This window comes from Budorcas taxicolor, chromosome 20 (assembly GCF_023091745.1).
Source record: "Budorcas taxicolor isolate Tak-1 chromosome 20, Takin1.1, whole genome shotgun sequence".
Lineage (NCBI taxonomy): Eukaryota > Metazoa > Chordata > Mammalia > Artiodactyla > Bovidae > Budorcas > Budorcas taxicolor.
Genome location: NC_068929.1, coordinates 73,418,556 through 73,562,155, shown reverse-complemented (window position 1 = coordinate 73,562,155; position 143,600 = coordinate 73,418,556).

Genomic DNA, 143,600 nt, shown 5'->3' with positions numbered 1-143,600 from the left:
AAAGGGGGGGAGATGCCAACATCGTGAGATTTAATATTTATAAGTTTGGCACATGCGCACCCACGGCGCACACCCGACACTTTCCAGCCAGTTACCAGCATCAGAGAAAGCGAGGATAAACACCATACCCTCCAGGAAGCGGGGTTTAGTGATGACTTCAGGAAACACAGGGAGCACGTCCCTCCCCACACAGGGGAAACACAGGGAGCACGTGCTGTGCTTCCTGCTCAAACCAGCTTTGCCCTGAAACTCCTACAAGGATCCCCGGGGCGTCTCTGCGACGTCCAGTCCTTGCAGCAGCCTGGGCTCACCTGCCTGTGTCCACACCAGCCTCCTTGGTGATGCAGGTTGTCAGTGACAGTCCCGTGTGAGTGTGGGTGGACTGTTCCAGCAAATAGAGCAAGCGTGTTTGGGGACCACAACTCACGTTTCTGATTCTAGATTTTACCGTTTTTTCCTGCCTATGCTCTTGTGCCGAGATTAAATCTTCCAAGTCACCCTTGGCCCGCCTGCCTTCTAAGGACTGTTGCTTCCCCTCCTGGCCTCTCATGGCTGCGAGAGCAAGGCCACGTTTGCACTGGGCTCTGAGGGGCTTGCGAGGAGCTCCATGCAGGGGGAGACCCTAGAAACTAAACCGGGATATTTTGGAAGGAAAATTACCACTTGGTGAATTAGCTTTTAACTAAACCTCATCCGTGTGGAGATGTTGGCTGATAAAGTTGTGTAAACGTTACAGTGATAGGGTCCACAGATGCAGGATGGACTGTGCAAAGCCAGATGTGAGCATGTGAGTAACTCAAGGAACCTGGCTTTTCTCCTCCCCAAGCTCTGGTCATCACGATAATGGAAGCGTTTACCTTCTCAGGACAGAAGCCACGGCGAAGGTTCTGAGTGGACTTTTAAGTCCAGCACTTTAAGTTTCTCATGAGATGTACGAGTGCGTCTGTCCCAAGATGGAGTTCACGCCCGGGGATGAATCCAGCGCGGGGTGCTGTCACGAGATTGCTGACACTCACCCAATCGCCGCCGCCGTTGGCTTTCCCCAGAGAGCAAGGAGTCCCTTAGGAAAGCTTGCCCAGTTCGCCCAAGCTCCCATCCCTAGGCCCTGGCTTCCTGGGGAGCACTGGGCCTCAGCTTGTCTCGGACTCTGCACCTGGTCTCCTGACACCCGGCCTCTCAGGAGGGTTCCTTGTTAGCCCTTTGGGCTGGTGTCTTCTCCGTCTCACTCAGATGCTGCTGGCTCCTGCCAGGCTGGGCTCAGACTTGGCACCACTTTATCCAGGCATACGCCTGTGATTGGCCAGTGGGGGTGGGGGGTCTGGGGAATGGGACGAACTTCTTCCATTGAGTGTGTGTGTGTTAGTCGCTCAGTCGTGTCCAACTCTTGGTGACCCCATAGACTAGCCTGCCAGGCTCCTCTGTCCATGGAATTCTCCAGGCAAGAATACTGGAGTGGGTTGCCATTCCCTTCTCCAGGGGATCTTCTTGATCCGGGGGATTGAACCTGGGTCTCCCGCATTGCAGGCAGATTCTTTATCATCTGAGCCACCAGGAAAGCCCAACAATGTTGTGCTGAATAATCTGCATTGAATAATCTTGTGCTAATCTTGCTTCTTTGCCTGAAGAAGGAGAGATTCGAATACTTTTGTAGGAGGAACACCATCTGACAGAGCTGCTGCTGCTGCTAAGTCGCTTCAGTAGTGTCCGACTCTGTGCGACCCCATAGACGGCAGCCCACCATGCTCCCCTGTCCCTGGGATTCTCCAGGCAAGAACACTGGAGTGGGTTGCCGTGTCCTTCTCCAATGCATGAAAGTGAAAAGTGAAAGGGAAGTCGCTCAGTCGTGTCCGACTCTGTGCGACCCCATAGATGGCAGCCTACCAGGCTCCCCCACCCCTGGGATTCTCCAGGCAAGAGCACTGGGGTGGGCTGCCCTCTGCCAGAGCAGGACTGTGGAATCCTTGTCCCTTCCCAGTGAACTGGAGCTCGCAGACTTCTGAGCAGAGGCCTCTCCTCTGTCCTCCTGGGAGCACCCTGCTGGCTGGGACTTGGTCCTTCAGCCCTGACGGCGAGATGTTGCCTGCCGTTCCCACCAGGTCAGGGCAGTAGCAAATCTTTTCCCCTGAAAATTACCCTCAAAATCCTTAGAATTGCTCACTTTCGGAAGAACAGTTTTCTTTTTGCCTAAAATGCTGCCCCTCTGCTTCCCTCTCAAGATCAAGATGGCTGGCCATTTGGACCTTTTTTTAAGATTTTTTTTTTTTTGATGTAGACCATTTTTTAAAAGAAGTCTTTATTGGATTTGTTACAATACTGCTTCTGTTTTGTGTTTTGAATTTTTGGCTGAAAGGTGTGTGGGGTCTTGACTCCCTGACCAGGGATCAAATCTGCTCCCCTGGCATCGGAAGGCAAAGTCTTAGCCACTGGACACCCGGGAAGTCCCTGGACCTTCTTTGAGATGCACGTGGTTAACAGGTGATGCCCTGGTTGGAGGGGCGTCTTTGAAGGTCCCAGCAGAGTCAAGCCCCACCTCCCCATGCTTTAGGTGTTGCACCTTGCAGTGGCTGGGCTCAGATACCGGGTTGAGGGCTGTTTCTGGGTGTGTCTGTGGGGGTGATTCTGCATGAGGCCAGCCCTTGAATGGGGGCTGAGTGGAGCAGTCTGCCCTCTGCACTGCGGGCAGCACCCTCTCCCTCGAGGATCTGAACAGAACAAGGCAGAAGGAGGGAGGGTCTGTCTCCTGACGGCTGAACTGGGACATGGAACTCCCGCCCTCAGACCTGGAGTTACACCTTTGGCTTTCCTGTTCTCAGGCCTTCACACTCGGACTGAGCTGAACACAGGCACTTCTGGGGCTCCAGTTTGCAGAGGGCAGATCATGGGAATTCTCAGCCTTCACAGTCACATGAGCCCATCCTTCCTTCACAATAAGTCTGTCCATCTACCTAACCGTGTACTATCTGTCTATCATCTGTCCATCCATCCATCCATCCACCCGTCTAACTATTTTTCTATGTATTGTCTATCCATCTCTTTCCAATTTGTAATCCATCTATCCATCTACTGAGTATCTATTAAGGTCTCTTTATCTATGTCTCTATTATCAGTCTATCCATCCAACAACCATCTGTCATTGGTCTAACCATCTGTTGACAATCTATCTATCTCTCTGTGTCTCTCTCTATTATCTATCCATCCATCCATCAATCATGTAACCATCTAATATGTACGTATGTATCTATCTGACTGTCTATAAGCATCACTGCCATCACTGGCATATTCATCACTGTTACCACCATCACCATCATCACCATCACCACCACCACCACCACCATCAGCATCACCATCACCACCATCACCACCACCATCATCACCACCATCACCACCACCATCACCATCACCACCGTCACCACCACCACCATCATCACCATCACCACCATCACCACCATCACCACATCACCACCATCACCACATCACCACCATCATCACCATCACCACCACCACCACCACCACCACCATCATCATCACCATCACCACCACCACCATCAGCATCACCATCACCACCATCACCACCACCATCACCATCACCACCATCAACATCACCACCATCAACATCACCACCATCAACATCACCATCACCACCAACACCATCACCACCACCACCACCACCATCAGCATCACCACCACCATCATCACCATCACCACCATCACCACCACCATCATCATCACCATCACCACCACCACCATCAGCATCACCATCACCACCATCACCACCACCATCACCACCACCATCACCATCACCACCATCACCACCACCACCATCATCACCATCACCACCATCACCACATCACCACCATCACCACCATCACCACCATCACCACATCACCACCATCACCACCATCACCACCACCATCACCATCACCACCGTCACCACCACCACCATCATCACCATCACCACCATCACCACCATCACCACATCACCACCATCACCATCACCATCACCACCACCACCATCAACATCACCACCACCATCATCACCAGCATCATCACCATAATCACCACCATCATCACCAGCATGACCATCACCACTATCATCACTATCATCACCACCACCACCATCACCACCACCAGCAGCACCACAATCGCCACTATCATCACCACCATCACCACTATCATCACCATCACCACCACCATCATCACCATCTCAGTCATCTGCTCCTGCTGGCTGTGCTTCTCTGGAGAACCCTGTGTCATGCAGTCATCAATGTTCAATATGTATTTCTGGGAAAGGAACAAGAGTTAAGCTGCAGAATATCTGAGTTTTCTACAAAATGAGAAGCTTTCAAACAAGCTCCTTTCCCTTGGTGGCTGAAACACAGGATGAGATTTGAGCTGCATGCCAGAGCTGTGTGTGGTGTGTGCATTGAGAGGAGAGGGAGGAGCCCCCCTGAGGCCCATTCCTGGAAGGAGCTAAGACCTCCTCGTGGTGCTGAGGGAGGGAAGTTCAGTGGGTTTTGGCAATAACGTTTACTTATGCTTCTAATGCTTTATTTTCTCTTAATATCTGTAAGTTCTTTCAAGTCTTCTATGGAAGCAATTAAGATATGTGTGAATATAAACAAAAAGAAATATGAATTATAACTAAGAACAAGTTGTTGGGTGATGCTGGGGTCAGACGCCGGGTGATGACATTGGAAGTCACACATCGGCTGCCACATTCCCCACCACGCACCCGCTGGAGCCACAAAAACATGACGTGTATGTTTGCCCTGGGGAGGCCCAGACTGGCATTATTTACAAGTGGGAGCCAGGAAGCTGGTCAATAGCATTTGCATTCTGGCCCCACACTTCCCTGGCAGATCAGAGCCTGAGTACACATTCCTGCCTCAAGTGGATAACGGATAATCTTCCTTATTCACGGAGCTCTTACGAGGATTACGTGCATATCTGATGGTTAGCACAACACCTGGAAAATAGACATTTCTTGGAAAATGTTAGCCATTGTTTAACCTGAATGTAGAGTCAGCGCTGTGGATTGCACCACACATGTTTCTGCTCCTAGGAGGGAGGGTTCCAGAAGCATGCTGTTTTCTAGCCACGCTGTGGCAGGGGTGGGGGTGGTGTGGGGCCGTGTGAGTGGTGGGGGTGCTGGACTCCATCTCCGCTTTCCTCTACTAACCAGGCACCAGATCTGTAGGCATACCCCACAGAGAGCATCGTCTCTTTACCGTGAAAATGTCCAACTGTCCTTTGCTTCAGTATGCACGGAACCTGATGACAGGTCAAATCGCACCAGGGTCATCAAAGTTTCCCCATTTATTATAAGAAAGCCTTGGATTTTCCTAAACACTGAAAAAATAAAGACGTGTTTATAGTCTCAGTCAGTTCAGTTCAGTTGCTCATTCGTGTCTGACTCTGCGACCCCATAGACTGCAGCACACATCAGGCTTCCCTGTCCTTCACCATTTCCCTATGTTTGCTCAAACTCATGTCCATTGAGTCAGTGATGCCATCCAACCATCTCATCCTCTATCATCCCCTTCTCCTCCTGCCCTCAATCTTTCCCAGCATCAGGGGCTTTTCCAATGAGTCAGTTCTTCGCATCAGGTGGCCAAAGCATTGCAGTTTCAGCTTCAGCATTAGTCCCTCCAACAAATAGTCAGCACTGATTTTCTCTAGGATGGACTGGTTGGATCTCCTTGCAGTCCAAGGGACTCCCAAGAGTCTTCTCCAACACCACAGTTCAAAAGTATCAATTTTTCAGCACTCAGCTTTCTTTATGGTCCAACTCTCACATCCATACATGACTACTGGAAAAACCACAGCTTGGACTGGACGGACCTTTGTCAGCAAAGTTATGTCTCTGCTTTTTAATATGCTGTCTAGGTTGGTCATAGCTTTTCTTCCAAGGAGCAAGTGTCCTTTAATTTCATGGCTGCAGTCACTATCTGCAGTGATTCTGGAGCCCAGGAGAATAAAGTCTGTCCCTGTTTCCACTGTTTCCCCATCTATTCGCGACGAAGTGATGGCACTAGATGTTACGATCTTTATTTTTTGAATGTTGAGTTTTTAAGCCAGCGTTTTCACTCTCCTCTTTCACTTTTCCCTAACTTCTTGGCAACTTCTAACTTCCCCTCAAGGCATCTTCTGCTGTGTAACCTGGTGGAGAAGTGATGAGGGCTCAGGACCACATCCAGGTTCTTCTGGTCGGTGGAAGGCAGGAACATGCCTTACACCCCCAGGACCCAGAGGCCCCTCCAGTCCCATTTCACAACCTTTGTTTGGTCAACTTGCAGCAGTAAAATGTTGCAACTGAAAGAAGCTATGGGGCCCTAGCGACCCCAGCAAGACTCCCCACGTGCCAGGTTCTAAGATTTCAGCCTCAGACCACGTTTTCCTGGGAGAAAGTCTCTGCTCTGCAGTTGATGGCAGCAGTTTTAAGAAACACAAAGTCTCTCTCATCACGTGCTCATCTCTGACTCAAGGAAAGTTACTTAAACTCGTTGAGGCTCAGCATGCTTGTCTCAGAAGTAGAGAGTTAACCGCTGCTTCCTATGGTTGCTTGAGGAAAAAACTGGTAACTTGGTAAAGTGGTTACTGGGCTTCCCTGGTGGCCAAGATGGTAAAGAATCTGCCTGCTGCGCCGGAAATTTGGGTTCGATCCTTGGATTGGGAAGAACCCCTGGAGAAGGGAATGGTTACCCACTCCAGTATTCTTGCCTGGAGAATTCCACGGACAGAGGAGCCTGGCGGGATGCAGTCCAAGGGGTCACAAAGAGCGGGACACGACTAAGCGACTGGCACTGAAGTAGGTACTAGAGAACCTGCCCCCGGAATATGGTCAGCGAAGACGCGGCCTGGAAGACAAGCAAGGGCTCCACACTCCTCCCAAAGGCCCAATTCACTGGGCCTTCCTTGGACACACACATGCACACATGAACACCCACACACCCACCCACACACCCACCCACCCACCCACACCCACCCACACACCCACCCACCCACACACATCCACACACCCACACCCACACACACCCACACACACCCACCCACACACCCACCCACACACACACACCCACACACTCATACACATCCACACACCCACACACACACCCACCCAGCCACCCACACACATCCACACACCCACCCACCCACACACATCCAAACACCCACACACACACACCCACCCACACACCCACCCACACACCCACACACACACCCACCCACACACCCACCCACCCACACACATCCACACACCCACACCCACACACACCCACACACACCCACCCACACACCCACCCCCACACACACACCCACACACTCACACACACACACACACACACCCACCCACCCACACACACCCACCCCCCCACACACACCCACACACACACACACACACCCACACACACGCCCACCCACCCACCCACACCCACACCCACCCACCCACCCACACCCACACCCACCCACCCACACACATCCACACACCCACACCCACACACACCCACACACACCCACCCACACACCCACCCACACACACCCACCCACACACTCACACACACACACACACCCACCCACCCACCCACACACACCCACCCACCCACCCACCCACACACACCCACCCCCCACACACACCCACCCACCCACACACACACCCACACACACACCCACCCACCCACCCACACCCACCCACATGCCCACCCACCCACCCACACACACACACACACACACACACCCACCCACACACATCCACACACCCTCACACACACCCACACACACACCCACCCACACCCACCGACCCACCCACACCCACACCCACCCACACCCACCCACCCACCCACACCCACCCACCCACACACATCCACACACCCACCCACCCACACACATCCACACACCCACACCCACACACACCCACACACACCCACCCACACACCCACCCACACACACCCACCCACACACTCACACACCCACACACACCCACACACCCACCCCCCCACACACACCCACCCCCCCCACACACCCACACACCCACACACACACCCACACACACGCCCACCCACCCACCCACACCCACCCACATGCCCACCCACCCACCCACACACACACACACACCCACCCACCCACACACACCCACCCACACACCCACCCACACCCACACACACACACACACACACACACACATACTCTAGAACACCTGCATAGGAAATGCAGTTCTTCTTGAATAGAAACAGAACATTGCTGAGATGCTCTAAGTTAGTGGCAGAGGCCAAAATTCTATGCCACGAAATCCAAGCCTTCTCTGCTCCTGGTCCCAAGCCCTATCTGCCTCCCTCTGGAAATTTCCCCCGGTTTGTTCCCCAACAGGGGCACTTCCACAGTGTCTCTCGGAGAACCATCTTCTGCCTTTTCTTGGTGGTTCCCATATAGAGTTCTACCTGCCAATGCAAGAAGAGAAATGGAAGAATCTGCACAGACGACCCCACCCCGACCCCAGGAGGAGGCGGGAGGGAGCTCTAAATGCATCTCCTGGTTTCCTGCCTGATCTTGTGAATGTCGCAGTGCATAGAAAGGAGCTTTCAGAATACCAAGAACCAATGCCAATTTCTGAGATATTTTCCCTCTAATTTCCGGCAAGAAAATTCTGTGGTTTATCAGCACCAGATTGCAAACTTTCATCGCTATGGGCCTGCTTGCTTTCTTGTGTTTTCCATCCAAGTAGATGAGTCCAGGGCAGAGCGCCCAGTTCTGTGCCCAGGGGTCTAGGACTCCCGGGTGTACACGGAGGACTTTCCTGAAGTCCCGACTGAAAAGGAAAATCTTACGATGTGCAGTGGGAAATATTTTTTAAATGATCAAAAAAATCTCATTAGATAAAAGGTTAATCCCTTTTAAAGTCTGATAATCTCTCTCTCGCTTGCGAAGCCCCACTTTTGGCTGCTTTGTTGCTGCTGCTCAATCAGCAAGTCATGCCCGGCTCTTGGCGACCCGTGAGCTGTAACGCGCCAGGCGTCCCTGCCCGTCGCTCTCTCCTGGAAATCGCTCAGACTCATGTGCACTGGGCCGGTGGGTCCATCCAACCGTCTTATCCCTTGCTGCCTCCTTCTCTTTACCTTACTTTTGTTGCAAAGCAATGTCTCTGCTTTTTAATATGCTAGCTAGGTTTGTTAACGCTTTTCTTCCAACAAACAAGCGTCTTTCAATTTCACGGCTGCAGTCACCATCCACAGTGATTTTGGAGCCAAGAAAATAAAATCTGCCACTCTCATCAAGAGGCTCTTCAGTTCCTCTGATTTTTGCCCTAAGAGTGAGATCATCTGAGCATCTGAGGTTATTATTTCTCCTGGCAATGATAAGATTCCCATGGAGAGACAGCTGTTTTTCTTCATTTCCTGCTTTTACTTTTTCGTTTTTAAAGACACGACTAGTTAAAGCTCAATATCTAGATTGTTCTTTCCATTCCTGACATGTGCCAAATGTGTGTGAGCAAGTTTCGGTGGGAGAGTCATGCGTAAAGCAACAACCTGAGGAACACAGATTATCGATTTGCTCCGGACACAGTCTCGCTGGCTTGGGGATTAGCAATGAGGCTTAAGAGGAAGCCAAAGTACATTTGCTTATGCTAAACGTTTTAAGTTTCTGTCCTAGAGTGTGGCCAACCATGTCTGCACTTTGATGACTGACTTCCATCTTTTATGCCCTGCCTCACCCCTAGCTGTTCTCACACATTTTCTTGCCCTGAAATTTCTGAAGTTAGTATGGAGGAACTTTTTTGGGACCCTGGAGTTTGGAGTGAGGAGGTAAAGAGGAACAGGGCTCCCAAGCCCCAGGCTCACTCCTGGGAAGCTGAGGACAGCCCAGACACAGTCCAGAGAGTCTATGAGATGGGCCGTGACTGGGCCACCGCCCCTGGCTGTGATGGGGCCACGCTGGGTCACCCCGGCGCTCGGCCCGGCCTGGGACCCTCTCCCCTGCATTCTGATAGGAGCGGTGTTTTCCTGAGGCTCCTCTGCTCTAATTTTACGTCTCAGGCTTCCTCAACCTCTCTAAGACTTGCTCCAGGGTGAACGTTTCTCACATGTAGATCAGTGTTTATTTTATTCCTTTCGAGTCTTGTGTTTAGCAGATTGCTTTATTCCCCCAGAAGAGAGCATTTGCATTTTGGATTAGAGAGAGATTTTGTCAGATTTGCAGTTCTTTTAATCATAATAAAACATGTTGGGATGTTGTTGAACATGTTTATAAAAAATGCATGTATTTGCATTGGCGAGAAGCTGTCCAGGAAATGCCAAGAACTGCCAGGCACGTTTCAGATGCTCCAGATAATACGTGATCATTTTGCTGTGTTCGTAAGCATGCTGGATTGCCTTGACTCATGCTGCGTAGAGAAATACAGGTAGAGTAGACAGGCTGTGTCGTGTGGCCCTGGTTCCCTTCTCTACTCTGACTTCCTGTCGATGTTGCCAGATACTCGCAGAATGGCAGGCTCCTGAGGAGAGCATAGGTCTCATGCCTCCTCCTTCCAGAAAAAGCAGTTCTAAACTTTCCAGAGTAGTGCATAAAAACACATCCTGCTTTTAAAGACCATCACATTAATAGGTTCAGTAAAAAGCTTGCGATCATGAATTTGCTGGTGACAAAGTCTTCTCGTTTTCCTTCGTCTGAGAATGCCTTTACCCCCTTTTCTTTCCTGAAGGACAGTCTCGCTGGGCAGAGGTGTCACAGTTCACAACTGCTCTTTAAACACCCAGAAGTAAGAGCTGTGCTCCTTTGCTCTGGACACCGTGGTTTCGGGAGCGAAACCCGCTGCTGTTCTCGCTGATGCTCCTGGAGGTGAGCGTTGTTTCTCCCTCATCGCTTTCAAGATGTTCCCCTTTGATTTCTGCTTTGAGAAGTTTGCGGTATGTTTGTGCGCTTTGTTTTTATTTGTTCAGATATTTTTACTGATTTTTTGGCTGTTCTGTGTCCTGGTTGCTGCACAGGCCTTTCTGGAGTTGCGCTGAATGGGGGCTGCTGTCGCGCTGTGGGGCGCAGGCTGCAGGTCGCGCGGGCTCAGTGGTTGGGGCGCGTGGGCTTTGTTGCTCTGTGGCCTGTGGGCTCTTCCTGGACCAGGGCTTGAACCTGTGTCTCCTGCACTGGCAGGTGGGTTCTCAACCTCTGGACTTCCAGGAAAGTCCCGTGTGCTTCTGCTTTCGATTTATCTCGCTTGGAGTTCGCTCATCTTGCAGTGTGTGTAGGCTTGTGTCTTTCACCAGACTGAGGGCATTTCCAGCTGTGACTTCATCCAACTCTGATTCAGACTTGCTCTTGCCACCCTCTGAGGCCCCCGGGAGACAGACTCTGGACACTGTCAGAGTCCATGCGGTCCATGAGGCTGCTCTCATTTCCCTTCCAGCCTGTCTTCTTGCTGTTGTTGGTCGGGTACATTCTATTGATCTTTCCTCAAGTTCGACAATCACTCCCTCTGTCAGCTCCACCCTCCTGCTGAGCTCACCCAGGCAGTGGCTCATTGATTGGAGCTTTCAGGTCTATAATTTCCATTTGACTATTTCTAGAAATTCCATTTCTTTGTTGTGATTTTCCCCTCACTTGTTTTCAGGCAATTTGTAATTGATTACTGAAAAATTTTTTGTGACAGCTGCTGTAAACCCTCGGTGGCCAGTTCTGACGTCGGATTCATCTCGGCGCTGTCACTGGCTAACGCCTCTTCTTGTCCCAGGTGTGGCTGCCTGTTCCTCGGTGTCCCTGGGCCCTGGGCCCTGGACGTTCTGTCTGCTCTGTTAGGAAATGCTGATTCCCGGTGGGCATCCCTTTCGGGTGTTGGGTCCTGGCTTCCCTTTGTGGGCTGCGGCTCCAGTAATGGTCTAATCTCACAGCCTTCGGGGTACTATTTGGTCAGCTTGGTGTAGCTGGAACTTCTGTGCTCCAGGTGGCCCTGCTGGTGTTACCTGAGAGGGTGGTTTGGGCTCCTGACAGGGCCCTCCCCTGTCTGTTGTTGGCCAAGAAGACCCTTGGGCCCAGGAGAGTGAAGAGACTTCTGTGGCTGGTCACTTCTTAAGGGGTTTCCACAGATGTCTGTGGCTGCTCTGGGGTCTCTGAGCAGGGGCAGCCCTCCAGCCACAGCTCAGTATGGAGGAAAGTGAGGACGTGAGGCTGTGGGATGAGAAGTGGAAGAAAACTGTGCCCGTAACCTGGAGGCCACTGCTGGGGGTGAGGGTGGGGTCTGTGCAGACAAGCTGGGGAGGGCAGGGCGGGCGGCAGGGCTATTCCCACGGATGACGAGCGGCCCGGTGATGTGAGCTGGGCAGGGCGGCAGGGCCCTTTCCACCGATGACGAGCGGCCCGGTGATGGGAGCTGGGCAGGGAGGCAGGGGCCAGGCAGGCAGAAAGACGCGCTGACTGCACGGTTCTCTCTCTGTTGCTGCTTATTAACCGGAAAGCCATCTGTGTCGGCAGGTAACATTTTAATGTATCTGCATTTTTTCTTTAATAAAGATGTCAAAAGAAACTGGGGCCAAGTTAAATCACATTGTTATGGTATTTTCCTCACTTTTAAAATTAGTAAAATGCCCCCAAGGGGCCGAGGGCCTATTTGGCAGGGTAACTTTATTCATTTCTGGGAAGAAAAAGGTGAAATGCCTAAAGGGCCACCCCTGTCAGCATCTCCCCTTTATCTGCGGGGCATCCCCACAGCTCTGCTTGTGGTCACTGAGGGGGCAGGGGGTGACCTCAGTCCTGGTTGCTGCCAGTTCACAGGGAGGAGCAGATGGACAGTGCAGGACCTGGAACTTGGCCCTGTTCCCCAGCAGTGGGAACTGAGGGCCCTCGGTTTTGAGCAGGAGTGGCTGGAGATAGGACGTGGGGAGCCCCTATTGTGCTTTGAGCTGGACTTCTCCTGCTTTTCAAGGAAAAGCTTAAGATTGACTCTGCATTAAAAACTGATTTTAAGAACAGTTTTCAATTTTACAGGAAAACTTAGCAGAGAGTACAGAGTGTTCTCACACTTGCTCATACCCCAAATCCAACTTCTCCCTCTTTTGACATCTTCCCGCGGTACAGGTGTCAGTTACGAACCAATATTGTTACGTTAGTGCCCGTGCTGGCCCTCGTACAGTCTATGGGTTTCGGCAAATGCCTAATGTCTTACAGAGCAGTTTCATCAACCGAAAGACCCCGTTCTCCACCTCTTCATCCCTCCCCCGGACCCTGACCACGACGGGCCCTTTTACTGTTTCTAGAGTTTTGCCTTTGGTGAAACGTCACGTAGGACGCGGCCTTTTCAGATCGGCTTCTCTCGCTCAGTGATGCGAACTTACAAGGCCTCCGTGTCTTTGTGTGGCTTGGGAGTTCATTTCTTTTTGGCTGAGTAACACCCACTGCTTGGACGCACCGTGGCTTGTTCATCTGCTCGCTGCTGAAGGGCATGCGTACTGCGCAGCAAACTCTTCTGGAGCAGAAGCAGCAAGGCCAGGATACTTCCTGTATTGTTCAGGGACAGAGGCTTTAATGCCCTTGGACTTCTACGAACCTAAGTTTTCCAAGGTGCAGGGAAATCAGAAATTCAAAGGAGCACATAGTTATAAACTGCTTTTAGCTCTGCTGATAACAAGGACTTAGCTGGGTTGCTGGTTAGGTCGATAAACAGGTCAAATAAACACTAAATATTTTCCATTTTCAACAGAAAAATGGCTACTTTACGGCCATCATAGGCCTTCCCCACTGGCTCAGTGGTAAAGAACTGGCCGGCCGACGTGGGAGACACAGGTTCAATCCCTGGTTTGGAAGATCCCCTGGAGGAGGACATGGCACCCCACTCCAGCATTCTTGCTGGAGAATCCCACGGACAGAGAGCCTGGTGGGCTGCAGTCCATGGGGTCTCACAGAGTCAGACACGGCAAAAGCAACTTAATACGTGCGTGTGCACACACACACACAAACACAGCATAATAGGGCAAATTTAACATAGTTTTGAACATTTGCCACGTGAGGAGAACATGAAGACATGATGAAATTTAACAACGATTTGCCTGAAGGCGAGCCTGCCTTTCCAGGTCTGCACCTGCCGTACAGTGACCTCTCTTAATGACTGGTTGAGAAGTGTGCTGGGAGGCTGGGGTTTATGTCCTGGAAACACAGACAATCAGAGGAGATGTACATTTTGCAAGGCACAGCTTTGTGCTTTTCCTGTAGTTTTTACTTTTAAATTCAAAACTTACCTTGTTTTTACAATGATGTCTGAGCACTGCCTTGAAACACACGGGCTTGAACAGCGGTTTCACTTGTTGGTGCAAACAGTGACAACCCTCCTGCCTTCCCCCTTCTGCGTGTAATTACACAAGTAGCACACTCAGTCACTTCCAGTGTAAAGCATGTCGTCTGTTTTAGAGGCAGGGTTTTGTTTCAGGGAACATTGTTTTTTTGAATTTGTATTGCAGTATAGATGCCATCTATGGGGTCGCACAGAGTCGGACACGACTGAAGCGACTTAGTAGCAGCAGCAGCAGCATAGATGGTTTCTGCTATACAGCAAAGTGAGCCAGCCACATATTTACATATGAAGTGAGAGTGAAACGTTAGTCGCTGAGTCGTGCCGTCTTGTCCGATGCTTTTGCAACCCAGTTGACTTTAGCCCACCAGGCTCCTCTGTCCATGGGAGTCTCCAAGCAAGAATACTGCAGTGGCTAGCCATTTCCTCCTCCAGGGGATCTTCCTGACCCGGGGATCAAGCCTGCGCCTCCTGCATTGCAGGTGGGTACTTGCGCATCTTAGCCACAGGGACGCCTGTTTCTTGGATTTCCTCCCCGTTCAGGTCACCACAGAGCAGGGAGCGGAGTCCCCGGTGCTGCAGTGTGCCCTCGCTAGTCATGTGTTTTCTATCAACAGCCAGTGCTCGTCCGTCTCAGCCTCCCGACTCCCCCCACCCCTTTGGTGTCCGTACGTGTGCTCTCTCCATCTGTGTCTCCGTTTCTGCTCTTCAGATGAGATCGCTGCAGCCTTCTTCTCGATCCCACGTGGATGCATTAACAGACGACACTTATTTTTCCCTTTCTGACGTATTTCACTCTGTAAGTTCGTCTCTAGGCCCGTCCACATCTCAAAAGCTAACAGTTTGAACAGAATCTAATGAATCCCCCCATTTCCATTGTGACTGAAGATCTTACGTGACTTCGATGCCTAAATAAAAGAAATGGGAGTTTGCTGTATGTGAGGCCAGAGCCACTCTGTCAATGAGGATGTGGGCATGGCATCTAGGACCATCAAAGCTTGGGCTCCGGTACCCACTCTTGGGTGTTGTCCATCCAAGCAGTTTACATCTGGCGCTGATGCCTCGCAAAATGCATGCATGGAAACTTCCAGTCACACTTGGAAAGTTTGGCAGATGGTGTCTCTCTTTTCGCTTAGTTTTCTTTTCTTTTTTTTTTTTCTGGTTTTTCCCCTGAAACTCCAGCTCCAGGCCCTCGACCCCCCAGCTTGATACCTTTTTTGTTAATAGATCTAATCAGCAGCATGTTGAACAAGAGAAGCCCTTTCTGTGTGTGCTGTTCGGACAAGAGGAGCCCCGCTGTAGATCACCAGAATAAACAGCTCCGGCTGATTCGATTACAAGGCTGGGCCCTGGCTTTTATCTGGCTGTGACATCATTTCAATCAAAATGTAAAATAATACAATCCAATAGTTGCAAGAGGAAGAGATAGGACACAGGCGGCTGCACTTAGTCATTTAATAAAAAGAGGAGAGGAGGGTGGGGCCGGCCTCCTCTGACAGCCGGCGAGGGCGCCCGGCTCCCAGACTCCATTACCTGCTGTAATGGTATTCAAGGCCCTGAACGCAGGAAATTGTCTATTACTTTTTATTAGTGGAAGCTGTTACGTAGGATGCAGCCTACTGCTCTGTTCTTTTTTTTTTTTTTTTGCTTTGTTCCTTTAATTAACAAGAGCATGAATCTCCCTATTGGCAGCTTTCTATTGCTTTTCCCTCAAAGCTGGAATTTTATTCATTCCCTTTGTCTCCTTTGAATTTTTTTTTTTAATAGGCGATATTTTCCAAGACCCACAAATCCTGGTGAGAAGAAAAACAGGATTCCAGGGCAAACACAGTGTCTCTAAACTGCTTGGGCTGCGAAAACCATGGGCAGGACGTTTCCTCCTCAAGGCACTTTTTGTGGGAAAGGTTCCCTTTTGATTCTGAGACTTTTACAGGGAGGAGGGGCAGCGAGTGTCACCCGCTTTGTGTCAGGGTGATACAAACAGACCATAATGACCAGTTCTATCTATCGGGTCTGAAAGCCAGGAGCGAGGAAAGGAGACGGTGATTTAGCAGGAGGGGACGGAGCGTGTCAGGAGGCTGGGTCCTGGGCCCTGCCCCATCTGGACACAGACCACGACCCAGAAAAGTCTGATCCAGTGATCAATGAGTTCACCGTTTTTCCTTGAACTGTATCCGGTTTATATGAACCAATCATTTTATTACAGGAAAAAAAAACTGTTTTCCATCAATATTTTTGATCATTCTGTACACGTGCATCTCCACCAAGGAACCTGCCTTGAATGACCTCACAGCAGGGTCATTTGATGAGATGGCTCATGGGTGTGAACAGGCCCCCTGCCCTCAGGAGTATCTGGGGCTCTAGCTCTGGGATGACTGGATGCGGTTCTCCCTGGCAGAAGAAAGATAGGTACAATCTCCCCCCCAGCCTTGTGAAGAGCACAGTGTCATTGGGAAGGTGGACTGTTTATATAGAAGTTACATAACAACATGTTCCATTACAACTGGGAACGAAACAAGAAACCAGGAAACTGGGTGACTTGCGTAAGACGAAGCTAAGTGGGGCTTTCAGGTGCACTCCGAGCTGAGGAGCTGGGCTCCTCCTGCTGCAGGGCCTCAGGCTCACCCCAAGCCTCGCTCGGGGAGCACGACCTCTGACCTCCCATCCAAGTCCAGCCACGTCAAAGAACCGAGGCTCGGGAGAAGCTGGTGGCCTCTGTGCGTGGCCGTCGGGCTGGTGTTCTGTTCCATCTCTGCCTGTGGGGAGGGGGTGCCCCCTGACCCCTGGGCCTCCCAGGGGCCTCCCAGGAGAGTCCTGTGCACCCAACCTGGACTCAGGACAGCCAGTGTGGAGAACAAGGGTGCCCACCTAGAACCCCCGCCCCTCCACTCCGGGGCTCTGAGCAGGAAGGAGGATAAAGCGGATTCCAGTGGAGGGACTGGTCACAAGCTTCCAAATGTGTTTGGACCTGGCTGTGGGCCTTTGACCTAGCTTCCTCTGTGAGCCCTGAAAACACCAGGAGGTCTGTGAGGGTGCAAAGATGTAATGAAATTGTATCTCAGAATCACGGCTCTCTGGCAGTGCCTCACATGTCAGCAAAAACCACGGAGGAGCCACGGGGTGGCAGGGCCTGGATGGAGTGGGGGGCGTGCGGGGTGGGAGGGAGGCGGGGGGGAGCTCAGGGCTGGGCCACCCACGTCTGTTTTCTGTCTGCACCCTGCGGGACGCAGAGCCGCCTAGCAGAACCGGCAGGGGAGTGAGGACCGAAGCACAGTCTTGGTTTATCAGTTCAGTTCAGTCGCTCAGTCGTGTCTGACTCTTTGTGACCCCATGAATCGCAGCACGCCAGGCCTCCCTGTCCATCACCAACTCTTGGAGTTCACTCAGACTCGTGTCCATGGAGTCGATGATGCCATCCAACCGTCTCATCCTCTGTCGTCCCCTTCTCCTCCTGCCCTCAATCTTTCCCAGCATCAGGGTCTTTTCAAATGAGTCAGCTCTTTGCAGAGTCTTCTCCAGCACCACAGTTCAAAAGCATCAATTCTTCGGCACTCAGCTTTCTTCATAGTCCAACTCTCAAATCCATACATGACCCCTGGAAAAACCACAGCCTTGACTAGATGGACCTTTGTTGGCAAAGTAATGTCTCTGCTTTTGAATATGCTGTCTAGGTTGGTCATAGCTTTTCTTCCAAGGAGTAAGCGTCTTTTAATTTCATGGCTGCAGTCACCATCTGCAGTGATTTTGGAGTCCCATAGAATAAAGTCTGCCAGTGTTTCCACTGTTCCCACATCTATTTGCTGTGAAGTGATGGGACTGGACGCCATGACCTTCGTCTCCACATAAAACACTCAGGTTGCAATGTTTCTGAACACAGCACCTGCAGCCTGATGACATACCATCCAGTTTGCAGGGCAGACTGGACTGTGAAAGCCTGGGCATCGTTCAGGCGACAGTGCAGCTGGGAAATGGAGGGAATGGGACAGAAGGACAAGAAGAGCTAACCCTTGCTGTGTGCCGAGTGCCCCTGGCAGAGACAGCCAGTGAGCGCAGCTGGCACTTTCCCGTGTGTTGTTTCCCAGGACCCTCGTGACAGCCCAGCAGGGAGCCACGCAGCGCCCCCCTTCATGGGTGGGGGGGGATGGAGCCCCATGGCCCCAGGCAGACCATCCAGGGCTGGGCAGACGCACCCACCCACGTCCCCTGCCTCCTGAGACGTGCTGGGGCCCTTGTGCCGCACCATGAGGTCTGAGTGTCTGTCTATTTACCAAATACTTGGCAGATGTTCACTCTCTTTTTCCTGCTTCAAAAGGAGTCTTAAAAGAGGTCAGAATCTGAGTGAAAGTACTAGATCACACTGGGACTCGAATACTTGGAGGCCTTCGGAAGACATCTAAACTCTCCTTCTCTCTGAAGCTTCGCCTTCCAGACCAGTCTTTCCCAGCTCACAGTGGGTGCAGAGCTGGTGGGGCTGCTCGGGCAGATGGACAGACAGTTGAAGCAGCTAAAGGCCACACAACGTGTGCTGTGCAGGGGTCCCGTGGCACGTGGTGGGCTTGCGTGTCGTGGTCATGGGATGTAGGGGGTCCCAGGACGCAACGGTGGCTGCCTGCCATATAGACGTCACACCTCACCGTGCTGGGGTCACATGATGCATCAGAGCATGCGGCACGCCTGTTGGTCACGTGACAAACCATGAGAAGCTTAAACACCACAGACCACACATCAGACGCACCTGTTCTTCAAAGAGCATCTCTCCTCCAGACTGGACCTTCCCCTGACGTGGAGCCTGGCTCTTTACCACTTTTCCTGGGCTTCTCACATAGCTCGGTTAGTAAAGAATCTGACTGCAGTGCAGGGGACCTGGGTTCGATTCCTGGGTTGAGAAGATCCCCTGGAGAAGGAAATGGCAACCCACTCCAGTGTTCTGGCCTGGAGAATCCCAGGGACAGAGGAGCCTGGCGGGCAAAAGTCCATGGGGCCGCAAGAGTCAGACACGCCTTAATGACTAAACCACCACTTGTCTTTGACGGCAGAGACACCATCCACCTTCCTGATTCATCTACCCCTCCTCTGGGGCTTCTGTCCCAGCAAAACCCCCACTGCCTCTCTGTCTCTCTTAAGCCTCCTGATCAGGCTCGTGCTGCTGACTCTCAGATAAGGGGCTGTCGTCTCCACTCTGCATCACGGGTCACTGACGCCAGTGCCGGCCAGGCCTGCACTGACCCACAGCAGCAGCACTTCCAGCCCCTCCTGCTTGAACACCCCCCTGCCTGGCTCCCGAAGCTCCCCGTCCACTAATGCGTCCAGTGGTGTTTGCTGAACTTCCACCTGAGTGCCCGCCCCTCCACCCGCGGGGCTCTGGCTCCAGGTGGGCAGACAGGTCCCAGGGCAGACATGGGAAGCCTTCCGTGTGTCAGGAGACTAAGGCGGTGAGCGTGGCGGGGGGCAGGGCTCCTTACCCCTCGCTCTCTTCTCCCGACACTGCTTGTGTCAATGGCTTCCTGATTTTGGAAGCTCCCTTCCTCAAATGTGATGGTTTCAGCCCCTTTCAAGAAACTTGGTACATAGACACAATGTGATATTACTCAGCTCTTAAAAAGAACGCATTTGAATCAGTCCTAATGAGGTGGATGAAACTGGAGCCTATTACACAGAGTGAAGTAAGTCAGAAAGAAAAACACCAATATAGTATATTAACGCATATATATGGAATTTAGAAAGATGGTAACGATGACCCTACATGCGAGACAGCGAGAGAGACATGGATGTAAAGAGCAGTCTTTTGGACTCTATGGGAGAGGGCAAGGGTGGGATGACTTGAGAGAATAGCATTGAAACGTGTATATTGCCATACGTGAAACAGATCGCCAGTCCAGGTTCGATGCATGAGACAGGGTGCTCAGGGCCGGTGCACTGGGACGACCCTGAGGGGTGGGGTGGGGAGGGAGGCGGGAGGGAAGGTCAGGATGGGGAACACGTGTACACCCGTGGCTGATTCTTGGCAATGCATGGCATAAACCACCACAGTATCATAAAGTAATTAGCCTCCAATTAAAATCTAAAAAAAAAAGCAAAGTAAAAAGAGAAACTCCACCTCCTTTATATGAAGAGGATCCCCGCCGGCATCTGCAGCATGGACGACCCCCCAGACCACAGTCGCCCACCTGCCAGACGGCTCCGCTTCCACACGCGGTCAGCACCACCTGCCCTCTGTGCTGACGTCAGGGCTCACCTTCCTCTGCGCCTGCCCCTCCCAGCACACGCAGAGCTCTCCTCTCTTTGTTCACATCCTGACCCTGGAGTTAGACGTGGCTTCTTTCGTCTCCAGAGCACACAGCCAACCGGACAGCAAGCCCGGAGGGCCCACCTTTCCTCCCACCCGCTGGAGAGCAGCAGAGGGTGACAGCGGGTCCTCTGGGTGACCCCGCCGATCCAGAAAGGGCCTCGCCTCCCCTGAGGGTGGGAGCCTGGAGCTGCACACGGCGGCTCCTCCTGCCGGGCTGGCTTCACTCAGCCTTCTTGGCCTCTGCTCTGGCCACAGTGAGCCCTCGGAGACTGCGGACAATGCCCAGCACACTCCCACACCCAGGCCCTTCCTCTCTCCTCCAAGCAGGATTCTTCCTCCCTGTCTTTTTGCGGCTCCCTCAGCTCCCTAGTGTCTGCTCAAATGTCACCTCCTCAGTGAGGCCCTCCATGACCACACTATGCATGACCACCCACCCCATGGTTCCTCCACCCGAGGCTCCTCCACCCCGAGGCTCCTCCCTCCTGAGGCTCCTCCCTCCCGAGGCTCCTTCCTCCCGAGGCTCCTCCACCCCGAGGCTCCTCCCTCCCGAGGCTCCTCCCTCCTGAGGCTCCTCCACCCCGAGGCTCCTCCAACCCCACGGCTCCTCCCTCCCGAGGCTCCTTCCTCCCGAGGCTCCTCCACCCCGAGGCTCCTCCACCCGAGGCTCCTCCACCCGAGACTCCTCCAACCCCACGGCTCCTCCCTCCCGAGGCTCCTCCAACCCGAGGCTCCACCCTCCCGAGGCTGCTCCTCCCGAGGCTCCTCCATCCGAGGCTCCTCCACCCCAAGGCTCCTCCACGCGAGGCTCCTCCAACCCCACAGCTCCTCCCTCCTGAGGCTCCTCCACCCGAGGCTCCTCCACCTGATGGCTCCTCCAACCCCGAGGCTCCTCCACCCCGAGGCTCCTCCAACCTGAGGCTCCTCCACCCCGAGGCTCCTCCACCCCGAGGCTCCTTCACCCCGAGTCTCCTCCCTCCCGAGGCTCCTCCATCCTGAGGCTCCTCCGCCCAATGGATCCTCCACCCCGAGGCTTCTCCACCCCGAGGCTCCTCCATCCCATGGCCACACATGGCTCCTCCCTCCCGAGGCTCCTCCCTCCCAAGGCTCCTCCACCCTGAGGCTCCTCCACCAGAGGCTCCTCCCTCCCGAGGCTCCTCCCTCCCGAGGCTCCTCCCTCCCGAGGCTCCTCCCTCCCGAGGCTCCTCCCTCCCGAGGCTCCTCCACCCTGAGGCTCCTCCACCAGAGGCTCCTCCCTCCCGAGGCTCCTCCCTCCCGAGGCTCCTCCCTCCTGAGGCTCCTCCACCCCGAGGCTCCTCCAACCCCACGGCTCCTCCCTCCCGAGGCTCCTCCCTCCCGAGGCTCCTCCCTCCTGAGGCTCCTCCACCCCGAGGCTCCTCCCTCCTGAGGCTCCTCCCTCCCGAGGCTCCTCCCTCCCGAGGCTCCTCCACCCCGAGGCTCCTCCACCAGAGGCTCCTCCCTCCCGAGGCTCCTCCCTCCCGAGGCTCCTCCCTCCCGAGGCTCCTCCCTCCTGAGGCTCCTCCACCCCGAGGCTCCTCCAACCCCACGGCTCCTCCCTCCCAAGGCTCCTCCATCCGAGGCTCCTCCACCCCGAGGCTCCTCCACGCGAGGCTCCTCCAACCCCACAGCTCCTCCCTCCTGAGGCTCCTCCACCCGAGGCTCCTCCACCTGATGGCTCCTCCAACCCCGAGGCTCCTCCACCCCGAGGCTCCTCCAACCTGAGGCTCCTCCAACCTGAGGCTCCTCCCTCCCGAGGCTGCTCCTCCCGAGGCTCCTCCACCCAACGGCTCCTCCCTCCTGAGGCTCCTCCACCCCGAGGCTCCTTCACCCCGAGGCTCCTCCCTCCCGAGGCTCCTCCATCCTGAGGCTCCTCCGCCCAATGGATCCTCCACCCCGAGGCTTCTCCACCCCAAGGCTCCTCCATCCCATGGCCACACATGGCTCCTCCCTCCCGAGGCTGCTCCTCCCAAGGCTCCTCCACCCCACGGCTCCTCCCTCCTGAGGCTCCTCCACCCCGAGGCTCCTCCACCCCGAGGCTCCTTCACCCCGAGGCTCCTCCCTCCCGAGGCTCCTCCATCCTGAGGCTCCTCCGCCCAATGGATCCTCCACCCCGAGGCTTCTCCACCCCGAGGCTCCTCCATCCCATGGCCACACATGGCTCCTCCCTCCCGAGGCTCCTCCCTCCCAAGGCTCCTCCACCCTGAGGCTCCTCCACCAGAGGCTCCTCCCTCCCGAGGCTCCTCCCTCCCGAGGCTCCTCCCTCCCGAGGCTCCTCCCTCCCGAGGCTCCTCCCTCCCAAGGCTCCTCCACCCCGAGGCTCTTCCCTGTCCCACGCCCCCTTCCTGGCTTGGGCCTTCTCCTTGGCCCTTGTTGCCACATCACACAGTACCCAGATTCCTTCCTCTGATTCTCACTCCCCCATCCCCACCGTCCTCTGACTGCATGCCCAGTGACTCTGACCTGTCTTCCATGCTGGTCTCTGTCCTCTAGAAGGGCAGTCTCTTCCCTGTGAGACCTTCTGGGTGGGCTCCTAGAAAACGCACAGACGCTCTGTTTCGATGCCCATGCTGACAGGTGTGTCTCCGGAGGCGCCCGGCGACCTTGGAGCCAGCTCGCTGTGTGAGCTGCTCGGCTCCACAGAGAAGCTGAGGGCCCGCCTTCCACCTGCCTGCGTGTGGGGACTCAGTTGCTGGAGCGCAACCCGCTCACATTTCCATCAGGGCGTCCTCTTGGGGCCTCGCCTGCCGAGGGGACCGGTGTCACGGGCCGTTTTACCCAGTTTCTCCTCTGTTGTTGGCAGGAGCCAAACGGGCGCCAAGCAAGTAAGCCTTGCACGATGGCACGTCCACCCCCAGGGCCATCGGGCTGCCGTCTGGGACCTGGTGGGCACAGTCGCTCAGCCGTGCCCAACCCTGTGCAACCCCGTGGACTGCAGCCCGCCCGGCTCCTCTGTCCACGGGATTCTGCAGGCAAACATACTGGGGTGGGGTCACCCTCCAGCCAGGGCGGCGCTTCCCGAGGGAGCCGGACGGGCCTCTGTCCCGGGCCCTGGAGTCCCCAGGGCAGCGCCCGCGCCCGGCTCCGCGCTGCTGCGCTTCCGCTCACATTACTCCTGAACTTCCGGGGCCCCGGTCACAGGGGCGCCTCCTCTCCGCCATCCTCGGGGCGCTAGGGAGCTTGGCCCAGCAGTCCTGTGAGCAGCTGGCCTGCTGCAAGCTGGGCTCAGGGTCGAGGGCAAGAGGCCCTCAGGGCGGCTGCAGGGCCAGTGGGCTCAGCAGAGCCACCCAGACCCGCGGTGGGGCTGGCAGGCAGGGCTCCCGTGTCGGGACACAGGGCCTCGGGGAAGCACACGTCCCGCCCCTGCAGCTCGTGGGCTGGCCGGCTTGGGCAGGTGATGCTGCAGGCGGGGACCACGGGCTCCTCCCCGCCGGCTGGGGGCCTGCTCTCCTGACCCGGGAAAGGCTCCTCTTGGGGGCTCCTGGGCCCGAATGGGAAGGAAGCTCTGCCTGTGTGTGTCCCCACTGTGGGATGGGGTCGTCTCAGCCCCGGGTGGCTGCTCTCCAGCCCTCAGGGGCACACTGGCAGACGCCCCGTAGGGATGAGCACGGGTCACCCTCTCCCTCGGAAGACTGGACGGCACACACCTGGTCTGTCTGCTCAGACACGGCCGCGAGCGGGCTCATCCGAGGTGGGGGCCACACAGAACAGGCCCACCCACCTCCGTGGTGAGGGTCAGGCCGGCGGCCTCGGGGGCCACGGAGAGGGAGGGGACTCCCTGGCCTGGAGTCCCAGTCATGGCGCCCTCCTCCTCGGGAGGCCCCCGGGGCAGAGCCCACCCTGTGCTGCCTTTGTGGGGGGACTGCCCTGAGGCGGCCTCACCTACCCAGACCCGGGCTGTGGGGATCCTCGTCCCCAGCCGCCTCCCTAGGGGAATCAGGAAGACACCCGCCTCCCTCCACAGATGGAGAGGATTCCGTGGGCCTGTGTTGGGGTTCGGATGTGACGTTCAGAAGAAGCAGGAGGAGACGGTGACCCCGGAAGCTGTGAGCTGTCCACATGGAGCCCCCCGGTGGTGAGGATGGCCAGGGACCCGGGCTGCTACCCAGGGAGCCGCGATCTTCTCAGTTCAGACACCAGGGTGGCTCTGTCCCTCTCAGTGAGATGATACTTAATCAACCGACATCTCTGTGGGCGTTTTACTGATATTGGATGATTTTCGTGAAGATGTTTTTAACTTTTTGTGGAAATGGTGAAGAATTATTGTCCATGAATTGCTTTCATCTCCCATTTCATGGGGATCAATGCTGATGAAACGCTTGCTGCCTTCCGGGCCTGTGGGACATGCTAGGCAAACTAAGTGCCCGTGGACCCCTGCCCTCTGCTCGGCTTTGGACACACATTCCTTAAAGTAAACATCATCCCCAAGATGCCTATTTGTTCACGCACAGATTAACTGACACCCACATGTTGGTGGTACCCAGGCTAGAGGCTGCTGGCCGGCTCTGCCCCATCCATCAGAAGGAGCGTGGTCCACGTGCTGGGCCTGCGTCCATCCACTCTGCGCGGGGCCTTGGCTCCCCTGCTCTGGTCCAGAGCCGGCGCTGTGCAGGGATGCTCACGTCCCTCTGGCTTCCCTTATGGTCCTGCCCAGAGAGTGCGGGCCTGGAGCAGGCTCTGACCTCTTGGTCTGGGCAACAGTGAAGATCAGAGTCTGTTTCCAGGGGCTCCTTTAATTAACAAAGTCAGAAATCTGGGGAAGAATGACCTCACGATGGCCTCTGCATTAGAAATTGGTGCTTAGCATAGATGAATCACAGAGAAAACACGGATTCTTTTGGAGCTGTGTGGCCAGGAATGGTGCCCCCCCTCCCAGAAGTGTCTGCAACAGGTGAGCCGCGGCTTTCAGGGGGCCTTGTGGGGGCCAAGCATTCGGTGAGGGTGACCAGGGCAAGAGCACCCAGGCCCTGCCTCCATGCAGCCCTCTCGGGGGCTTTGGCACGTGGGGGAGCCGTGTGCAGAGGGCAGGGCCCTGCGGAGGGCGGCCTCTCCCTGAGTGTCCGTGTTAAAAGCCGTGAGAGCTTCTGAGCCTTGAATAACTTCCATTTTAGCGAGTCGTATTATCAAACTCTTCTCGTGTCTGAAGCATCAGATTGAACCGTCATTAGTGCTTCCTGTGGTCTGAATGTCTGTGCCCCCCTAGGTTCACAGGTTGGAATCCTAACCCTCAGGTGGCGATGGCGCTTGGACGTGAGGCCTTCTGGGGGTGTTGGGGTGTGGGGGGCGGAGCCGCCATGGAGGGGTTAGCGCCCTTTATTATAAATCACCCTCCAGAGCTTTGTGGCTTCTCCCAGCCTGCAGGACATGGTGAGCAGCTCAGAATGGCCCGGGGCCCTCGCCCGAGCTCCTGGCTTCTGGACTGGGGCCGTCCGGCTTCCAGAGCTGCGGGAAATGCATTTCTGTTGCTTCTAACACTCACACATGCTGTCCGTGGTGTTCAGCCTGAACGGGCCAAGCCTCCACGTCAAGTTTAGGGGGCAGATAAACTTACTGTTCGGAACTGGGATCCTAGAGACGGAGTTGGCCAGACACAGCCCTCAGCCTCATCCCACACAAGCTGCCCAGGAGCCGTCGGAGTCGGTGACGTGCCTGGGCTGTGGAATCGAGCCCACGTGCACACCGACGCACATCCTGACTCCCGGGCAGACGGGATGCCCCTCTGCCTGGATGCAGAGCCTTGAATTCACATTTCCAGGGTTTGGCGACTCAGAGGCACGTGTTTGGAAGCAAACACGTGGTACTCCTGAGCCCTCTTGAACGGGGTGAGTCTTCCTTTGCCCCAGGGACCGTGTCTTGTCGAGGGTGCCCGTCTCCGTGTAGGACTCGCACCCTTTTCCGTGGGGCGGATGCTGGGCGCACCCCTGGTGGGTGCAGAGAGGAGCCCGGAATGCTTCCTCCCCCCTCCCCTCCCCCTCCCCTCCCCCCTCCCTTTTATTTCCCAAACAAGCTAAGAGTTTTTATAATTCATCACCTGGTTGACAGATGAGTTCTGCTGGAGAATATTAGAAAATGTCTCAAATCTCATATATATGCTAATGGTATGCCGAGGCTGGTCGGCAGTGTGCGGGGTTTTAATCTGTCTTGGGCGGCGTGGGGAGCGGAGGAGACACGCCGACACCCGACAATTTATGATCAAACGGCTGAGTCGTGAAGGAAGAAGGACGTGCAGGAAGGGAGAGTCATTTTCTGATTTAACAGCGTTGTTACTACAAATAAAGAAATCTTGATTTTGACTGCACTCGACGTTAAATGAGCTTCCTGCGCCCGCCGCTGGATTTTTCATTTGCGGATTCGTAGAGAGCGGCGTGCTTAGATACAAGTGACAGATAAGGGGGCGGTTGCATATGGAAATCAATCGTGTATAATAAAGCCATCTCTGTTTATTAAATAAACACATGTAGATTACTGCGGGGGAGGACGAAGCCATAACTCCTCGCGATGCAAGTCACAGAGAATCTTATTTAACAACTGCGCCTGCTGGATGCGAGCCCTTCTGTTTGCCCCCTTCCGCCAGCTGGGCGCGCAGCACCGCTGATTTAGCCCCTTGGCTGTGGCCCGGGTCCCCACCTCTGGGCTGGATTTCAGTCCACTGTCACGAACACCACAGCCATTTTGGAAGACGCACCATTAAGCTGCGTCTTGCTAATATTTCTGTTATATAAATGGGAGAGGAGCCGGAAGAGAAACCCCGGGGTGCTGTTCTGAGAAGTGAGGGGTGCCCAGCAGGGCGGGTCGAGGTGCGTCAGCTTCTAGAAAAGCAAGAGATAAAACCACTGTGTGTGGTCAGGCCTGGGCTCCCCAGGCTGGACCACTCCCACTCCCAGGGCTGGCCAGAGTGTGTCCCCAGAACCAACCAAGGGACTCAGGGTGTGGGCACCCCCAAGGCCAGAGAGGTGGGCTCGAGCCTCAGGGTGTGCCGCGTGGCTTCTGTGTCTTTGGGGAAGGACACCCTGCGGGCTGGAGTCTCGGGACAAGACCCTGGGAGGCGGGCGGGGGCTGGTGAGACATCTGGGCTGCAGGAAGCAAGGCGCAGCTCCGCCCAGCACCCTTGCAGCACCCCCCCACCCGCACACAGCGTTCCCTGCCGGTCACACAGAGGACCGCTTCTCCTGCTTGATGGCAGAGGGCGGTGGGGAGAGCTCCAGCTGCAGGAATCAGGAGCAGCAGGTTTTCTGAAGAGAGCAAGGACTCAGCCTGGAGATGGAGGAGGAGAGCCCAGCTCCTCTGTCTGCCAGGAGACGTCGCATCGGGGGAAGAGTCCTGTATTCCTGTATTCCTGGGTCTTCTCAGCGGCATTGTCTAGAAGTTTCAGACTTTTTGGAAGTTAGGGTACAAGTTAGTGCCAAAATGAGGCGTAACAGCCCCAAGTCCTTCCATTTTATTGAAGTTTCAATACAAGCCCAGATTCCTGAACACTGCTTTTATTTCTTTTTACCTCTTTATCAGCTTGATGGAGAAGGAACTGGCAGCCCACTCCAGGATTCTTGCCTGGAAAAGCCTATGAGCAGAGCAGCTTGGGGGGCTACAGTCCACAGGGTCACAAAGAGTCGGGCGTGACTGGGCCCACGCACTGGAGAGTGGGGCGTGACTGGGCCTGCGCACTCGGGGGTCGGGCGTGACTGAGCTTGCACACTCACTCCTCAGCTGGCAACTTTTCACTCTATTACCTATCAGCTGTCAATCATCTGCTTGCTTAGCTCGTTTTATGCTTCTTTCTTGTCTTGAACAGGTAGTTTTTCCTCGATGCCGTTTGACGAGGCAAGTGTCAGTCATCCGTTGATGGCTGTGGGCTCTCTTCCTCATCCTGGGTCAGACTCGTCTGACGCAGCTTTTCTTACCTGGACGTGACTTTGCCCTCTGCTCACTGCACCCCCGCCACCAGGGGACATATAGCGATATCTGGAGGCATTTGCATTGATCAGAACTGGGATGGGCAGGGCAGGGGTGTGCTGGCATCTAGTGGTCAAGGCCAGGGACCTGCTAAACACCAGGGCACAAACAGCCCCCGCCAAGGAAGTGCCGGCCCCCGGGGGCAGTGGCGTTGATGCCAAGGAGCCCTGGCCGAAGGCCCAGTCGGGAGAGAGACCGCGGGGTGTGGGCAGTAGCGGGCCTGGGGCCCAGAGCCTGAGTCTGGCCTGGACACCTCGGCCCCTCTCGCCCTGTGAGGCTGGAGTGTGATTTCACATCATTTCCCAGCTTGGCGCGTCCATGAGCAGATGGCCAGGATGCCCTCTGTCTTATTCCCCTTCAAGGTAATGTGTGTCCCTGGATGGTTCTGGAGTCCGAAATGGGGGTTTGGAAGTGGGGCACAGTCCATGTGGGCTGGGGGGTGGATGCAGACAGAGGGAGGTTGGTCAGGCCGGCAGGTCCCCACACGGGCACTGAGTGCTGAGTCCGTTCATTTGGGTCCGTCTGGAGCAGTGACCTGGAAGCTTTGGGAGCCCCAGTCTGCCATGTGATGGAGTGTTTTCCAAAGATGTCATTTTTGTTTACATTACATGACTTCTCCGTGTGGAACTTAATTTCACATCTCTTTTGCAAGCTGTTTATTCCAGGAAACACCGTTCTTATTGCACTGCTCTAATGAGGTGCTGGAGGCGTTCACAGTGTCAGCTTCTATTTTTGAAGAAAGGCGAAATTGCCACTTTAATCTACTACAAAGCAAGAGCACAGCGGCGTGTTCAAGCAGGTACCCAGAGCAAGTCTGATTCGTGTGTTGGGCTCTGAGTGTGTGCATGCTTTGTTTCTGAGCCACAGCTGAGAGCCTAACAGGTATTTTCTGTTTGCTATTTGGGGCTCCGAGGACTTGGTTTCTCCTCCAAATATTCCTGCCTGGCAGTGGCAGGCGGCAGGGGGCAGGAAAGACTGGGCGAGGAGGGGTCCAGGCGGTGGGAATTCCAAGGCAGACGATGCTCCGTGCAGATCCTCCAGCCTCTGGTTTGAAAACCCTGCTGGAAGCCTTCAAAGCCCCAGACTGTGGGTCAGTCCTGAAGTCTGTGCACCCTATGGCTGGCTTCTTTCTCGCAGTCTCCTTAATTCAACTGGCCCCATAGAGGCAGCTGCCAGGAGCCCACTCTGTGGGTGGCCAAGCTCCCTGGGAACATCTCTCAGCTCTGGGATGGTAACTTCAGAAGGAGATTCGGACCTGTAACTGTTCAGACAGTCCTCTGATAAACCCAGAGCCCGGCAAGCCCTTCTTCAGCTCCCTCCACTCGAGGTCTGACTTGGTTCAGAGCAAGGACCCTGCAGGAGAAGGCAGAGGTGGCTCCCGTGACCCGGGACCCGTGCGGCAGCCCCTGCTCCCGGCCCAGGCTGTTCAGCTCCTTCTTCTCCATCCCTCAGGCTCTCCCAGGAGCAGAGAGTCGCACCCGCCCCCACAGCACGCTCTGGGTTCATCTGCAAACGTCCCTTCCCCGCAAGCCCTTCTCCTCCTGAGACTCCATCCACGGCTGGAGAGAGACCTCAGCCTGGGGGCTTCTGGGGCGCTGGGGGCTGACCACAGGTCAGACACACAAATGCCCTTAAACCGGCTGCTCCCTGCATGTGGGAGCAAGCCGGGAGCCATCACACCCACAGACTTCCTTCTCATCATCCTCCTGGTTCATTTTTTAAACAGCACACCATTATTTTTTTTGGCTTGTTTTAAACATTTCTTGACTATTTAAATATTAGAGAAAAGCCTAAAGATATAAATATGAACACATGAATATTTCCATTAGGGTAACTATGAATACATTTTTTTTTCTATTTTGTTCTCCATAAAATAAAAAAAGCCAAGAAACACAAAAGTCAGAGCAGATGAAGTTAATGTTTTTTCTATCACACTTATTCAACACTATGCTAATGGTGTTTCCCTTACAATTTTGCTTGAAAGTATGATCTAAAAAGGATTGTGTGTCATTTAATTCTCTGCAGGTTCCAGAATTTATTTAGCCACCTAGACGCTTTCAGATTTAGTTTCTTACCACCTTTATTGAATGATGAGGTTCCGGGATGACCACTTGTGTGCGCCCATCAGTCGGCTGTCTCGCCTGGGTCCCCGGGGGCCTGAGATGCTGGACTCGGAGAGGACGGTCCCAGGGCCCCAGTGACCTCTTTGCAAGGACCACGATAACGATGATGCAAATGGTGGTTAGCAGTGTTTGGGTCCTCAGGGTGCCAGGCAGTTTTCTAAGTCCTTTATGTGTAGCAGCTAATTTAACTTTCACGAGAATCCAGGGAGGCAGGTGCCGGGCACACCAATATCCGGGTCCTTACAGGTGTGGACCCTGGCCCTGGAGGCCGTGGAAGGAAGCCCGCCCGCCTGCTGCCCGGGGCCCGGAGGCCCCTGCAGCTCTCCCTGTCCCCACACCCCCGAGCACTCTCCTGCTGGCTTGTCACACTTGGAATTGCATTTGTTGCCTATCAATTTCCCTCTCCGTATAAAATGGGGGCAGAGGTGAGGGTGGTTTTTGAATTAATTTTTATTGAAGTATACACTTGATTTCGGAGAAGGCGCTGGCACCCCACTCCAGTACTCTTGCCTGGAAAATCCCATGGACAGAGGAGCCCGGTGGGCTGCAGTCCATGAGGTCGCTAAGAGTCGGACACGACTGAGCGACTTCACTTTCACTTTTCACTTTCCTGCACTGGAGAAGGCACTGGCACCCCACTCCAGTGTTCTTGCCTGGAGAGTCCCAGGGATGGGGGAGCCTGGTGGGCTGCCGTCTATGGGGTCGCACAGAGTCGGACACGACTGAAGCGACTTAGCACACTTGATTTATGTTGCTTTATTTCTGCTGAGCAGCAAAGTGATTCAGCTGTTACACATATATACGCATGCTGTTCATATATATCTCTCCACCCTCGTTTAGGTTCTGCCCCATACGGGTTATTACTGAGGGGTCTCTTTCTGCTTTGCCACCTCCACGTGAGCCTTCCGGAATGCAGTGGGTGTCCCAGAGGGAGACGTGTGGTGTAGCCTCTTCAGGTCCAGCCTTTGGCCCGAGGATGAATCTCAGTCCTTTTCGAGCTCCTCCCTGGCTGTGCCGCCAGGGCACCTGTCCGGAGGCGCTCGTGGGCCTCTCCCACCGGACGCACTCAGCGCCCTGCAGCCTGGTGCACTGGTGTGCCTCCCAGGTGCTGGAGTGTCATCTGGCACAGAAACATCACTCCCAGGCACTCCCCGCCTGGGCTGGGCTCTCGTTCAGTCGCACAGACGATGTTCTACTGTTAGCAGAGGGACTCTTAGGAACGGTCCAGAAGAGGATGCATCCTGTGCATGGAAGCGATAAAGCGATGCCACCGGCGGGCTGCAGGGGGACTCGCTGCTCCTCCCGCCCCAGAGCTGGTGGGACTGTGACTGGGGGGCCAGCCCCTCCTCCTTACTCAAGTGGCCCCAGACAGAGGGGATGAGCTTGGACCACCTTACGAGAGGCAGCCAGTGGGCGTGCACGTGCTTTTAGCTCTGCTGATGGTCGTGGAGTGTGTGCAGGGCAGCAGGCTTGTCTGAGTGGCATGCTTCGTTCCCAGGCCCCCGGGGTGCCTGCGATGCTCTGACCCCGCAGGTGTGAGCCCACCCAGGCCACCTGCCCTCCTGTCTCCCTCCAGAGGCACGTCCTTTGCACGTCCCAGAAAGAATCTGCTTGCCTGAATCATGAGTGAGCAGTGATGCTCTTCCTTTGTAGGGGAGCCTTGGGAGGGTTTCAAACTCATACTCACACCAGCCACGCCACTGGACACACCGTTTCTCTGAAATGTACCTGCTTGGGGTTTTCTTCTTCTACCCTCCCCTGACCTGGCGGACAGCAGTGTGCTACCCACGTCCTTCAAGTCTCCGCTCGTTCCTTATGCAGAGAAGTTTATGGGGTCCTAGCTTGCTTTTGCACAGCAGGCATTCAGCAAAAACAAAAGCACTAATGAAATCAGACAAAGCAGAAACCATCTGCTCAGACAACTACTTAGAAGGTGGTGGGCAGAGATAACATGTTGGTTCTCTCTCTATATATAAGGCATTTTTGAGGAATTAGCGTCTTTGGTGATGGAGGCTGGCAGGTCCAAAGACTGCAGGGCAGGCCAGCAGGCTGACACAGGGCAGAGGTGTGATTTGAGTCCACAGGCCATCTGCTGGCAGAATTCCCCATCTTCTGGGAGGTCAGCCTTTGTTCTATCCAGGCCTTCAACTGACTGGGTGTGGCCCACCCACATTAGGGAGGGTAACCTGCTTTACTCAGAATCCTTCAATTTAAATGTTGATCTCATTCAAAAAGCATCTTCATAGAAATATCCGGAAACCAGTTCAGTTGCTCAGTTGTGTCCGACTCTTTGCAGGCCTCCCTGTCCTTCACCAACTCCCGGAGCTTGCTCAGACTCACGTCCATCGAGTCGGTGATGCTATCCAGCCATCTCATCCTCTGTCGTCCCCTTCTCCTCCTGCCTTCAATCTTTCCCAGCATCAGGGTCTTTTCCAATAAGTCAATTCTTTGCATCAGGTGGCCAAAGTATTGGAGTTTCAGCTTCAGCATCAGCCCTTCCAATAAATATTCAAGACTGATTTCCTTTAGGACTGACTGGTTTGATCTTGCAGTGCAAGGGACTCTCAAGAGTCTTCTCCAACACCAAAGTTCAAAAGCATCAGTTTTTCAGTGCTCAGCCTTCTTTGTAGTCCAACTTTCATATCCATACATGACTACTGGAAAAACCATAGCTTTGACTAGACTGATCTTTGTCAGTAACGTCTCTGCTTTTTAATATGCTGTCTGGGTTGGTCATAGCTTTTCTTCCAAGGACCGAATGTCTTTTAATTTCATGGCTGTAGCCATCATTTGCAGTGATTTTGGAGCCCAAGAAAATAAAGTCTGTCCCTATTTCCACTGTTTCCCCATCTATCTGACATGAAATGATGGGACCAGATGCCATGATCCGAGTTTTCTGAATGTTGAGTTTTAAGCCAGATTTTTCACTCTCCTTTTTCACCGTCATCAAGAGGCTCTTTAGCTCCTCTTCAATTTCTGCCATAAGGCTGGTGTCATCTGCATATCTGAGGTTATTGATATTTCTCCCGGCAATCTTGATTTCAGCTTGTGCTTCCTTAGCCCAGCGTTTCTCATGATGTACTCTGCACATAAGTTAAATAAGCAGGGTGACAATATACAGCCTTGACGCACTCCTTTTCCTATTTGGAACCAGTCTGTTGTTCCATGTCCAGTTCTAACTGTTGCTTCCTGACCTGCATACAGATTTCTCAGGAGGCAGGTCAGGTGGTCTGGTATTCCCATCTCTTGAAGAATTTTCCACAGTTTGTTGTGATCCACACAGTCGAAGGCTCTGGTGTAGTCAATAATGCAGGGGTAGATGTTTTTCTGGAACTCTCTTGCTTTTTCCATGATCCAGCGGATGTTGGCAATTTGATCTCTGGTTCCTCTGCCTTTTCTAAAACCAGCTTGAACATCTGGAAGTTTATGGTTCACGTATTGCTGAAGCCTGGCTTGGGGAATTTTGAGCATTACTTTACTAGCATGTGAGATGAGTGCAATTGTGTGGTAGTTTGAGCATTCTTTGGCATTGCCTTTCTTTGGAATTGGAATGAAAACTGACCTTTCCCAGTCCTGTGGCCACTGCTGAGTTTTCCAAATTTGCTGGCATATTGAGTGCAGCACTTTCACAGCATCATCTTTCAGGATTTGAAATAGCTCAACTGGAATTCCATCTCCTCCACTAGCTTTGTTTGTAATGATGCTTCTTAAGGCCCCCTTGCATTCCAGGACGTCTGGCTCTAGGTGAGTGATCACGCCATTGTGGTTATCTGGGTCATTATGGTCTTTTTTGTACAGTTCTTCTGTGCATTCTTGCCACCTCTTCTTAATATCTTCTGCTTCTGTTAGGTCCATACCATTTCTGTCCTTTATTGAGCCCATCTTTGCATGAAATGTTCCCTTGGTATCTTTAATTTTCTTAAAGAGATCTCTAGTCTTTCCCGTTCTGTTGGTTTCCTCTATTTCTTTGCATTGATCCATAAAAACACTTTACCCAATTTCTGGGCACCAAGGGCCAGCCAAGGGGACACCCGGAAGGGACTGCCGTGGGGAGGCTGGCACACGCACCTGAGCTGAGTCCCGTGCTGGCGCAGACACGTGCTCGTCTGTCGAGGTGGGCGGGGGCGGTGACGGCGCCCATCTGGGCTGCCGCTTTCAGTCCTTCTGCGCCTCCAGCCCACTCTCCTCTCACCCTCATCAGCAGCTGTCACACTGGTGTCTCAAAGGTGAACCTTATATGTGGGGAAGAAGAGTGAGACATCGCTGAGCAGGACAGTGAGGGGTGTCACCCTTCCTGAGCCCTTGGACGACACTGGATCTTGAAAAATAGTCTGTGTATTTCAATTAGAGCTTCAGCTCTGTCGCTCGTCCTCGAGGATTTTCCAGAGATTCCTCCTTTTACAGCATTTCTTTTTAAAAAATTCGATTCTAACTGATTCAAGGGGCACATGTGGAGAGAGAGGCCAGGCTTGATGCATGTTGCAGGGTGGTGATTGCCCTTCTCCTAATGCAGCTTGGAAGACCCACTGGGACACGCGCCCCCGCCAGGCGGGTCCAGCTCCTGTGGCCCCCGCCCTCCTCTCCTGGGGCGGCCACGGTGGGCCCAGGTCACGGGTCCTCACCTGACCAGTCACAGAAGGCCGGTCGCTGCCCCAGCACTGTTAGAGTGGCTGAAATGCCCTGGGTTAAGTGTTATTGATTTCAGAGCAGCAGGCGTATTTCTTGGCAGCGTGATCGAGTTTCAAGCTAGTTCCCACTGAATTAATTTTTGTTGTTCGTGTTTGAAGTTCAGACGGGAATAATTGGCCTGAGAAGGACTCCTTGCCTTCCCGCCGTGTGATGAAGCTGGAGGCAGGCATTTCCCCACTCTTCAGGGACGGGTTTGGCTCTGAAGGCTTTGGTGGTTTCCAGGAGACCGTTCACACTCTGCCCGCAGCCCGCGGCAGGCCAGGCATGAGGAGCAGGTGGGCGCAGGGCCTCTGATCTCCAGCTGTTTGTTTGTGGCCCATGAGGAGGCGGCTCTCGGGGACTGTCTGCCCTGTGCGGAGGAGGTCGGCTGCCTTTGATTCCTGGCGAGATCCAGGGCCTTCGGGTTTGTGGTGTGAGCTGGAGTGGGGAGGTTGTGACCGGAACCACACAGAAGGCCACTTTCAGGCCTCACAGCCTCCCCGGCAATCCACACGTAGACCACACCTCAAAAGGAGCGGGTCTGCGTGGTCCCTCCCGTTTTTGTTCGGCTTTGCTTTCATTCTTTGCTTCTTTTAGATTGGGTGTTGGTTTTACCTGTGGTTGAAGATGTAGGGGACCGTCTTTCTGTCCTCACGTGAAGTAGGGGTGACTTCCTCAGAACTTGGGGCTCCTCTGGGGGCCAGCCTTTCACCGTGCTCAGGGCTGGCTGGGACAGTTCACGGTGAGCATCTGCCCAGCATGACAGCTGGCGGTTTTGTGACTGCAATTCGATCTACCCCATAGGGCTTTCAGGGAAGGAAATGCAGCGATGGGCAGCCGGGTCTCTGAAAGCCTTGAGAGCTGACCAGCCTCACTGCTGACAAAGTGCACGCAGAGATGGTGAGTCAGGCTCTGTCCTGTGCTCGGGGCCTGCCCTCCACCCAGGCTCAAGGCACGCCTGGGAGAAGCGTGAAAGACGGCCGTAAGTGTCCACTGACTCATCCGCACCCTGCTCCTCTCTGCTTGCAGAGATTCAAAGAGAAGCAGCCGCCTTTCCAGTATGCTGAGCGGCTGGCGTAGACATTCGTTTTCTGATTGAAGACAGATTACTGTTCACTGATTGAAGGTGGAGTGATCGCTCCATCGGGAAGGGCCTGGCTGGGGGCTGGGAGGTAACACTGTCTTTTCGGTTCCCCAGTTTGAAACCTGCTGTCCTATAGTAGGAATGGTCGGATTCTTGGTACCAAAGTTGGAGAAGCCTTCTGGTCCGTGTCTGTGGGGCAGGGGGTGGAAAGTGGGGAGGACAGCTGGGTGGTCTGATCCCCCTCGCCGCCACGTCACCCCAGGTGGGGCTGGGAGGATCTCTCAGCAGGCTTGGTGGCTGATGAGAATAAAGCCCGGGAGCCTCAGTGAGGGAGGGGTCCTGAGCAGAGAAGCCTGATCTGGGGAGATGGTCTGGTCACCACAGGCCCGTGCATCACGGATAGCTAAGGGGGCCACACGGGCCCATGAAGCATCTCGAATAGCTAAGGGGGCCACACGGGCCCATGAATCTGGTTTGCTTTGGTAAGTGAGTGTTCTGGAAATTAGTTCATTGTGAATATCTGCAATGTATGCCCACTTAAAAACTTAGTGGCAGAGATGGTAAAGAATCTGCCAGCAATGCAGGAGACCAGGGTTGGGAAGGTCCCCTGGAGAAGAGAATGGCTACCCACTCCAGTATTCTTGCCTGAAGAATCCCATGGACACAGGAGCCTGGTGGGCTGCAGCCCCTGGGGTTGCAAAGAGTCAGACATGACTGAGAGACTAAAACTTTCACTTTTTTTTATTGCTCATTTTTCTTTTAATTCAATGATAATTTTTCTAAACTTTAGTAGAGTTAACTCTGTGTTCCCTCCAGTGTTTACAAAGTCAGGTGAAGAGATTTCTAGCAAAAAACTCATTTTTTGTTTCAAGGAAGAACAGGGTCAGCAAAGAGGGAAAAATTCAGCAAGGAGTTAGCCTCCTGTTTCCTGAGTGTCCTTACCTCTGGGTGCTGCCTCACCTGTAGGAGGATGGGGGCTCCCCACGAATGCCAATATTCCCCCATTTTTGGCCCGTGTCTCCCCCAAACCCTCCCCACCCCCGCCTGCATCTCAGTTGGAACCCCATGTTCTGCAGCCAGAATGAGCTAGGGTGACATCTAGTGGCTGCATCGCTGAACTACAGACACCTGTTCCCTGGGCCCCAGAACCTTGCGAGCCGCTGATTCTTCCATCCATCCATAATAGATGCTGTTCTGGGACAATAATCCAGGAAAGATAAGCTCGCACAGATTTATTACCATCAAGCTCTTAAACTCTAGAGATTTATGAATGTTTCTGATAGAGACATCCAGTCTTATCTAAAATCTCAGCTGCAGAGTTCCCTCTGGACAGACTCAACCTCCCCATGTATTCCTCCAGGGACAGAAGACTCAGCTGGTCGGTTCACTCCCAGTTCACAGAGGACCTAGAGACCATTTGGTTGGCGCCTGCAGTGAGCAGGTGGGAGAAGGAGGAACAGGTGGAACAAACTTGGGTGGTCCTCAGGTGTGAGTCAGCGGCTGCGTCAGACGACGCCTTGTGTTTTGTTCTCCTGTGTGACCTACAGCTTCTCTCCAGCAACAAAACAGATTTCCCCCCTTCCTTCTGCCTTCTTACCCCCGTCTTCCTCCTTCCCTGTATCCCTTCCTCTTTTCCCCTTTCTTCCCTTCCTCAAAACATATTTCTCCAGTATACACTTTATTTACCCAGACATCATGCTGAGTAGATCAAGACATCTTAGGGATGTGGGTGCAGACATTGTCATGGGGACACATTCAGTGGGCAGGCAGCCCCAGGGCCTGTAAAATAGAGGGGACAGTCAGTGGGGAGCGTAGCATAATCATCACGCCCATTTAAAAACTCCAGTGGTGCAGACGGTAAAGAATTCGCCTGCAGTGCAGGAGACCAGGGTTGGGAAGGTCCCCTGGAGAAGAGAATGGCTATCCACTCCAGTATTCTTGCCTGAAGAATCCCATGGACAGAGAGCCTGGTGGGACAGGAGCCCAGGTTTACTGGGACAAAGCTCAACACAAAACGGCTTAAACAAGGAAGACTTCTGGCCCATAGTCTGGGGAGCCCAGGATGGATGGTCCAGGGGCTGAGACTACATTGTGAGAACTCTTTATCTTTCTCTCTTGGATCTGCTTGCCTCTCAGTGTTGGCCACTTTCTCTCTCATGGAGGGTGGCTGCCTACAGCAGTGTGTGTGTGTGTGTGTGTGTTGGGGGGGGAGTGCATGGGGGGTAAGCTGCAATGGGCAGAAGAGAGCTCATCTCTCGTGACTGCATTTCAAATCCCGAGAAGGGACAAGCACAACTGACTGCTGGTCCAGATCCACCCAGAACCTAGACGGTGGAAGGTTTTGAGGTGAGTCTAGGTCACGTCCATCTCTGTGGCCAGGAGGGATGGACACTATGCCTGGTGACCCTGCCAGAACCCCCTGATGGGATGGAGAGGCAGGTCATTGAAAGTGAGGATGTTGGGCAAATGCGAAGATGGGGCTCCTTAGGGGCTCAGAGAAACCCTCTAGGACCAAAGGAAGCCAGACCCAGCCTTGGAATGAAACTGTCTCAGCCAAGAAATGCAGGTGTGCGTGGGGCAGAAAGTAGTGGCACAGATGGGGAAGAGCACACAGCGAGGCCAGGAGGGTGGAGGGGACCTGACCACTTAGAGGGGAACAGGGAACAGGGCCAGGGTCAGGCCAAATGGGAACAGGGTCTTTGCAGTCCAGGTTATGCAGCTGAGACTTTATTAAGGGGAACTCTGGGGCCATATGCAGGTTTTAAGTACAAGAGTGATCTGTTCAGACTTTGATCTTATAGTGATAATTATGATTGCAGCAAGAATCGTGCAAATCCCTGACTGCAGAGACACCAGTCAAGAGGCCAGATGGAAAGGGCGTGAATTGCACCAGGGTGTTGCCAAAAATTAAAGTTGATATTATGCTCACTTTACTTTGCACACGTTTCTGGGCCAGAGAGCTCAGGCTGCAAGCAGCCCGTGATGTCCGGAGGTATTCCGCCTCATGGCCTCAGTTCCTTCATGCGAAGTGGGGGAATTAGAGTCCAGACTGTCAGAGTCTTTCCTCTTCTAAAATTCTGTATTTCATACAACATAATTAAAAACTAGCCAAGGGTCTTTGTTCCTAGGCCCCGGAAGAGGACAGAAGGGGGAGTGTGACTGAGGTTAGGCCTCTCTCTGGTCTCTCAGAAGAGCCACCGAGATACCATTTCCATAACATTATGTTCCCATCAATCCCTTTGCATTAAAATATGATTGATTACAATCGGAGTTTGAACTTAACTCTGCACCTTTCAAGTCACCTCCCCACACAGAAACACCCAAGCACCTTTACCCTCTCACCCTCCCGCACTGGGGCTGCAGATGCCTGCTCAGAGAGCCTGGCCTCCCCACAAGGCCCCCATTACCCCCTGCTGTTGCCTTTGGCCGACAGGAAAACGGTTGCCAGCAGTTGGTCAATATTTGCTCAGTCCTGGAATATTCAGCAGAGACCTGAACCCACTGGTAAGAAGGCAAAGGCACATGATTAATTCTAAACGGTGGGGGGACCCCCTTTCCTCAGATCTGCTTTTGCTCATGAGCTTCCGAAGTGCAAGATGAATCTCCGAGTTCTAAGTTCTTAGATTAAATGTTGTCTTTTTAAATCAAAAGTAAGCAAACTCTTGTGTAATGTGCCTGACATATATTTATTACAACATTCTTCAGAAGCAATTTCCATTCTGATGTGCCGTTGCCTGGATTATTATTAAAGGGTTGAGACAAATGGAGAGAAAAAGATAAAGATGATATTTTTCAGAGATGTAACTGCAAAATGAATGGGGCGTTATAAGAACATTGAAAAAGCAATAGAGTTTAAACTATTAAAGATAGATGTGGATGGACGGACGCTGCAGGGCCTGTGTCTTTAGCATGCTCATCGTCAGAACTATAAAGTGGGAGCCTCACAGACTGTTGTTTTAAAACATCTGAATGGAAGGTTTTTATGTGCTGCAGAGAGATGAATCTGCATGGAAGTAATGCAGTTATTATAATTCTCACTTTTATCATTTAAAAACTACAATAAGCCCAAAGGGTAATATAATAATGCCGACAGAGGTCTATATAATCAAAGCTATGGTTTTTCCAGTATTCATGTTCAGATATGAGAGTTGGACCATAAAGAAAGCTGAGCACCAAAGAATTGAGGCTTTCAAATTGTGGTGTTGGAGAAGACTCTTGAGAGTCCCTTGTACTGCAAGGAGATCAAACCAGTCGATCTTAAAGGAAATATACCCTGAATATTCATTGGAAAGACTGATGCTGAAGCTGAAGCTCTAATACTTTGGCCACTTGATGTGAAGAGCCAACTCAGTGGAAAAGATCCTGATGCTGGGAAAGACTGAAGGCAGGAGGAGAACGGGACGACAGAGGATGCGATGCTTGGATGGCATCACTGACTCAATGGACAGGAGTTTGAACAAGCTCTGGGAGATGGTGAAGGATAGGGAAGCCTGGCGTGCTGCAGTCCACGGGGTTGCAAAGAGCTGGACACAACCTAGTGACTAAACGACAGCAATGCTTTTAGGATGAACAGCGACGGGCGGTCCTCCTGAGTGAGCTAACACCAGCATTACATTGGACTCTTAAATTTATTGGCACAGATGTGTGCGGGCCCACCAGGTCCCTCCTCAGAACCCGTGCTAACCCCTCTGCCCTATGGCGGGAGTCTGGCTGCCGTTCCTACACATTTATCACCTGTGTGCGTTTACTCTGCACTTAACGCAGTCTTCGTCTGAATAAATGGCAGACTTGAACGTGGATCGTACGCTCTGGCCTTGGATTTTTCTACAGTTATGATGAAGCAGAAACATCACAGGGAAACACCCAGAGGAGTCCAGCCAGCCTCAACCGAATGAGCGTTAGCACCGGATTCCCAGGCCAGCTCGACACGCTTCCACAGACCAGGAAACGGAGGACAAGAATGTATTGTTTCTCTGTCTGGAGGGCAGGAGTCTGACCTGGAGATATGCGGAGGGACCCCTGCCTCCTGAGGTGATGGAGAGGTTGATCCTGGAGCCCCAGGGCTCCAGGGCGGGTCCCTCCTTCTCTCTCCATGGCCCCAGGGCCGCAGGGAGGGCCCCTCCTTCTCTCTTCCAGCTCCTGGGCTGCAGGGAGGGTCTCTCCTCTCTCCATGGCCCCAGGGCTGCAGGGAGGGCCCCTCCTTCTCTCTCCATGGCCCCAGGGCTGCAGGGAGGGCCCCTCCTTCTCTCTCCATGGCCCCAGGGCTCCAGGGAGGGTCTCTCCTCTCTCCATGGCCCCACGGCCTCAGGGAGGGTCCCTCCTTCTCTCTTCCAGCTCCTGGGCTGCAGGGAGGGTCTCTCCTCTCTCCATGGCCCCAGGGCTCCAGGGAGGGTCCCTCCTTCTCTCTCCATGGCCCCAGGGCTCCAGGGAGGGCCCCTCCTTCTCTCTTCCAGGCCTGGGCTGCAGATGTCTCGGGCTGTGTCTGCCTCTGTGGTCCTGTGGCTCCTTGTGCGTGGGGTTGTCCCCTAACATCGTTCGTCTCCCTCTCACCAGGACACAGGAACCTGCCCACAGGCTCCCCGGGGTAGCGCAGAGCATCCTTCTCTGCTCACATTCTTTTCCATGCTGTCTTTCCTGGAGAAGGGGACATCACTCTTTTTCCACATGGAGTTCTGCTCACAGGCCCCAGGGCTTGGGGGCATTTCTCCCCTACCTCAGGCTGTTTCTTTCTGATGGTGATGCTGTGGGGTCTGTGGCTGATGGGGCGTGCACATGGGGGCTCAGAGGCCTGTCCCCACCTTCTCACCCACGTCCCGCTGACAAGCCTGAATGTGTTTCCCAACATTGGGGTCCCAGTGCCAGAGAGGATTTTGCCCCAAAAGATCCATTCAGATGTGGTGTCTTTTCCTGAGACGGCTGAGTTGTTTGTATTTTTTTGTTCTGATTTGTAAAGAGTTCTTTACGTGTTTTGAGTATTAATCTGGTTTTTTCTTTTTCCTGTCATAGATGCTGAAACAAACTCTCTGAAGATATCATTTCTTTAAAACTTTGCTTAAAGGTGTTTTTTTTTTTTTTTTTTTTGGTCATAGAGAAGTTTTCAAATGTAAAGAAGTCAATTTAATTCATTTTCCCTTCACACATCCACAGTTTGCATCTGAAAGGATCCTCTCCTGTCGCCTACTTTTGTCTTATGGTTTCATTTTCCCACATTTGGTTTAAAACTCACCTGTAATATATTTCTGTAGTGTGTGGGGTCATGGTCTAATTTTCCTTTATTTTTCCACATGTGAGGCTTTTATGACCAAATCTCTCTTTTTCCTCATCAATTTGTAATGCTCCCTCTATTCATTCCACCTTTTCATTTGATTGATTTCATTTGAATCTAGGTTTTTTCTCCAATGTTTTCTTCTTTGCACAAGTATTACTGTGACTTCATTACTTTGTGTTTAAAATGTTTTGATAGCGGATGAGGAAGACTTTCACCTTTTTCTTTTTAATTCTTTCGATTATCCTTACATCTTTCTTTTCAAATTTGAATTTTAGAATCCATTTTAACCTTTTTACTTAAATCCCTGCGAGTCTTTGTTCTGTTTCACCTGCAGCAAACTGAGAGCCAGATTCAGGGAACGCGTGGCTTTTCCAGCCTCTTGAGTCCTCTCTGTCATGGATGGACTATAACTCACTATATTCACTATTATCCGTTTTTCAGGCCCTGAAAGCTGCTGGGCAGTACTCTCCGCAGTCGTGTTTTATACATTCTGTTAGGTTAATTCTGATGTGATGTAATTTTAGCTCTTATATTTCCATTCCGTTTTCTAAAAGCCATTGCTGCTAATCTGTAGGAAGACTGCCTTTTGAATGTTTTCGTGGTGTTCAGACAACTTGCTGAAACCTTTAGTGAGTTCCACTACTTGGCTATATATTTTATTAAGTATTTCTAACATGGGCCCCACAGTGTAAGCTGTCGAGTCTTGCACAACAAATAACCAAATGCTTGTGTGTGTCTGTGTCTGGGTTAGTTACTCAATCATGTCTGCAGCCTGCCAGGCCCCTCTGTCCATGGGATTCTCTGGGCAAGAACACTGGAGTGGGCTGCCATTTCCTCCTCCAGGGGATCTTTCCCACCCAGGGATTGAACCCTGGTCTTCTGCATCGCAGGCAGGTTCTCTGCTTCCTGAGCTACCAGGGAAGCCCAACCACAGGCTTAGAGGCTGAAAGCCACATGCGTTTCTCGTCTCCGAGTCCTGCGCGTCGGAAGTCCGGGTGCAGCTGAGCGGGGTCCTCCAGCAGCCTTGCCTGCTGCCATCCCGGGGCCAGCCAGGCTGCATCCTCCCCCATCTCAGGCTGTGGAGGATTCAGCTCCTCGCTGGTGTGGGACTGAGCGCCCTGCTCTCAGCTCTGAGGCCCCCGGAATCCCTGAGCGTGGCCCCTTGGGTTGGTGTTCTCAGTGCCCCTGAAGCTCAGAGGTCCATCAGCGGCAGCGGCCCTCACGGTCTTTGAAGCCTGCAGAGTCCAGTCACTGCAGGCCCCTCAGGCCCAGTGATGATCCTCCATGGAGCATCCTCAAGGGCGCTTGAATTCCGAGGGTGTCCTCACATCTGTATTGTGTTTACTCCGGAGCTCTGGTCTCCCTGAGTTGCTGGGTACGTCTCTCTGGTGTACCAGGGGGGCTCTTGAACTCAGCTCCCTTCACTGCAGCCGACCTCCAGGTCCACAATCTGGCGGCTGTTGGGGCAGGCTCTTGGGGCCACTCCCACAAACGCAAGTGAACCCCCTGAGCTCAGCACTTCCGCTCGGTGCGCCTGTGCCGGTGGGCTTGTTTCATTCTTACTTTTCCAGCATCTACCTCCTGAAACACCTGGAGATCCATTTCCTGTCTTATTCTACAGGGTTCTGTTGATATAAATGAAGACTTTGTTAAATTAGTGAAAGTTGCAATTCTCTGGGTGTGCAGTTTCATCCTAAGGGGTCACACTTGGGGCTCATTCCTCGTGCATCCAGCTCATCTTCCTGAACCTTGTCCTGCTGCCACCAGTGAGCCTGGGAACCCTGAGAGCGGTGGGCCTAGGTCTGAGGAGGATCGGCATCCCCAGGACGTCAAGGCCCCAGAAGAGGTCATCATGAGCTCTCTGGGCAAGGGGAACTGACTCCCTCAGAGAGGGGAGAAGGGTTACTGCTTGTGTTGAAGGGATTTTGGCAGAATCTGGGGGGGCTGCCTCCCACCCCAGTGGCTCCATTCCCAGGTTCAGGGTCCACGTCCCTCCCCACAGTGTTCTGAGTGGATATGACAGCTTCACGAGCGCACCCCACTTATGCCGTGACGTTCTGTTTGCAGGATTGGAGTTTAGGCTTGGTTTGTGGAGGGCTGGCTCTGTAGTCATGAAGGATACACATTTATTTTGGTTGCAGAAGCTTTCTGACTTCTCGCCGGGTCTTCGTATCGGACATTTACAGCCGTGCGCTGACGGTTCTCTCCGTCCAAGCTCCCCAGCGGACGTAGGAAGCTTCCAAGCCACCCCCTCCGCTAGTCGTATTTCCAATCAAGATGTTCTGACAGAGCAGGGTCCACACCAAGGGCCCAGTGGTGGTCCTGGGGCACTGACAGTCATCAGGATGCAGTGGAAGAGAAGATGGATCACAGGAGGAGAGCGGAGGGCTGGGCGTCCTCTGAGTTACGTGCCTAAGCGTGGCTGCTGGGAGGAAACAGCTTTTCTTGTAAGTCTGACAGCCAGTTTAAAAAAACAATAAAGAAGAGTTTGCTGTTAGGTTCCTGCAAACCTGTTCACTCTCAAATGTGTCTTTTTCTTCCACATTTCACCCCATCTTACTCTTGAGGGTCTCACAACTGGTCAGCTGAACAAAGGCTCTGCAGTCAACAAAATGGTTAGAAATATCCCTTCTTCTTCAGGACAGAAAGCTTAGCAACTCTTCTGATGAACTATGTCGGTAACTTAGAGGATATTTTTCAAGTTGAAAAAAGGTGCTGCACACTGGACTGCTGGATTGAGACTCTGGTTAGCCTCCCTTCCCAGTCTGGCTGAAATGCTTTCCCAGCCGTTCTGATAGAGGCAGCGATGGATCTGCTCTCGACTGCTGGGGAGCAGAGCTTAGACAGCTAATATTCTCCTTGGTAATTACTCAGGAAACACCACATGCAAAGCAGGCTCCTGGGTCTGACGCAGGAGGAACAGAGGGAATCTCCTCACCTACCTGAGAACTTGTCAAGGTGATTATCAGATTTAAAGTGTGTGGTTTTAAAAAAATTTAATAAGAAGACCCCAACTCAAAGCCTCAGTTGGGGTGACAAGTAATGGAGCGTGTACCGGTGGAGTCTGAACATGGCACTTCTTTCTGGAAACCCCGCCAGGTCGTCAGCTGTGGCTTTGCGATCCCTGCACAGACCCCGGGCGCATCACACGTCCGGTTAGAGCCTGGTCAATAAAGTTATCACGCAATTATCATCAACGGCCTTCAATTATTAATCGTCACCTCTGGGGCTGTCTGTGGATTGAGTGCTGTGTTTCATCTGAAAGTGTGGCCCAGATCTGACAGGTAGGAGAGAGTGCAGAGAAAATAATCAGTGCCTCCATGAATAATTGAGCTTTAATAATTTTTGCTGCGTTTAGAAATCATTTCCCATACTTGCTACATTGACCGAAGTGCCTGAAGCCGAAAAGTTGATCAAACTCATCTCACACTTGGTGAAACTCTGCAGCCTGAATGAGCGCGAGGTGCGGGCTTTCCAGAAGGAAGCTCGTAGGAGAGGAGTCCGCCAGGGTGCCCTAGTCACACTGCCCATCTGTAACACGACCAGCAAGGAGGCTCTTCAGCACTGGGCTGAGAGCTGGTCTAGCACGGGCTGTTTTGTATAGAACTACTATTTTATTGTTGATTCAAATTTAAAAAGGTACCATTTTAATTATCGAGACCATATTTTTTCATTGCAAACAAATTTAAAAGCGAAGTTTAAAAAAGTAGTTAATAAAAAGGGTCAATTCCCTCCGTCTCCCCTGTGGTGGCCACCTTAGAGATATGGACGAGACCACGACGCAAAACGGGGCTTGGATGTCAAGCTTGATTACATCGCAGTTTGTTCATTACAGATCGAGGCCTTTGGGGACAGCAGGGCAGAGTCCTCAGTCTGTCGCCGGCAGAGCAGGGGGTTTGCACTGTGGCTGGCGGGGGGAGGGGGGGGGCGGGGGGGGGCGGGGGGGACGCCGAGGGTTCCGCACGGGGGCGGAGCCTAGTGGGTTCAGCCTCCTTCTGACGCCGGGGCGGGGCACCCAGGCTGTCTTAGCGATCTGCCCAGGTGTGAGGCCAAAGCGAAAAACAGAGGTGATGCCGAAAGCTGTCAGCAGTCAACATCGAAAATGGGAGTCAGACTCTCTCTTCCGTTCATGTAGACCTCTCACTCCAGGTCAAGCATTGCTTACCATTTTCTCACTATGTGTCCAGATATTTTCTACGCATGGATAAAGATATTGTTACATGCAATTTAAACCTCCATCATCCACCCACCCATAACTATCCATCCATCCATCTGTCCATCCGTCCGTCTTTTAGTGCAAAAACAGCATCCCATTGCGTACAGTTTTCTGAATCTGTCTTCCACGTAACAGTGAGCCCAGAAAGGACTTTGTGCTCACGCTCCTGATGGCTTCTGGTGGCCCGTGGTCCCAGATGGTGGCCGTTCAGGGTGCTTTCATTTCCCCCATCACAAACAATCCTTGTATCCCGTGCCGGTGGGATATTCCCTGCAAAGTCTGACCGCAAGGTCACAGGGCATGCACAATATATGTTTCCTCAGACTCTGCTGTGGAGTGCCCTGGGGCCGACAGGTAATCAGAAGGTCCTGCTCCATCACCTGCGTGGACTGGGGTGGGGGAGGGGCACTGGACCCAAGCTGGCTATCTGAGTGTGAGGGAGTGTTGCAGAATTAGCCTCCAGCGTCCGTTCTTATCGTCCATTTTTCTTATTACTCTGAACTGTCAGGTTTTCTTAAGCCAATCAGTTCTTATTAATTTGTGAGTAATCCTTTCTGGTTTTGCAAATACGCCTTCTGATTTGTCATTTGGCTATTTATAGAATGCTTTGCTCAATAAAACTTTTTCATTATTGTGAAATAAAATTGAGCCGCTTCATCCTCTATGAAACCACTTGCTTTGTTATATTTAGGAAGTCCTCTTCTAATGAAAGCTTGTGAAAGTTGTTCAGTCCTGTCTGACTCTGTGACCCCAGAGGCTGCAGCCCTCCAGGCTCCACTGTCCATGGGATTCTCCAGGCAGGAACACGGAAGTGGATACTCCCTTCTCCAGGAGATCTGACCCAGGGTTCGAATCTGGGTCTCCTGCACGGCAGGCTTATTCTTTGCCATCCGAACCTCAGCAGAAACCAATGAAAGTTTAGTTGTTTTCTTATTACTCATGATTTTGTTCTGATGGCTTTTAATTGGTTTCCATGACTTGATGCTCCATCAAGAAACTCTTTAGTTGTGAGGTATGACAAGAAATCCGTCACTGCAATTAGCTGGCAGCTCGCCTCAGTGCCATTCTGAAGTTATTAATCTTTTACCTGGTGATTAGAAACGCTACTTTCATCAAGCTAATCTTTCTAAAGTTTATTTCACCTCTGGACTTTTTGTGTTTTGCTTGATCTACAGGCTGACTTCTTGCCTATGGTTTTATTTGTTTTGCTTAATGATATATTTCAATCAAAGAACGCAGACTCCCTGAATTACTCTTTTTTTCAAAACTTTCCTTTTTAAAAATGTTTACATTCCAGACAAATCTTTAGGGTTATTATGTTACGTTACACAAGTCCTCTCTCTACCAGCAAACACTGAAGATTCTGCCATTACTCAAACTGGAAATGCATTAAAACGTAGAGTAACTGAGTACAGATGGTGTCTTTATAAAGTTGTCTTTTTGGCCAAGAACAAGATTTGTTGCTATTTATTCATTAGTCTTTTATGCATTTATATAATGTTTTACAATATATCTTGCATTTTCTTAGATTTACAGATATTATAATAGCTATTTTATTGTAGGCTGAATTGTTTATACCTTTATATTTCTAATTGGTCACTGGTTTTTAAATAGGAAAAGTGTTGCTCTTGTATTTTAAATGTTATTGCATTTTAATATTATTTAATTTCCAGATTAAACTTAATAGCTATAATTTAATATACATATACAAATAATAATTTTAATTAAATGATTGAAAAATTTCCAGATTTCATTCATTTTGACATGTAATTGCAGACTCGACCGAGCAATAATTTTCTTCTTTTGCCTACTCTGCTGTCCTCAACATGTGACCAGGGCAAGCTTTCCACCGAGCTGAGACTCTATCACCATCTTTAGCATGCGACACGCCGGCCTAGGGTGCACTTGGATGAAGAGGCTTGGCGTGGATGCTGAGCCTCCCTGGGCGAGGAAACTTCATGCTCCCGGATGCCCACAGCTTCAGAAGCTCGGGTGCTTCCTAGAAAGGGACGTGGCTGTGCCAGCAGCAGGGCCAGGGAGGAGGGGCAGAGAGGGGAGTCCTGCCGTCTGGGGCCTTGCACAACCGTCTGTTTCTCAAGGGCATTCAAGGTGGTGGGGCGGGGGTGGGGGGCGGTCAGGCGGCTGGAGGAGTGCCCCTGAGGAACGGCCGGGTTGGCAAGGGCTCCCGTTTTCCTTTGGGGGGCACTTGGGTGTGGCCGTTTGTGGGGGCCGCGTCCATATTTACTGAAGAGAAGTGAAGACGCAGCAGCAGGTGAATTCAGTGGACACAAGGAGACAGCCCCCGACCGTGCGCAGCGGGAGCCGGCTCTGGGCGAGCCCTGGGGGCTGGCCCCTGTCCTCCTGGAGGGAAGGGCAGCCTGCTGGACGGCCCGGGGCTGCTCCCACTGGGGCGCGTCTCCGCCCCCTCCCCCCGCAGCCCCGCAGGCACGCAGGCGGCCCCCACGCCCACCGCCCGCGCGCGGGGCGTGGTGCTCCCGGGCCTGGTGGAGAGGGGCGTCCCTGGTGGGCCGCGTGGCCTGGCGCTTCTGGGGCATCCTGGGAGGCTCGCTGCCCCGACTTTAGAACCGCCGGCTTCTGTCTTCCTTCTTGACTCCAGACCTTTGCTTCCTGCCCAGCCCCCTGCCCAAGCTCCCCCCAGGAACGGTGTCGCAACTAGGGGTCTTGCTCTGTGTAGTACCCCACCACCGCCCCCCGCTCCCCCCGCCGACCCATCAGCAGGCCCCCTTGGCTCCAGCTCTGCAACACTGGGGGTGCCTGTCTCTCTTCACCTGTCTGCGTCCCCAGGCCCAGCCCTGGGAGCCTTCCCGAGCCCCGACACGCCTCTGCCCTGTCACCTGGACGCAGCTTCATGCAACACTCCCACCTGCGGCCTCCTTCCGCTGAAACCCAGGCAGATATCCATCGCGGCCACACCTTGCTTACAGGGCCCCTGATGCCTGCCCTCAGCTGCGTCCTCACCTGGCCCTGCAGCCACACTTGCCTGCTCACCTGGCGCTCCTGCCCTGGGCCCCGATGCGAGTCCCCCTGTGGGCCTCGCTCACCCGCCTGTCAGAAGCTGTAAGTGAGGCCAATGACTCAGTGTCTGGGGGCCGAGAGCTCGAATGTGCCCAGATCGCATCTTCAGTTTCTTTTCACTCTCTCCTTCTGGCATGATTTCAGGGCCATCGCCCATGACTGGTTTTACTGAAGTTCCAGACTCTTCTCTACAAAGGGTCCTGGAGACTGTTCACACATGGTTTTGTTGAATTTATTTGGTTTTCCGCAGTCCCACATGATGGATGTGAGTTTGAGCAAACTCCGGGAGATAGAGAAGGACAGGGAAGCCTGGCGTCCTGCTGTCCGTGGGGTTGCGAAGGATCAGATGTGGCTCAGTGGCTGAACAGCAACCGCACTCCCGCCTTCTGCCATCCGACCCCCTGGAAGCTATGTGTGTGCTCAGTCGTGTCTGACTCTTTGCGACCCTCTGGAGCCCGCTAGGCCCCTCTGTTCATGAGATTCTCCAGGCAAGAATAGTGGAGTGGACTGCCATTTTCTTCTCCAGGGGACCTTCCCGACCCAGGGATGGAAGCCGCGTCTCCTGTGTCTCCCGCACTGTCTGACAGGTTCTTTGCCCCTGAGCCGCCAGGGAAGCCCACAGGAGGCTATGCAAGAACCTAACACCTCATTCTTTCGTGAAACATGGGCTGTCACGGAAGAAAGGCCTCATTCTGGGACCAGCCCAGGGAAGCTGATCCGCTCAGATCAGAGGTGAGGGCTGGACCAGAGATAAGCCCACGCAGGCTTGAGTATGGAATTACGACAGCATCTCACAGAGCCTGTGAAGGGGCAGGAGGGGACTGCACGGCATTTAACGAGCACTCCCAGTGACGGGATGCTGTCTTGGTCCCATAGAGCAGCCCATTTCATCACTCTTTTCACCCAAAGTTTCACAAGTGAAGTCTTTTTTTCCCCAGATTGATTAAAAAGTTAATAGGCTTGAGTAAGTATCCACTAGTTTTTGGTAAAATTCAAAACAGCCTAACTACCTCTTCCTACTTCTAGTACATGAATAGAGGTGCTACAACCCATTTTCTGTGTCTATAATTGTGTCCATAAAACTTATTTTATAGTTTCATAATTTGTACTCTGTGTGGACTTGCTGCTTTGGGGTCTACAGTTTTTTTTCCGAAAGTTCTGCTTGGAGCTTTCTATCCTGTTTTTCAGTTGCTCAGTCGTGTCTCTTTGCAACCGCGTGGACCGCAGCACGCCAGGCTTCCCTGTCCTCCACTATCTCCCAGAGTTTGCTCAAACTCATGTCCATCCAGTTGGTGATGCCATCCAACCATCTCATCCTCTGTTGGCCCCTTCTCCTCCCACCTTCAGTCTTTCCCAACATCAGGGTCTTTTCCAATGAGTTGGCTCTTTGCATCAGGTGGCCAAAGTATTGGAGCTTCAGCTTTCCATCCTGGGAACTGTTTATTTAGAGGACTTCCTGCAGATGCCAGATGCGTAACCTAACCTTGCCATTCTCCTGGATCTTTAGGGGGATAACATAATATGCTGAGCCCCAAAACAGGTGCTGTGGCCCTTCTCCTGGCTCCTCCCAGTGGCTTTCCCTCAGCAGATACTCAGTAAACACACCACCCCCCTCCACTTCTGTGGAGTCTTGTGATTCTAACTGCCCATCTGCAGGAGGGTGACTGAGCCTCCTGGGGGCCCCTTGGTGTCTTCAGACATGCTGGTGTCTTCAGCAGAGTAGCCAGGGTTAGGGGCAGCCTTCACAAGCAGGGCCGACCCTCTGGCTGATGGGAGAAACGATGAAAGCTCTTCAGATGGCCTGTCTCAAATGCATGCAGGAGGCAGGGGCTTATATGAAAAGTTAATTCTCCCCTGGTGGCTCAGTGGGTAAAGAATCCGTCCGCAATGCAAGAGACCCAGGTTCAATGGGTGGGTTGGGAAGATCTCCTGGAGAAGGTAATGGCAACCCACTCCAGTATTCTTGCCTGGAGAATCCCATGGACAGAGGAACCTGGAGGTTACAGTTCATGGGGTCGCAGAGAGTCAGACACAACTGAGCCACTGGGCACGCACACACGGTCAGCAGACAGACCCTAAGATGATCCCGTGACTCCTGCCTCCTGGTGTTTCTTCCGCCCCACACACTGGCCAAGGGGGTAGGGGTCCCTCTTGGGGTTACATTTTTTTATGGGAGACTCCGTCTCTGCAGATGGGAGGGAGAGTCTCTGTGCGGCCTGATGAAGCGCTGGGGTGAGCTCATGCAGTGAGGGGCTGCGGGGTTCCCTGGGGCCTGCGGGCGTCTGGGGGGCTGTTCCCCACACGGGCCTGTTCTTTGCAGTGATGCAGAGATCCATTTCTTTCCCTTCCTGCAGAGGCCCGCCTGCCATTTCTCCCATTGGACCCTCAGGCCCACCTGGCCGCTCCGACAGCAGCGTGTGGGGACGGTCGCCCCTGGGGGCCTCTCCTGGACATGTGGCTGGGGATTCACACATGCTCCCTGCGCCTCCAGCCTGCACGGCCCCCTCTTTGCCTGCGAAAGACTGAGGAGAGCTCTTTGTTCCACCTATACTCTCTCCCACTTTCTTCTAGATGGTGGACAATTTATGTCCTTTTTTTTTCTTTCCAGGAAAAAAAAAATCCTATTTGAATTCTGTAAGAAGAAACTTAGAGGGTAGAGCAACATAGGAAGAAAAGTCACTCCTCCTTGTCATTTTTAGATGCGGTTGTCGCAGCCGAGTACTGAGAAAAACTTGCATCCTACGCTCTCTTGGATTTCACATGTGTGTGGTCTGGGGGGAACTTCTCTTTAAGGCATCTAGAAAGCGCCCCGTTTCTGGAAAGCGCAGGTGGCTCTGACCGCTGCCAGGAACGGCCGATTCACCTTCCCAGCGCCCGCCAACCGCCCGCCCGCCGCCAGGACGAGCATCCATTTTTCTGCGGCTGCCACGCGTGCCTGTGCGACTCTATCAAATAACCATTTGTCTTGAGGTCTTGTCTGAAATAATTTGAACTGCCAAATCCTGAAATGAATAGGTTTTGTTAACACAAAGGGCTAAGGGACTGCTTGGAAATTTTAAAGAGCTCCGCGTCCCCGAGACTTAACGGATCACATTGCTTGGCTCCCAGGCATCCTTTTGTCAGAACCCCCGCCTCCCTGGGCCGGGATGATGGATGGTCCTGCTGCTGGAGGTGGGGAGAGAGCGCGAGCAACGGGCTGGGAACTGGCTAAGTACCCTGGACGCTCGGACCTCCCCGCGGTGCCCAGCCAGCCGCCGCCGTGATTTATAAACTGGGCTGCTGACGGACGGTCTCCGGAGCGGCAGAGGCGGGCCGGGGCCTCGACGTCCGGAGCGCTCAGACGCGCCTGCCTGGCGAGGCAGCATCCCAGCCAGCACCCGGGCTGACCGAGGCTCGGCCATCAGCAGAGGAGCCACCCCCTCCCCCTCATTTTGGACTTGGGCCCCAGGCTGTGGGCTCCCGGTGGTCAGGGTCCATGGTGGGCGTGCGCTGAGGGAGCGGGCCACTTGCACAATCCGCTTGGCCGTGCGTGGGGCCCGACCGGAGGGGTGCTGGCCAGCCTTCCTCCTCACTCTCTGTCCCCTCGGCCCCTCTGAGGACCCCGCCCCGGCTGCCCTGAGACATCCGGCTAGCCCCTCCCGCTGGACGCCCGCCCACCTGACTTGCCCCCCCCCCCCCCCCCCCCCGGGCCTTCCTTCTGAGCTGGGGGTGAGGCCGCACAGGTGCGGGCAGCCCCCCAGACCTGCCGGCCGCTGCTGGGGGGGGGACTGGCTGGACACTCCGCTCCGGCGCCTGGCTCCATCCGGGGCTCCCTCCCCCGGGGGAGAGGCGGTGGGCAGAGGCCCGGACCTCACGGTGAGCCCGGCGCCGTGTGGGGACGCCCGCTGCGCGGTGGTCTCAGCGTGTGTGGACATGGCTGCAGCCGGAGTCAGCCTCTCTGCCGACTTGCCGATGAAGGTAGGCGCCTGGCTCCGGGCTGCAGGTGAGTAGCCCGCCGATCACTCGGTGGAGACCGGCTCCGAAGTCACTTGAATCTGCGCGGAACTCGGGAGGACTTGAGTGTGTCTAAAGGCGGAAGGCGCGCGGAGCACCTCACGGTCAGACCCCGCACACGTCGGTCATAAGGAACGGAGCGCTTTGCTCTGACACGTGTAATCTCTTCCTCAAACGCCTTTTGCAAGGCAAGGAGGTGCAACGAATGAATTATCCCGTGCTAATACTATCGAGATAGTGGATAATTAACATCACCTCCTTTTAAGCATTTCTGCGGCTCCTGCCTTGTAAACGGGAAACTGGGAAACCACTTGGTGAGGAGACAGGTTGGAAGGGTGAGCTAAAGTGGTTCCAGAGTTCTGCAGGCAGAAACGCGGAGACCTCAGGGAAAATATTACTTCTGCAGAGATTTCTGTACTGAGGATAAGACAGAAGTGGGTGGGCGGGAGGAGCTGTCTCTCTTCTGGAGGATGTTCCCTTCTACAGAGATGAGTTTTCATCTCCTGTGGCTGGTTTCTGAAGTCAACAAAACAGACTGTCGGCTGGGACTAAGTTTAATTTGTTGGCTCAAGGAACCTGTGGTAGCTTCAGTTCAGTTCAGTTCCATTCAGTCGCTCAGTCGTGTCTGACTCTTTGCGACCCCATGAATCGCAGCACGCCAGGCCTCCTGTCCATCACCAACTCCCGGAGTTCACTCAGACTCATCTCCATCGAGTCCATGATGCCATCCAGCCATCTCATCCTCTGTCGTCCCCTTCTCCTCCTGCCCTCAATCCCTCCCAGCATCAGAGTCTTTTCCAATGAGTCAACTCTTCGCATGAGGTGGCCAAAGTACTGGAGTTTCAGCTTTAGCATCATTCCTTCCAAAGAACACCCAGGGCTGATCTCCTTTAGGATGGACTGGTTGGATCTCCTTGCAGTCCAAGGGACTCTCAAGAGTCTTCTCCAACACCACAGTTCAAAAGCATCAATTCTTTGACACTCAGCTTTCTTCATAGTCCAACTCTCACATCCATACATGACCACTGGAAAAACCATAGCCTGGACTAGATGGACCTTTGTTGGCAAAGTAATGTCTCTGCTTTTGAATATGCTGTCTAGGTTGATCATAACTTTCCTTCCAAGGAGTAAGCGTCTTTTAATTTCATGGCTGCGGTCACCATCTGCAGTGACTTTGGAGCCCCCAAAATAAAGTCAGCCACTGTTTCCACTGTTTCCCCATTTATTTCCCATGAAGTGATGGGACCAGATGCCATGATCTTTGTTTTCTGAATGTTGAGCTTTAAGCCAACTTTTTCACTCTCCTCTTTCACTTTCATCAAGAGGCTCTTTAGTTCCTCTTCACTTTCTGCCATAAGGGTGGTGTCATCTGCATATCTGAGGTGATTGATATTTCTCCTGGCAATCTTGATTCCAGCTTGTGCTTCTTCCAGCCCAGCATTTCTCATGATGTACTCTGCATAGAAGTTAAATAAGCAGGGTGGCAATATACAGCCTTGACGTACTCCTTTTCCTATTTGGAAGCAGTCTGTTGTTCCATGTCCAGTTCTAACTGTTGCTTCCTGACCTGCATACAGGTTTCTCAAGAGGCAGGTCAGGTGGTCTGGTGTTCCCATCTCTCTCAGAAGTTTCCACGCTTGCTTTACTTCTGTTATGAAGAATTCCATCCACTGGCCCAGCATCATGCAGGAAGGACTGAAAGGGGACCTCCTGGTGGCTTTCTCCAGAAGTGGGAGTGTTTCCTCTTTCTTTGGGCTTTCAACACACTTTCTCTCTGTTTGTTTTTTCCCAAATCTTTAGAGCATGTATTAGTTTTGCTAGGGGAAATTTGATTTACATAGTCAATGAATATCACGTTGTTCCTTTTGAAGGAACAGGAGCTGAAAGACAAAAATGAGAGCATGTGGCTGTTTACTCCTCGGAGGGAGCCTCAGTTCTCGAAAGAATTCAGTCTCCCCTGCTCCACGAGCCACATTAGCAGTAAGCTCATGACAAGGTGCTTGTTTGCCTTCCTTCCACTTCCACAAACAATGGGAAGAGTATGGAATTTGGCGTCTAAATGACATGGTCATGTCCTTTAACGCTGCATCTCACTGTATAAACCCGAGCAAGGGACCTTGCCTTTCTAGGATAGCAATTAGATAACAAAGGTTTTTCTAGCTCGTGGCGTCCCCTCGATAGCACTGCTCTAGGTTCTATCGCACATCAAACTTTGTCAATCCTCATGACAGCCCCGGGAGAGAAATGCTGTTTTTGTGGAAGAGGAAATAGGCAGAGAGAGGGCAAGTGACCTCCCCAGGGGTGCACAGCTATCAAGAGGCAGAACGTGACTCCGGACCTGAGCAAATCTAGATAAGCTGTGAGGTTATTAAAAGGATTAAGAAAACCATGTGATATGCTAAACACAGGCTCCTGTCCTTGCAGCCAGTCAGGGGGTCCGGCGAGCCTGTTAAATCCAACAACAGGTGCTCCGGAAGTTGGCCAAGCAATGCTCATTTGTTGCGGGAACGCTTCTCTCACTGGAGCCTAATGAGGTGCTGTCTTGGATTCATCTCTCCAGGAGCTGAGGTCCTTCACTGAACACTCCAGGGCTCCCGATAAGCAAAAAACCTAAACCTCCTTCATCTCTTTAACCTGCTGTGTTGTAACCCTTTGTAAGGAACAGCAGAAAAGGCAAGTTAAACTAAAACAACAAAACCTCAACCCAAACCCGAAGCCAGAATAAGGAAAGAAAACACGCCCCTCCACCAAACCACACTGGGTTTACGAGGGGCCCATATGAGAAACCCGGGTTTTCCTTATCACTCATAAATCATCCACCCCGAAACAATTTCTTTCAGTCTATTTGCAGCTACCAAATTGTAGACCCATTTGCTGGACCTAATGGGAAAAAGAAGCCCGACTCGTCAACATTTGGAGAAGAAAGAATGTATTTATACAGAAGTGTTGTACAACATAAAGCGGTTCTGGTAATTGACCTTTGGGGTGGGATGATCTGGGGAGAGAAAGCAACATTTATTTAGACCCCACATTTCCACAGCTGCAGTGGGTACTCTGCGTCCACAGAAACTGCTGAGGCATCCCTGGAAAGTTTATTTTGCTATGGGTTGTTTCATCTTCAACCAGTTGTAGTATTGATTTCTCTCTGTGGATTAATTATCAGAGGCAATTTCAGAGTTCCCTGAGCTGGACAGAAGGAAAAATGATGTTTTCATTCCAGTGCAGCCTGTCGGCAATTGTGCTTGTGTTTCTCTGGAGCCCTGGCTTCGGTGAATGGCAGAGAAGGGCTGCAAACGGGATTATTCATCTCCTCTGTGGTCGCGGAGTCTTGATGGGGTCTGGGGGCTCAGGAAAATGGGGCTTCCTGTGGTTCTCTGCCCCTGTTTGTGGAAGGAGCCTTCAGTCCTGGGGGAAAGGGAGAGAAATCACGGACTCTCATAGACGGGGAAATCAGGGTTATTTATAGCGCAGCCACAGCTTGACGGAAGGAGATTTAGCCAGTTCCCCAGGACAGGGGGCTCTACCACAGGCTCTCCTCCAGGGGACCTGGGTGCAGAGCCACCTTCCAGGACCAGGACTGCAAAAAGGGCTTTGAGAGTCGCTTCTATAGAGTCTAAGGATCCACACGATCAGGATGAACAGAAGCTTTATACCCAAGCTCTGTCTAGGCACTTTTTCTGAGAGTGAATTCTCCGAGAGGGAGAGAAACAATGGCGCTTTATACTTGAATGTCAGCATCAGCCTTTCTTTCAATGTGTTATGGGGCTTCTCAGCTTCGAGAACACCTCTGGGTGGAAGAGCAGGGTTACTGATTTCCCCAATGTTTCAACTGTTAGACATCTGGTTGGAATGGGGCTGGGGGGAGAAAGCTGAGTTTCAGGCAAGTGGCAGGATTTTTCCGGTGCTTAGTTGGGTGGGAGGCACGTTTTCTGTGAGAATTTAAATAGAACTTTCAGACATCTTTTTCTTTCCTCATTTACTTTTTCTTTAGAAATATAATAAGGTAACTACAAAATGTTATCGGGGCTTCCCAGATAACTCAGATGGTAAAGAATCTGCCTACAGTGCAGGAGACTCAGGTTTGAGCCCTGGGTCAGAAAGATCCTCTGGAGAAGGGCATGGCGACCCGCTCCAGTATTCTTGCCTGGAGAATCCCATGGACAGAGGAGCCTGGTGGGCCGCAGTCCACGAGGTCGCAAAGAGTTGGACACGACTGAGCGGCTAACACACACAGACAAAATGTCGTGTGGTCAAATAGACACCAGGAAAGAAGGTGGAAATAAAAATGTATGTTTTTATCTTACCGCCAAGATGTAATTGCATTAATAAGTACATGTTTTCTATATTTTTTCCAATATGCAACAGCAAGAAGTAGAAGTTTTTGCGTTGGTCAGTCAGCTTTTTCCACTAGGAAAAAATACAGTGAATTCATCCACCATAATTTTCCATAGCGTCATTTCGCAGGGCTGCAAAGTGTGCTTAGATATCATTGTTTTCCTTCTTCCTCAGACCGCTTCTCTAAGTTAACACACAGAGTGTCTCCTATTTTTCACTCCAGACACCTGCGCTGAGTGTTTCTGGATAGTGCTTTGAGCTTGTGGAGGTCTTAGGTTCAGCCCCACTTGGGGTGGTGTGTCAGGGGTCAGGGATAGGGACCCTGTGCCCCCCAGGAGAGCTCAGTTCCCTCCGCACTGGCCAGGCTAGTGAAGCACACTCTGGTCTCTGTTCTGACTTAGTTTCTGGAGTCGTACATGGAGTGGACGGGCATTTGTCCAGTAGAAATGTCCGTTAGGGTTTTCTCAGCCTTTTTTTGTGTGGACTGACTGTTGTTATTCCCTTGCCTGGAGTTTTCTGCAAGCTCCTCTTGGGTTTAAGAGGCATGCCAGCCCTTTCCCACCTTGGGCTGCAGAAGCACTTCTGCACCTTGCCTTTGGTTTTACCTTCTGTGTCTTTCCACGTGCTCAGCATTTCATTTTTGGTTTGTCAAACCCATCAAACTGGTTTTCCAAGAGTGTCTGCATTTGGTGGCACCTTAGAAATATCTCCCTTATTCTGAGTTCATATAAATCTTCAGATATATTTTACACCCTTATTGGGTTACATTGAAAACTTTAAATTATCTGGAAAGTGTTGATGGATGACGTGTGAGGCATGGCTGGGTGGATCATATCCCTGAGTGGGTGTAGGGGAGGGAGTTGGGGAGGGTGGAGAGAGGGGACAGAGCGGTGGGGGGGCGGGGGGCGGTCACAGAGCCCGGGGATGTCAGGGTCGACTTTCCAGTGGCCCCAGTGCTGGAAACTAAATAATGTGACTTTGCCAGAGTGCAGTGTCCCCAGGGCCCTCATTACGTGCTTCTCAAAGTTTATCCTTTTTGAATCAGTTCACCAAATTATCTTAAAGCACCTGTCATACTGCTCAAAATTCTTAATTATTTTATTTACTTTAAGACTATTTCTATGATGATCTCATTATTGTTAATGTTACTTTATTTGTTATTAATATACTTAGCATCAGTCAGTTCAGAGAAACACTTGTGACATGTATGCAAAGCTGATGCCCCCTCCTCCTTATGGCCTGTGTGTCTGACCTTCTCAGGACAGACATCCCACTGCTCCCTTTGCTGGGAGACTTCCCTGCTCTGGTCTTGCAGGTCAAGCCCTGCCCACTTTTCAGTCCAATTCAGTTGCTCAGTCGTGTCTGCCTCTTTGCAACCCCCTGGACTGCAGCACGCCAGGCCACCCTGTCCATCACCAACTTCCAGAGCTTGCTCAAACTCATGTCTATCACGTTGGTGATGCCATCCAACCATCTCATTCTCTGTCACCCTTTTCTCCTCCTGTCTTCAATCTTTCCCAGCATCAGGGTCTTTTCCAATGAGTCAGCTCTTCACATCAGGTGGCCAAAGGATTGGAACTTCAGCTTCGGCATCAGTCCTTCCGGTAGATACTCATGACTGATTTTTTTTAGCATGGACTGGTTGGGTCTCCTTGCAGTCCAAGGGACTCTCAAGAGGCTTCTCCAACATCACATTTCAAAAGCATCGACTCTTTGGTGCTCAGCCTTCTTTACAATCTGACTCTCACTTCCGAACATGGCCACTGGAAAACCATAGCTTTGACTAGACCGACCTTTGTCGGCAGAGTGATGTCTCTGCTTTTTATACTTAGCATAATGGCTGCCATTTCTAGATTAATTTGGGAGGAATGGGATTTGGATGGACTGTTAGTCCTGAGCCTTCTCTTGTCCTCGTGGGTGGCTGCTCCAGGCCACTGGTGGCACGTTTTTTGACTAAGGCTCAGCACTGGGCCTTCCTGGCCTGCTGCCTAGGAACCTGCATTCCAGACACTCCCCCAGGTTGGGGCCTTCGGGTGGGCCCTGTGTTTGCAGGAATACGTGTTTACACATGTGTCTGAGGATGCTGCTGCTGATGCCAGTCTGGGGGCTGCTCTACAGAACTGACTCAGGACTGGTCTCTCTCTCTGTTCACCTCTGCTAAGTCACTTCAGTAATGTCTGACTCTTTGTGACCCCATGGACTGTAGCCCTCCAGGTTCGTCTGTCCTTGAGATTCTCCAGGAAAAAATACTGGAGTGGATTGCCACGACTTCCTCCAGGGGATCTTCTCAACCTAGGAATTGAACCCATGCCTCCTATGTCTTCTGCATTGCTCTTGAATTCTGATGTTGGAGAAGACTCCTAAAAGTCCCTTGGACTGCAAGGAGATCAAACCAATCAAACCCAAAGGAAATCAACCCCTGAATATTCACTGGAAGAGCTGATGCTGAAGCTGCAATACTTTGGCCACCTGATGCAAAGAGCCAACTCACTGGAAAAGGTCCTGATGCTGGGAAAGATTGAAGGCAGGAGGAGAAGGGGACGACAGAGGATGAGATGGTTGGATGGCATCATCGACTCAATGGACATGAGTCTGGGCAAACTCCAGGAGATGGTGAAGGTCAGGGAAGCCTGGAATACTGAGGTCCATGGGGTCACAAAGAATTGGAGACGACGGAGCCACTGAACAACAACAGTTGGCAGGTGGGTTCTTCACCACGAGGGCCACCTGGGAAGCCCGGCCTGCCTCTGGTTTTAATCATATTTAAGAGACCAGTTCATTGTTCTTGAGTTTTCCTTCAACTATTTAAAAAAAGTGAAGCAAACAGTAGAAATATCCTTTTAAATGCCTTCAGGGAGGACATTTTTGCCTGTTAATCCATTTTCTTAATTGTTTAAAGTGATGATTGCCATCTAACTTCCTTCTTGATGATTTCCTGAGGGTGAATCTCTGCTGTAGCTACTGTGAGGGGGCGTGGTTCCCACGGATCCCAGGAAACAGGGAGGAAGGCAACATCAATGCTTGAAGGAGATGAAAGTGAGCTGGAGTGGAATGTCTCCATCGCCCCTTGGCTCCTGGAACCGGTGGGTGAAGTGGGCAGAGAATGAAGGGCCTTAGAAGCAGGGCTCTGGCGTGCAGGCAGAATGGGCTGGTTCAGCCCGAACACGTCTAAACAGCTGCAGCGTCACCAGGACCTTTTGAGTGTATGCTGAGTATCCCAGATGGAATCTGGATAAAAAAGTGAGTCAGACATCCACAGCCCATTTATCATGGGATCCCTTGCTGGGAAAATGCCTGATTTATTTGTAAGTCAGGGCCTGTCATCTTCCTTAGTCATAATCACTGTGATTTGTAATGCGCACAGCATATGATTTATTTAAAGGTAAATTTATTTCAAATAACTGAATTTGAATGTGAATGAAATACAGGCTTTGAGTGAATGATTTAAAGGCTTGCTGTGCAGGAGGAATCTTGTGCAGACCTGGGTTCCCTCTGCCAGCAGCTGGCGGAAGAATGGGCTTGGGAAGAGTGTCTTCACACAGCTCTCTCTGAGCATGTGGGAGGGAGGAACAGCTTCCCTCCGAACCCTAAAGCGTGGCCTTGGGGCGCTGGTGGGCCTGGCAGGGAGCAGCCGTGCGGTTGTCCTGCCCTCCTGCCCAGAGGAAGGCAGCCTTTCTGTGTGAATCTGTGGCCCTGAGCTGTCCTTGCTCAGCCAGCGCCCTGCCCCAGCCCACTCATCTGCTCATGGTCCCACGTCCCGCCGTGACCCCTGGGGCTCTCCATGGGGGAGGTGGGGAGTTCCCTGCCGGTGTCCCTCCACACCTCCTGAGCCCTTGGAGTCCTCATCACGGCCTCCAGCCCTACGGTCAGGCCGGGGTCAGGCCCGTGAGATCCAGAAGCATCGTGGAAGAACCCCTGCCCCCCAGGCCCCTGCCTCAGCCGCAGCATCTCCTGAAGTCGGCATCTGCAGTTATCCCAGCGTTCTTCAGGGTCCTGGACCTTCTCCAGACCCTCAATTCCCTGCTGAAATGCGGAGTCTGCTGGAGTGAGGACCCTGGCAGCAGCCTGCCTGCAGCAGGGGGTGGGGACCCCTGAGGGCTGGAAGGACCCGAGGTTCAGGCCTGACAGGCAAGGCCGGATGCCCACAAGCAATTATGGCCACTCGGGGGTTTCCCACATTCAGTGTCTGAGAGCAGGGTGAGTGCTGCCTGGGAGGGGGCCCTGGGGCCCCTGTGCCCCACCCCACCCCCCCAAGGCCCTCTGGTCCAGCTTCCCGCCCTGGCCTGACGCTGAGGGCAGGTCACTCGTCACGGGCCCGCCTCACTGCAGGGTGGGGCCGCTCTGAGCTCCTTCCACGGATGTCCCCAGACAAGCAGGTTCAGAACTGAGCCAGGGCCAAGCTGGGCCTGGGGGGCTGGGCCCATCCTTGGCCACCCCACCGGGCCTTCTGCCACCAACGGGGAGTCTGGGAGCCCCGCCTCCAGTGGCCGTCTGCTGCCTGAAATGAAGTGAAGTGAAAGTTGTTCAGTCGTGTCTGACTCTTTGTGACCCCATGGACTATACCGTCCATGGAATTCTCCAGGCCAGAATACTGGAGTGGGGAGCCTTGCCCTTCTCCAGGGGATCTTCCTGACCCAGGGATTGAACCCAGGTATCCCGCATTGCAGGCGGATTCTTTACCAACTGAGCCACCAGGGAAGCCCAAGAATACTGGAGTGGGTAGCCTTTCCCTTCTCGGATTTTCCTGACCCAGGAATTGAACCGGGGTCTCCTGCATTGCAGGCAGATATTTTACCATCTGAGCTATGAGCTGCCTGAGCACACGGGTAAAGTGTGTGAATGGGATGGATGTCCCCTCCGCAGTCTGTCGGCTCCACCTCCGCCCCCCACGTTGCTGCCCCCGACGGCGTGGGTCCTCACCTAGGACCTCCTGTGCCTGACGGGCAGATGGTCTCAGGGCATCGTCCTCCCGGGGCCCAGCGCCCAAACAGGCATGGGGCAGCCTGAGGGTAGACTCAGGGGAAAACGGAGGCTCTTCTCCACACAGGAGCAAACCAGGCGACCGCGTCGTCGCAGGCGAGCGTTGCTCGTGGGCATCACGCGGCCGCATATAGAACGTGGACAGTGTAAGGCGATATGTGAGATGGCAGAGCCGCGGGTCCCCAGGGGTCACACACACAGGCCAGCAGATGGAAGCTCCCTGCAGCCTCCGGAGGCCGAGTTCACGGGGAGGCTTGGAGGCCAGGGGTGATGACGGAGCTGGAGGTTTTATTTGCAGACTCAACCCTGAGGGTAGGGTGACATTTCCTGTGAGCTCTGTAGAGCTGGATGGGTGGGACCTGCACTGCCCGAAGGACCCCCAGGCACAGACATCCCCGTGAGAGGTGGGCTAGGATGGCAGGCGGAGGGGCTGCCCCATCCCGACCGTATCAATAGCCTCCACTGCACTTCAGTTCAGTAACACTGTTTAAGAGTCACTTGTGAATTCCGCATTTCGTTGCCAATTGCAGGATACAAACCTACTGTCTATGGTGGTCGTTCAAGGCTGAGTGGTGCTCTGGCCCGGAGTCCGGCCTCTGGGCGCACTTTAACTGCTGTTTGCGAGGAGGGCTAACGAGACGACCCCAAGCAGAGACCCCGCGTAATTCACGGCGTGTCTTCCTGAGGGTTCAGCTCCGTGAACCAGCCTGGGTGGCTCACAGCATCAGTTTCCCATTTCCTCTGAGGCCGCAGGTCCCAGTGCTTCTGGCCGAGGTGGGGTCACCATGGTGCACTTGGTGGGGGTGGTGAGTGCCCCCTCCGGCCTGCGGGCGGGCAGGGCCACGAAGCCCGGGAGCAGGGGGCTGCCCCTCCCTCGGAACCTGCCTGCAGACTGGCTCCTGGCTAAGATGCGTCCTCGCTGAAGGAAATGTGTACCGACGGCTCAGACACCACGCGGCTCTCAGCCTGGCCCGGGACTCAGGGAGGTGGACAGCGAGGAAACGGGCTTCACACAAACCTCGGGAATGCAGATGCAGGCCTGCGTCACTGCAGAAGGTTCCCGAGGTCTGCCCAGCCCCCGCCCCGCCCTCGCTCTGCTTGAAGGGCTTGTACTGAACAGCACTGCAGGTGTGAACCAGGAGAGGCCTTTAATCTTCACTGCGCACCAAACTGTCCATTTTGGCTGCTGCAAGATATTAAGAGGAAGGTCTGACAGCATTTATGAAGTGACAGTGTTTCCTGCCGTATCGGTGGGCGAGAAATGTCACAGCCATCAGCAACTTCTGCCTTCCCAAGGGGAATGAGGTCTCTGAAAATGGAACTCAAGGCCTGCGGTCTGGCAGATGCCTCCACCGCCCCCCACCTCCCGCCGGTGGTGACCTCCCTGAGGACCTGGAGACAGGGGAGGGATGCAAGAAGTAGCTTTCTGCCCCTCCTTCAGGGGAACGAGGAGACAGAGCTGGCCCCAGAGAGCTGAGGTGCAGAGAAAGGGATGATCTCAGGGAGCCCAGAGGCTTGCATCTTCCCATGCCTAGAATGCTAAACTCCTCAACCTGATGCCTGATCTTTGGTGTCCAGACCGGCTGATCCCTTTGTTGTAAACTTGTATGTATGCAGCCTGACTCCCCTCCCTCCTCCTGGGAGCAGTTTTCTCAGGGCTACTGAGATACTGTCTCCCAGGCTCCAGTCCTAAACATGCCCACCAAATAACTCTCTACCTTCAGGTTGTAACTGTATTTTTTTAGTTGACATTTACTTCTACGGGCTTATTGCCAACAAAGCTCTGTCTAGTAAAGGCTACGGTTTTTCCAGTAGTCATGTATGGATGTGAGAGTTGGACTATGCAGAAAGCTGAGCGCCAAAGAGTTGATGCTTTTGAACTGTGGTGTTGGAGAAGACTCTTGAGAGTCCCTTAGACTGCAAGGAGATCCAGTCAATCCATCCTAAAGGAAATCAGTCCAAAATGTTCATTAGAAGGACTGATGCTGAAGCTGAAACTCCATACTTTGGCCGCCTGATGCGAAGAACTGACTCATTGGAAAAGACCCTGATGCTGAGAAAGATCGAAGGCAGGAGGAGAAGGGGATGACAGAGGATGAGATGGTTGGATGGCATCACTGACGCGATGGACATGAGTTTGAGCAAGCTCCGGGAGTTGGTGATGGACATGGAGGCCTGGTGTCCTGCAGTCCATGGAATCGCAAAGAGTTGGACACGACTGAGCTGAACTGAACTGATAACTGATCTACATGCTTATGCTTGTTAAATAACCCTCAAAAAGTCTCTAAGCTCCTTTTTTATATTTGGGAATTAAGGCCCAGAGAGGGTGAATACAGCTCCCAAGGTCACACAGCTGTAAGTGGCAGGGTCTGAGTTCCAAATCCCAGTATATCACCAAGTACTGGGGTCTCTTCTCTGAACAATGCGTGTGCTGTTTCCAAATGTCCCCCTCCCCCATCTGAGATTCCTGGGGCTGCCACAGAAAGTTAGCACAGACAGGGGCTCAGAACCACAGCCATTTACCCTCTCAGGGTTCTGGAGGCCGACCGTCGGAGCTCCACACCCACGACCGGCTCCGGGAGAGGGGCCCTCCTGCCTCCGCCATCCAGGTGCGCCCAGGCTGCAGCAGCCTCCTGGCAACCTCGACCCTGTCGCACCTGTTCACGAGCCTCCCCTGGCGTCTGGGTGCTGGGGCCTCCGCGGGGGCTCATGGTAGGAATGGCTCATGATGTTGACCTCACAAACAAAGAATAAAATCACAGTGACTCTTGAGACTGACCAAATTGCCCAAACAACATTCTGTTTTCCAGCTGGTGCCTACCTTCTCAAGGCTACAAGACCACCAGATTCCAGACCTCTGGCTACGTGACCACAGGGCTCACCTGCAGGCTAAGCATTAACCATCCCTCCAGGGAGTTTTTCATTGGCGGGGTATAAGAAAGACCCTGTCAGAGAGGGAGGACGCTGGTTCTCCTTGAGGGCCAGTCGCCCCTCATTCCCTCTGATCAGCTCCCTTTTCTCGCCTGGCTGCCTGGCTCACTCTCTTTTTCCCTGCACTCGCCTTACATGCGAGTCTCTTCTCTCACAGGGACGCTGGTCACATGGGCAATCCGCAATGAACTCATCTCAAAACCCTCAGCTTAGCCTGCAAAGGCTGTTTTTTTCCCAAACAAGTCAACATTCACAGATTTCTGGAGTTGGGACATGGACCTTTTCTTGGGGTAACCCTTCAACCTGCTCCAAGCCCAAATAGCCATTACCTCTGGACAGAGGGTGCCAGGCATGCATTTATCTGCTGAATAAGCAATTCTCCAGTGTCCACCCAGCCCCCACCCTGCTGTCTGTGCAGCAAACGCATGGGGTGGGCACGACCCAGGCCTGGCATCCTTCCCTCAGCTGGGCACCTTGCCCAGGAGACAGCATGGCTTAGGGACCCCCATGTGGAGGTGGGGGTTGTATATGTCTGCCCAAGAGATGCTTGGTGGTGGAAAGAATAGGACTTGAGCCTTTTAGATACTCAAGCACTTTAACATCTAATTAAAATTCTGGACAGAAACACATACACACAATGGAATATTACTCATTCATTAAAAAGAATGCATTTGAATCAGTTCTAACGATGTGGATGGAACTGGAGTCTATTAAGTAAGTCAGAAAGAAAGACACCAATACAGCATATTAACTCGTACATACAGAATTTGAAGAGACGGTAACGATGACCCTGTATGAGAGACAGCGAAAGAGACACAGATGTAAAGAACAGACTTTTGGACCCTGTGGGAGAAGGTGAGGGTGGGATGATTTGAGAGAATAGCGTTGAAACATGTATATTACCATATGTGAAACAGATCGCCAGTCCAGGTTCAATGCATGAGACAGGGCGCTCAGGGCCGGCGCACTGGGATGAAGCTGAGGGATGGGATGGGGAGGGAGGTGAGAGGGAAGGTCAGGATGGGGGACCCATGTACACCCGTGGCTGATTCATGTGAATGCGTGGCAAAAACCACCACAGTATTGTAAAGTAATTAGCTTCCTGGAGAAGGCAATGGCACCCCACTCCAGTACTCTTGCCTGGAAAATCCCATGGATGGAGGAGCCTGGTAGCTACAGTCCATGGGGTCACTAAGAGTCGGACACGACTGAGCGACTTCACTTCCACTTTTCACTTTCATGCACTGGAGAAGGAAATGGCAACCCACTCCAGTGTTCTTGCCTGGAGAATCCCAGGGACAGAGGAGCCTGGTGGGTTGCTGTCTATGGGGTCTCAGAGTCGGATACGACTGCAGCGACTCAGCAGCAGCAGCAGCAATTAGCTTCCAATTAAAATAAATTAATAAATTAAAACAAAACAAAAAAACCGCTGGAGTAGACTCTACCTCTAAACTAACTGGCATTTACTGTGACCAACAATATGCTTTCATATTGACAAGTAATAGCATGGATTCCTAAAGTCAGGACTGGTCCTGGAGTTCAGATCTTAGCAAAGCTGAAGCTCCTGATCCCCGAGCACACCCCAGTCTTCTCTGATGTTTGGACATGGGGTTTTATTGTTTTTACTTCACAGGTCTTGCTTATCTTTTATCAAATTTACCTCTGAGTATTTAATGTGCTTTGAATGCTCCTGTGAATGGAATTGTTTTCTTTTTTAATTTCCAGTAACTCATTGCTAGTATATGCAAACATGATTGATTGCTCTACAGTGACCTTGTACCCTGCAACCGTGCTAAAATCCCTGATTAATTCTAGTAGCTTTTGTAGATTCTGTGGGCTTTATATATAAATGATTGCCTCAACTGAAAAATAAAGGAATTTTAATTTTTTCAGTCTGTCACTCGGGCGTGTCCAGCTCTTTGAGACCCCATGGACTGCAGCCCGGGTTCCTCCATCCGGGGCTTCCCCAGTAGCTCAGCTGGTAAAGAATCTGCCTGCAATGCAGGAGACGCTGCTTTGATCCCTGGATCAGGAAGATCCCCTGGAGAGGGGATAGGCCACCCATTCCAGTATTCTTGGGTTTTCGTGGTGGCTCAGCTGGTAAAGAATCTGCCTACAATGCGGGAGGCCTAGGTTTGATCCCTGGGTTGAGAAGACCCCCTAGAGAAGGGAACAGTTACCCACTCCAGTATTCTGGCCTGGAGAATTCCAAGGACTGTATAGTCCCTGGGGCTGCAAAGAGTCAGACAGGACTGGGCGACTTTCACTTTCGCTTTTCAGTCTCCTCTGTCCATCAGGGTTCTCCAGGCAAGAACAGTGGAGTGGGTAGCCATGCCCTTTTCCAGGGGATCTTCCCAACCCAGGGGTCGAACCCAGGTTTCCTGCATTGCAGGCGGCTTCTTCACCAGCTGAGCCCCCAGGGAAGCCCAAGAGTACTGGAGTGGGTAGCCTGTCCCTTCTCCAGGGCATCTTCCTGGCCCAGGAATCAAACCAGGGCCTCCTGCATTGCAGGCGGCTTCTTCACCAGCTGAGCCCCCAGGGAAGCCCATCTGTGTCTGTATCAGTACCTGTATGTGCTTCTGTGTCTGCTGTGTATCTATGTCATCTGTGTCTGTATGTCTGTACATGTATCTATGCATATATGTATATCTGCACCTGTTTCTATATCTGTATGTCTATTTGTTGTTGTTCAGTTGCGAAGTCATGTCCGACTCTTTTTGACGCCATGGACTGTAGCATGCCAGGCTCCTCCGTCCTTCACTATTTCCCAGAGTGTGCTCAAAGTCATGTCCATTGAATTGGTGATGCCATCCAACCATCTCATCCTCTGCTGCCCTCTTCTAGAATCTTTTGTCTTCAATCTTTCCTAGGATCAGTGTCTTCCCCACTGAGTCGGCTCTTTGAATCAGGTGGCCAAAGTATTGAAGCTTCAGCTTCAGCATCAGTCCTTCCAATGAATATTCAGGGTTGATTTCCTTTAGGACTGACTGGTTTGATCTCCTTACTGTCCAAGGGACTCGCGAGAGTCTTCTCCAGCACCACAATTTGAAAGCATCAATTCTTTATTGTCCAGCCTTCATTATGGTCCAACTCTCAGATCCGTACATGACTACTGGAAAAACCATAGCTTTGACTAGACGGACCTTTGTTGGCAAAGTGATGTCTCTGCTTTTTAATATGCTGTCTGGATTTGTCATTGCTTTCCTTCCAAGGAGCAAGCTTCTTTTAACTTCATGTCTGCGGTCACCATCCACAGTGATTTTGAAGCCCAAGAAAATAAAATCTGTCACTGCTTCCACTCTTTCCCCTTCTATTTCCCATGAAGTGATAGGACCGGATGTCATGATCTCAGTTTTTTAATGCTGAGTTTCAAGCCAACTTTTTCACTCTCCTCTTTCCCCCTCATCAACAGGCTTTTTATTTCCTCTTTACTTTCTGCCATTAGAGTGGTTTATCTATATGTATCTCCATATCTGTTTATATAACTATTTATTTAGTTGCTAAGTCGTGTCTGACTCTTGCGACCCCATGGACTGTAACCCCCCAGGCTTCTCTATTCATGGGATTTTCCAGGCAAGGATGCTAGAGTGGATTGCCGTTTCCTGCTCCACGGGATCGTCTGGACCCAGGGGTCAAGCCCGCGTCTTCCGTATTGACAGGCATGTTCTTTAGCGCTGCGCCGCCGGGGAGGCCTTATACGCACATCTGTGTCTGTGCTTGTATACCTGCACCGGTGTCTGCATCTGTGCCTTCACACTCGTGCTGCCCAGCCTCTCCAGCACAGCGTCAAATGGCCGTGACTGGCGCAGATGCCCTGGCCCACCCCGGCCTCAGGGCAGAGGGATAATTCTTCTGTCGTCCAGTGCAGTATTAGCTGTAGTTATTTTGGTCCCTGATTGCTTGTAGTTACCTTTTATTAGGTTGGGAGAGTTTTCTATTAGTATGCTGAGAGTTTTATTGAAAATGGATATTGAATTTTGTGAACCATGTTTTCTATACCTATTACAATGACTATATGAATTTTCTCTTTTGGTTTGCTAGTGTGGTGGATTGAACCAGTTAACTTTTTAAATTTAAAGTAATCTTGCTTTTTGTGACAAACTCCATTTGGCTACAACATATCATTTTTAGACGTATTGGTTTGATTTACTAAAATTGTTAAGAATCTGCATTTATAAGAGACAGTGGTTCGTAGTTGTCTTGGAATATCTTTCTGTCTGATTTTGGTAGTCTTAGTGTGAATGCTAGCCAAAATAACTTGGAAAGTGTTGCCTCTTCTTTAGTTTTTTGGAAGAATTTGCATAGACTTGAACTTTGGAAGGTTGAGGTAGGTAGATATCCCCTTAACTGGAAAATTACGAGGGATTCCACCTCAAGTTTTTCATGCACAAATATTTTTAACTATAGTTTCAACTTTTGTAATGGGTGTAGAGCTGTTCAGGTTATTATTTCTTTTTGAGTAAAATCTGATAGCCTGTTCTTTTAATAAATTTATTTTTTCATCTATGCTGTCAGCTTCAAGGGCATTATTCCTTTATTTTGCTTTTAGTATCTATAGAATCTGCAGTGATGTCTCATTTCTGTCATTGCAAATTTATGTCTTTCCTTTGTGAGATATAGCTAGAGGCTTGTTAATTTTATTGCATTGAAAAAGCTTCTCTCAGTTTCTTTCTTTTCTTTGTTCTTTTTTCCCATGCCATCAGTTTCTGTTCTTACCCTTCTTTTTTCATTTTTGTTTTAGGTTTAATGTGCTATTTTCTTAAGGTTGAAGCAGAGGTTATTAATTTGATATCTTTCTTCTTTTCTAATATAGATATTTTAGCTTCTAAACAACATTTCTTAAGATGTTTCAAAAACATTTTGATATGTTATGTTACGATTTTCATCTAGTTCAATTTTTTTTCTTAAATTTTTCTTTCGATCTATTCTTTGGGGCACTTATTTTAAGTGCTTTGCTTAGCTTACAGACATATAGAATTTTCTTCTTTTTTTTGGGTTACTGATTTCAAATTTAATTTCACTATAGTTGGAAAATATGGCTCGTATGATTTGAATTGTTTCAGATTTACTGAGACTTGGGTTATGGTCTAGAACATGGTACGTCTTGGCAAGTGTTCTGTGTGCCCCTGAAGACTATGAATATTCTGCACTTGAAAATAATGTTTATCTGCAGCTTAGGTCATATGAGTTTCACGTTTCCTGTATTCTTACTGATTTTCTCTCTACTTGCACTATAAGTTATTGATGGAAAAAGGTTTAAATCTCTGACCTAATTGTTTATTTTTTTCTAAAACTACCACAATTTTTTTAGTCTTTATCTGTTTGTGCTTTGCTATTAAATGCATACATTTTAAAATATTTTTGCGGTTTCTTAGTAGATTGAACTCTTGATTATTATGAAATAATCTTTATCCCTGGTAATGCTTTCTGTTTTACTTTGTCTGATATTAACATAAACAGCCCAGCTTTTTTTAAATCAGTGTTAGCATCGTCTATATTTTGCATTCTTTATGTTTCAAGTGGGGATTAAGGTTATATATTTTTTAGTGATGATTTTAGGGAATATGATCTAAATATTTGATTTTTCATTGTCCATTTTCAAGTAACAGTATACCACGTCATGTATAGTATGGCAACCATATTAAATTACACTCACAATTCTCTTCGTCCTTGTACTATCGCTGTTATCAATTATATTTTTTATATGGTATGGAGAAGGGAATGGGAATCCACTCCAGTATTTGTGCCTGGAGAATCCCATGGATAGAGAAGCCTGGTGGGCTGCGGTCTGTGGGGTCACAAAGGGTCGGACACAACTGAGTGGCTAATGCAAGATGTATCAGAAATGCTTTAACACACTGTTGTCCTTTTCTTGAAGCAGTTGTCTTCTAAGAGAATTTTTAAAGGAAAGAAGTGTCATTCATATTTAGCTTTCTTGACGCTCTTTCTTTCTTTATTTTACCCTTTTCTACCTGGTGTCATTTTTCTTCTTAAAAGACATGTCTGCTGGCTGTGGATTATTTTTCAGCCAGAAATTTATTTTGCTTCATTTTCAGAGTTATTTTGCTGGATATGTTTTGTTTTGTGCTTTTTTTCAGAACTTTAAAGATGTTATCTCAGAGCGTACGCTATGCAAAGTTATCACGGTACTATTGACTATATCTCCTGTGTTGTGCATTATATCTGTGACTTGGAATATAGCTATGATAACTGTTTAGTGTCCTTGTTACTAATGATCCCCTTTGTATCATTTCTGAGTCTATTTCTATTGATTGATTTCCCTCTCATTATTGATCATGTTTTCCTGCTTCTTTCCATGACTGGTAAATTTTATTAGACATTGTCAGTTTTGCCTTGCTGGCTACTAGACTTTTTAAAATATTTCTATGGGTATCCTTAAGCTTTTGTCTGGATTACAGTTAAATTACATGGAAAGATGTGACCCTTTTGAGCCTTGTTTCTGAGCTTAGCCGTGTGGTGGCAGGGGACGCTTGGTTTGGGGCTGGTTTTGCCCTGCTATTGGGAATATCCTTCTGACTATCTACCCAGTGCCAGCTCATCACACGATTTTTCTCTCCCTAATCCTATGGGAACACGGGGGCTTCCCTGATGGCTCAGGGGCAAAGACTCTGCCTGCAAGGCAAGAGGCCGCCTGCAAATAGCAGAGACTCTGGTTCGATCCCTGGATCGGGAAGATCCTCCAGAGGAGGAAATGGCAACCCACTCCAGTATTCTTGCCTGGGAAAACTCAGGGACAGAGGGACCTGGTGGGCCACAGCCCATGGGGTCGCAAGAGTCAGGCAGGACCTTACTCCCACGTGTGCCCTCGGGGCATTTCTCTGTCCCCTGAGAGCTTCCTCACATGCACGCATTGGCTATCACTCAGCTTTGCTCAGCAGGGTGATATTTGGACGCTGCAGTTCTTTGCAGCTTCTTATCTACGTATCGTTCGTCTTTCTAGGACTCTGACACCTGAGTTATAGCTGCCAGGAGTGCCACAAAATCCAAATTCTTTTTTTTTGTTTGTTTTTCAGCTTAGGAAATGCACTTGATTTTGCCTCATCCCCCCTCCCTCCCCCGCCACGGCCCTGGCATCTTGACTTCTCCTCTGCGCAGGAGCTGGGCAATGCCAGGACTCACCTGGTCTCCTCTCTCTCTAGGGGATGTCTGGCTTGTGCTCCCTGATGGCCAGCATCTGAAAACTCTTATTCTATTATTTCATATCTATCTATCTATACATATGTACAATGACTATATATATTTTTTCAATTTTTTTTCAGAAGTCATTTTTCAATTGTTTCAAGTGGAGAAAGTAAGCTCCACCCTGGTTAGTCCATCTTGATAGAAATCATACTGTTTTTGAAAGTGACTTAAATCAGTGCCTACGTTAACATAAGGGAGCACATACATTTAACTAATACGTATTGAGCAGCAACGACTTCCTTCACTTCTCTCTAGATGCTGGGTTGTGGTGGTGAGCCAGCCAGACAACACATATTCCCCTGTAGAGTTTATACTTGGTGAGGTGTAGACTGGCAATTAAGCAGATGGCATGGGGTATCTGATGCTAATGAGTGCCATCAGAGAAAATAGATCTAGGCAGGTAGAACTGGGAATCTGGTTATTGTGCATTTAAAATGCAGTGACCATTAAGGAGAGGACATTGGATCAAGTACTTTCAAGACACGAGAGTGTGCGCCCTGCAGACACCTGGATGGAAGAGAGCCAAGCAAAGGAGTTGGCAATGCATGGCAGCATCTGGTATTCCTGGACTCCTGAGAAATAATCAGGAAGATATGCTATAGCTTGAGCAGAGTGAAGTTTGAGACGAGAGAGTGGGAGGTACCTTCATGGTCTGCATTAGCATCAGAAAGAAAACCCTGCTCCCCAGCCTTTGGGGTCCAGATCGTCAGAGACAGCTGCGGATAAACTTCCTACCCTTGTTTCCAGACAGCGCAACCTTGCGGGGTGAGAACGAAGAGGTGAGCTCAGAGCGCTCTCTTTTGACAGTCGTCGTGCTGTAGGAGGAGGGGGAGGTCACTGGTGCGGCTGGTGGATGTGTCTGTGGGAGCCTGGGGCTCACGTGCAGCTGCCTGTGTCTTCAGGTCCCCAGCGAGGAGCGGAGATCCGTGAAAAGGTGAGGGAGATGACGCCTGCTCTGGTGGCTGAGGGCACCTTGGTAGCAGCTGATGGTCTTCCTGTCTAACCTCTGTGATGGACGCTTTTTTCTATTTCAGTTCTATGGAGGAGCGTGAGTGATAAATGCAGATCCTGGGATGTTCTGGAGCACATTTTTCTGACCCTTCAAATCTTAATGTTGTCTGTAGTAAAGTAATAGTAATAACTGTCTCTATCTTATAGGGATTTCAGGACGATTAGTGATATTAGTATACTCAAGGCCTTTATAACTGTGCCTGCTGCTGCTGCTGCTGCTAAGTCGCTTCAGTCGTGTCCAACTCTGTGCGACCCCACAGATGGCAGCCCACCAGGCTCCCCTGTCCCTAGGATTCTCCAGGCAAGAACACTGGAGTGGGTTGCCATTTCCTTCTCCAGTACATGAAAGTGAAAAGTGAACGTGAAGTCACTCAGTCGTGTCCGACCCTCAGTGACCCCATGGACTGCAGCCTTCCAGGCTCCTCCATCCATGGGATTTTCCAGGCAAGAGTACTGGAGTGGGGTGCCATTGCCTTCTCCGATAACTGTGCCTGGAACACAGTACATACACATGTGGTAAGACCTCATCAGATATCAGCTGTGATGATGAGCATCATCTTCACCACCACCATCATGACGGCTGTCACCATCAGCAGAACCAACATCACCACCATCATCACTACCGCCACTGCCGTAGCACTGACATCTTCACCACCACCATCGGCACAACCACGGCATCACCACCTCCGTCACGACCACCACACCTTATCATCACCACCATCACAATCAAAATCAACGGCCTACCCCAAGTCACCTTCATCGTCACCACTGCCTTTATCATATCACCACCACCACCACCACCACACCTTACCTTAACCATCACCATCACCAGTGTAATCAGAAACATAATATCACCATCACCAGTGTAATCAGCAACATAATATCACCGTCACCAGTGTAATCAGCAACATAACTGACATCACCACCCCTGTGCCATCACCACCATCATCACGGTCTAATCATCACTAACACCACCACCACCATCATCACCATCACCTTGTCATCAATAGCATCACCACCTTCAGCACCATTACACAACCGTCCCATCGCTATGAACACTGCTTCCACCATCACCACACCTTACCATCACCACACCTTACCATCACCATGATCACATCAAAATCAGCAGCCTACCCCAAGCCACCTTCATCATGTCACCGCCTTCCTCACACCACCACCACCATCACACCTTCCCATCACCATCATCACAGCCAAAATCAACAGCTTACCCCAAATCACCTTCATCTTCATCACCACCTTCCTCATATCACCACCAGCATCACCATCACCACACTGCATCATCAGCATCATCACAATCAAAATCAGCAGCCTACCCCAAGTCACCTCATTGTCGTCACCGCCGCCTTCCTCACACCACCACCACCGTCACACCTTATCGCCACCGTCACCGCCATCGTCACCACCACAGTCATCGGCACCGTTGTCGTTCTTCCCACCACCACCACCACACACAGCATCACCATCACCATCAGCAGCGGCACCACCACCACGACCACATCTTCCCACCACCACCTTCACCATCGTCATCACCGCCACCAGCACCGCCATCGCCATCGCCTCGTATGGCCGCTCCCAACGCCAGCGTGGCCTTATTCCTGAAGAGCTCTTCTTCCTAGTCTTGATATTCAAGCTTTATTACCATCTTCAGAGGAACAGTTGAGTGTCATGCGCTTCCATCCAGGGGAGAAGATGGGAACTCTGTGATCTGGGTGCCAAGTCAATGCTGCCATTAAGAAGAGTGAACAAACCCTTGATTTCAGATTCTAAGAAGCGACTTCTTCCTGGAGACGGAACTAGTTACACAGAGCCCTACTGCTTCTGATTCCACCCTTAGATTCATAGATAGCAGTGATTCCACCAGCACCAGAGTGGAGTGAATTTCAGTTTCGATCATTTTATTGGCGTGACAACGTATACAGGAATTGCCAATGTTAATACATCAAATTTCGGAGTCTCAGAGGTGGCGGTCAAGCATGTCTCTATTTCTCATTACTGTCTTTCCAGGTCGGTGTCAGGCTCTAGGTACCTTAAGGTTGTTCCTGCCAAGATTTGGGCTTATTTCAGTTTTATGGTTTTTCTTCTTACTTCTGCTGTGACAGAATTTCTTCACCATTTTCAAAATTGGAGAATAATATTGTCTAAGTTTCTGCATCTCGTAAGGAGGAGTAAAGCCATTTTCTGTCCAATGCAGTGCTTCCTTATGACAATTACTGAGTTATGTTCCAATTACTTCTTCTGGTTAGTGAGGTAAATAGTGTAGAAGATAAGCCTAGATCATTGTAAGTATTGTGCCTGTCAGGCAAAAATGCAATGTTCACGTACAGTCAGAGCTGGTCAGTTACTGAATACAGTTCAGTGATTACATGAGAACCATTTTAGCGGTTGTTTCATCATCCTATCTTGAGATAAAATTATTGACCTTGAGATGTGACAGTTTGGCCGACGATCCATAGTACCCCTAAGAACTTCTTCTCGTAGCATCTAGAGCATTGAAATATCAATTTTGTCTATTTGAATTTCTATTACGGAGTGCTACCATGGTGAGGGAAGGATCCAGTCAGAATATATACTGTGTGCTGTGCAGTAATAAAGTGACCTCTGGGAGACGGTGAAGACAGGGAAGACTGGCGCGCTGCCGTCCATGGGGTCGCAAAGAGTCGGACACGGCTTGGCGACTGAAACACAGCAACAATGAAGTATTGTCTTTAGCCTGGTCTTTCTTTCCCTTATTTTTTAAAATCCAACGTAGATGTTGTAGACATCCAAGAAATGCGCCGTGTTTTTCGAATACCCCCTAATTTTCCCTCCCAAATCTCCGTCCCACACTTCTATAGAGTAAAGGAATATCGGACACGTAGTGCCATAGATTAGAAAACTGTAGGAAACTTTAGAGATATCCTGACCCGGTTTCCTTAGCCCTACAGTATAATGTAACCTTTTCATTAAAGGGTGGCGTTTCTGTATTTCTGGGCTTCCCTGGTGGCTCAGTAAGTAAAGAGCTGAGTTGGTAAAGAACTAAGTCAGTAAAGATCCGCCTGCAGTGCAGGAGAGCTGGGTTTGACCCCTGGATTGGGAAGACCCCCTGGAGGAGGGCATGGCAACCCGCTCTGGTATTCTTGCCTGGAGACTCCCCTGGACAGAGAAGCCAGGTGGGCTGCAGTCCACGGGGCCCCAGAGAGGCAGACATGACTGAATGACTAAGCACGGCACATAATATCATCTTCTTAGTAAGTTGAGGCTTCTCTGATGTTTCCTAAAAAGTTAGTCTGAAAAATTGTGGTTTAAATGTTCTGTGCTACCACCCCCTACTGCTCCACGCCAGTGGCATGCCTGGACCCTGCCTGACGAGTTTTTGTTTTGGGGAATCTATCCCTGTTGAATGTTTTGCAATCATCTCCCCGGTGGTGAAAATGCTTTGAGCCAGGGCTGCATTTCAAACAGCTTTGCTTTTCCAAAGCCCGGAGGTGCCAGCTCACGATGTGCAAAAGAAAGTGGATAATGAAGCACTTTAATTAATGTGAATATGATGAAATTTTAACTGAGGCTGATGGGCTCCGGTTAAGCATCAATCACTGTCTCTTACCCCTCTGATGGATCTGAGAATCTGTGAAATGAAACCCCGCCAAGGTGCTCACCTCGGAAGAGGAAATTGCGCGAGAGGACTTTGATTTATCGGGCCCCCGACAGGACGGGTCTGAGGCAGTGCTGGGCTTTGTGAGCCTGTGGTACTTCTGTCGTGAAGGTTATTCCTGCTCTCACAGCGCGTCACGCTCCGGTCTGCACTCAATCACCGCCCCGTGCTCTGAGGCCTGGGTTGATAAACATATTCATTATAGGAAGAACCATTTCTCAAACTGGTGATGAGGTATGTTCCAGGGCAAGGGGAAGAGTCCCTGAAAGGGTCCCAGGGAGACCCCCCCCCACAGGAGCTAACAAGCTCCTTGGCAGTTTTCTCTGGGTGTAATTTTCTGAGCACTGGAAACTTGGGGGGAGGGGGTCCTTCTGAGCCCTCAATAGCCCATAAGCGAAGTCGCTCGGCTGTGTCTGACTCTTTGCGACCCCATGGACTGTAGTCTACCGGGCTCCTCTGTCCATGAAATTTTTCAGGCAAGAATACTGGAGTAGGTTGCCATGTCCTTCTCCAGGAGATCTTCCTGACCCAGAGATTGAACCCGGACCTCCCAAATTGAAGGCAGACGCTTTACCATCTGAGCCACGAGGGAAGTCCTGAATAAAGGCAAATGCACGGTGACGCCGAAATCCTGCTATGGCTTGACACGCACTCAGGAAGGATTCTAGTCCTTGTCCAGAGTCCCCGGCACTTTTGGGAGGTGCTGGAGGTCTTCCTGTCCCACGAGCCACATCCATCCCCATCTTTGTGACCAGAACTGCCTGGGATGCAGCCCCTCCACCTGGCTCTACCCTGCTGAGCTGGACCGCTGGTCAGTCCTGGCCACCTCCTCCTCTGAGGCTGGCTGAGGCTGTCCTTCTCATGGGTCCCCATTTGGCCAGGTTCTCTGACCCCACAGGGTCAGGGCGCTGGGAGAGCCTGGTGAAGTGGGCTGCCCTTCCCAGCTGCCCCTGGACGCCCAGGCCTGATGGCTGCCCCCGGCTCAGGGCCACCCCACAGCTGGCTCCTGTCACCTCTCCGTCTGTGAGCTTTCTCCATGGAATCGAGTCCACGTGGTTTTGAAGGACTACAAGCATTTCTGATCATATTACATTTTATAAAGCTTGTAGTTGAAAAACACTGAACTTTTTCACTGAATTGCTGCTAATCTAGGTCACTACCTCCCTGCAATCCTGAAGCTGGCTTTTTAAGCCTCAGTCACACTTGACATTTATCCCTGCTGAACGTTACTTGATCAGTTTGCAGCACGTGTGTAGTGTGTCCTTGGTGCCCGGCGCTTTTGGTGTTGAGTGTTCTGAATAGGGCGGGGCTGGGGCTACTCTCGAGACCATTGAGATGGATGCCTGCCTGGGGGGACAAACCGGACCTTGTCCCCGCTAGCCGTGCCTCCACTGAGGCTCCTGCTGTCTCACCCGCCAGCCAGCACATCCTTAACGAGCTCAGTGGGTAACTGGACCCCAGTGTCTCCCTTCCCACAGACCTGGAATCTTGCTGGACTGGAAGGCTAAACCTTGGTCTAATGGCATCAAGGCCCCACGACTACGGCCACAGGTTCTCTCCTATTTCAGCTCCTAACTCAGGCCACACAAGTGTCCAGTGGGCCTTTGACCCTGTGTGCGCGCACATGCTAAGTAGCTTCAGTCTGACTCTTCGCGACCCCTTGGGCTGTAGCCCTCCAGGCTCCTCTGTCCAGGGGGATTCTCCAGGTGAGAATACTGGAGTGGGTTGGCATTTCCTTCTCCAGGGGGTCTTCCCAACCCAGGGATTGAACCCGCGACTTTTATGCCGCCTGCACTGGCAGGTGCGTTCTTACCAACTAGTGCCCCTTGGCAGTGCCGTATTTGGCCATTTGTAGACAGGTCGAGCTGTCAACAGATGTGTACATTTCAAGACAGGTGGGCTTGAGAGGAAGAGAGAGACCCTTCCAGAGTGCGATGAGTCACAGTAGCTGACCTGCGCCTGCTACTTGAGGTTTGCTTGGTGATTTCATGAACACCAGCATCCTGTTCCCATGGTAACAGTTTAGGTATTAGGCATCACAGAATCACAGGCTCAGCACTGACTTAGCCTGGATCCCGGGCCCTGACCCTGGGAGACACAGCCAGGACTCACTCTGGTCCAGCCTCTTCATTTTTAACCTACCGCGTGGCTGACGGCTGCTTCTCCCTCCAGCTTGAAACATTTCAGAGCCCTCGGACTGTGACGGCCCCGCTGGCATCAGGCTGCCGCTGGCAGGGACGGGCGTTACAGAGCTCTCAGAGCCCTCAGACTGTGATGGCCTCGCTGGCATCAGGCTGCGGGGGCAGAGATGGGCGTCACAGAGCTCTCAGAGCCCTCGGACTGTGACGGCCCCGCTGGCATCAGGCTGCCGCTGGCAGGGACGGGCGTCACAGAGCTCTCAGAGCCCTCAGACTGTGATGGCCTCGCTGGCATCAGGCTGCGGGGGCAGAGATGGGCGTCACAGAGCTCTCAGAGCCCTCAGACTGTGATGGCCTCGCTGGCATCAGGCTGCGGGGGCAGAGATGGGCGTCACAGAGCTCTCAGAGCCCTCGGACTGTGACGGCCTCGCTGGCATCAGGCTGCGGGGGCAGAGATGGGCGTCACAGAGCTCTCAGAGCCCTCGGACTGTGACGGCCCCGCTGGCATCAGGCTGCCGCTGGCAGGGACGGGCGTTACAGAGCTGAGGTGAAGGCCTTGTCTTCCCTGTGCTCTGCCAGTCTGATGCTGTCAGAGTGATGTTCACTTTCTGGCTGGCTGTGTCCCCTCCTCAAGGCTGGAGATGGTGAGCTCTTCCACAGTCACCTACGTGTCCTGCCCGGATCTATCACGTCCAGGCTCCCTGTTCATAACCCTCTTCCCACTCGACACCTGTAATCCCTGCCCTGACTCCCTGTCCCAAGAAGATGGATGGCCCATGTTGTCACTCGTAGGAAGGTATTTAAATAAAAACCACACTTCTGTCTGTGTCCCATTTTCCCGCTGAGCAGGAGAGGCAACCTCATTAAGTCGAATTAGATGTGGCTTTTTAAACTTCCCTTCGCAGCATTCCGTTTCGAATCTGAGACCTATCACAGCACGTTGCCTTTTTGTGAGTAAACTGACTCTGCTGAGTCTGTTGGGGGTTTCCAGCCTCCTTTCTGCACAGCTTCCCTGGTGGTGGCTCAGGTGATTAAGAATCTGCCCACGATTCTGGAGACCTGGGTTCGATTCCTGAGTCAGGAAGATCCCCTGGCAAAGTGAATGGCTACCCACTCCAGCATTCTTGTCTGGAGAATCCTATGGACAGAGGAGCCTGGAGGGCTACAGTCCACGGGGTTGCCAAGAGTTGGAGTTGACTGAGTGACTAACACACCTCCTTTCTATTTCAGGGGAGAAATGGTTCCCTTTCCACCCCAGCATGGGTTTCAGAGCCCAGCCTGGCCCTTGCTGGACCTGAGGACCCACTCCTGACCCCAGTTTGCCTGGGACCCAGGCTCCTCACTCTGGAGGTTGACTCCAGGTGCCTGTCGGAGGCAGAGGAGGGTCAGTGGGTCTTGTGGCCCCAGGCTCCATATTGCCAGCATCTCTTGGGAGTTAGGTGATGGCTGGTCTCACGGGAGCCTCTTCTCGTGTACAGCCTGGGGAGGGGATTCGGGGACAGGGGAAGCGTCACCCCCGTGCACCCAGGCCACAGAGCTTACTCCCGCCAGAGAGATTCTAGAGGGGCCCTCACCGATCCTGTCTGCAGCTCTGAGTGCAGAGGGGCCCAGTCCAGGGCTGGTGGAGGCTGCAGGCGCCTGTTCTCTGCCGGGAGGCCGGGTCTGCTGAAGGGGACGCTGATGGCGTCATCTCCTCTGTGCTAGCATCCTGAGCCCCTTACGCTTTTGTTCATCACAGCCGTGCCGGGAGGAAGAGCGGGCCTCCTTGCCTCATGGACAGGGAATCAGGATACCAGGGGGCTGGGGATGCCTGCGCTCAGCACTGCGTGAGTCTGTGCCTGCCGGGCACCTTCCGCCACGCTGCCAAGCGACCACAGCCCGCACACGGGGCTAGCCCGATCCTGGCAGCGATAGGAGGGCAGTGGGACACTCCTGGCGTGCTGACTGAGGTACACGCAGTGTCTGCCCACCTGGCTGGCTGCCCACTGCTCTTCTACAGATCCTAACGAGGATCCCAAAGGGATTTTATTCCAAGGCGCAAAATCATTTGTTGGCCAGAACAGCAAGTATCTTCAGAAAACCTAGAAAAATACAGATGTGGGGCCGGGGCGGGGGGAAGCTCCGTGTAGACACAGAACTTCATGCACACTTACAGGTATATATGGATGGGGATATGGACACACTCAGAGGTTAGATTCGACCTAGAATATATAGATTGTGTGTGCGCGTGTGCACCTGTATGTGTAGGTGTGGAAGTGAATGGGCTGGGTTAGGTTGCATGCATGTGCTGGCAGGTGTGCGGCGATCTCTTATTCCCAACTCTCCAAGAGTTTTCCGCAGTGTGTTGTGACCTACACAGTCTAAGGCTTCAGCATAGTCAGTGAAACAGAAGTAGATGTTTTTCTGGAATTCCGTTGCTTTTTCTGCAGTCCATCAGGTGTTGGCAATTTGATCTCTGGTTCCTCTGCCTTTTCTAAATCCAGCGTGAACATCTGGAAGCTTTCAGTTCATATACTGCTGAAGCCTAGCTGAAGGATTATTACTGTACAATATTAGCATTGATAGATGTGAATATAGATCAAGGTGAGATTTAGATATGGGCATAGATTAAAGTTTACATGACATAGACTACCTGTGAGTACACGTGTGTGTACACATATATAAAATACGTAAATAGATACAGATGAAATAGATGCGGATAGAAAGATCAGACTTAGATATTGCTGTTCAGTCGCTCAGCTGTGTCCAACTCTTTGTGACCCCATGGACTGCAGCACGCCAGGCTTCCCTATCCTCATCATCTCCTGGAGCTTGCTCAAATGCGTGTCCATTGAGTCACTGAAGCCATCCAACCATCTCATCCTGTCGTCCCCTTCGCCTCCTGCCTTCAGTCTTTCCCAGCATCAGGGTCTTTTTCAGTGAGTCAGGTCTTTGAATCAGAAGGCCAAAGTACTAGAGCTTCAGTTTCAGCATCAGTCCTTCCAATGAATATTCAGTGTTGATTTCTTTTAGAATTGGCTGGTTTTATCTTCTTGCTGTGCAAGGGACTCTCAGAAGTCTTCTCCAGCACCACAGTTTGAAAACATTGATTCTTTGATGCTCAGCCTTCTTTATGGTCCAGCTTTCACACCTGTACACGACTACTGGAAAAACCATAGCGTTGACTATATGGGCCTTTGTCAGCAAAATGATGTCTCTGCCTTTTAATATGCTATATTTGCCATGGCTTTTCTTCCAAGGAGCAAGTGTCTTTTAATTCCATGGCTGCAGTCACCATCCACAGTGATTTTGGAGCCCAAGAAAATAAGGTCTGACACTGTTTCCATTCCCCCCGCCCCAATCTATTTACCATGAAATTATGGGACTGGATCCCATGATCTTAGCTTTCTGAATGTTGAGTTCTAGGCCAGCTTCTTCACGCCTCTTTCACCTTTATCAAGAGGCTCTTTAGTTCCTCTTCGCTGCCATAAGGGTGGTGTCATCTGCACATCTGAGGTTATTGAAGTCTCTCCCGCCAATCTTGATTCTAGCGTGTGCTTCATCCAGCCTGGCCTTTTGCATGACGTATTCTCCATTGTCAGGGTGCTTATGACGTCACACCAGTGTCTTCTTAAATTGATTGGTACTGTGGCAATGATGCTGGGAGGGATTGGGGGCAGGAGGAGAAGGGGACGACAGAGGATGAGATGGCTGGATGGCATCACCAACTCGACGGATGTGAGTCTGAGTGAACTCCGGGAGTTGGTGATGGACAGGGAGGCCTGGCGTGTTGTGATTCATGGGGTCACGAAGAGTCGGACACAACTGAGCGACTGAACTGAACTGAACTGAACTGTGGCAGAATGTCACACCCATATTATTTCTGTTTCTTTGTGGAAAATCAAATAGTTGGTTTCTCCCCCTTTGCATCTTTAAACACTTATCACATTTTTCATTTAGTCTTGGCAATCAGATTTCACTGAGGAGTGCCAAAGTCTGGTCTTCTGATGGGTCTTTAAGCCGGAACTGTCTTCCTTCCTTGAACTCCCAGAGGTCTCCTGGCACCAGCTCTTCCTGGGCCCTCGCTCTGCCAGAGTCCTGGCTTCGTCTTCTCACCCACAATACAAGCTCTGACTTGCTCTCAAGCTCTTCAGTTTTCCATTTCCTTACTGGTTTATTTTCCTGTTTTTATTTTAGGGCAGGTAATTCTTGGGGAGAACTCTAACCTTTAGGAGGTTTTCCATTCTGTCTATTTTGGGTCTGCAGTTTTCTCTCCTCTGATTTCTTAGTTATTTCTAGGCTGTTCTTCAATCTTAAAGGAAATCAGCCTGGAATATTCATTGGAAGAACTGATGCTGAAGCTTCAATACTTTGGCCACCTGATGCAAAGAACTGACTCATTGGAAAAGACCCTGATGTTGGGAAAGACTGAGGGCAGGAAGAGAAGGGGGAAACAGAGGATGAGATGGTTGGGTGATGTTGTTGACTCAATGGACATGAGTTTGAGCAAACTCTGGGAGATGGTGAAGGGTTGAGAATCCTGGTGTGCTGGAATCCATGGGATTGCAAAGAACGGGACATGACTGAGCCAGTGAACAGCTTCTTTTGATTCCATTAGTTTGTCAACACGAGAATTCCCTACTCTGCCTTGTTCTGGAAGCACAGTCACGCTATTGCTGTTGTGGGCTGGGTGGTTGTCCCTTCGCTCTCGATTCACTGAGGCCTTAACCCCCAATGAGAAGGTGTTAGGAGGGGGAGTTTGGGGAGTCCATGAGATTTAGATGAAGTTGTGAGAGCGGGGCCCACCTATGAGATTCGTGTCCTTAGAAGAAGGAAAGACAATCAGCAAGCCCTCTCTGCCCAGTGAGGGTGCGACGAGGAGTTGGCCATCTGTAAGCCAAGAATCAGGACCAGCCAGACCCCACACGTGCCCACCCCTCGCCCTGGGGCTCCCAGCCTCCAGAGCTCTGGGGACAGAGCTGTTGTCTGAGCCCACCTCCCACTCCCCACCCCCATCTGCGGCGCTCGTTGCAGCAGCTTGAACAGACTGAAGCTTGTAAACAATTCTGGGGATCATGGCTTTCCGCATATTCTCTGATCAGTCATGGGATCTTGCAGCACCGACAGCCTTGGAAATGGCCAGTGACGGATTTTGCAAAGCAGAGAGTGGACACAGGAGCCCAGTGGACACGTAATAATGATTAGTGCACAACTGATCAAATGCTGTGGAAGAAGCTACAGTGAGCCAGATGTCAGCTGTAGGAGGAGGGAGGGCTGAATGAGAAGCTGTGCTGAAAAGGTGAATTCCTTCTCGGTAGGATTGCTAGAGAGCCCTGTGCCAAACACTGGGTCTTAGTTGGCAAAGATATGCAAGGAAGCTTCTCATGATGTCCTCGAGAAACAGGGGCAGTGAGATGATTTTGTAAAATGATATTGGATTTAAGGGACTGAACATTGAATTGACTGCTATTTTCAGGGGGTGTCAGTTAAAATGTTTTTACTTCAAAAGATTTTTCCTGTTTTATTGAACCACAGTTGACATAGGACATTATGTATGTTTTAGGGGCTACTGAAGGTAGTCCTGATGGGCTTGTGGGGACTTCCCAGTGTCACTCCCAGCGGAGCATTAAGGTCGTTGAACTATCAGACGTCACCATTGTTTGAGGAAGGACCGGGCCCCAGAGGAGGAGGTTAAAGCTCCTGTATGCCTCTTCCTTTGGGTTGCATGATGGTACAGGGGCAAGTTCCGGCTTCCCATGTGGCGTTAGTGAATAACCCACCTGCCAATGTAGCAGGACCTAAGAGCTGCGGGTTCGATCCCTGGGTCAGGAAGATCTCCTGGAGGAGGGCATGGCAACCCACTCCAGTATCCTTGAGGGGAGAATCCCATGTGCCGAGGAGCCTGACGGGCTACAGTCCACGGAGTCACAAAGAGTCAGACACGACTGAAGCTGCTGAGCACGCGCGCACGCACGCACGCACGCACGCACAGGGCAAGTTATATGCGTGACCGGGTTTGTGCGTGTGTCAGACGCCTCCCGCCTCCAAAATGCCGGCGTCAGCCGTGGTAACACCAAGAGAACTCAAGGCCAGTGTCATCCGAACGTCGACACAGACGGGGGTGGGGCTGCGGTGAGACCCTGAGGCTGGCAACCCTGGGCATCCAGAACAGTCTGTTGAAACACACAGCTCCACTGCTCAGTCGAACGGTGGATGCCGATTACCTGCTGACTTGGCTGACTTCAGGCTGACTCGCCTGCTGTAGGTTCAGCCACGGGAGCGCCTCCATCTTGACCGGGGGTGCTCTGGGTCCCCACACCCTCCTTACCTCTGCCCCTGGGGCTGCTGTTGTGGAGGCGTGGCGCGGGGTGCTGGGCTCTGCTCTCCCTTCGTCCCCGTTCAGCAGCAGCTCTCCCCTCCCCTCCGCCCGCCAAGGCCCCACGTTTCGGCTCAGAAAGTCTGGCTTGGGGTCCACAGCCCCCTCTGCCCGTGGTCAGGACTCCTGACCCGGCTGCCGCGTGGGCCCCCGCACCCTTCAGCGGGGCCTGCACCGCCTGTTCCTCTGACATGCTTCAGTAACCCTAATAGCTCCCTATTACCAGCTACAATTCAGCATCTGAGCCAGGAGCTGGCTGAGGAAAGGGGAGAAGAGGGTGTAAATTATGCGGAGTGGCGGGGAACAAAGGTTTTATTTCTCCCGAGCACAGCCCTTTGATAGGGAAACGGGGAGACAACTGTGTCACTAATTTAATTAAGTAGTATGAGATTTCAGGGTCTGCGGACGCCATTTAGAACGGGATTAATCAAGAGCAGGTGACAAAAATGAATAGTCACACACAATGTTCGCGTTTTGAACAATCCGACACAGTCGACTGGAATCAAGGGCTCTTAAACAGGACACAGTTTCGCTTGCTAATCCAAACCAACCTCTCCCCCGTTCCACACAACGCCCGCCTGTTCTCACGGGCCAGAGCCTTTCTGCATGTTCCTGCTGGAATCAAGCCCCCAGAGTCAGGGCATAAAGGAGCTGGTTTGCCCACCCGAGGCCCTGTTTGTTCCCCTTCCTCCAAGGGTCCTTTCTGAGAAACAAGAGATGCCCTTGGGGAATCTGTGAACATCGTTAGAGACAGCCTCAGCGCGTGGTTACACCAACTGTGTTACAATGCAGATCCGAGGCTGAGCCCAGGCGTGCAGCCCCGAGGATTTCCAGGGCTGAGCATGTGCTCAAGGGGTGTGTAAGGAGACGCCCTTCCTGGGGGGGAGGAGGGACGTGCTGGGCTTGACTGAGCCCCAGACCCACACGTACACCTGTGCAAAGACCACCCAAGGGCGCCCAAAACAGGGTCTCATGTATGGCAGGAAATAACGCCCGTGTCAAAAGCCGGGCGGCAAGGAGCAAACTGCCGCCTCTCAGGGGCCTCAGGGCGTGAGGACTGCAAAAGACACAGAGTCTGGAAATCCTGGGGAGGGCTGGCTCTCTTCTGGATCAGTTCACCTGTGTTTGGCCTGGGGACGACGTATGCATAAATGCGTGCGTGTGTGCTGAGTCTCTTCAGTCGTGTCCAACTCTTGGAAACCCCAAGGACTGTAGCCCGCCAGGCTCCTCTGTCCATGAGATTCTCCCGGCAAGAACACCAGAGTGGGCTGCCGTTCCCTTCTCCAGGGGATCTTCCCAACCCCGGGATCGAACCCTCGTCTCGTGTCTCCAGCATTGGCAGGCAGGTTCTTTACCACTGAGCCACCTGGGAAGCTTGTCTCAAATTCTTGGAAGTAGGTGAAAACTATTTCCCAGCCTCTTAAGAGTTTAAGCAGAACTCTGAAAATCCCACTTACTGGCATTGATTCCTTTACTTCACATATTCTTTGGGAAATGGTGAGGAAACTTGGGTTCAGCATCATGTTGTTAGAAATTCTGCTCAGCAGAGACCAGGTGCTGGAGGTTTTGCTGGTTAGGAGAATTCTTGAGGTTCCTCCCTGTATCTGGACTATGTGTTCATATTTCGTGAGATTTCACTTCCATTAATTTCAGGCCTAATGCCTTCTAATTCTCTCAGGTTGGCAACAGGAGGAAGCAGAGACCAAAGGTCAGATGCCGACTCACATTTACCCTGAAAACCAAGAGGAATCACTGGGCTCCTTGGGCTCTGCCTCCCTCCCTTGGGGAGCCGGCAGCATTTCCCGCCTGGGGATGGCCCCTGGGCCCCTACCCCAGTCAGAGTGAGGAGGCCCTGTGCCCACTGCCCATGCCTCCCAGCTCTCTCTTCCCAGCAGAAACTAACGTGACGTATTGGATCCCTAGACAGAGAGGGGTCTGGAACGAACTGTCAGGACACTTTGCTATGAACGACGTACAACTGGAGCGTTACGGATTTCCCCCATCATTTAAAAACTCTTTCCTGGGAAGAGTTCTGTTGTTATTGTTTTGAAGAGACTTACAACCCTATTGATTTTCTGACATTATGTCTGTGATCACAATAATAATCTGGAACATTTTGCTTTACTTTAAACCACTTAAGAGCTCATTTCTTTAGAAATGACCAGTAGTTGATTTCAACTCAAACAAAATAGCTCGTGTCGACGCCTGACAGTGTGTCAGTGTGTGACACGCAGGTCTGCGCTGGCGGGAGCCTTTCTTTTCTCCGCCATCAGGCATTCGGTGACCTTGGCTCCCATCACTCTGATGGTGCATCCGTGTGGGAAGCACGCAGCGCTCACAGGACGGCCCTGTGTCTGACTGCAAACTGGAGGGGATTCCAGCCCTAGCGCCCGGAGGAGGCAGGAGCGGGAGGGACAGCCCGGCTCTCATCTGCGTACTCCAGGGTGCAGCTGGGTGCCCAGTGGGTGTCCTTGCACTGGGCTCACCTGGGCAGCCTGAGCAGGGCTCGGGAGTGGGGGAGGGTACTTAAGAAACAGGCCTAACGTTAACATTAATCAGTAAGCCAACACGCTGAATAAACCCCCTCCCTCTTTAAGATGTGTTTCAGAGAAGCTCAGCTTCCATCGAATGCTCCAAGTGGGAAACATGTTTAGACCTGTTCCCTGTTTTTATTTTCAAAATAAAATCTCAGACTTGAAAGGTCCATGGGATCGGCTTTAGTAGACAAGAGGAGAGAGCTGAGACCCCACAGGCAAGATGCTTCCCCAGGAACACGTGAGGTCCTGACACACAGCATAGTCTTGGGAAAGGTGCTTTTCACAGACAGAAGAAAATGTAAGCTCAGATGTAGCCCCTTCCACACGCGCTATCATTCCGAGTCTTCACTGATGTGCTTTCACATTACAACACATTGCAAGGCCCAGTGTTAAACGTCTGCACTCAGGTGTAGTCTGGAGTCCTTGACACGTTCCCTTTCCTCCCTTGTCATGGGAAATGGAGAGAAACGGAGGAAGAGAGAGGATGCAAAGTGGACGTCAGAAGTGGTCAAACCCAGCAAGGAGGGGGTGGGAGGTGGCGGCCGTCAGAGCTGGAGGACGTGATTAACCACGAGCACCCAGACAGAGAGGCTGGGATAAGTAGCCCTAAAATACAAAGGGAGGGATATAGGTTATTTAAAAAAAGCGCAGCATGTTAACGCCGGAGGGGGAGCATGAATAGGAGCCTTTGGAATTAGGCTAATAAACCATTTGATTAAAAAGTGAGCCAGGCAAGCTTCAATACGGTGAGAATGATGAAGTCAGTGAAAAAGAAGTCTCGGATTAGCTGAGTTAGTATTCTTTTTTTCAGAACTGTTCAACAGGAAAAAAAAAAAAAAACCACAAAGACAAATGTCTGGGCAGTTATGAAGCAGCACAGATGTCATAGGTGTCAGGGAAGCGGGCCAGAGACCCCAGGTGAGACAGGTGCTCCAGGTGAGACAGGTGCCCCAGGTGAGACAGGTACCCCGAAGTAAGACAGGTGCCCCAGGTGAGACAGGTACCCTCAGGTGAGACAGGTACCCTCAGGTGAGACAGGTACCCCCAAGTGAGACAGGTGCCCCAGGTGAGACAGGTACCCTCAGGTGAGACAGGTGCCCCAGGTGAGACAGGTGCCCCAGGTGAGACAGGTACCCTCAGGTGAAACAGGTACCCTAGGTGCCCCAGGTGAGACAGGTGCCCCAGGTGAGACAGGTACCCCAGGTGAGACAGGTACCCTCAGGTGAGACAGGTACCCTAGGTGCCCCAGGTGAGACAGGTGCCCCAGGTGAGACAGGTGCCCCAGGTGAGACAGGTACCCTCAGGTGAAACAGGTACCCTAGGTGCCCCAGGTGAGACAGGTGCCCCAGGTGAGACAGGTACCCCAGGTGAGACAGGTACCCTCAGGTGAGACAGGTACCCTAGGTGCCCCAGGTAAGACAGGTGCCCCAGGTGAGACAGATGCTCCAGGTGAGACAGGTGCCTCCAGGTGAGACAGGTGCTCCCAGGTGAGACAGTTACTGTCAGGTGAGACAGGTGCCCTCAGGTGAGACAGGTACTCCCAGGTGAGACAGGTACCCTCAGGTGAGACAGGTACCCTAGGTGCCCCAGGTGAGACAGGTGCCCCCAGGTGAGACAGGTACTCCCAGTTGAGACAGGTGCCCCAGGTGTGACAGGTACCCCCAGGTGAGCAACTTCCAAGGCAGTGCCAAGGCCCCGTGTGTTTCCAACTCTTTCTCAGGAACCCAGTGTCAACAAGCACAAATCTCACTGATGAAACCGCATCACCAGGTGCCTCTGTGGGGGAAACCATTCCTGGACCTTGAGTGTGCACCCAGGAAAGAGTGAAAGGTTCGTAGCGGGAACAGACACGCAAGCTCTGGATGTGAGCCTGTCACTGTGATGCTGTGTACGATGACCCAGACGGAAGATGGCACAGGGCGGGTGACTGGGATCGCTTTAAAGTCGCGTTTTCTTGGCTTGGAGAGATTTAGCTTGCTCTTAGCCCAAAGGGGCTGTGACTGTCTGTTCCTTTGCACAAACACCATTTACTGTGGCTGTGGGTACCTGGCCCAGATCCAAGTCAGGATTTGATGCAACTGAGCAGAGGGCATGGTAGATGAGGGGACAGAAAGCAGATGGGGGCCAGGCTGGGGACAGTCTGAGCCCTCTCTCTGCCAACCCTGGGGGTGGGCATGGCCCGCACTGCCCCCTGCCCACCGGCAGGCACTCCAGGGGCTGCTGGGCTGACGGCACCCCAGCCTGTTCTCGACCCCCACAGGGGACATTCCCAACATGCCGCCCAGGGGCCTGCCCAGGGAGCTGAGGGCACAGGAGGCGAGGCAGGGCAGGGCCACTGTGCCCGCCTGCTGCTACCGGTCTGGGCCTGAGGCGGACACGAGCCCGGCGAGCGGATGTCCCCCTGCCAGCGACACACAGGGAGGGCAGGGAGCTGCAGGACAGGGGCCCAGGTCTAGAAAGAGCCTCCTGGAGCAAGAAGCTGGGCTGGTGGTTCCCGGTGCGGCTCTGTAGGTGCAGGGAGATGGGGCTGGTGGTCCAGGGGGAGGGGGGGAGGCTCAAAGATGCAGCTCGCGAGGAAGGGGGGGTCTATGGGCACGGGAGGCAGACCCAGGATTCTGATCCGAAGTGATGCTCGGCCACCTGGAGGTCTGGAGCCCAGAGGGACGTGTTGTGACACCACCAAGGTGGAGGAGGGTCTGCGGGGGCCATGCTGGGGGCAGGGAGCCCTGGGGAGTCTTGCGCCTGCACCCAGCCATGCGAGGAGGAAGACTTGGCGGGGTGCTGGCCGTGGGGATGGCAGACAACGCTGAGCCCTATCGCTGTCTCACGTTCTGAGCGGTGGGAGGGACCCCGGGATCTTGTCCTGAGCAGTGATCAGAGGTGCGACTCACCGGAGCTCTGGACTCTGCGAGGAGCACAGGGGCGGGCAGACCCAGGGACAGACCGCCCTTCGGCCTGCAGGACCCGGCCGGGACAGACGGCGCCTCCCGAGTGTGGGGCACAAGCCGCCTCTGAGCGAGAGAGGAGAGACGGACTTGAACAGGGTGACGTCGGCCACGTTGAGTTCAGCCTGCCCTCAGACTTGCTGCCTGTTCTTCCCAAGTGGAGACGTGAGGCCAGCAGACAGGAGGGGCCGTGGCTGCACCCCCACGGTGGGACCCCTCCTTCCGCGGCATGCCTCTCCTGGGGGGAGACACAGGCACTGGGGGACTTGCCAAGTGCAGGGGGTGGGGCGGGTGGTTGTGGCCCCCACACTGCCAGCAGCGTGGACATCGCGTCCCCCCTAACCGCGTGGCATCACAGGGACAGCCCCAGCGGGTGGAGGCACACCCGCGCAGATAAAATGGGAATTCAACAGTGTGTGTCTCCGGGTGACTGCGGGCCACCCTTTCTCCTAAGTGAGTCACGTGACCTGGCCGTGCGACATGGCTCGTCGGCAGCCCGGCTTTGTGGGCCTCTGTGCAGGAGAATTTTCCCAGTGCTTGCTTCTTGGCGAGGAGCAGGGAAGGACTGCGGCGCGGCCGTGCACCCCTTCGTTGTCCGCTATCGGCATTCTGTCGGCTGAGCCGCTTACAACAGTGTAAAGACCCCGGTGGCCCGTGTTATAATATACGAGGCCTTGTCCCTCTGCAGAACACGCGAAAGAATGAACATTGTTCTACGAGGGGGCAATTCATCAGGTTTTTCCCAGAGACTCCTGGGTCAAGTTTTTAGAGGCCTATTTGGTTTTCAAATTCTTTCCACCCTCTTTCCTCTCGGCGAGCACCGCGTCCAGACCTGCCTACATTCACTTCCCATGTTCTGTGGGTGCGAGATGTCCTTTAAAAAGAGGATCTCAAATAAGTCTTTATTCTTGTTTTGTTGGCTCTCATTCTCTGTTTTCATGAACTCTGGCCCCAGCCATGGCAACTGCAAGAAAAATGTTAACAGTGATTGACAGGACTAGAAAGGCAGGGTCCCCATCGCATTTCAAACACTTTGGGAACAAAGCTGTTTGGTGTGATTGAATTAATGAGATACCGCGGGCTGTCAAAAGAGCACACACACTTTACATAAACCTGATTATCTTTGCATGGCAGAGACGGAAAAAAAAATAAAAACAGAGGAGGGGGCCCGGTGGGCTTGGGGTCCTCCTCCTGAGGAGCCCGGCCCCCGGCCCAGCTCGGGGAGGGTCCCGGCCAGCTCGTCCACCACCGCCTCCCCCCGCCTCTACCGCCCACTCCGCATCCATCAGCCATGGTCTTTAACAAGTCTATTCAGGAAACCAGGCTCCCAAACAGGCGCTCTTTTCACAACTCAGCACCTCCGTGGGGTGTTTTATTTTCTCTGGGAGCCATTGTATCACGTGGACGAAGCATACATTTCAACAATTAGACCCGAGTGGGCGGCCTTGCTCGGGCCGAGCCCTGAGAAGGGACACAGGCACGGTGGTGGCACGCACGCCAGGCCTGCGTCCAGCTGGGCCTGCCGGCTGTGAGCCCCAGGCCAGGGCGGGCCAGAGCCTCAGGACTTCAGTGGAGAGGCGGGCTGAGCACTGAGAACATCTGAACCCCTTCCCGAGGGCCTGGGAGAGGCGCTCTCTCTCTCCGCTTAGCTGGGCAGCGGCTGTGGTGGAGGGAACCGGGCTCCCAGGCCCAGTGGAGTCGGGGAGCAGGGACATCACCCCTCACCCTCCTGATTGCAGCCCTCCCAGTGGGCTCGGCCAATGCAGACCCCAAGAGCGCCCCATCCAGTGACCCCAGGGTCGGGAGGCAGGGCTCTACAGCTCCTCAGATGGGCTTGCAGCCTGGGAGGAAGGGAGCCGTAACCGCGTGATGAGTCAGTGAAACACAGCCCAGGCCTCGGCTGGTGCCCAGACCCCGTGCTTCCAAGCAGCTTCACTCCGGAAGCTGCTGGTGCTGTGACTCGGAAGGGGGACGGCATCAGCAGGAAGCCAGGGAGGCTGCAAGGCCACCCCTGCCGTGTGTCAGGGGGCCCTGGGTGGCGCGGAGCAGACCGATGGAGGGGCTGGAGGCACAGCCGCCTCCCCAGAGAGTGTGGACCTCAGCTCTCCTGCCCGCCACCCCTGGGGGTGGCGTTTCGCCCCTCCGGAGATGCAGACCGCGGCCTGGTCTCTGTGCTCACGAAGCAGCTCCACAGGCACGCGGGCGCCCCATGGCCACGGTTCCTCCGTGAACGAGATCCACGCACACAGAAATAGAACAAGGGCAGGCGGGCTCTGGGCCGTCACTGGGGGGGCTCTGTCTGCCGGTCCCCAGGGACGGCCGCACAGGGGTGCGCTGGGCTCCCCGAGCAGAGGTTTGGGGAAACTCGCTCTGTCCTGCGGATTTCAGAGCAGCCAGTGTGCGTGGAAGCCCGTGGGATGCCACGCTCCCATCCTAGCCTGAGGGCAGCTCCGAAGGGCCCGTTCTGTGGGGGCGAGGAGCCGGGAGCGGGGCCCGGGGTGTGGCCGGCCAGCAGGTGTCTCTGTTTCCCACTGTTGGGCACCTTTCGCCTGGCGGCAGAGGTCACCCAGCTGCCGGGTATCTCCTCCTCGGCCCCCCACCCCCGCCCCAGGTCACTCGGCCGCTGGGAGGAGCCCGGAGGGAGGTGTGTTCCCATGTTCCTGGTCCACGGTTAGGACGGGCAGTGATGGAGAATATTTCTGGAGGAACTCGATCGCCCCACTTAGAAACACTGGTTAAAAGTCCCCAGACCTGACCCCAGCCTAACCTGCAAGTGAGCCCCCTCCTTGCTGGCCCTGAGAATCTGGAATTTTCCCGTCTGATTCCCGGTCAGAAAGACTCCGAAGTGGCAAAGCCAGCACTGGAGGGGGCGAGAGAGCTGGAGACTCACGGGGCTTAGCCGCACCCTGTCACTGTCTCCTTGTTAAACCACAGTCCGCACCCAGCCAGAAGGAGCGTCCTGGGCAGCCCTCCTGGCCTGACTCCATCGGTGGCCCTTCAATTTTCAGCCTAAGGCTCCACTGTGGTTTTCTTAAGGAGAGTTGTTTCTTCTTGTAAATAAGACAGGTTGACAGTGGAAGTTTTCGGAAAAGTTAGTATTTAAGTACTAAACATTTTATAATATGTAAGTTTCACTTTGAAATGTCACATTCTTGCAAAGGCAAAATATACACTTAGATTTGCTTTCACGTCTCTAGAAAGCCATTTCCTTTCTGTGTTTCCCTTAACGATTTAGGTTTATTGGGACCGTGTGAGTAAATTTACAATGTTCAAACCGTCCAGAAATAAAAGAAAGTCAATGTTCTCTTGGGTCGCTCCTCTGGCCTGAACATTTGTGTCTCTTTGATTTTCTTTTTTCAATTTGATAATTATTTACAGTTATATGATGTATACAGCACTTTATATGTTATAAAGGAGAGTTAGTATCATTAGCTCCATGGGTCAAACGTCAGAAGATTCGGGCCCTGCTGGCTTTTTTGGCCTCCAGCTATGACCCTTTGTAAAGTGTTAGTTCTGTCGGACTGTGCCTGGTGCACCCACTTCATCTTCTCAGGGCCGCAGAGCGCTGCTGCTGATCCCAAGAGAGATGCATAAGCCGGGAGCTGGGCGCATGGGTGTGCTGGGTCCCGGAGGCGAGCTCCTCCTTGGCGCCGAGACGCTTGCAGGCCTGCGCCCTGGCAACCTGTCTGGTGCAAAGCAGAGCCTCAGACACTCAGTGCCGGCGATGCGGAAACAGCAACAAAGCCAGAGCAGAGAAGGTCCAGGCAACGGGAGCTCTGCTCGTCTTAAACAGGGAGTCTCTGGTAGGACTTGTATAGATTTAGCTCATGCGTGCAATGGGGGCGGGGGAGCTGGTTTTAAGTCATCATTTTTCAATCCAGTGCTCTCCATTCCTGACGAGCTCCTTGCTCCAAGAAAGGATATGAGGCCTCTCGTTTCTGTGGGATTTTGGCTTCCCTTTAGACGGCGTGCAAACTGAGACATAAACCATTTCCAGGGGCACAGAGGTCTCTGGGAGGACAAATCTGTTCGGATGTGGGTCCGTGAGACCCATGTACCTGGCTTGGGTCCCCACACTAGGGCCCGGTGCTGCGCCCATATGCTGGCTCTGCCCCCTCGCAGCAGGCCCCTTGAGTGTAGTATGTTTTAGCTAAAAAATAAGCTTTGGATGGTCATAAAACCTTTCAAACAGATATTTCAAAGACTTTGCATCCCGTTTGAAAGTTCAGTAAAAGAAAGACATGCCCGGTTGTTCTTCCCTGGTAAAGAATATGCCCGCAGTGCAGGAGACCCAGCTTCGACCCCTGGGTTGGGAAGATCCCCGAGAAGGGAGCATTTACCCACTCCAGTGTCCTGGCCTAGAGGACCCCATGGGTGGAGGAGCCTGGTGGGCTGCAGTCATGGGGTTGCAGAGTTGCGCACGGGTCTTGCATTGCCTCACCCTTCCTCACGCCTGGTGTCTCTCTGCTCCAGCTGGGGGAGAAAGGCTCCCCGGACAGCCGTTTTCCACTTGCCTGTCCCCCCACCCCTGGCCCCTCCCATGCTCTGCACCTGCTTGGAGCTTCAGGAGGCTGCTTCCCACTGGGTTTGGCCAGTAAGGAGTCAGGAGAGACTGGAGGGTGGACGAGAGGGAGGTCAGTCTTCACTGCTCCCAGCAGGGCTGTCCAGGCTGGCTGCGGTCCACGCCCGGGGCCAGGCAGCGGTCAGGGGCCAGGCGGCGGTCAGGGGCCACGTGGTGGTCAGGGGCCAGGCAGTGGTCAGGGGCCATGTGGCTCTCCTGTGTTCCCCCATCTCCTGGGGACCACCCTCCCTTGCCTTCAGCCGGGGGGTCCACGGGAGGCACGACCACCTGCCTGCCCTCTCATGAGCCCTCCTCCCTGCCTCCCACAGGGCGGTGTCTGGTGCCGTCCCCAAGATGGTCCACTGGCCCTCGAAGAGAACCCCCCGCCCTCCAGCTCTGGTCCTGCTGGGTGGTGGGGCAGCTGTGCCTGGCGGCGGGGGAGGGAAGGGGTTCTAGGGGGTGATGTCGCTGTGTCCACGTTGGTGCCCTGGCTGTGCTGTTCTCAGCGGCCAGGCCACTGTGCTGCCCTCCCGCCCCTGAACTGGGGCATCCCCACAACACACTGTCTCCCAGACCCTGCCCGGCCCCTCCCCAGGCTCGGCCCAGTCTCTGTTGTGGAGCTGGAGGCCGACAAGGGGTCACAGGCAGGGAGTGAAGGCTTTCCCTGGGGAGCAGCCTGGCCTGGAGCCCCAGCCGAGGTCTCTGCCGGGGCCGGTGGACCGTCAAGGGAGGCGGTATCCAGCAGTCCCCCAAGGAAGGCAGAGAGCAGAGTTTATGAGAGTGCTGGTTCAGGTGCCGGGACGAGAGCCCAGCTGCACAGATGCACTGGGAGGCGGCGTCAGGATGCAGAGACCACACAGGGGCTCCCGAGGGGCCTCTGCGTGGGACGCCGCAGCCCCTGGTCCAGGCTGGGACTCCCACTGCCCTGCTGGGACTTTGCGGTGGTCGCAGAAGTGAGACCTTGCTGCCACTGAGAACTCCCGAGTCCTGCAGACAACAGCAGGGGAGGCCATGTGTGGGGTTCGGCGTGAGCAGTGTGAGATGTCTCATCACCGTCTCTCTCCCCAGCTGGAGGCCACGGATGGCAGGGCCTGGTCTCACCAGGCATCACAGTGCTCCCAAGGTCCTGCCGCTCCAGCAAGTTCAGGGCCTGGGGTGGGGGAACCGTGTCCGGGAGGAGCATCGGAGGGTGGACACCAGGAGGCTGGAGCCACAACTCTGCTGAGCGTCGGTCCCTGGCATACACTTCTGAGGGGCTGGGTGCCTGAGGGGGCCCTCTATGTGGCTCCAAGACGCTGGGGGTACCTGCATGTGCCTGGCAGGGCTCCCGAGACGGGGGTGGGATGCTGTCTCAGGTGCTCAGAACCAGTGGGCCGAACTCAGGGCATCTCCCTGCTGAAATAAGCAAGCCCCCCAGGTTCCACAGTCACCTGTGTTTATTTCTGATGAAAAACAGCCCCTAATTTAAAACAGCTGGTCATTGTGGGCAAACAAGATAAATTGGAATCACTTTAAATTTTTGGTTAGCAAAAATTTTTATAGGATCTGCTCCAAAACTCAGATTAAAAATCGACAGATGCTTTCAAAGGTCAGTTACAGGGTGTGCTCTTGTTTCAGACCTTCAGCAAGCAGTGTGTTCTGTTTAATAACCCAGCCGCTGCCCCACGACTGTCACACTGAAATAGTTCACGCCGGGAATGGATGCTGCGGCCCAGAGGGACCTTGGTTAAAGGGCTGACAATAGAGAACTAACTGCCCTCAGCAGCCCCTTGGAAACCTCATAGCTGCGGTTTCGGTCTGCCCTTCCCCTTGGGGAATGGGGGCTGGAAATGAAGCTATTTCCAACCTGGTTTTAAGAATAGTTTTGAAGCCAAACCTTCAGTGTTTTGGAGTCACTGGAAGTCATCAAAGCATAAGTACGATCAGAACGAGGGCAGGGAGACAGGTGTCAGCGCATCGCTAGGGCAAGATCTTCTCCTGGACAGGAAGGTCTCAGAGATTAGCACACTGATGACAGCGGGCGGGTTCTTGCTGCTGTTTATTTCAGGGGAGCATAAGCCTTCTTCCTAAACCTCACGGGCACCTGTGATCCGGGCCCCTCTTGGAAGAGGTGGGACCCCCGACCTCGTGCCCGATGCAGTAATGACCCCCATTACAAGGGGCCCCCTCCGCCTTGTCCCCAGTGACAGGCCCCAGATGGACGTCTCCAGGGCCGGGGACAGGTGCGACCCGCCACCGGCTCCTGGCCTCCTGCAGTCGGAGCAGAGAGCTGGCACGTCGGTTTTTGGTCTCTGCCGCAGGTGAGGTTCTGTGCCTGTTGGGATATCAGGGTTGACCTGTGACCTCATGGTCTCTGGGCGTTTTTAAATAAAGCCCAGGTTCAATTTCAGAGCCTCTCTTAATATCTAGGAGGCTCTTCCCGCAGTCTGCGTCATCTAATAAAGCTGCAGCGGCTGGATGCTCCGGCCGAGCCTGGGGAAGCCGAGCCAAAGGCCGCCCGAGCAGGTAAGGGTTAACAGCCGCCTGGGCGGCAATTTCGCACCAGCCTCGGGAAGCCTCAGGTCAACTCTGCTCATAAAACTCTGCACAAATATTTCTTTTTCTATCAGAGGAATTCTAATTCTGCACACAGACCAGGGCCACTCAGATTATTACACATTATTAAAAATTAATTTAAAAAATGGTCTGGTTCTAGCAATGTGCAGTAGAGATGGTGTCCAAGTCTGAAATCACAGCAGGGAAAAGCGGAGAGAAGATCTTACGTCGTTTGGGCAAAAGGACGCCTGGAAGATGGCTCCTTTGTTTTGACAGCCGGAGTCGCGGGTTTGGAGCCTGCCCTGTCTACCATGACGGCTGTCATCCAGGCGTTATTACACTCGACCTTAGGGTGCAGCTCTCCATCCAGCGCTCACTGCTCGGCGGCTTCTGGGTGAGCTGGGTCTGTCTCCTGGACGGGGCGCTGGGGTCCGACGGGACAACGCCCTCCCGTGCACCCAGGGACTGCATCCGTAGGGCCAAGCGCGTGCACACACACGGCGGAGGCGCAGGCGCCGACGTCACGTTTTCCCCGAGGATGGCTGTGCGTTCCCTCGATGAAGAGCCTTGAGGCTACGCCCCGAATGAAACGCTGAACAGAGGCTGCTCGCTGTGTGACCCCCACGGAGTCCTGAGGCTCGTGGCGTCGTGCGCCTGGGTGTGGCCGCGGCAGCCTCATTTCTGCTCGTTTAACGGAATAAGTGATCTAATCCAGTAAAATGCAGTAAGAAATCGATCCCACGTGTGTGTGTGTGTCTGTGTGTGTATATACGGTGGTGGCTTAGTAGTTAAGTCATGTCTGACTCTTGCGACCCCATGCACTGTATAGCCTGCCAGGCTCCTCTGTCCATGGGAGTCTCCAGGCAAGGATACTGGAGTGGGTTGCCATGCCCTTCTCCAAGGGATTGACCCAGGAATCAAACCCAGGTCTCCTGCATTGCAGGCAGATTCTTTACCAATTGAGCTGCAAGGGAAGCCCGTATGTGTGTGTGTGTGTGTGTGTGTGTGTGTGTATACGTATATATACACCGCACATATATATACACCGCACATATATATATAACTGGATCGCTTTGCTGTATGCCTGAAACTAACACATCGCTCTTCTCCTGTTTTCTCTTGTTACCTTTTATTGGCGCGCAGGTGGCTCACAGTGCTGTGCTGGCATCTGCCGCGCAGCAGAGCGAGCCAGCTGTGCCTGCGCACGGCCCGCTTCTCTGACCTCCTTCCCGCTGAGGTCACCGCAGAGCACTAGTCCCCCTGTGCTGAACCGTGAGCTCTCGCGCGCGAGTTCTCTATTTTGCACGTGGTATCAATAGTGTATGCGAGTCAGTCCCAGTCTCCCAAATCATCCACCCTCCCTTCCCGGCTTGGCGGCCACACATTTGTTCTTTACGTCTGTGCCTCTATCTCTACCTTGCTAATCAACTAAACTCCAAAATAAAATAAACAAATAAATAGAGCCCGCAGTTGCTAGACCTACAGCCTCCCTGGATAGAGGACGTGGCATTCAACACACACAGGGTTCCCGCTGCTGGGGGCCTCCTCTGCCCAGACGCCGCGTTAGGGCCTGGGTTCAGCTGCCGGGTGTCTGCAGCCAGCCCCGACGCCCCGCTCCCTGCTCTCCTGAGCCTGAGAGCCCCCTCCACCAGCCCTCCTGCCGGATATCCTCTGCCCCCAATGACCCTGCTCCCTGCTCTCCTGAGGCGCGGAGAGCCCCCTCCACCGCCCTTCCTGCCAGACACCCTCCCCGCCCCGTGGCTCCGGCTGGGGGCAGGGGGCAGGTGAGTGCTTTCCTAGGAGAGGGGGTCAGTCACAGGGGAAGGGACCACCAGCAGGGCTGGAGACAGGGCAGGGCAGCCAGCAATGACACAGATGGGACCTTGGCCTGCTGCACCCGGGCAGGGCTCTCCCGAGAAAATGGTTTTCGGGGTTGTGGTGAGCTGGCCAGGAAGACACTGACCTGCGTCACAGACAGAGCCGCCTTGTTCAGAGGGTCACACAGTACATGCTGCCATCTCCCAGGTTGGAGAGAAAACAGGGGCACAGAAACGGAGTGTCGCCATCTGCCACGCTGACCTTCCCTGAGACCAGCCTTCCCGGCCCTGCACAGGGCCCGTCTGACCAGCTGGCGGCCAGTTGGGGGCAGCAGGCAGACCTTCCCTTGGTCACCATCCCCCCCGCCCACCCTGGGGCAGGAGTGTCCACACTGAGGGCCCAGTTTCTTTGTGGCAGAGTTTTCAGCATTTTCCTTTACGGAGGCGGGCTTGCGAGACTCCATTTTTAGTGACAAGTGAGAACCAAGTCATCTTTAGCCTCATTGGGTGTGCAGGGCACCAGGGTCTGGAAGAGTCAGGTTGGCCACAGTTTGCAGGGTCCAAAGCGACCGCTGCTGCCCACGGCAGGCTCTTGATGCCCAAGGTCAGGTCCCAGGTTGGCCCAAAGGACACCGTTCCCCCTGTCTCTTCCCTCCCCATCCTCCGAGGGCTCCTCCTCCGAGGGGCACGCACGGGCTGGCCTATGAGGCTCCCGCGACTGCCGGCTTTCTCGCCCACACTGTCCTGCACCCTCCCCAGCCCCGCGCCCTGCGGCCAGTGGACACGCGGGGCCCCCAGGCAGCTCCGGGGTTAATTCTTGGCAGTCCCTGGAAGGAAGCAAATAACCCAATCAGGGTGCTGGTTTGTAAGACGAAGTTTCAATGTGTGGCCCACAGACGATCATTGATCGCGGCCAATAAATAGAGGCAGCCCTGACGTCTGTTGCCGTCGGCGGTAATTATAATCGGTGGCCGGACCCTGCGCTGCTGAGTGCTGCGTTTGTGGCCGGCGCGGCAGTTCCGCTGGCCTCCTCTGCTCCTTTCATGGGGCCCTGTGACTCACGGGGGATGATCAATATTTCATCTGCACAGCAGTTGGACTGAGGGTGTCTGGGTCCTTTGTGGGCCCACTGATAATGACCCCTTTATTCAGGCCAGCTTGTAGGAACAAGGAGATAAAGAAACGGGGAGAGAGTTATAGCAGATGCTCAGGAAAGCATTGTGAAGGTTATAAGCAGAAAACAAGAGGGGAAAGACAGAGAGGGCTGGAGAGGAATTGGGGGAAACGCAAAGGTTTCTAAACTCATGTGGAAAACAAACGGGGGTGTTCCTCGGATTTTTCTTAACATGCTAAAAATAAAAGGCTCAGTGAGCTTTTATCAGTCTTCTGAAACTCATTCTGTTGTAAAAAGATTGATTTTATGAAACTGAGGTTTAACTGCCATGAATTTTTATTTTATATATTCTGAATAATTTCAGGATATCCTGATAAATAATAATGTATCACTTTTCCCCCCAAACCCAACGCCGTTTGTTTTCTGTTAGATAAAACTCTAGGAGCTGACTGCTCAGCTGTTCTGATTTTTCACTTCAAAGGCACTCTTGCCCACCGATGCCCGTTCGCCTCTCTGAGACCCCAGCTTCCGTAGATGCCCCAGAGCTGCATGAAGAGCGAGCTGAGCCTGCTGTGCAGATGCTGGCGTCAAACAGCTGCTCTTGCTGTTGGAAGTGCCCTCAGGACGACCCCAGTCCTACAGCAGCCACCTGGCTCTTCGCAAGTGGTTGTGTTTCCCGACGTTCTTCGTGACCACGGGCGGGTACGTCCTGGCAGCCGGGGGGGGGGCTCTGCTGGACCCGCATCCTGTGGCTTAGAGGCTGGATGTGTGTGGGGCAAGTGCTGGTCTGATTCTGGAATCCAGAGTCTGATGGAGCCAAGCCCAGGTCCATCTGTTCACCCCCGTGATCATCTTGCAGAGCCCTGTGGCCCCGTCTACTAAACGAGAGAGCTTCCTGGAGCCCAGTCCCCGTGGCGTGGAGGTGCCTGCTGAAATGCCTCCTGTTTCATTCAGGGCCCAGTGGGTCGGTTTTGCTTGACTTTGTTCTAGCCTGTGTTGCTGTGAGGAGCAGATGACAAAATGCAGAAAAGCGTTGAGAAGATCCTGGGTCCTCAAGACCCTGGGAGTGAAGGCATCCGTCCAAAGCTTCCAGGTTAGTGCTTTCATCGTGGGGGTCCACGGTGGACCCGGAGGAGGACGCTATCACCTAATCTGGGTATCAGGAAACTCCACACTTCCGAGCCCTTTCCCCCAGGCAGCAACCCACATGGAAAGACTCTGCTCGGCCTAAAGGGAAGGAGGTCTTCCCTCTGCAGCTCCAAGGGTCGGCCTCAGCTGACAGGGGTTAGGGACACACAGGACTGGACAGAAAAAAGGGGATAGAGCTTGAAGAAATGCAAAAAAGAAAACCACAATAAAGAAAAGCAGAAGACTGTTATGTGGCTATTCATTAATCTTTGAGCGAGCTGGAACATTCTACATGGAAAAGCACCAGGAACATACCCAGGTTAACGACATTAAATTAAAAAAAAAAATCTACGTTGTGAAACACCTTAATATTAGAAGGCCAGTGTCGCCAACAGAGAAATTTATTTTTTAGCAAATGTGACAGAAAAAAGGTTAATACATTTACTAGGAGGAGTTCTCTTATATACACGTTTGTCAATAAGACTAACAAAAAGCAACAGAAGACATGAGCCAAAAAACCAATAGGTGGCTGACAAACCCAAAAATGTCAGAAAGAAAGACTGTCATCTCGTTCGAAACCAAGGGCATCTCTAGTCAGGACATTCTGACTCGGCCCTCCGGGGGGTGCCGGGGGTTTCGGCGCAGGGTGGACGCTGCCCAGGGCCAGTGGACAGAGGCCCGCACAGCCTCCACGCGGGGACGGAGGCAGCGCCGCCTCGCCTGGAGACACCCGCAGGAGCGCGGCACGGGAACCTGGGACCTGGGGAACCTGGAGTGTGTCCGAGTGGAGGCTGCAGACGTGGACGGACACTCCCGCAGCAGGGATGCAGGCAGACGCTCACCGAGCGCCGCTGCGTAAGGGTGTGGTTGTGCTGGCTCTGGGCGTCGGTGCCTGGGCTTTCTCCGGTGGCAGAGGGCAGCGCTACTCTCTGCTGTGGGGCGCAGACTTTCCCTGCTGGGAGCTCCGGGCTAGGGTGCGGGGCTTCGGTAGCTGTCATGTGTGGGCTCAGCGGCCCCGAGGCGTGTGAGCCCTTCCCAGGCCATGTTTCCTACAGGGGCAGAGGGATTCTCTACCACCGAGGCACCAGGGAGGCCCGAATGCCATTTTCATGGTGAAAAATTAAAAATAACTTAATGTCCCCCAGCACAGTGACACTGATTTCCTCAAGGGTGCTCCCAAAGCACTGTAGGAGTTTCGTAATCTTAAACGTTGTTCAGCACCATGGGACAAGAAGAAAAATATGCAATTAGACTAAACTCAAGCCACGTAATCTCTGCTAACTGCTAAGTCGCTTCAGTCGTGTCCGACTCTGTGCAACCCCATAGACAGCAGCCCACCAGGCTCCCCCATCCCTGGGATTCTTCAGGCAAGAACACTGGAGTGGGTTGCCATGTCCTTCTCCAATGCATGAAAGTGAAAGTGAAGTCGCTCAGTCATGTCCGACTCTTAGCGACCCCATGGACTGCAGCCCACCAGGCTCCTCCGTCCATGGGATTTTCCAGGCAAGAAGAGTACTGGAGTGGGCTGCCATTGCCTTAATGCAAAAACATACCACACAGAAGATATCCAGGGGGGCAGTCAAGTGACTCAGCCCAGGGGAAGTGTAGCATGGCCGCCGGGGTGGAGTACTTGGTGCGGAGGTCACTGCATCCCTAAACCTCACTTTCTGCATGTGAAATGCAGATTAGACCAGCTCCCGCCTCCCAGAACTGTGGGGAGGACGCACGAGCAGAGAGCACAGCCCCGTCGGCTGGCACTCGCCTGACCCAGGTCACGAGTGCCCTCAGCCCTGGCGGCTGCAAGGTCTCCCTCACATGCTGCCTGTGTCAGGTCTCGCTCTCAAGCAGCCACAGGCACTCTGTAAGCAAAGGCAGTGACTGGGCGAGGAGGATTTATTTTGGGATGCAAAAACTGAATTCCGATTAGTTTCTGCATGTCATGAAATACTCTTATTTTGACTTTTTGAAAAAAAGCATTTAAAACCATAGAACGTTCTTAGCTTTAGGGCTGTACAGACGCCAACACAGACTGAAGCGGTTCAGGCACTATGGTTCACTGACCCTGGCTTGAGATGTTGCCTGGAATTCATATTAGTTACTAAAATGATTGTCTCATTGTTATTTGAAAAAAAAAAAGGGATGAAAACACAATGTAAACTTTGATATTCTATAATTGTAGTTGATTTTTACTTTCCTCTTTGCCTTTCTCTGGATTTTCCCATTTTTCTGAGTTGTGTCAAGAGGAATCATTTCATAATTTCAAAAAGCAAACTTTGAAAGTTATGTAAACCAAGAAATCAAAATCTCTGTAAGAAAAGCAGAAAAAGAAAACAACCGACATCCTAAGATCCACTTCATCTCAGTGTTGGCGATGCTAAGAGGTCTTTGAGCGTACGGGAAACAGCTCAGAGACCAAATGCAAATTCCACAGGAGACGCAGCCAAGGAGCCGTGTTTCCTTCAGCGGTTGAAGGAAAAATATTTATTCTGCTGGTGGACCTTGTCACAGGAGCACAGGAGGGGCTGGGGCCCTGGAGTCCTGTCTGTGGTCTGAGACGGGGCTGGAATTTGTATTCACCCAGCAGACCTGTTCTTGCAGGAGGGCCAGTGTTGCTGATACTAGGAAGAGCAGCAAGTTTGAGATGGAATGTCTTCCTTGTTTGCTTGTTCCTGGTTTAAAAGTCGGAATTTCCTCACTTGAGATTTCTTCTAAACTGGTCTCAGAAGCAGCAGAACCTGTCACTGAAATAAATGGATGCGCTTAAGACGCAGGAGCAGAGCTCTGTAGCCTCCTGATACGTTCTGGCCCCGACCCTTTCGGCAAGAAGCGTTTAGAGATTAATTCTTTGTTGTTCACTCGCTCGGTCGTGTCTGACTCCTCCTGACCCCATGGGCTGCAGCACGCCAGGCCTCCCTGTCCATCACCAGCTCCCGGAGTTTACTCCAAGTCATGTCCATTGAGTCGGTGATGCCATCCAACCATCTCATCCTCTGCCATCCCCTTCTCCTCCTGCCCTCAATCTCTCCCAGCATCAGGGTCTTTGCAATTGAGTCAGCTCTTCGCATCAGGTGGCCAAAGCACTGGAACTTCAGCTTCAGCGTCAGTCCCTTCCAGTGAGTGTTCAGGGTTGATTTGCTTTCATTTCATTTTTCCCAGTTTACTGAGAGAGTCCGCCAGACCTGGCTGTGTCACGGGATAGCTTTTGAATCTCTCAGTCTGTACCTGCAGCAGGCAGCCCGCAAGGGAGCAAAACAGAAAGTGATGAGCAACGTTTGCCACTAAAGCAGCAGACAAGGCACCCGTGACCCCAGGGAGGTGAGGACGAACCCATGAGACCTGCCCGGTGTGAGTGCCCCGTGGAGGAAAACGGAAGACGTAACGGGGAGTCTGTGAATCCAAACAGAGGAGACACAGGGCCCTGGCCGGTGAGCCCAGAAAGCCCTGAAGGCTGCCTGGAGGGGGCGCAGGAGCCCCGGGGGAGCCTGTCCACCCCTCCAGGCTTCCTCCTGGGACAGGGCACTTCAGCAGGGCAGAGGGGCAGGGGGCGGGGACTCCAGAGAAAAGGGGCAGAGCTGCGGGCCTCCAGCAGCAACGGCAGGTTCTCCGACCGAAGAGAAACAGCCGCAGGGGGATTTCTGGGAAGACAGAGCTGCCCCGAGCCACGCCACCGTCTCCAGTTCAGGAAAGCTGACCTCATGTAAAAGCACTGAAGCCAGATCCCAGACAAAGCTTTCCTTAGACAGGAAGGAGGAGAATTAAGTCCCTGCAGAGGCAGAAGAGGAGGTGACGGGCAGGCGAGTCAGACCTTCACACGCTCGTTCAAAATTCGGTGAAAGACATTGGCAATGATACAGGACGGGGGACAAAAGCGTAAATCAGAATCAGAATCACACAGGAATGAGGTAGAGAACAAACAGGAAGTACTTGGGAGAAAATAACCGGAAACCAGGATAAATCGAAAGAAATACGAAGGAGAGCAACAGGAAGAGAGACAAGAAACATTTCACGAGTAAAACTAAGAGCTTAAAGGATTTGAAAGTGACAAACGCTGAAGCTCAAGTCGTATGAAGGTATTAGTCGCTGAGCCGTGTCTGACTCTTTGTGACCCTATGGACTGTAGCCCACCAGGCTCCTCTGTCCATGTGGTTCTCCGCACAGAAATAATGGAGTGGGTTTCCATTTCCTCCTCTTATAAATAACAGGTGCTCAGGGTAAAAACAAACAGCTCGAGGAAACAGAAGAAATACTGGAAGCTGTAACTCAAGAAAATATTCTGCAATGTAAAAAAGAAAAAAAAAGGCTACGCTATACTACATATTCAAAGAGCTTCACATGTCTGATAATCTGGACCCAAATGGCCACGATCAAGACACCTCCTCATAAATTTCCTGGATTTTACAAAAGAAAGAACAAAAGCTCCTTTTGGGGTCCTGGCAAAAGTTACAAGAAATTCATAAGGGAGAGAAATCACATATTCCATCCTATTTTTTTTAACAACAACACTATGCCAGCAGTAAACGGAGGAATGTATTTGATAAACAGGAAAAAAAAAGAGCCCATAATTTTGTAGCCTGAGAGACTTTCCGTTTGTCACCTGCAAACATCCCGAGGAATATTATGTCCCCGAGCCCTTTCTGAGATATCTAGCAGAGAACCAATAATAGAGGGCGGAAAACCCCAGAGACACTGCGACTTGGTGCTTCGCCATGTTGGCGCCGGCATCAGCGAGGAGCAGAGCTCCCGGAAGGCTGATCGGCGGCTGCAGTCACAGTCCAACCTTCCTCACAGATTCTCTAAGGTGGCGTCAGTGTTGCTGACAGTGGGCGTTGGTCGTCTGTATCGGGGGACAAGTCAGCGAGGGACTGTGAGACACTAATCACAGGCCTCCTCTGTGTCTGGGTGATTCTTCCCTGGTGGCTCAGACAATAAAGTGTCTGCCTGCAATGTAGGAGAACTGGGTTCGATCCCTGGGTCAGGAAGATCCCCTGGAGAAGGGAAAGGCAACCCACTCCAGTAATATGGGCCTGGAGAATCCCATGGACAGAGGAGCCTGGTAGGCTACAGTCCATGGGGTCGCAAAGAGTCGGACACGACTGAGCGACTTCTCTCTCTTTCTGTGTCTGAGCAACAGGCTCCACAGCCTGGGTGAATCTACATTACGCCCAGAGTGGAAGCACATGTTTCTGTTGTCCTGAATCTGGGGAGGAAACACCAGTGTGAACTCCAGAGGCGTGTGCTTCGGTGCAAACACTGCATCTGTGTTCTGCCCAGACGAGGGAATCCTGGCCATCAGCAGTGAGTGGTCCCGAACCACCCTCTCCTGCTGGAAGGAACCCGGGCTTCTTGGGGGGATGTCTCATTTCTGGCCTGGAGCAAATGTGCAGGACCAGAAAGTGTACAGCTCGGCAGATGCTGAAGAGCCCTCAAATGGCCCCTGGTCATGTCAGGAGGACACGGGGGCCGGTTCAGACCCGGGCCTCCAGCCAAAGATGTAGCAACTTCAGTTAGTGAGGACCCATCACTTAGGTTTAAATCTATGCATTCTCAACACTATTCAGAAATAATAGATGACCTTCAGAGGCTGATAGGAAGCCAGCTGATTGCCTTGAAAACTGAATAAAGGATAGCAATTAGCGATCTGGGCCACCTTCCTTTCATAACGTGTTCTGGAGGACCAAGCGGTGAGTAAGGAGAATCTTGCCACTGACTTTATTCCAACAAAAATATGAAAAAGAAATTGGAGACGAAGTAAAGCTATAGATGGAGTTAGACTTAAACGCCCTGAGGGTGCCAAGTGGGCAGGGCTGAGCCGCAGCACTGGGTGATAAAGTGTCAGGAAACACATAAGCGGTTTCTACGGGAGCCAAGGGGGGTGCTGGGGTGGGATGGGGTTTCTGGGGCAACTGGACGGAGTTGTAGCTATAGAGTGTTCCGCTTGAATGACCCACGACACCATACGTTTATCTTAGGGGGTTTGCTCTATCTGCTTTATTTCACAACCAAACACTTAAAAATAAATTTGTGACACATCAACGTAGTATCCTGTCGTAATTATTTCCCAGCATTGTAAAAAAAGTTTCAAAGCTTAAGAGAGGAGATGAGTTCTGTTTTGAGCAGACTGCCCCTGATTTGCAGTTCCATTCATGTGGGCAACACAGAACGAGGCAGGGACGGCCCTGGAGAGACGCGAGGCCCACCGCGTGCAGAGGACACTCTGCAAACCCAGGGGTGTTCAGAGCTTACGTGTGGAAGACCACGTTTTCTCTACTGCTGGACGGTGTGTGCTTTAAAGTTGGTGTTGTGATTAAATTCCTTGGGATTTACTGTTTGAAAGGGTCATTTGTATTTCTCTGTTTATGGCCTTTTCCTGTTTTGCTATTGGGTTTTCAGTCTACGCCTTTCTGATTCCCAGGGCTTTTTGCACCTAAGATATATATTAACCCTCGTCTTTGACAGGAACTTAAGAGCCCCTTTCTCAGTCTGTCTTCTGAGTATTTTCGGATGCTTGTTTGTGTGTTTTCTCTTCTTTGGTCTTGCAGAAGTTTATTTTTTGAAGGAGCTTGCAACAGAAATCTTCTGAGTGCTTGGGCGGAGGCCAGGGAAGCTCTCCAAGTGTCCAGCGTCGAGGACGCTCTTCTCGTCTCGCTGAGATGCGGTGCAGCCCGAAGCGGCCCCTGGTGCAGAGGAGCGGCATGCCTCCTGGACTTGCAGGGCCCCTCGGAGCCCTGGACGCCAGGAGCCGGGCCCGCGGCTCTCCAAGCTGCATTTCGCTCCCTTTCTAGGATGTGCTGCCTTCCAGTGCCTGTGAGGATCCCAGGCTCCTCTCTTGCCCCAATGTCTGTCACATGTCCAGAACTGGCCTCTCCTTCTGGGCGTTTCTGAGGTCCCCACCCACTTCTGTGCCCACTGTCCTTCCTGGGACAACTCGTCAGCTGCTCCTCTGCCTTGGGGACATTGGGAGCATCTGGGGTGTGCAAAATCTGTCTCTCCCCAGGGCCACTGGAGTGTAGTTTCACGCTCCTGTTGGTGCCCTGTCTCGAAGGTGCAGGAGACACGTTCAGAGCAGAGCGGCTGCCACATTCCCACCTGGATCAACTCCAATGTCTTCGTTTGTAATATTTTCTTATTATTTAGTTCAAGACATTTTCCCACTTTTCACTGTAATTTTGTTTTTGACATTGGCCACTTAGAAGTACATTTTTTTAATTTAAAAACTTGTGGAGATAATGCTCTAATTATTTGGGGGTTATTGATATCTGGATGGAGGTTACTTGGTTGGACAACACACTGCTGTGATTTCCATCCTTTGAAACATGTTGAGACTTGTTTAAGGCCCAGCATTTTGTCAATTCATAAAATCTATGCCTAAACAGAATGCCTGCCAGGTAGTAATTGGGACAGTGTTCCATGTTTCCATCACCCAAATGTTTTGACCATGGTTTTAAACGCATCTACAGAGTGAATTTTTAGCTATTGGGTCTGCTGCTGCTGCTGCTGCTAAGTCGCTTCAGTCGTGTCCGACTCTGTGCAACCCCAGAGACGGCAGCCCACCAGGCTCCCCCGTCCCTGGGATTCTCCAGGCAAGAACACTGGAGTCTACCATCACTAAAAGTTGCCTGTTGTTGCTCAGTCGTGTCTGACTCTTTGCGACCCCATAAACCACTGCACGCCAGGCCTCCCTGTCCATCACCAACTCCTGGAGTTCACTCAGACTCACGTCCATCGAGTCATTGATGCCATCTAGCCATGCCATCCTCTGTTGTCCCCTTCTCCTCCTGCCCCCAATCCCTCCCGGCATCAATCTTTTCCAATGAGTCAACTCTTCACATGAGGTGGCCAAAGTACTGGAGTTTCAGCTTCAGCATCAGTCCTTCCAATGAACACCCAGGACTGGTCTCTCTTAGGATGGGCTTGTTTGAGCTACTTGCAGTCCAAGGGACTCTCAAGAGTCTTCTCCAGCACCACAGTTCAAAAGCATCAATTCTCCTTATAGTCCTGCCAGATTTTGCATCATAAATTCTGAGATTCTTTGAAACAGGGTAATTGTAGGGAGGTTTTGTTTCTGTTGTTTTCCAACACGAAGCAGATTGAACGAGAGCAAAATTGGCAGGCTCGGATCAGGCGCCTCAGGCCCGAGGACGGAGCTGCAGAGATTCACATTTCCTGACTTTATGCTTCCTGTTCTGCCGTCGCCATTCTGAGTCCCTGGCTAACCCCTCCGGGCACGAAGCCCCAGTTGGGTCTGGGCCAGGGACGGCTGAGCAGAACTGAGGCCTGGACCCCCTGCACTGACCTCAGGAGGGACGCCGATGAGGTCTCCATGGGGCCAGCGGTGTGGCCAGATTTCTCAGAATTTACCTCCACCAAGAAAATGCTGTTCATCACAGCATAAACAACTCACACACTCAAGTGAAGCTCACAGAGCCAACAGCAACCAAAGCAACTTTAGAAGTTAAACTTTTCAAGGAAGACCCTTTATCACTGGCACGGTTTAGGCCTGTGCCTGGTGAGGATGGGAATCCACCCACGCCTTTGGGGTGGCCTCACTGTTCTTCTCAAGTCTCTGCAGAAAGGCACCCCCTCCGGTGCACCATCACTACCTCAGCGGGGCTCCTAAAGTTCAGGGAAACGAACGGCTGCGGGGCGCTTTCTGTGGGCCGGCACGCCGCCTGGAAGTCCAAGGCCACACCTGGCGCAGCCCCTGCGCAAGTTCTGTGACATAATTGTCGGACAGTAAAAAGGGTGAGGTGTGCAGAGGATGGCCTCCCGCCTGGGTCTTACAAACACACACACACACACACAGACACACACACCCCCCCCACACACCCTCACCCTTAGGGAGGGACCCCAGCACCGGGGCCCGTATGCACAGGCACCGTCTGGATTCTGGGGCCAAATGCAGGAAGGAACACAGGGGCACCCCCTCTGGATGCATTTTCAGGCTGCGTTCTGCAAAAGAACCTTTCACAAGAGAACGAGGAGGGGGGACACACTGATAATTTCATGTTTTGATAACTTAGAACTAAACGCACGTCGTTAGAGAGACTAGGCCCTGCGCTCCTCTGGGCTGAGAGGAGGCTGGCGAAGCAGAGAAGTTAAGTCCGTGTAGCAGGTCCAGGGCATTTTCCCCGGAGCTTGGGTGCAGCTGTGTGGGAAATGCCTCATTCCCAAGGTCGCAGACTCGGGGCTCCTCAGCAGAAAACCCGGGCTCAGAGTCACGGTGGTTGGAGGTTATGCACGCCACAGGCCTAAACAGGTGTATTCGAAAGAAAATCCGAATCTGTTATACCTGAATTCTGAAGTAACTCAGAAACTCAGAAAACGGGAACGAAAGGAAAGAAAAAATAGCTTGAAATATCCCCAGAAAGCTGTCACTGCAGAGGTCCCGACTTTACTGCTTTTCCCATCAAACTGGGCTGTTTCGGGGGCCCCGTCAAAGCAGCCTGTGGCGAGTTCTAGGCGACTAGGGCTCAGAAAAGCAGCAGAAGGCGGCAGGCGGCGCTTCTCACGCGAGGAAAGCCTAGACTCTCACAGGGGCAAGAGGCGCTCGCTCTGGTTTTTCATCTGAAATAGAAAAGCACATCAGGGCTGTTTCATGTAGATGCCATTTGCATGTTGAGAGTTTCCAGAGTTAAAACCAGCAAGGACTGGCACACCAGCAGAAGCCATCGTGAGGCTGGTGGTGACCTCTGTCCGCGTCATCTTAATGTCCCTTCCGAACCCCCGCCCGGATGGGAGGGTGACGTGGGCAGCGTGTGGAGGACAGGGGAGGTGGGGCTCTCTGTCTCCAGGTGGGTCCCTAATAGCCCAGGTGAGGAATCAATCTGCCAGCTGAGGCTTCCTTAAACCTGCGACCTGGAGGCCACGGACAGAGCCTTCCTGCTGGGCTGCGGCCCGCTGACCCCCGCAGGAAGCCCTGCCAACCTCTTGTTTTCAGTGGGAGCGCAGAAGCCCCTGTGTGCACAGCGTCCTAGGCCCCACACCCAGCGGGCACGGGGGAGGTGGCGAGAGATCAGCGTGAGGCGTTCTCGCTCTCGGTTCAAGACTTAAACACAGCAGTTACCCCAGTGTATCAAAAACGTGCGCGGGCTCCCGGAAGCCAAGCACGGAGTAGAAGCAAGGCGGGGGTCTTCCCTGGGGCTCAGTGGTAGAGAATCTGCCTGGAGACGCAGAAGACGTGGGTTCAATCCCTGACCCAGGAGGACGGCGCACACCTTCGAGCAACTACGCCTGTGCACCAAGCTACTGAGTCTGCGCGCTGGAGTCCAGGGGCCGCAGCTGCTGAAGTCCACACGGCCTAGAGCCACAACGAGGGGGACCGCTGCCACGAGGAGCCCGCGCACCACAGCTAGAGAGCCCTCCCAACCTCAGCTAGAGGAAGCCCGTGCAGCAGGAAGACCCGGCACGGCCAAAAATAAACAAATAAACAAGCAGGCAAAAGTGGGAACTGGCCAAGAATTCAAGGGACAGGTAGCTGAGGCGATCTCCTCTCTGCTCATCTCAGGATTTGCACGTTGCTGTCCTTTTCTTGCTGATCAGCAGAGAGGGTGTCACTGGACCTTTAAGGAGCACGCAGAGGACGGGCCGGTGTGGGAGGCGCAGCTGGTGGGAAGCTGGGGTCTGGGTCCTGGAGGCGGGACTGTGAGCGGCTGGGGTCCGAGGGGCTCGCCCTGCCTGTGAGTGGGGCTCCCTGACTTAATGTTCAGCCCCATCTCTGGGCAGAGAGCCAGGTCCTGATTGTGCCTACAGCAGTGTATGGATTGCAGACGACCAGTCGTGGAAAGCAGCCCCGGTCATTCCCGGGGGCTGCGCCCTCCTGCCACCAGGCCCGGACGTGAGGACCTCAGGGCCTCTCTCCAGGCCCCACCTCCTCCCGTCCAGCCCTGGGAGCTGGTTTGCAGCCCACTGCTGGTGCTAGGCTGGGATACAAGGTGGGCCCCTCAGAAACAGCAGGGCGACTGTCAGGCTTCTGTGGGATGTGCTGCCCGAAAGGCTCGTGTCCAGGGCTGCCTCCTCAGGGAGCTGATCAGAGCCGGGGGACAGCCACGCTCAAGCAGGAGTCCGCAGACTCAACCCCACAGCTAGGCCCAGTCACTCTTTCTGCCCTTGTGAGTGTCCATTTGGGAGAAAGAACCCGGGTCCATGTCACTGGGGGTGTCTCTGCCAACGCTGCTGCTGACTGTGAATAATTGAAGGAAAGGGAAGGGCACCCGTGGGCTGGGTCTGAGCTTGCCCTCAGGTTTGACCCGAGGCTGGAGAAGGACCTAGAAGCTCTGATGAGGTGAAACTGCAGTGGTCTTCAAGTCAGGGCATGTCTGTCAGGCGGATCCCCAGGACCCTTGGCAGTTGACTCAGAAAGGCCTGTGGAGACCAGTGTCCCAGGGTCGTGGTAGCCAAGCCTCAACCCCCCATGACAGAGAATTGAGAGCAGAGCAACCAGGTGGCACTTGGGCCTGGTGCCTCCTCTCAGGGAGGTCCGCCCACACCCTCCAGCTTCTGCGATGTGGTCCAGGCCTGCCTTCCCCGCCAGCACCTCCAGTGGGAAGGGACTCTGTCCGCCCACCATACCCTGAGCAGCAGCTGTGTCTCACTCCTAAGCCCCCGTGCTCTGCTTACACCTTCAGGACAGGAAGATCCAGACTCGTGGCTTCTAGCAGGCACACAGGAAGGTGGAAGTCCTCATTCTCATCGTCACTTATAAGAAGAGAGCGGAACACACTGGAAATCAAGTCCTCCCAGATTCCCTGAGAAATGTGAAGCCACAAACTGCTGCCTTCAAATTGGAGAGACGGCTGGCAGGTGCAGTGGATCAGAACTTGCTGGAGCGGAACCCTCCGGGGTCCAGGCTGCGGGGCAGCGGGCAGCCTGGGCTGCCATCCTGGGGCTGAAGGCCTGGTGAGGATGCCTGAGAGGTAAAGTCGGTGCTCAGGTGCAGGAAGGCCCCTGCACTTCTGTGGGCCTTACCTCCAGGAGCTCTGCCAGCTCCTCACAGTGCAGGTCAGACCACAAGCTCCTCCAGTTCCAGCCTCTGGGGGCTGGAAGGGAAGGGGATCCTTTCGAAATAGGCCTGAGCTCTCTGTCTCCGTCAGGAGGCAGCCCCCAGGAGGGCGGTTTAACCAGAGCCTGACCTGCTGGGACTCATCAGAGCCCGGCTGACCTGCATGGCTTTCCAGCTCCAACTGCCCTGTCCCTGCGAAGGGGAGATAACAAACCAAACCCACCCCCAGAGCACTTTGTGAGCCTGCAGTCTGGGGGACTGGACTCACGAGAAGGCTGAGACCATCCCCAGGACCAGACACACACCCCTGCACCCCCGGGCAGCAGGGCTTCTGTGCAGGACAGGACGGACAGAGGCGAGGCTATCAGCGCAGACCTCACGTGAGACAGCAAGATGCTGCACTTCTTACTGGTGAATATTCCAAGTGTCCGATTCTGTTTTTTAGTGAATAGTTTTATTTAGAAATTTTATCAGATGTGCTTAAAAGTTCCTGAGTTTTTGTGTCTTTCCCTGAGTTAGAAAGAGCATGTTACTGCCATTTTTTCCAGCGACAGTTGTGAGCTGATACCATCAGAAACATTATTTATGCTTTACCCATATCCTAGGGAAGCCTACGCCCACTTCCCATAAAAGGCTAAAATAGGTGGGACTCTTTACCTCTTTGCGGGAAGGGAAAACGTAATAAAATAGATCTGGTATTGAGAGAAGACGACTTCAGCACTGCTTAAGTTGCAGGTGTGTGTGCACGTGTGAGCGACCTAATGAACTGTCGCTTTAGAATCAATTTATCGAGTGGAGGCGATGGCCTGGAACACTCTCACCCTTTGCTTGCCCACCCGGCCCCCGCCCCCCACCCCCGCCCCAGGGACCCACCAACGGTGCCTCTCACGGCTTCAGCCTCCTTTGTTTGTGAGAGGCACTCGTGGCTGAAAAGAGCAAATAGAGATTGCACCCCTAGCCTGGACTCCAGCCACAGAAGCCAGTGGGGCTGTGGACTAAGGGTGGCTGTTACCTGGGCCCCCAGGAGTCAGTCCACTTGCTGAAAGGCAGGTGCCTGCCCTTGGCTGGTGCCCATGTGACTCAGGGACTCCAGGGCCACAACTGGGGGCTGGGGGTCTGTCTGGGGACTGGGGACCAGCTTCCAACCATGATGCAGGCTTGCCCCAGTTCCAGCGAGCCCTACAGCCTTCAGCTCCTGTGTGTGGGTCTCCACTTGGGGTGCTTATTCTCTTTGCAGACTTGAGGGTCCACCCCCAGACCGATAACACTGAGCAGAGTTTCTGGGGCTGGGACCAAGTATTCTCAGTGATTCCTAGACTCATTAATGGATGAGAACAGCTACAAGAAGAGCTTCTGTTTCCCAAACCTTCTTTGATGTCTGTTGAGGACACTGGAACTTCAGGTAAGATCATGTTTCAGATGCAGCCTCCCCCAGGCTCCTTGTGATGGCGGTGGGGGCGGGAGGGGCAAGTCACCCGGAACTCCCCACTCTCGGCTCCCTCCTTCTGCTCCAGGATCTCAGAGCCCCGGATCTCTGTCTCTCTTGAGCAAGAGTCAACTTTCTTCACCCTGCTGAATGTGAAATCTCAACGACATTGTTATTGATTTTCTACATTCTGGATCCATCCATTATTAACAGGGGCTCACTGAAGCCTCCAACAGTAATAGCAGAGTTTTCCATTTCTGCTTTCAGCTCCTTCAGTTTCTGCCTCACCCATGCTGACCTGGGACTGTTTGGGTGATTATTGATCTAATCGGTTGATCAAACATGATCAACCATGTTTGAAGCTATTTTCTGTTCATTGCCAGAAGCTTCCATTCCTGCCTTCTCTAGTTTTAGATTTAGAATTTCATGTGATTCTATTTTATCTTCTCCCTTAGTGTATCAGTTAAGTGTCTCTTAAGATTTTAGTGGCTTCCCTGAAATTCACAGTACATATTTTGAACAAACCTAAGCGCCCCTGCAAGCAGCCCCGTTCTGGTTCATGTGTATTGAGCACGTGCCTTACAACAGAGAATTAATTAGTCACCTTCCCATCCCCATGACGTTCCTGTCACAGTTCCCTTGTCCTTACATCATACCACCCAGGACTTGTTGCCTTTACTCATCCCATCTCCGACAGTCCCCCTCACGCAGGTGCAGGCTTCTGCTCCACTCCGTACTCCTCCCTGAAAACCTTTGGCTGTTTCTTGAATTTCTTGGGTCACATCCTGCTAAATTCTCCCGCTTTTATTTCTCTGAGAAAGTCTTATTTTTCTTCCCATTTGGAAGTTAAGTTTGTTGGTTATAGAATTCTGGATTGTTGGCTTTTTTTTTTCTTTTAACGAAGTGAGTCCTTCATCCCCTGTGTCCACTCCTCTTCAGCCCACGCTGTGCAGCTTCTGCTTGGCGCTTTCGGTGGGTGCCTCACCTTCTCAGGCTTCTTCAAGGCTCCCTTTCGACTTTCCGCAGGTAGAGCGCAATACGCTCACGTGTGCTTGCCGTTGTGTTTATCCTGCCTCATGTTTTCAGAGCACCTCGGGTTTGTAGTTTGCTGTCTGCCCTTAACAGCAGGATGTTCTTGGCTATTGTTATTCAAATATTTATTCTGCTCCACTTTAACTTTCTTCTCCTTCTGATATTCCAATTCTAGGTGTTATGCCTTTTGAAACTCTCCCTCAGTGTCCGAATGCTGTATTTTGTGTATGTGATCTTGTTTTCTGTGTCCTTTTTTTCTTTTGTATTTCAACTTGGAAAGTTTCTCTTTCCCTCTCTTCAAGTTCATCAATTCTTTCCTCAACAATGTCAAATCCAAAGAGGCACTTTCTTTATTTTGGTCACATTATTTTTGACTTCTAGCAATTAACAATTTTTTTTCTCAGAATCTCAATCACTCTGATTACATCACCTGTTTGTTCTCCACGCTTTCTCTTTCCCATCAAGGCTCTTATGTTGTTATGAATAGTTATTGAAATTCCCTGCCTGAAGGGTCCATCATATCCTGAGTGATGTCCGGGTCTGTCATATCCGAGTGATATCCGAGTCTGGTTGTTCTGAGGCTTGGTTTACCTTTTCAGATGGTGTTTCTTCTTTATCTTTTGGGATGTCTTGCGTTTTTGGTTTAAAGGCATACCTGTGACGAGGTCTGAGCAAACAGCCTCTGGAGTGAGAGGCTCCGTCGGCTTGACTGGAGCTGGTCTGGAGCTCTCTCGTCCTTGCTTTGTCCCTCCTGACCTTGGGCTCCCCAGCAGCTCCTCCTCAGAGGGCTTCTGCCGCTCCTCTGGCGTAGCTGCGCTTATACCGGGGCTGTGTTGGGGTGGGTGAGGCTTGGGGAGGGAATGTCTTTCTGTGGATGGGGGGCCCCGGGTGTGATGTTCACAGAGGTTCCCTCTTGGGGTTACTTCTTTTCCTCCCACTGGTTGAGACCAGAAGACTGGAGGAGGCAGGAGGGACAGGAGCACCTCCCCATCAGCTCTGGCTTCTGCCTTGGAGTAGAGAACTGGGTATATTTCACAATGGCCGCCCTTCTCCTCCCAACTGCTGGAGCCATGAAGACACCTTGATTCAGTCTTCACTAGGAGACCTTGGCCCTGCTCCTGCAGATAAAGCCAGTGGAAGTGTGGGGTCTGCTGAGCCCCCAGCCCCTAGGAATTTCTCCCTCTCCCTTGGCTCACGTGTAGCTGCTCCCACCAGCCTGTGGCTCATCTCCCAGGTGAGCGGGTCCTGGCTGCTGCATCTCTGTGGACTCCCCTGTCCCTCAAGATTTCAGACCTGCAAACTCAGTTCTCCGAAGGATCCAAAAAAGTAAATGATTTGATACTTTGAATTGTGGTGCTGGGGTAGACTCTTGAGAACCCCTTGGAACATAAGGAGATCAAACCAATCAATCTTAAAGGAAATCAACCCTGAATATTAATTGGCAGGACTGATGCTGAAGCTGAAACTCCAATACTTTGGCCACCTGATGCGAAGAACTGACTCATTGGAAAAGACTCATGCTGGGAAAGACTGAAGGTGGGAGGAGAAGGGGACAACAGAGGATGAGATGATTGGATGGCATCACCGACTCGATGGACATGAGTTTGGGCAAACTCTGGGAGATGGTGAAGGACAGGGAAGCCTGGTGTGCTGCAGTCCATGGGGTTGCAGAGAGCTGGACGTGACTTGGTGATTGAACAACACCACCAAAATATGTCACTTGAATCTTAAAAACAGCTCCACAAGACGGATGTCCGGAGGCCATGGTGGCTGCGTGTTTTGCTCCCTGACCTGCACCTGGCCTGGCGGGAAGTCCAGCCCAGAGACAGCAGATCCTAGCTTGTAATCAGCCTGCTCTGTGAGTGAGGGAACAGAGCTTCACCGTCCGTGACCTGCTCCTGGCACAGGTGCGCTCCTCCAGGGTGGCATGCACACCTCTGATGGGTGGGGGCCCCTGTCAGGCCCTCCTAACAGCTAAGGAGGAGGGTGGAGGTGGCGGGGGGGCATTTCTGGGCAGGCAGGAACCCACGCCCCTCCGACTCGACCTGAGGGGCACTCCTTCCAGAACAGGCTGGGTCTGGGGGCTCAGCAGTGTGAGTAGTGAAGGGGGAGGGGGTGTGCCGTCTTGCGGAGCCAGGCGCCGTCTTGCGGAGCCAGGCTCCGTCTTGAACCACCTTCCCCCACAGGAAGAGCTGATGGCCTGCCCCCGGGAAGGCAGGGTGAGAGCCACTGGGCCAAGTGCTGGTGCTGTGAAGGAGTGTGTGCAAGCATGTATGCATGTATATGTGTGTACACATGTGTGTATATAGAGGGCATGTGAGCATGTGTCTCGTATGTGAATGTATGGGCATGCATGTAGGCATGTGTGTGTCTGTGTGCACGGCATGTGTGTATGTGAATGCATGTGTCTAGTCTAGGTACGCATGTATATGTGTAGGTGAGCGCATGCATCCGTGTATCATGTAAGTATATGTATACGTGTGTGTGTCTGTGCACACACACATGTGTGCAGGTAATATGTATGTGTGAGTACATATTTACATACATCACATGTGTGTGTGCATGGACACTACACATGTATGTTTGTGTGTACACAGTATGCATACATGTGTGTGCACGTGTGTGTGTGTCTTTGGGGCTGGACCATCCAGCTCCACTGTTGGCTGTAGCTTCAACCAGCCTGGCTCCCAGCACTGGCCCCAAGAGAGGAAAACCCTGGGAGACTCAGTGACTGAGGAAAGCCCCTCTCGGGAGCACCCTGACTGGTGGAGAAACTACCTCACAGGCAGTGTTAGCCGAGCCAAGACAGTGTGGGCCCCCCAAAGAGCGACGGCTCAGGGTGGGCACCACCCTCTTCAGCCCAAGACCACCTGAGGATCCTGACTGCTCTGCTTCCCATCGCCTGCATGGGCGGCAAGAGGCGCCCCCCTCGACGTAACTCTGCCCGGGGCTCCGAGGAGCATCCAGGACCGCTGACCCGGGCAGCCCCTCTCTCACCAGGAGGCGCCTTAGGCAGCAGGTCTCAGGCTCCTGGGCTTTGTGGGGGAAGCAGCCCCGGGCAATTCCAGCTGCACTAAGAAGCATGACTTAGGCACCCTGAGACCCTAGGACTGCGCCCACGAGCAGGCCCTGAGCTTCTACTCAGATGAGATCTTTCACCCAGAGGTTTGCATTTTTAGTCGATAACTGGTCTGTAGCTCTGTGGCTGCTTCAGGAGAATTTTTTTTTTTTTGATGTGGACAATTCTTAAAAAGTCTTTATGGAATTTGTTATAATATTGCTTGTGTTGTTCTGATTTTTTGGCCATGAGGCATGTGGGATCTTGAGCTTCCCAGGCGGCGCTAATGGTAAAGAACCCACCTGCCAGTGTAGGAGATGTAGGAGACCCGGGTTCGATCACTGGGCCAGAAAGACCCCCTGGAGGAGGGCATGGCAACCCACTCCAGTACTCTTGCCTGGACAATCCCCTGGACAGGGAAGCCTGGCGGCTGCAGTCCTCAGGGTCGCAAAGAGCTGGACACGACTGACATGACTGAGCACACGCGTGTGTGAGAGCTCCCCCGTCGGGGGCTGGACTTGCACCCCTGCCCTGGAAGCTGAAGTCCAGCCGCTGGACCACCAGGACAGTCCCGCTGCAGGAGACTTCTAGGTGGAAACCCAAGCCGTCAGGCTAGGGAGCCGCTGGCAACTCATTCGATAGGGAGCCACAGGGCCTCAGCACGTGCCTTCATAGTTAAAGAACACATGACGATTTTTCTTTAAATACTTAACCAACACAGCATGATATACTTGGAAGTAACTGGAAAGTCCCAAGGACATGACCAAGAGTCTAAGATTTTATATAATATGAATCAATACTCTGAAAATAGTCTCCTTGTTTAAAAAAAGAAAAAAAAGGACAGTGCTACAATCAACAGCAAAATCCAAACTCAGACTTGCCTTTACCTTTTCTGGTGAGCAGTATTTGACATTAATGATAGAAAAACTTATAATGTCCCAAGCAAAATTCCTGCCCAGCAGAACCTGAGCTGGGGAGCCGGGGGGAATGTGAGTAAAGGGCATAGCCAAATTCCAGGGCTTTGGCTGAGCTCATCACTGGGGGCCTGTGCTGGAGGATCCTTCCTCCCTAGGCCCTGGGGTGCCTGCTGTCTGGGACGAGAGAGCCAGAGACCTAGACCTGGTCAAAGTGCCCCCACACACCCTCTGGCGGGAAAAGCCGGAGTTTGGGTGCCTGTGCCCTGCTCTCTTCTAACCTTGAAGTGACTGCTGATGAGCTTGCAGTGAATCAACCGCCGCAACACGTGCAATAATTAGCGAAATAAGTGTGTGCTTAAGTGTTGATGAAATAAATATTTAGCAGATTATCTGGAATCCTTGTTCTATCCTCAAGTGCTTAAAAAGTAATGAGAGGCTTATTAAAACTTTAAACTACGACTGGTTTTCTTTCCACAATGTCCCCGTCTCCCTAATTCAGAAAAGAAAGGACCTGTGTTCTAAAGAGGGTGGCTTGACCGACAGAGCTGAATCTGGAGACGGCAGTCCTGGACGGGGTGGGGGCTGGCTTGATCCATATGAATCACTGTCCAGCCAGGGTTCGGTCCTGGTGGGGAAAGCACTCCAGCTACCGAGAAGAAGGGCTTGGAACAGGGATTCTGGGCCCCACAGGATCGCTGGGTCAGAACTGAGTCTGATCCCAGAACCACATGGCATGCTGAGCCCTGAGGGGCTGCTGCTGCTGCACAGCTGGGAGCTCCAGGAGACCCCTCCCCAGTCCTGCAGGAGGGCTCGGGGGGCACCTGGAAACGAGAGCAGCAGCCGTGGGCCGGTGGCTCCCATGACCTGGGCCTGAGCATCTGCACCGGGAGGCAGACAAAGGCCCCCGGCCTCACCCGTCCTGTCTGAGTCCGAGTTAGCCCTGGCCCGGTACCCTCAGACGTGCCTCCTCGCGGAGTCTGGAGAGGCCCCCAGGGGCTCTAGACTAGCACCCACAGACAGACAGCGGCCCCAAGGCGGGTAGATCACCCCCCGCCCCGGGGACTGAGAGGGGCCTTTGCACACTGGAGTGCGACGTCTAGTTTGCATGCCAGCTATGACCCTCCTGAGGCCAGAGGAGCGTCCGCTCATGCCAGGAGCAAACCCTCAGCTCCACCTGTGAGCCCTGCCCTAATCTGAGCCAGGGGCAAAGAGGCCATAGGTGCCCCTTCACGTGCCCGAGACGCCCCGTCTCAATCACACCTGCCTTCCCGCGTCCCGGAGGGTGGAGAGAGAGATGCTAGGATGGGACGCTCCCCAGCTCTGGGGGGCTGGAGCCATGGCGGGGCCCTCCTCCCTGAAGGAAGACATTCACGAGTGTTCCCACTGCCTGGGGAGGCCAGGCCCCTCGGGGAACCCAACATCCCAGGCACTCAGGGCACCGGCTTCGGATCGATTTGAACACTGCTTCTCCCAGTCAGACAACAAGCCCCTGCTGGTAAATGTGGCTACGCCTGCTGCCACCATATTGGACAGAACCACAGCATGTACGGGCACACAGAGGCACACACGCAGACACACTCATTCATGCAGACACATGGACACACATGCAGGCACACAATGCACACACACTCATTCATGCACACACATGCAGGCACACTCATTCACGCACACACACACACATGAAGGCATACTCATTCATGCACACACATGCACACATGCAGGCACACGCATTCGTGAACACACATGCACACACAGGCACACACATTCATGCACACGTGCACACAAGGCACACACATTCGTGCACACACGTACACACACGCACACACATTTGTACACACACGTACACACAGGCACACACATTCATGCACACACATGCACACGTGCACACACGCAGGCACACACATTTGTGCACACACGTGCACACACGCAGGCACACACATTTGTGCACACACTCAGACACACACATTCATGCACACACGTGCACACATGCACACACGCAGGCACACACATTTGTGCACACACATGCACACACAGGCAAGCACTTCTCATGCTGTTCATTTATTCGAAAGTAAATGGCGCTCTGCTAATGTGTGAGCATTCTTCTTTTATTGTTTTCTCTCTCTCTTTTTTGGGGGAGCATGAAGGATATCCATTCATTTAAAAACCAGTAAATTGAGGAGAAAGAAAGGTCATCATACCCCCTAATGCAGCAGCTGAACTGTGACATTTCGAAACAGTGTTAAGTTAAAAAAAACGCTGGTTCCATGGGTTATAAAAATTATTTTTTGTTTGGGGAAAATGGTAGAGGCAACATGTGTCCATCACATTGGTGTGAGACCTTCAGACAAGGCTTCTGAAAGGATTTCTGCAAACAGGAGACTCCTGCTTTCCCGGTTTTCTGTCTGAAAAAAATCAGAAAGAAAACAGAGAAGCAGGATGAAAGTGGCATTCACACCCCTAACCTTCAGCATCCCCGCTCACCTGGAGAGCCCCTCTACCCATAATGCACTAAGTGGATGATTAAAAAGAAATGGGGGTTTAACCGCGGGTAAGCGCGGGGTCCCCAGAGCTTTGCAGAGCATTGAACCGTGCGTCTACAGCTGTCTCCACACAAGCCCGACATTCTTTATTTATTTGTTATGAAATATTTATGGGTGTTATGAAAGGTTTAAAATAATGTGTCTGCCGCTCTCTGCCTGCTCTTTCCCTCTTGCCCGCGCGCGGCTTCTAATGCATAAATCATTCGGGGCTCTGGACAGCGGGGCTGCACATTAGGTGGGTGGAGCTGCTGTATCACATTTTTTCTGCCTGAGAGAAAATATCATTCCTAGTAATTTTCTACACTTATACAATCGGCGTTGACAGTAAATAATTGATGTATGAATTTAGGACTAAACTCCAACACAATATGACTTTATGTCAAGGGTGACTCCCAGCAGATTTTGAGCTAAATCATCTTGCAAAATGGGTTCTTTCAGTGGGAGAAAAAAAGCTTTTTGAAATTATTTTAATGGAAAACGGGACCTTGGTGCAGCTCTTCTTTTGATGAGGTCTTGCTTTGCATGGTTGGTAATAAAACTGAGCAATCCACCCATTATGAGATTGGAAATGTTTCATTTGTGATCACAAATGGATTTTTTTTAAAGACTGACACAGCTGTTTTTATTCTGTTCATGCTTTTTTCTTTCCCCCGTTTTTGGTGTGGGTGTGTGGGTGTGTGCATGTGTGTGAGATTGCATTTATGTGTGGTAGGCTGCCCTCTGCTTTTCACTCAGTATCTTCCATAGAAAGTACAATTATTATTTAAATTACAAGCTGGATATGTTTGTGACTTAAACATATACAACTAGCAGAAAGGCTTTGCATAAAGGACTTCTACGTCCCACCCCTGCAATTAAAAGCCTTTTCAGCCGGAGCGGGACAAGCGGGCATCCAGAGAAAGCTTTCATCGGATCATCCGGAGAGAAAGGCTCAGCAGCTCTACGGCTTCCAGTGGAGTCCTGACAAGAAGATCAAAGCAAACGACTCAGGTGAGGAACGCGGCGCGAGAGTCTCTATTTGCTCTGTTCTACTCGGGGCGATGATGATCCACACCTGCCGAAAATCTTCCTTCACATGGTGTCATTTCTGCTGAAACTGTGATTCGAAGACTAGAGCTCAAGGTAAGCCCCTCGTCTTTGAAAAAGAAGGTAATTATTTCCTCTAGTAGTCACATCTGTGTAAAGTTCCGTTTTTTTTAACTTTAGACCCATCGTCTCTTTTAAAATATTCAGATGCTCATATACTGAATTTAATTACATGTATTATATAAACGAGGAGATACGATAAAATTCAAAACCTCCTGAAAAAAAAACCCCTGACAGAGTGAGATGCCCTAAGAGTGAGAAGCTGGGGGTCTTTTCCTCCAGGAGGCCCCCAAACTTCTGCTCTCCTCTCTCTTCCTCCGTTTCTCCCCCAGACTCTCACTCAAGGACCACACGCTCCCCCTTCCTTCTATAGAGGGCACTCATGTGTCTGTGCACGATGCTCTGAAGAAATTCCAGGCCAAAAACTGTTCATAAAATATCCTTGCTCTTAGGGAAGTGGAGTGATTTCTGCAAAACATAACAGATTTTTAAAACAAATTTTAGAGAAGCATTCTTCGCTAGGTTTATTTGATCTATACCTAAGTCAAATCACCCCCTTCAGTGACGAATGATTTGAAGATTGCCAACAAATGGGTTTTACATACCAGATACAGAGGCCCAGCAGTGAGGAGTCTGTCCATGGTGCGGGAGACCTGGGTTTGATCCCTGGGTCGGGAAGATCCCCTGGAGCAGGAAATGGCAACCCACTCCAGTGTCCGTGCTTGGAGAGTCCCATGGACAGAGGAGCCTGGTGGGCTACAGTCTAGGGGGTCACGAAGACTGAGCAACTGACGCGAACAGGTGTGTTTCTGTAACAGATGCTCCAGGCCGAGCTCTCAGGATCCTGTGTGCGCGCAGGCGTGTGTGCATGTTGGACGTGTGTGTGCACACGCCTATTTGCGGCTTCTCTAGCATTCAGGAAACAGCAGCCTGGCCGGGGCTGGCCAGTGGGCGTGGCTCCTGGCTGGGGCCGGCCACGGGCACAGTGTGGCCGCCTGCTCCTCCCGCGTGTGCGTGCGTGTCTGTGTGTGTCTGCACACAGGCACTAGCGCTCCGTCCTGGCATGCCTGCTTATATGGACACGTGCACGGGCTGAGGTGGGGGGCAGGGGAGGACTGCCAGAGCTGAGGGAGGCACTCAGGGGTCAGGAGCGGGAAGGTCAGGCCCGGGGCGTCAGGGTCACCCTGTTCTCCCCCTTGTCATCATGGACAGATGTGAGGGGAGGGAGGGAGGGAGGGAAGGGGTGGAAGGGGGTGGGGGGCTGACCCGGAGTCCCCCCGACCCCCAGGGCAGCCTGGGCATCCGCAGAAGGTGCTCCACAGTCCCCAGCCCAGCGTCCACCCTCACGGCTTCCGCTGATGAGACTGGGGTTTCACTGGGAAGGAGACATTACTTTCTGAGGGTTGGTGTCCGATGTCCCCGAGGGGTGACTTCCGATGCCCTGGCCGGGGCCTCTGTGCTCAGGACACTCTCCAAGGTTGCGTGTGCCATGGCAGGAAGGTGCCAGGGTTGGGGTCAGAGCCCACGCAGGTCTGGCCCCCCTTCATGGCTCTGGTGGGTGACCATCGGGAGCTGGGCAGGATGTCCACCCCCAAAGGTCCTGCTGGCAAGAGACACGTGTGGCTGAGATCCCGGCCCACAAGCTGGCTGCCAGGCTGGGCCTCATCAGGTGGCGTGGGGCCTGGAGTGGAGCCCTGAGTCCCCGGAAGTGACAGCCCCATTCTCAGCAGCACCGAGTCACCCCCTGCTCGAAACCACCCTTGGCTGCATCGCCCCCACCACGCTGGGCCTCCCCTGAGGGCTGTGAGTCCTGCCTGAGGATGAAGGCTGCCTGGGCATGTTCCGCATACGGTAGCTCCTGAAGGACAGTGCGGAGCTCGGGAGCACGGCCTTCATGAACAGAACCTGCGCCCCAGGCGGGCTGGCTGCAGGGCAGTGCTGCATGTCCTCCACCTCAACCAGATCCTGGGGCTCTGCTGACCCGGACATCTGCATCCCATTGGGGACCTCTGATCCCTTCCCCAACCAGCAGCCCCAGGGCTGGGCTTTGTCCCTAACTGTTTCCTCTCCAGCACAGCTGGGACACAGGTGAGAGCCACTGGGCCAAGTGCTGGTGGTGGGAAGAAGTGTGTGTGTGAGTGTGTGTGTGTAAACATGTATGCATGTATATGTGTGTATGCATGCGTGTATACAGAGTGCACGTCAATGCGTGTCTCGTATGTGAATGCACGGGCATGCACGGAAGCATGTGCGTGTTGTGTGCATGGCTTGTGTGTGTGTGAATCCATGTGTCTAGTCCAGGCATGCATGTGTATGTATAGGTATTTGTGAGCATGTGTGTCTCATGTAAGTATATGTATACGTGTGCACGTGTCTGTGTGCCAGCATGTGTGTGTGCGCATGTGTGTCTCACATAAGTATATGTATATGTGTGCACGTGTCTGTGTGCCAGCATGTGTGTGTGTGCATGTAATGTGTACGTATGAGTACGCATTTACACACACCATGTGTGTATGTGTGAATATGTACATACGCGTACATTTGTGTGTGCACATGGGTATGTGTGCAAGTGCGTGTGTGTGGCTAGGCATGCATGTGTGTTTGTACAGGTATGTGGGCTTAAAATCAGAAAAGGAGGACGTCAAGGCTGTATATTGTCATCCTGCTTATTTAACTTATATGCAGAGTACATCACACGAAATGCCAGGCTGGATGAAGCACAAGCTGGAATCAAGATTGCTGGGAGAAATATCAATAACCTCAGATACGCAGATGACACCACACTTACGGCAGAAAGCGAAGAATAACTAAAGAGCCTCTTAATGAAAGTGAAAGAGGAGAGTGAAAAAATTGGCTTAAAACTCAACACTCAGAAAACTAAGATCATAGCATCCGCTCCCATCACTTCATGGTGAATAGATGGGGAAACAGTGGAAACAGTGACAGACTTTATTTTGGGGGTTCCAAATCACTGCAGATGGTGACTGTAGCCATGAAAATAAAAGACGCTTACTCCTTGGAAGAAAAATCTATGACCAAACTAGACGCATAATAAAAAGCAGAGACATTACCTTACCAAGAAAGGTCTGTCTAGTCAAGGCTATGGTTTTTCCAGTAGTCATGTATGGATGTGAGAGTTGGACTGTGAAGAGAGCTGAGCACTGAAGAACTGATGCTTCTGAACTGTGGTGTTCAAGAAGACTCTTGAGAGACCCTTGGACTGCAAGGAGATCCAACCAGTCCATCCTAAAGGAAATCAGTCCTGAATATTCATTGGAATGATGCTGAAGCTGAAACTCCAATCCTTTGGCCCCCTGATGCGAAGAATTCACTCACTGGAAAAGACCCTGATGCTGGGAAAGATTGAAGGCGGGAGGAGAAGGGGACGACAGAGGATGAGATGGTCGGATGGTATCACCGACTCAATGGACATGAGTTTGAGTGAACTCCGGGAGTTGGTGATGGACAGGGCGGCCTGGCGGGCTGCAGCCCATGGGGTCGAAGAGAGTGGGGCACGCCTGAGCGACTGACTGAAGTGACACATGCGTGTAGTTTATGCACATGCGTGTGCACACATCTACAGGCGTAAGTGAGGCTCCCGGGCCCAGGGGTCACGCCCGGGGGCTGCCTGGCCCCGGGGCTCCGCTTCCTTTTCCCTCATGTCGTCCTGAGGGTCTTGGTGCTGCAGACCCTCTGGACCAGCCTCTGTGATGGGGTCCCTGACCTCGGGGATGCTCGGGGTTCCCAGCACCGTGAAGAAGACCTGGGGAGCGCTGTCGGCTGAGACTGTCAGGTGCTGGCCTGTGGGTGTGGCGTGTGCACGGTGGCCTCTAAGGGTCCACGCGTCTGTGCGGGAATGTCCCCACCTTAACGCTGATTGACCCGACATCCCATGGCTTTTCTGGCTAAGACTCTGGAGGTCGCTAAAACGCAAGTGTCCCCGGAAAGTACAACTTGCCTAGGGTTGGTGGATGTGTGCCAGCCTGCTTTTCAGCAAGGCAGGGCTCCCACCTGCACAGGTGGGCAGGGAGCCCGGGGCAGGCGTGGGGAGGGAGCCCAGTCTGCTGGGCTGCGGGGCTGGGAGCCCCCCTGTCAGCTTCCTGACTTCGCCCAGCATGGAAAGGCCCCGGGAGCGAGACCCCTACCCCCATGTGTCCACAGAGCACAGCACGCAGCCCAAGGACCCAGGACAGGGTCACCGTCCACCTCCAACTCCCCCTCCCAGAAGGTGGAGCCAGGCGGAGGGGCAGGGACACCCTAAGGAACGGCCCGGTGCCATCAGGGGGCTACCTCCAGAATCAGGGGTCTGCAGTGACCTCTGGGCCACCCCGTGAGAAGCCAGAGGTGCTCTGACAGCTCGGGGCTCGGGTGGGACACAGCCTGGTGGTTAGGGTCAGGCAACCCCACCCCCGCACACCCCGTGGGAACTCAGTGCACGCCCAAGACGTGGCTCTGACCCTCAGCTCCTCAAACAGGAAGAGCCAAAGGACATAGGCTGAGCCGTCGGTTCCAGGCTCACAAGCAGTTTTGCAGGAAGACAGTCATGTGCCCGTGGGCACAGCCCTGTCTCGCAGCAGGCGGTCTGGAGGGCAGGGCTCCCTGGGCTGTGGGCCCTTTGGGGTGAAGCTCCAGGGCATCCGGTGTCTCTGCTCAGAGAACGGGGCAGGGAAACCACTGCCGGGCTGAGATGCCCCATTGCCTCCGAAGCAAGGAGTGGCTGCCACCAGGTGTGGAGGTCGTTCTGGGCTCTGCAGAAACAAGCCATCAACTGGGCAGACTCCATGCAGCCAGCCTGCGGAAGTCTCAGCCAGGGAATTGCACGGAGAAGCAAAAGCCTTAGAGTCGCTGGGGGATTTCAGAAGTCACTTTTGCTGCTGAAGGCTTCTAAACATATAACGTTGAAGGGGCATGTCTGAGGGAAACATAATTAGCAAGAGGTCCTGCCAAGTTTGAAAACCCAAAGTGTAGACCCTGGCTTCCCCGAGCTGGCCCGTCAGGAACTCTTAGTGAACGGTACGTGAGCGGCACAGGTTGGCCGGTGGGGCTGGGGGCGAGCACCCCCTGCGGACGCCAGGCCTGGTTCTCCTGCATCACGTGCAGCCCAGTTAACAGGCACAGCCCCGCACGTGCGACAGCCGGGCCCGCCAGGAGCGAGGCCGCGGGGAAACCACAAGGGCAGTGCCAGCCAATGCCGCGGCCTTTAATTCTTGGGAGAACCAATTCAAGCAGAAAATGTGGTTAGAAATTTGTAAATAGAACCCCGAAAGCGCTCCCTCTGGCTCCTGCACGCGTATCTTTGATATTTGCTTAACGAATTAGCAAGGAGCCATTTCTGTAGGTAACATATCTCAAGTCCTGCGTGTTTGCGGCTTGGCAGCCTGTGAAGCTGTCAATCACCCTGTGCCCAGGTCTTCATCTTGATCCTTTAGCGAGTGAGCCAGGGTCTCCTGGCACAGCGGGTCCTGTGTGATGTCAGCCATCCTGGCTGCAGACCTGCCTCCACCCCCAGCAAGGGCACACTGCCGGAGCCATGCCCTCAGGGGGTTTCAGGGACAGGGGTCCCCCCATGGGTGGTAGTCGTGGGGTTTTCAGGGAATCACTGACACCAGAGACAGGACAGATTAAGGTTCTGGTGGTCAGGAGCTCAAGCGTCGAGGACCTACCCCCCCCCAGGTTACATGGGGGCTGAACCTCAGGTCTGGTGAACTCTCTCTGCAGGGTCATCTCTGGCCAGATGCCTAGGGAGGAGCCTGGGGCCACCAGTGGGCACCTTGAGCTCATCCTTCCGCAGAGGCTGTCGCGGGCTCATGGCCACACGAGCAAGGCCCACATGTTGGTTCCTCAAGCACAATGAGAGGGAGAGGTCCATGGAGAGCAAGTGGGAAGGTGTGTGCATGTGTGTGTGTGCAGGAGAGTGCGTGCACTCATGAGTGTGTGTGTAGGGCTGCGTCAGCCAGAGATGGTTTACGAGCACCACACAGTTTGTGTGTGTGTGTCTGTGTGTGTGTGTGTGTGTGTGTGTGTCCATGGAGGGCAAGTGGGAAGGTGTGTGCATGTGAGTGTGTGCAGGTGAGTGTGTGTACTCATGAGTGTGTGTGTAGGGCTGCGTCAGCCAGAGATGGTTTACGAGCACCACACAGTCTGTGTGTGTGTGTGTGTGTGTGTGTCCATGGAGAGCAAGTGGGAAGGTGTGTGTGTGCATGTGTGTGAGTGTGTGCAGGAGAGTGCGTGTACTCATGAGTGTGTGTGTAGGGCTGCGTCAGCCAGAGATGGTTTACAAGCACCACACAGTCTGTGTGTGTGTATGTGTGCTCAGTTGTATCCGACTCTGTGCGACCCCATGGATTGTAGCCCACCAGGCTGCTCTGTCCATGGAGTGGGCTGCCGTTGCCTCTTCCAGGGGATCTTCCTGACGCAGGGATTGAACCCAGGTCTCCTGCATGGGCAGGTGGGTTCTTAACCACTGAGCCAGATCCCGGCAGCTTTTCTTTAACTGAAAGGACATTTGAGACAGGGCCTTGGCTGAGCAGGGCCTCACATGTCACCCTCAGTGAGGAGTGCCCAGTGAAGGAGAAAGATTTTTTAAAAAGCGAAACATCCATAGCCAAAAGTAAAAGATCATCTCAGGCCCTGCCCGGCGCACAGCAGGTGCTGGGTGAGAGCCGTCCGCCTCCTCCCCGGCTGGACCTCCGTCCGCCTCCTCCCCGGGGCTGGACCTCCGTCCGCCTCCGCTCTGGGATGGACCTCCATCCGCCTCCGTGCTAGGCTGGGTGAAGCTCCAGGGCCGGAGGGGCACCTCGGGGCCTGGAAATCAGGGGGTGACCCAGGGGCAGCACCCTTGTGAGGGCCAGCAGGCTGCCAGGAGGCTGAGAAGCCCCCTTCCCCTGGTCAGAGGGGGCAGCAGAGTCCGGCCTCGGGGTGCAGGCCGGAGTGGCAGGTGGGCCTCTGGGGCCACCTCGCTCCTCAGGACCCAGGGGACCTTCTCCCTTTCTCCGAGGACGTGTTTGGATCAGACCCCGACGACCACATTCACAAGAGGAGCAGAGCACAGGTGAAATAGAAAAGGCTTCAGTGTGTCCTCAGCTGGATTTTGTTGCCTAATGTTTGTTTCTCAATGAACGCCATCTCCCCCAGAACTCCTTAATGTAATAAGAATATAGCTCAGGGTCAGGCATGAAATTAATGACACAAATTCAAAGTCGTAATGCTCAGTGGGATGAAACAACCTCAGTGAAGAAATAATCAAACTCTGTGACCAGACCCGAACGGAGCAAGACAGATGTGTGCGAACAGTTCCAACAGCAATCTGTTACCAGGGAATTATGGAAACGTAATTATGGAAACATGTATAAAATATTTATTTTTAATAAGATGAATGTCCTATTTCTTAAAACTAAAATAAAATTAGACTCTTAGCTTATTATCAAAGCCAAGCAGCGGTGGCCAACGCTGCCTCTCCGCGTGGCTGGAAATGCTAATTTTATTATCTTAATTTGTGCTCTTCTGTGTCTTGTCTATTTTGTTCTTTTTAAAGTTAAATAAGTAGCAGTAAGAAAGCTTTGGGGTTTCATCTGTATGAAGTGAAATGTATGGTACCGAATACTCAGCTAGCTAGGTAGCTAGCTATCAAATACTTGACAGACCCGGTGATAATGGGACCAGAAAACTTTCCTACAGCACAAGGCTTTTGAAAGGACCTGCTGAGATCGAAGGAGGCTTAGGAGGTGCAAATGTGGGGGCACCTTTCCCGATGTGAACGGCAGGGGTCTTCGGCCACGTGGAGGTGACCCACTCCAGGAAAGTGAAGCTGACCACGGCGTCACCCTGGAGACGGGTCGGCTGAAAGGGGAGGAAACCGGCACCACGGTGGTGAAGTTCTGTGCTGGGGTGTGGCCTTGGCACATGGTGGGCAAGCGGACAGCCTGGTGGGCAGCCCAGGCAGGGGGCATCACAGAGGTCAGCTGCAGGCCCCTGTCACACGTGGCTCTGCAGGGACCCTTGGCAGCTCATTCTCTTGTTCCAGGCATTGGAAATGGGCCCGCTCAAACCAGAGGCTCCTGGTCCCCCCAGAAACTCTCCAGGAACTGTGACCCCACGGCGGCGATGAGCCGTTAGAGTCAGGCAGAAGGGACAGCAGTCAGTGGTGAGAGATGTGCCAAGCAGGTGGGCTTAAGGTCCTGTCCTGCAGAGCCGTCTGCAGTGGTGAAAGGCCTGAAAGGGCTCAGACAGGTAACACAGAGGGTAATTAAGATGCACTCACAAAATAGGACACTGTAAAGCCAATCAAGGCATACGTGTGAGGATATTTAACAAATGGCAGAGTGGTAATTGCATGCTAAACAAAGAAGGCGAAATAAAAACAGCATGTCTCTGTTTCCTGAGGAATACATTTCCATGTGTGTGCAGAACACGTATGAACGTACAAGGTACACGCTGGTTTTTCTTTCTTTCTGACTGTGCTGGGTCTTAGCTGCGGCAGGCAGCCTCTTGGTTGCGGCATTTGGGACCTAGTTCCCGGACCAGGATTCGAACCCAGGTCCCTGCATTGGGAGTGCAGACGTTTTAACACTGAACCACCAGGGAAGTCCTCACATGCATCTTACATGTGCCTGAACATAGACATGGAAACATGCTCACACTCACACCAAAATGTCTGGTGGGAAAAGTCTATGTAAACGGTCCACCTGGGGTGTATTTTCGTTTCTCTTCTTAACTATTTTTCCAGTAAAAAATTCTACGGTGACCGTAGATCCATTCCATAACTTGAAAAATCATCTTAATAGATGTTACGAAAATGTTAAAAGAATTACAGAAGCAGCATGAAGAAGCGTATTAGCACTCTCTGGCCTCACTGATATTTTAAAAAATTCACAGGTTTGGTGGATAAGAAATGGTGTTTCCCTATTATTTTTTATTAACATAGTCACCTACAGACCTGTGGTTGCTATTCTCTTGAGCGAATCTTTCTCTGAGCCGTCTGTCTGAGCTTTCATATCCCAGTTGAGGTCTGAATGTTTTTTCTTACTGATTCATCAGAGATTTTTAAAGTCACGTCTGTTGCAGTCTTTTCTTGGTGTGCCTGTCGCTTACTTTCATATTTAAATGTACAAATGTGTTAGTTGCTTATACCGTTGGAAGTACCAATGAGCATCTGTGCATTTCTGCAAAACCTTATGTACTGGGAAGTCTTTTTGTATCCAAAGATTTAGTGACTAGAGAGTTTTTTAAAAATAGTATTCATGTGGTTGCATTTTTTATGTTTAGCTTTTTAAGCTTTCTTATAATCATTACTAACGACCACTTATTTGTAATATCTAATCATCATATGGGTGTGTGATTGCTAAGGCACTCAGTCTTGTCTGATTCTGCAACCTCATGGACTGTAGCCCACCAGGCTCCTCTGTCCATGGGGTTCCCCAGACAAGAATACTGGACTGGGTTGCCGTTCTCTCCTCCAGGGGGATCTTCCTGGCCCAGGGTTCAAGCTCGCGTCTCTTATGTTTCCTGCGTTGGTAGGTGGGTTCTTTACCACTAACGCCACCTGAGAAGTCCCAGTAAGTGAAAGTCGCTCAGTCTTGTCTGTTTTGCAGCCCCATGGATTATACAGTCCATGGGATTCTCCAGGTCAGAACACTGGAGTGGGTAGCCTGTCCCTTCTCCAGGGGATCTTCCCAATCCATAGACTGAACCCAGGTCTCCCGCATTGCCCGCAGATTCTTTACCAGCTGAGCCACCAGGGAAGCCCAAGAATACTGGAGTGGGTAGCCTGTCCCTTCTCCAGGGGATCTTCCCAATCCATAGACTGAACCCAGGTCTCCCACATTGCAGGCAGATTCTTAACCAGCTGCGCCACCAGGGAAGCCTGAGAAGCCCCAATAAATTATATATTGAATGTTAATATGCATATCCTAGTGGGTGTGACTATTTTCTTCACTCGTATATTTTGGCATAAAAACTAAACTTCAATAATTAAAATATATTTAACAGTCTTCCATATTAAATAATCTTTCCTTAGCAAAAAAAAAAAAAAAGGTAGGGGAGCGGAAGGGAGGGAGAGAAAAGCTATTTGCTGATATTTTATTTCAGATCATTCGGAAACATCGTGTCACATTTGCCTCGAAAATTGTCCCCCAGGTGATTCCTTAAATCCATGCAACCTGCGAACTTTCAGAGTCTCTTTGACTCAAATTCTTCTATGTCTTTCCATTCACATCAATAAAAATGCCTTTCCTCACAGGCCTACCCATATTTTTTTGATTTTTCTTTTGTTTGATAAATTGAATTACCTTCTCCCCATCTCATCCTCTAAATGATCGTTTCCATTCAGCATAAAACCCAGGGATCTGGTAACACTACACACGTCTCCACTCAGCGTCCTGCGATGATGCTCACTCCGTTTCTTCAGCTGATTCTTGGTCAAACAACTGACCAAAACTCGCTTCATTTCCTGCGTTGCCTCGTTTCTGATTCACGGCAGTGTGTTGGCCACAAGGTATTTAGCTCCTGGAGTTAATGACAGCACAGCCCTATATACTTCACGTTCATCATCTGATTCTCCCGAAAGAAACACCAGCTGACCCCAACGGCAGGGCGGGCTGGCGGCAAGGGAGGGAACCCTGGTTCCCTGAGTCCAGGCGCAGCTGGTGGACTGCCTGTCCTCGGCCTCTGGGGACGCGGCAGGAGGACGTGCTGTTGGTGATTGCAATGGCCTTGTTGAGGCAAATACTCCTCATCAGGTTAAACACATGCTCTTCAATAGTGCTTTAGAATTAGTGATGTATGCTAATTGAATATTGCTAATCACTAATATTAACATGTTATTATTATACATAATTAATACATAACAATGTCAATGAATGCCAACACTTTGACATCCACTGGTGTGATGATAGGCCCTCCTTAACCTATAATGTGACATTGCATATTAATAGATACATTACCCAATTAAACCTCTCGCTTTTTCTTTTTAAGAATTAATTTCAATTCTTTTGTTTTTTCTTCCAGTTTTATTGAGACATAATTGACACACAGCACTGCATAAGTTTATATACAACATCATGATCTGACTTATACGCATCGTTAAGTAAGCCACCTTACTTTTCTTTGATAAATCAATTTTTATTTGGGTGGAATTTGATTTACTTGTAGCATTGCACGCAGTTATGTGCTGCCCAATACCTAGCTCTCTGAAAGACTGGAGGCGAGCACATGTGTACATACCGATGGGCAGGAACTTGGGGAAACTCCTGGAGGCGGCGGGGAACACGGAAGCGTGGCGTGCTGCAGTCCGTGAGGGCACAGCTTGGTGACTGAACAACAGCTTTAGGATAAACAATAAAATACGCGATACTCTTTGCTGTAAGTGCCACATGGGCAATCGACTCTCGGGTTGCGTTATGGGATTTGCTAAACCCTTGACTCTGCAGCCAGCCTCTGGTTGCAACGGGCTGTGGGCTTCAACGCTGATCTGTGTCGGAAGCTCACTCTCCTGCCAGCCGCGTGAGCAGACCTTCGCGGGTGAGAGTTCTCACAGACGGGAAGGATCTCGCCTCCCCTTTCTGGGCTGCTCACAATAAAACGGCTGAAGGCCTGGCGCGCTGGCAAGATTATTCGCATTTCTAACTTTTTCTCCGTCACTTACCGGTCTAGATGGTCAGTCTCACAAAATGGTAAACCGGAGCCCTGCTTGCAGCTTAGCCAGGGACTGTGGTGTAAGCACAGTCCCTGGGGCGGAGGCTGACCTCACGCTGTCAGCAGGGACGCAGAATACAGTTGGGGGGGTCACAGTGGTCACCTCTTAAACGTAATTTACTTCAAGTTTACATAATTTGATTTTTAATAATGGTCATTTTCCCCAACTGGCTTGCAAAACTCCCGACAGTTTAGCTGCTGGCCCTCACATGCATGCTAAGCTGCTTCAGTTGTGCCCGACTCTGCACAACCCCATGGACTGTAGCCCGCCAGGCTCCTCTGTCCATGGGATTCTCCAGGCAAGAACACTGGAGTGGGTGGCCATGCCCTCCGCATAAACTGCAGTGAATTCACGCTTGAGGCAGAGTCACACCTCCTTTGTCACGTTTCCACACCCGGATTTCTGTTATTGTGAGTTGAATTGAGTAGCTTGTCTGTTTTTTGTTTGTTTGTTTTAGCTCTTGTGATTTATAAGGTATTGAAAGAAACTGCTTCTCTAAATTTTGATAGCGTTAGCCAATAAATTCACTTTGCCCTAGAAACTGCTATAGAAATGACTCTTTGATTTTTTAAATTCCATTCATCAATACTAGTCCCCTCAAAGTTCCTTCACCTTGAATTAATTTCCGTCATTTTTACTTCCCAGAGAAGTATAAATTGTACTGGTGTTTCCAAAGTATCACTTTAAAAGCCTCCCCTTTCAGAGCATCCTGCACCCTCTCTGACTGCCCCCTACCCCACCCTGGCTGCGGTTCTGGCCGTCTGCCGCCTGGCCCCTTGAAGCAGGGGCGTTCCTCCCCTCCGTGCCCACCCCCTGGCCCCCAGGAGAAGACTTCTTCCCAGCCCCCTGGCTGACACAGCTCACGAGGGCCTGGAGCTTGGTTTTAAGCTCGTAAGCTTTGGCTCCTTCAGAAAGACGTCCCCCTGAGTTCAGCCGGCGCTCTGCCCAGGTTCTCTAGTGGAGAAAAGAGTCCACGCAAGCTCAGACCCCAGGACACACATCGGGTCAGCCTTCAGAGAATAGGTGAAAATCCACAGGCTACTGATGTCCAACTGTGTACCCAGCCTAGTGGGCCAGACCTTCCTGCGGGGCCCCAGCTGAGGACGGGGACGATGGGGTGGGCGGCACACACGTGGCTCGAGAGATGGCTGCAGGCCACGGGGGCTCCTGAGGACGTGCGGGGGAGGTGGATGAGCAGGTGGGGGGGCCTCAAGGAGGGGCTGCCGTCTACAACCGGGACCGTGGAAGGGGTTCCCGAGGAAGGGATGGAGCTGGACCAGGGTAAAGAAGACCCACAAGACAGACCCCTCCCTGGGGCCAGGCCGAGGCATGGAGAGTGGGCGGGTGGGGAGGGGTCTTCGGGGACAGAGCCCCCAGAGCCCTTCTCAGAGGCTGGACCTGACTCAACTTTGTTTATTTATGTATAATTTATTTTTTAATTGAAGCATAGTTGATTTACAACGTTGCGCTAATCTCAGCAAAGAGACGCAGCTACACACACACGTATATCCACTTTCACGTTCTTTTCCACTGTGATTTATCCAAGGATATAGTTTCCTGTTGGAGAAGGAAGTGGCAACCCACTCCCGTATGCTTGCCTGGGAAATTCCACGGATGGAGGAGCCCGGCAGGCTACAGTCCATGGGGTCACGAAGAGTTGGACACGACTCGGCTGCTAAACAGCAACGCCAGCTCCCTACTCTGTACCGTGGGGCCTCGCTGCTTATCTATCCCAGGCTTAGCCCTTTGCATCAGCTAACTGCACACTCCCTTGGGGTCTTCAAGGGTGCACTCAAAACTGGGCTCTGCACGAAAGCATTTGAGTCCGTTCAAATAGATGGGGAAACAGTGGAAACTGTGTCAGACCTAAGTTTTTTGGGCTCCAAAATCACTGCAGATGGTGACTGCAGCCATGAAATTAAAAGACGCTTACTCCTTGGAAGAAAAGTTATCATCAACCTAGATAGCATATTCAAAAGCAGAGACATTACTTTGCCGACTAAGGTCCATCTAGTCAAGGCTATGGTTTTCCCAGTGGTCATGTATGGATGTGAAAGTTGGACTGTGAAGAAGGCTGAGCGCCGAAGAATTGGTGCTTTTGAACTGTGATTTTGGAGAAGACTCTTGAGAGTCCCTTGGACTGCAAGGAGATCCAACCAGTCCATTCCGAAGGAGATCAACCCTGGGATTTCTTTGGAAGGAATGATGCTAAAGCTGAAGCTCCAGTACTTTGGCCACCTCATGTGAAGAGTTGACTCATTGGAAAAGACTCTGATGCTGGGAGGGATTGGGGGCAGGAGGAGAAGGGGATGACAGAGGATGAGATGGCTGGATGGCATCACTGACTGGATGGAGATGAGTCTGAGTGAACTCTGGGAGTTGGTGATGGGCAGGGAGGCCTGGCGTGCTGCAATTCATGGGGTTGCAAAGAGTCGGACAGGACTAAACTGAACTGAACTGAAGTCTTCTATGGACTTGCTCGTCTGTCAGAGTGGATGCTGTCGGTCCTTGCAGACCGGTCACGCTGACTCCTGCTTGTACAGCCTCCCTGCAGGAAGCTGTGGGCTGAGGGGGGCTGCGTGCAGCTGTGGTCGCTCACTTCAGCTCCTGGCCAGTGGCCCCAGGCCACGCTGGGCCCCACCTCTGTAAGTTACCACGTGCCTCTCATCCCAGCCTCATTTTCTGCCAAATACCTGCTCCTCCCAACGCCTCCTCCCAGCAGCTGAGGGCATCGGGTTCTCACCTGGTGGGCCTTCCCTTTGCAGGCTGTGTCCACCTTCACCCTGGGGCTCAGGGCCTGTACCACCCACATCAGCAGCCGCCAGAGACACCGGCACGTGTCTACCAGCGGCGCTTTGCACGCAGCCCTGATCTCAAAGAAGCCAGGACGCTGGGAACGCGGAAAGCAATGCCGAGTTCATTAGACTCCGAGGGAAAAACTTATATAACTTGGAAACGTTTGCAGTTCACTTTTTTAAAGTTGCCTATTTTTGTTTTATACATGCCAGGTGTCCCTGGGGACTGGGGCTGTGGGTGGCATGGCTGGGCAATGGAAATTAAATTACTCACATTCTTCATCAAACTTAGTTCCAAGTCCATTGATGAAAGCCCTGTTGCATTCCTGAGGGGCACAGTGAACTCAACATACATATTTGGGGTCATTTACACTGTACCTGTTACTTTATTACTGAGAGAAGGGGAGGGAATTTCAGTTATAAAAAACCTCTGTATGGAGAGGTTGTGGCAATGAAGAAGTCACACTAAGCTGTGAGTATCCTAGTTTTCCTGTTTGTAAAGCAGAATATTTTATCTTAATTTGGTGAACCAAGCATACCCAAGGTGAAGTTTATGAAAAACTCAGAGAAAACCTCAAATTCTTAAGACTTGCAGGAAGCAGACTTCAGAGAACAGACTGAGTTTCCACCTCAAATGCATGAATTCACCCTGGAGAAGGCCTCTCTGAAAATTTTAGCCCATGTGTCTCCGAAAAGGAGACCAGGGTACAGCTGACTCCAGCAGAGGCAGGGGCTGGGGTGGTCCATGGGTGGCCCAGTGTTGACCATTAGTAGGAAGTGGGGCACGGGCCTGGTGGTGTAACTGGCTTGTTGTCCCTGACCTCAGCGGACAGCCCTGGTTCCACAGGAGCGTGTTCGGTGTCCAGGAATTCCTAGAAGCTGGAGACGAGATACACATTCCCAGGGCAAAGGGGAGTGCCATCGCTGATTTTAGAGAATAAAGTTCATTCTGCATGAATTGTTTGCACAGCTATTTTAATAACCATTTATAGTGGTTTATCACATGAATTTGATTTGTAAGTTTTATTTGGAAAGTAAAGCTGTTGCATGGAGGTTACAATATGGTAGCTTCCAGCTCTGCTGTGTGGAGCCTGGGATGAAATGGAGGGTCCCCAGAGGCTGGTGGGGGGTGGTGCAGGGACCGGGGAGAACCACCCCTCATCAGTCAACAGGTGTGTCATCCACCGGGTCCTGAAGCAGAGGGAGCCCTGCTTTTTCCCAGGGCCGGGAGGTGGGCTGGGACCCAGAGACAAAGCCGGGGAGCTGGGCCTGGGCAGGGCGGCCCTCTGCGGGTCTGATGGCCGTGGGCGCCCGGCTGTGGAGGGCAGAATAGACCACGCAGCCTCTTCTCCTGCAAGACTCCTAGCAGCTGGAGAAAGGCATCTCACTTATGTGGATTTGCCCAGAGTCTCCAAACTTGCTGAATCAAGCCACCTCTTTCTTTCTTAAAATGCCTGTGAAAAACCTTGAGACTCAACGGTTTGTGCTCTCTGTTCACGTGTGTGAGGACAGCTGGGCTCACTGCCTGCCCCCACCTCCCCCTCCCATCCAGGAGGCATGGCCCCCCCTGTGGCTTGCTCCATCAGGAAGCCCTGGTGCTGTGAGGCGAGGTCATCGCGATGGGGTCAGAAGCCCTGGCAGTTCCTGGGCTCCGGAGTCTAACGTGTGCTTTTTGAGACATCTGCTTCCCGTGTCGTCTTCAACCGGTGGGATGCGCCCACCCCCAGGACTGGATGCTGGCCTGGCAATGCAGGCTTGGGAGCAGCTGCTGGCCAGAACAGAGCTCAGGAGCTGAACCTGGGGCTCGGAGCCATCTGGGGGTCAGGAAGGGCTGGGGTTGGGACGTCTGATTCACAGAGTACTCCTGCCCCAGCCTGGGGTCTTCAGAGGCCAGACTCTACTTTCTCTTCTCTCTCTTTTTAAGATAGCATTCTGAACACCTTTTCCTTTAACCAGGGGCACCTGTGGGTGGCCACGTCTGTCCGACCCGTCCATCCTGCTTCTGGGGGAGCCTCTCCCGCTTGGATCAGGGCCCGGCAGCGCTGGCCGGCCCAGCTGCCAATCCCTAATGTTCCCGGCCATGATTAATCTGATAAATAATAAATATATCAATCTAGTCTTTTAGACAAGGACAAATTCTTACCAGCAGGGAGGCATGAGGCCTCTTTTACAGCTGCCTGTCGAGCTGGGATTAATTATTTAATGCTTAATTCTTCGGGAAATGAGAAAGTTTTGATTAATGCTGTCCAGCGTCGTTCCCTGCTTGTTTGATACGTGTCAGATAATTTTTCCTCGGCAGTCAACTCTGAAGAAGCCAGAGGCTATTGCCACGGGGATCAGACACCGAGTTTCTAGAGATTAATTGAAGTGAGAATTTAGACAAAAGCCCCCTAAGTGCCCGCCCGGGACGCCCTTTCTCAGGCTAAGTTTAGCTCCACCCAGGTGTCCGCCTCACCGTGTCCTGACATAAAATGCTGATTTTTCAAGGCTCCGAGAAACCGCATTCGGCTTCCAGCTTTTTCCAAAGCTCCCTCCCAGGTTGGCAGGATTAAGACGCTAGATTGGCAGGCAGTTCGTCCATGATGCTGTGTCTGGTAAAATAAGGACGGGTGATAGCCAAGGTCAGTGTTTCTTTATGACTCGCGGGCCAATGTTTTCTGTGGTTTTTGAGCTCACAACCCACTCTGTAAACGGTTCAAATCTGTTCCACAGCATAAGGCTCTTGATTTCCATTTTTCATAGCAAATAGAGTCCTGATCTTTTCTTCTGCTCCACCAATTCATGTTCCCAGAATGCTGAATTAAAGGCGAGGTGATATAGTTAAACTCATGTCAAAGTACCCCGAGGACCCCACACACGTTTCCACCTGGTCTGAGATTATCTCACACGTGGGCGTCCTGTCTTCATTTAGGAGGATGGACCACGATGACGCTTGCTCAGAGGAGGGACGCTCAGAGGGATTTAAGGACAAGCGTCCAGGGCTCGTGGCGAGGATCGCTTCCTCCGGGATCTGGTAGCCTGGCGCCTGCACACCGGTCTGGGTCGGAGCCCAGAAGCACGCGTCCCGGCTCCTGAAGGCCCAGTCACCCTTCTTAGGGCTCCTCCCTCTGAGGCCTGAGGGCGGGAACGTCCTGGAGCCTGAGCGCCTCTGCACCCTCCCCTCTGGGGAGACGGGGTCTGGGGCAAGCGGCTCTCTACCCTCCGCTGGCAGTGGCCCCCGTGTCCCCAGGGCTGAGGGGGAGCCCACGTCTCCCCTTGGCTCTTGCTCTCCCCGGGGCCCCCAGTTCACACGCGGCGCTGCTCCCGGAGTCTCGTCTTGCTCTGTGCTGTGGAAAACCTACCCGCGTCGCAGACAGAGAACTTGGACTGCAGGAGGTCAGGCCCAGGTTCACTCGGGCCTTCGGTCCAAACGCCACCTCTTTTCATTCCCTGGAGGAGAGGGACGAGGCGATCCTACGGAAACAGACCTCAGATACCAAGAGCTGGACACGCAGATCCGCTATAACTTCACGAGCACTTGGGAACTGAGCAGATGCAGGCCTCGGCGAGAAGCGCCCGCGCCTCAACTCGCGACCACGCTCGGTACTTCGGACGTGCGGGGAGGACGTGACTGCCCGAGTGTGTGCAGCCCAGCTCCACCGGACAGGAGGCACGTCCAGCCCCGTCCTCCCACCGTCTGCTCCTCCAGGCTGCCTGGCCCCAGACACCGGCTGAAGGAAGACCCGGGGCACCCGCCACCCAGATGCCGGCTGGCCTGTTGCTTTGCCCTCCGGGGTGTTGTCAGAGTGAGGAGAGTGTAACCCACAGGGAGGACGCATCGCCCTTCCCTCCACCTTCTGGGAGGTCTGCCTGGTCCCCCTGGTGCGGATGCCCCTGTGTGGCCAGGTATCGGGGGACGGGGGGCTGGCCTTC